Genomic DNA, 144,179 nt, shown 5'->3' on the forward strand with positions numbered 1-144,179 from the left:
ACGGCTATAATCTTCACCTTGCAGCTGATTGCCATTTCGATCCGAAACTAGAATGAGAAGAAAATATCAAAATTAAGAGGATGAAGAAGAGGCAGAGTAAAATGTTTTTCGTTTTTGATGATGAGAAAACCTTTAGACATACTCCTATTTATAGATGTTTTCTGGGGACTAAGTATCCAACTCTCGAAGGGCATTTTACAGGACATAATTAGTATTGCAGCATCATTAATTATTGTTTGTTATCATGATCATTATTTAATTATTTGAGAAAGATCGTGTAAATTTTTTGGTTACAAGAGTGTTTTTTGCTAGTCAACTGATATGCATCAAGCAGTGTAGCGTACTCATTGTTTAGGCTAATTTTTCTTCTTCTTTTTTTCTTTACTTTCTGCAATGGTTCATGCTATTTCAAGACAACAGTGGTAATTGACATTTATAGGCAGCTATATGCGCATGTTATTATTTATGAACAACAGACTTATTCGGGGAATGGTGGGAATAAGCCCAGCAACCAAAAAGGACCTCAAATACGGCACATATTGATAGCTTATCAAGACACCCTTCTCAGCTTCAGAAAATAAAAGAAAACAAAACTTGGCTTCTTTCTGCCACAAACAAGACGGGGGGAAAAGAAATTGCATTTCCAGAGCGCTATTCTCGCTCACCATGTTCTTGACCTCACTAATCTTCGTTTATCAAAGAAAGTCTTCTCTCTGAAGGGATATAAATATTTCTTCGACAGTGAACGTTTACTCGAATTTGTATATGTATAAATGTCAATGTGTGAGGTGACGTACTTGCATGTGTCATCCGCGCATTCATGTGAGACGTTGTAATAGCACATGTGAAATTTCACATCCTCCATTGTCTGCGTGATGCTTATTAGTGAATCAGGTTTAATATTTCAATCGAATACAATATATGAACTATTTATATGGATCTTGTTGCTAAAACGATTTGGTTGATTTGCTGACTTGGTCAGACTAATTTAAATTAATAGAGCAGAATGGGCAAGGCCACAAGTTTTACTACTATACGTGTAGATGTGAAAAACATTAAAATTTAGGGTTGTAATCGTGACTGTTTATTTGAACGCACAAGATAAATCCACCTGTTAACTGACAGTTTTTATTGCAGGTCATGTGACGTGCACGTGCATGATTTTCAGAGTCGACCAGGTTATCAACTCGATTGATCTGGACCCGAGTTTATCCCATAGGGAATTTTTTGTCTTTTTCGTGTGGTGCCAGCTACACAGATAACGGTCGTTAGCCGTTTTATTAAAAAAAATGACAGAATTATTGTTTCGGGTGTATATTAGAAATATCCAAAAAGACGGGTGCATATCGGAAAACAGGTTTTGAAATGGGTGTATATCATAAAAACGCCCGCATATTAGTGCCCGTGATAAAGCATCCAGTCAGATGTAACTTGATAGCTGCGTACTTCGTGTTTCATACATAATGTCTTTGTGACATTGCTAGCTGTGTAGCATCCACAACAATAGCCTCACATTACGCACCATTAAACTTTTAAAAGTTGATACGCGACATTGCTTATAAAGTATGCAGTGATTTTCGCCGATTATCAAGCATACGGTTCACGCTGGTATGTCTGGTATGTCGTATACTTTGTTTTGTTTTGTTTTGTATTGATACAACTAGTTTATCACCCGTGCTACGCACGGATTTATTTTTCACCTATGAATTCTATGTTTTAAAATTAATTTCATTAAAAATAAATTACATTATTAAAAATTTAATAAGCACAAAACAGTTAAAACTAATAGGACATTTATAAACTTATAAAAATCCAGCGCAAATAAAATTTTTATTTAAGTCATAGGCTTGCATTGCACATTGTTGTCTTCGAAGTCGTATTTGTTCTGGCCTCAGTGTTCCTCCAACTTTTGTTACACCTTAAATTTTCAGAGCTCGTGTTTTTCCCCCTGTATATTATTATCTCTTTTGGTCCATCAAATCATCATATGCCTTTACTTCATTAGTAGATTTATAATGTTTAGATTATAATCAAGTCATTGAGATTATTTCAACTCTACAAAGGATCAATAATAAATGTGTAGATTTATAAGATAGAAGCAAAAAGTGCACAAAATTAATCGCACAACGCTGAGATCGTTTAAAAACCAAATGTAGCGCCAATACTTTTTGAGAAGGAATAAATCTAAGACTAAGGGAAAGTCTTTAAACATGCTCTTGTGTGTGTATGGTATAAAAATTAGGGGAAGGACTATAAAAAGCTTAAGCTACCATTAAACAATTTATGCTAAAACAAACTTGGATGATTCTTTTCTCGCAAAAAAAAGTAATAAAGATACTTGGTTTTCTTATAATTTCTCATCAACTCGTGATAATGATCTTATTTTGCATAGATGTGTACTTGTACCCACATTCTGGTGATATATAGATATCATAAAGTCACATAACTGTGGACACTGAAAATGTATATTGTTACAACCCTTCCTAGCTCGAATTGTATAATCCTTCTGGCATGCGATCCTTTTCTACAATTCGTAAACTGGCCATAAGTTCATATGATCTATTTGCATTGTCGTTAATTGGACATCTAAGTTTATGAGTAGGAACTAAATTTAAAAAGGTAAGGTGAAAAAAAGAGCCAAAACAAATACATATGAGGCAATCAGTAAAATAAGATAATCTCGAAGGTGGAACTTTTTCCAGTTTTCCAAATCCCATGTACAAAGAATTACTGTATTTTTTGCACTCACGATGCGAGAAATAAAAATGTTAGTTCATGTAGAGTTTAAGACTTTAAGTGACACATAGAATTAGTACAAATTTTCAAAAGAGTAGCCATAGATCGAACGACGCATAGAATTTGGGTTGCTGAATGATGCTGCTCTTTGACTAATTCTCAACTGTACCAATAGTTTTCAATTGCACTGCTGGTACTACGAAGCTACCGAAAGCATATAGTTCAAGATACCAAAAGCAGCTACATACCTTCACCGAGAGAGACAAAACACAAGCATAGTCAACTAAATTGATATAGAGAGTATGCATTCTAGTTGACTGCAATGACACCAACTAAATAGATTCTCCAACATGGTGATTCAATGATATCTCCATCCCCATTGAAAATTAGACACACAAAGATAATGGAAAATCACAAACATAAAAAAAAAATTCAGGTGAGCACCTTTGATGGCTTGGTTTAAATTATATCATACAGTTCAAAATACAAAATAATAGTAAAATAAAATAACCAACACCAAAGCACATCACCTTTCACCAGCACGGATGCAAGAAATGTTGTTAGTTAGCCTTTTCCAGATTCTTCACCGATCAGTTCATCGCAGTTGAGAAAACACGACCAGGTCATCAACTCCCATATCTACTTAACATGCAAATACGTCTTTATGTTGCTCTTAAATTATTCCGAACAATGATTGCCCCCTGAATTACTTCTGATAATGTTCTTACTTCATAACAGTCTCGGCCTTTTGCCTTTTGGTGTGTCACTTCCCATTGCTGGTGAAGACGAAAATGGGTCAAGCATGTATATTTTATTTATTTATTTTTTTGTATTTCTTACGTTTTTCTCTTGAAGTACTGTATCTGATCACAAAAGTGGAGGAGGTAATAGTTATCAGTGTAATGCCCTTTTTTTCCTGGTTTTTTTGTAAGCGAACCTATATAGGCGAAAACAAAAAATACAGTATATTAATTATTTCAAGTATTGTATCAGATGACAAAAGTGCAGGAGGTAATAGTTATCAGTGATTACCCTTCTCAGTGAACCTACAGAGGCGAAAACAATAAATACAATATATTAGTTAATTCTGTTTGACCTTATGATCCAAACCCCAAAATCTATACAAATAACCAAAAAGTAAGAGTGTTTTTTTTAATACACGAAAGCAAGTGTGGTTATAAACGCAATCTTTAGAGCATTTTTGGTTATTAGTTAGTCGCGAATACAACCTAATATTAGTCATCTCAATGATAAGTTTTCACCCATCAATGCATAGTCATACAAAAAATAGCAAATATAATTTCTAAAGATTTTCAAATAAAGGAAAGTAAATGTCTAATAGTTGATCACTTTTATTGCATTGGTAGCTCGTGGATTTTAAATAAATTGAGTGGCTCACGTAGCATAAACCTGTAAAACCCCAGTACGAAAGTTTGTTATTTCTTCATCTAGAGAGTAACGTGCAAAAGTACAGGAGGATCTACCAAAACATATTAAAACTCAAATGAAATAGGAAACTTGCAATTACATAAAGGTTCAGTAACTCTATATATAGATGAAGGTTTAATTACCTTATGCAGCAAGGCTTGAATTAACAGCAGGGAGAAAGAGATTATTGAAAGAGTTATTGAAGTCAACAAACTGTTAAGCTCCTCAGGTTTGACATGCAATTTTCTTCAATGTAATTATTCTCCCTTTCTTCACCATTAGCATACCTTGAATAGGGCGAATATTTAGTAAATGACTAAGATTCAAACATTAAAGCCATTAATACTATTTCAGCTAATATACAAATCGATTAATCCCAACTCCCTACATAAGAAGGTTGCATCAGGCCTTAAAAAACAAAAACAAAAAACAATGATATGAACATGATCACTGTTCGGTAATGAGAAATTGAGCAAACCACTATTTAATGATTTAGCAACAGCTGAGGCAATAATAAGTGCAAAAAAGCATCATTTGGACCTGGGGCTGGGAAACAAAAAAACAATTATGGTGTTTGATTTATATTGTAACAATATTTGCAAGAATGAGTTTTCTTTTTCTTTTTTTTTTATATGAAAAATTGCAAGAATGAGTTTGTACCTTGATATTGTTTGAAGTATCATGTATGCGCGGGTACAACAGCCACAACAGACGCATGATATGAATGATCTGAGGAAACCTGCAAAACACACACAATGAAAGTAGATCTTTAAACAAACAAAAACCTTAAATCCCAAGAAGACAAAACCGTAGAAGAGAGAAGCAACGTGGAAAACTATGGCTTCTGGCTTTTGGGCTGACTTTATATAGAGAGACAACGTAGTGTAAATTCCATATGAAACAACTCTATTTTAGGAATAATATTAATCAATATCTAAATATTTCTTTAATTTTCATATTTCTGGATCGGAAAATTTACTTCTTGCACTATATTTTGGACAAAAAATATTGAGTTCCTTTTCACAAGGCTTACGAATAAAATTAATGTTTTTTTTTATGGAGTGGACGATATAAAGAGAAATAATATCTAATCGAATGATCACAATACCAATGGAAAAAAGGAATCTAAAAACGAAAAAAAAAAAACATCATGCAAAAAAACACCCAAAAAATATCATCGTGCAAAAAGAAAAATCACCTTGAAAATATTTCTGATTTTTCCGAGTGTTAGTTTGCAGCAAAGCCAAAAAGCCCTGATTTTTTTGGGTGTCCAGTACCTGGAAACCAAAATAACCACCATCATTTTTTTCAGCAAAAATGATAAACCCTAATATTCAAAAACAATAAACCCTAACCGTGTGTAAAGAAAAAAAAAATTATCGGGAGAACGATGAGATCCCACCCTTGTTGCAGCACTTTATATAGAGAGCATCATGCCAAATTTTACAATTATATATAACGACGAAATAGGAAAAAATTCCCGGTTAAGTTAACAAAATCTCATACAAAATAGGCGCAATTAATTAGTAACCAAAGATTATAGAAATCGTGAATTAATTATTAACCATGAAATAATATTTTTTTAATAAGTAAAATAATATGTAAAGATTTTGTTTACATTTTTTCTTTTCTTTTTAATTAATTATTAATTATTAACCATGAAGGAATATTTTTTTAATAAGGAAAATAATATGTAAGGATTTTGTTTACATTTTCAATGTTTTTTAATTATAGAAAAAGTGATAAGTCTGCGGCGGAAAAACAAACCTCGCCGGAAACCCAAACCTCCTACTAAACCACCGCCTGTAAACCGCTCCAGCCGCTACTCCCACCACCACCACCATCATATCGATGGGTTAGAGTGGAGTGGAGGGTTTTTAATGACTGCTTTTTATTTCTTTCTGTTTTCCCACATCGTTCTCTTCTTGTGAATTTGATGGTTTGATTTCTTCTTACTTAGTTTTTCCGTTTAAAAAAAAAAAAGCCTGTTTATTTGTTTTCTGCTACCACTCGACTGTTCTTCATCTTTCATCACGAATACCGCTTGGAATCTGGTGGTGTCAATGTTAGTTTTTGGTTTGGTTGGTGCTTCAGCTGCAAGCACCTAGCCTGTTTGTTTTTATGCCTCAATGACTGCAGCAGGTAAAGGTGTTAGGTTATGTCACTTTAAAGATTTTCATGGGTGCCCAGATGGGGGGATTGGGAGTAAGGGGTTTGCATGTTTGATACCCCATCTGAAGCGACTACACTTCTGCAATTTGGAACGAAAAAATGCACTTCAACAGACCATAAGTCGTGACTTGGATATTTTTATTGTTTTAGAGGAGACTTTAAGGTCTTTGAAGCAGCGGATGTGTTTTGAATGCATGAGCATCCAAGATTGGAGCAGGGCATGCAAGCATGGAGGAGATGTTGATATTAATCCGGTGTTTGATGATTCTGGGGATATAGTTGAAACAATCATAGGGGTACCTAGGCCGGTGTTGCAAGAGGTTTCTTCTCAGTTTGGGGGTGACGATTTTGAACTGAATGAAGGGACAGTAGATGCGATTTGCAGAGCTCCAATATCCACTGTCAAGAGTATTCCGAGAGGATGTAGGCTGGCATTTTATCATACCCTTAAGGCAGCTCTCCAGAAAGTTGCGGCGGAACCTTGTTCCATCAGGCATTGGGTGAGATTATTGGTGCTTCCTTGATGTACTCTGCAGGTTTTTCTAAGGGTAGAGTAGAATGTAACTCAGATAATCGTAAAGCAATGCAGCAGAAACAAATCCTTCAAGCACTTGCAATTTGGGGTGAACCTGGTGGGGTACAAAAGCTCGTTCGAGAGGTTTTGAAAGTACCAATGCCAAGGTGTGCTGTTCGGATGGAGGATGATACGGAGGAAGACAATAGGCTTGGCACCAACGTTACAACTTGTTGCGCAAGGTAGCAGAAGGGCATTTCACTGCTGCTGTTAAATCCATCATCTCCTCAGGTGTGGCGCTACACAATGAGACTACTAGGAAAGCATTAGAGGACAAACATCCGACCATGGCCCCCCGCGGAAACCAATTATTCCTCTGTGTGAGACATCTTTGGTGGCTGAGGAAGGAACCGTTCTCAATTGTATTAAATCGTTTCCTAAGGGGACTTCGTGTGGTAGGGATGGTTTGCGAGCACAACATTTGTTGGACGCTTTTTGTGGGGAAGGTTCCGCTGTTTCTGCTGATTTGGTCACATCAATTACAAGGGTTTTCAATTTGTGGCTTGGAGGGAGATGCCCATTTAAGCTTGCGGAGTTTGTAGCATCGGCACCCTTGACACCTCTCCTCAACGGACAAGAGCATTCGTCACATTGTTGTTGGGACGATTTGGCGTTGAATTGTGTCCAAGATAGCAATGAAAGGGGTTGGCAAGGACATGGCAGCGTACCTTCAAGATTTTCAGTTTGGAATGGGGGTCTCAGGAGGGGCGGAGGCAATCTTACACGATGTGAACAGGTTTGTCAGTAAACATCATACATATGCTAGCCTTACCATGTTAACTGTAGACTTCACCAATGCCTTCAACCTAGTTGACCGAACTGCTATGCTTCTTGAGGTATGTAAGTTTTGTCCTTCTATATCGCCATGGATGGAATATTTGTATGGCCAACCTGCAAGATTGTATGTGGGGGAATCCCATATCTTTGCTTCTACAGGAGTGCAACAAGGTGACCCTAGGGGCCATTGCTATTTGCTTTAGTGCTTCATCAGCTTGTAGCAAAGATAAACGAGAAGTGCATTCTATCCCTACAGGCTTGGTATCTTGATGATGGCGCTATTATTGGTGACACTGCAGAAGTAGCAAAGGCACTTACTGTTGTCCAGGAAGAAGGGCCTGCTTTGGGGCTTATATTGAATATTAAGAAAATAGAGATTTTTTAGCCTTCTTGCGATGAACGGAGGGTAAGTGTTATGATGTTTCCTGATGGAATCTCAAGACCAGATAATGGAGTCAAACTTTTAGGAGGTGCGGTTAGTCTTGATGATGGGTTTGTGAAGGGACTTGCCATTAAGAGAGCAGAAAAGGCGGTGGATTTGATGCAGGTTTTATCTAAGCTCCGCGACCCTCAGAGTGAATTGTTGCTTTTATGTGCATGCATGGGCATCTCCAAGCTACTTTTTGGGCTTCGTATTTGCTACTCGGAATACATTGATAAGGCTATGGATATATTTGATAGAGGTTTGAGAGAGGGGATAGAGGGGATTGTGGTTTGTGGAGGTCCTTTCTTTGGGGAACTTTAGTGGCGGCTATCCACCTTACCTATTAGATATGGAGGTCTTGGCTTGTACACTGCTAAGGAAGCATCACAATATGCCTTCCTTGCTTCACGTGTGCAATCGCGAGGGTTACAAGATCACATACTGAGGAGTAGTGGGGTAGAAGGCATAGATGACAACTTTAACAAGGCTTTGAAGACACTGCAAGTAACTCTTCCTGATTTTGACTTTAGCAGTTTTACCAATAAAGATACCCCACCCCCCTTAAAGCACAAAATACTTTGGCGAGTGCTCTTTTTGGTAAAGTGGTTAAAGATATGGATAGAGTTTACGAGTTTTCAGACAGACATAAAGTGGTTTTTGGTTGCCTACAAGCAGCGGATGCCAGGATTTTCTCCTTGCTATTCTGATTGAGGGACTTGGGCATAAGATGACACCCTTGGAGTACCGGTCCATTCTCAAATACAGGTTAATGATCCCTCTCTACCCTTCAGATTCACGATGTCCCGCTTGTTTCACAGGATGTTTGGACTCGTATGGGGAGCATGCACTTCATTGTAAGGTAGACCTTGGGTTTAAATATAGACATGATCATGTGAGGGATACTTTATATGATGTGCTATGGAGAGCCGACATTTCAGAAAGGGAAGAAGAAGCTGTCAATTTTTTGACAAACCCACTTGAGGGGAGATCAACACTCAGGCCAGTGGATGTTCTTATTTTTGGGTGGGTTAATAGGAAACACGCGTGTGTTGACCTTACAGGGGTCTCGCCGTTAGTAGGTATTGGACATGGTACTTTCACGGTTGGACAAGCAGCACTAAGGGCTGCCTCAGGTAAGATATCAAAGCATGAGAAAGCGTGTATTGACAATAGACATGCTTTTATTCCCTTTGCTTTCGATACTTTTGGTTACCTTGCTCCAGAGGCGGTTGGACTTCTCAAAAGAGTTCAGAAAGTCATGCACAGTAATGTCATGACTCTTGACTCGAGAGAGTTTATTATAAAAAAACAAATTAAGAAAAATAATTTTTGGAAATCATAGTTTCTTGAGTGCTTGTTTGTTTTGTATTAGCTCCATTTTTTGTTTTGTATTAGCTTTATTCAAATCATAATTTTTGTTCTGAATCATTCATACATATTACTAACAAAAATCCAACTGATGTGCAGGACGACCAACAAAGATTTGCGGAAAAGAGATTCATGACCGGGTTAATCAAGTTTTGCAGAATAGAGATTTGTGACCGGGTTAATCAGGATTTTTTTGAAATTTTTTCGTTTTTTTTGAAATTTTATTTTTCTCGATTTAATTGATAGTTTGGGGATGTAATTAGGAAAATACCATTTTTTGTGTATGTAAACGGACACTGGACACTTGATGATCATTTGATTTATTTTTTCATCACGTGATGATCATTCGATTTATTTTCTCATCACGTGATGATCATTCGATTTATTTTTTTGATTATCATGAAGGAATCGTGATCTGATATATTATTGGCATTATTATTGGCATGTTAGGAGATTTTCAAGATTTTGTTATGCGAGGCAAGAAGAAGATTTTTCAAAATTTAGTTATCTTATTTTTAGAAAAATAATATTTCTTTAGTTAAAATTCAATATTTTATTGCTAAAAAAAGTAATTGGTGGGGCCAGAATCAACCAGAAGCTAGAATTCAGAATCAACGTGGAGCTCCGGTGAATGAGAACGCTTTAAAAAACTCTGTTATTATATAGAGAATGGAAAGGACCGTCGTATTCTTATATAACAGAAATTGAGATAAAAAAAAAAGAAGAACATTGTTGTGTCGTACGGTCACGTGGGATAGCTTAATAAGCTGGCGGCTTATGATCCGGCCGATTATTTCCCCACCATTGGGTTACATATATTTTTATTTTCTTAGTTTAATACAACTGGCCTAGTTCTAAAATTATAAGCAGGTCCTCATATTTTATTTCTATTCCTTAATCAGTACTTAGTGACCCATTACAATCTTCTTTTATTAATCTCGAGTCTCGACCATCTCTGTGATCGATGGATTCAATACAATACTGAGGATCCGGCGATCATATGAGTCGACTCATCCAAAATTCGGTTTTTCAATTTTGATTGCCTAATCTTAAATATATGATTAACCATTTTGAATCTTCACTTTAAATGATATCTACGAACTCTACTTTCATTTAGTATCTATTACTTAACGAATGTGGAATCGTCTTTACTTTTTTTTTTAGTTTTTGATAGATTTATTTTGTGTTTGTGACCTCCCTTTTCTTTTGGTTATTCTCGATCCAAACCCTGCAAAGTTTTTTCTTGTACCATGTTGTTTTCAAAGATTTGTTCTTGCAGCTTAATGGGAACCTAATCTTTCTGTGCAGATATGCTAACTAGTAACTTGTGGGGAATCCAACGGTAGAGTTTCAAAATGCATTATGCATTTGAAATACAGGCAGTGGTGTTATTGGCAGTGGTGTTCACCATCTTCTCAGGCAAGGTGGCCCATAGTAGTAGAAATCACATAGAACCTATCATTATAGGCAATCACACTGGATTTCTAAATTATCATGATCTTTACCCAGACTTTCAAATCCAAAATCTTCATCAAGATTCTCATCGAGTTAGTCAAAAAAAAATTCAAAAAAAATTGCCTCCTAAAATGTTGCGATATCACAGGCGAATTAACTGCAAAAAAGACAACTGCATGCAAGATTCCAGCTTGACTTCATATACAAAATTTCAATTCATTCTCTTATATTTTTCAGAGATGCGTGTCTGGATATTCTGATCTATAAAAAAAAAACTTTAAAGGAAAGTTTTTTCTATATACAGAGCATTTCTCCTCGAAATTCCACATTTTTTAAGCCATCTTCATCATACTAGTAGAACCACAAAAACTCAGCAAAACCCTAATATACCTGCAAATAATGAGATCGCATCAATATGCTCTTAACACAACTTAGGAATGTAGCTATTGAAATCCCAGGAATCATAGACGTGTTGTGGGATCTTCTCAAAGCATCTACGCTGCAGCTGAGGAATGGACACATGGGTTGCTTGGAAAGCTCATGTCAAAGACAAAATTGACATGAAAATAATAAGAGAAATAGTGAATTCTATTTGGAGTCAATATAGAGGAAAGGAGATTAGAGTTATGGGTCATAACTTAATGCTGGTAGTTGAGTATCAGACATCACTCTAGCAGACTGAAGATCAAAAAAGATATTTGGAGAACTTCTGTATCAGGTATGTGAAGACTGAACCATTGTATTTTACTCATTATCTTACCATTATATCTGTTGAGACGATGTCGTATGACTTCTAGTATATTTACAAAGCAGAAGTTTCGAGTCAAGCTTGTCTTGTTAAAAATCTTGAAATATGAATTTAACAAAGTTGTTCAACAGTCCTTAACAAAATTAGTTCTAAGCAATTTATTGTTTGTGAATTAATTTGTGGATCAATTGAAAATTACCCGTGCAAATTATTTTATCACTTGGGAATGTTTCAAACATCATAAGAAAGAAATTCAGAACTACTAATATTTCTGCTCAGGGTAAGTTGGCGAACCGGTTCGCAAGAGTTTCAGAAATACATGGAAGGTTGGCGAACCAGTTCGCAAACCATGAGGACAGTTGGGAAAAGTTCACGAACCGTGGTCAACTGAGTTCGGAAGTCTAGTAGGGTTGGCGAACCCGGTTAACAAACTGTTTCACCATGACTCGTGAACAAGCCTTACGGTTCACGAACGTTCTACCAACTGTGCCAACAGTTTTCAGCAGATGCTCAAAGACTTATTTTTTAAATATTTTTAGCATTGCTAGAACTCTCTCATACACTTTTAAGACTTCATTGATCACTCAAACACTTGTGTAAGTGCATCATGATTAAACTCTTAAGTGTTTAAATATTGGCATACTTTCCAAACCGAATATGCATTATACACAATTCCAGAACCAGACCATAGTGTATTTTTAGGACCTAAAAGTATTTGCTTGATTCCCAAGTTATCTTAGCTTGAATTCTAAATAACCCCTGGTATTTGAAAACTATCAATAGGGATGTTCTTTCAGATGGGAAATTCAATCCCCGACACTTTGTGTTCTAGTTGATTCTAGAGTCTTCCTCTATAGACCTAGGCTTCCTCTGAGAAACATAATTAGGTTTACGACTAAAAGACTTCGCTTTGGGGATTCATGAATCCAGGTACGACTTTCTATACCTTGGTTGTTCGTTTATCCTGGTCTTGACTTTCTGATGAGTGCCAAATATTGCATATTTCTACATCTTTTTATGGGCAATTAACTCATCTTTTGCGCTTTAAAATCATATATTGTCCCAGATTCTGTATTTTCATTGTTTTCAAGAATAAATAATTTTACTAATTAACTTTGTGTTCTTAGGTACTTAATAAAGCTTGGATAAATTGAGAAGCCAAAAAAGCGGAACTGGTGACAGCGGAAGAGAGACAACAAAGCTCCTGCTAGAAGGCAGCGAAGAATATTGTTTGCAACTCATCAATAAGTGAAGAATGTCGCTTCCATAACCTAAAACAAGAAGTGGTCTTGAGATATTAGCTTTGAAGAAGACATGGACTTAGAAAAAGATTTTCCAGGAAGACCCAAGATCTCCAAACCCATATACGTGCCCGAGACATCAGATTTGATGGTCGCTCAACACCGAGAAACTCTTCCCTCGGTACATCAATATTTGATGCATCCGTACTACACTCTACACCCCTTTTTCTCCCCAAAATCGATCAGAAACATATCTTCTCCATTGATCTCTTCTCTCTTACAGAACCAGCACCACTTGCAGCCCTTTTCCATCAAATCCATCCCCGACAATCTCTGCTCACAACCACCATCATGATCACACTCAAGCTCCTAATTTCTATCTCTCTCCATCTTATCTTCTTCATAACGGTAATCTTAAAAGCTAGGTTTGAGAGAGATAGAGTTAGGGTTATCCTCAACATCAAATTAATGAAGTTGCAGAGAGGACAAGAAATTCAGGAAGTTATGGTGAGTGGGTCTCTATAAATTATTGAATTAAAGAATAATTTAGTGAAATTTTGTATAAATAGGGAGGAGATTGTGGAGAGAAAACTATGCCCGGATTAGTCGGTACACCAAGCAGTAGTATAGATTTACTTTCTCTATTTTTTTCATCATGTTCTAATTAATTTTGCTAGGGTTTAGATGAAACCATTAATTTACTGCTAAGTTTTATTCATGTTTTTAATATTGTTCTTGTTGTGTTGTACTTGTTTAGGATAAATATAATCTGAGCTCTTCATCATTTTACTTTCACAGTGTATGTCATGCATCCATTGTAGTTAGAATACTTCTGTGATGAATGCGTTGCAATTCATGCTTCACTGACTGTTATTGATCCCTTGACTAATTGTTCCTTAATCAGACAGTTAGTGCTTTGGAAAGATACCCTAATTGCGATTAGAATATCCATCTTAGGATAGGTTTAATTATCTAAGTGATCAAATTAGTCTGTGATTAGTTATACTGTAAGAAGACAGATAATACTAGGGAATAGTTAGTGACCTTTGTTGACATTGAGCCATCCATTTGAGACCTCCCTGGATAAACAACAAACTTGCATCTTCACCGGTGTCCATTACAAGGGACAAGAACATTATCGAGACTGATTTGACTTAGTATAGGTTAAGAGGTAGATTCGGCTGCCCTGGTATCCATTTATCCGCTTGTTTACAATTTTATTTGCTTTCTTAGTTAATCTCTGCAAACATCTAGCCGTATCGGCAAACAAAATCCCTTTGTGTTACTTTTGTTTGAATCAGTTGTAGTAAGAACATAGCTTCAACCTTACACCCACCTTGTCCCTGTGGATCGACCTGTATTTACACCTTACACAATTGGCACTGTACACTTGCAGTCATTGTAGGTATTACTTAGAGACCTACCACTTTCTATTATCTAGGTTTTCGTAATCTCTTTCAGGCAAGATAGATAGTAATTGCAAAGTTCTCTTCGTCCCAGACTTTGTGATTCCTCAAGATAGATATCTGAAAACTGATCTTAATTGAACTTTTAAAGATTTTTCTTGAGAGGTGGTTAAGAATCTAGGCTGTTATTTGAGAGTCGTAAGTTCTGAATTTGTGAGGTTTGCTAGCTTTGCCTATTGAAAATAGATTTTTACACCTTGATCTCTGATTAAAGAAAATCAAATAGGCTTATCTGTTAGAGGTCTATTGGTATCAAAAGTCTTCACTTTGGTTGAAGCAACTTTTAGGTTATAAAGGACGTCATCTAAGGGAATCAATTGCATAGATCCTTGTGAGTTTCAAGAGACGTAAGGAGCACGACTGTAACTGGATCGCTTGGAGGGTGGATTCGGTATCAACTACATTCTGGCCTGAAGTCTGATAGTATGCCAATGTTTTTAGCGGATTAATACAGTTTGGTGTTCAAATCTGGACGAGGTACATGGGTTTTTCTGCAGTTGTGATTTCCTCGGTAACAAAAATTCCGGTGTCTTTTTTTTTCTTTTCCGTATTATACAATTTATCTTTATAATTGGATTTACGCAAGTTGAACGCATATAATCTTAGTATATACGTCCATCTAATTGTAATCGATTACGAGACTCGTTTCTTGTAGAATTCGTATCTTGAAAGATAGATAACAAGTTTAATTACTTGGCAGAATTTTGATTGGGTTTTTTGGATACGACTAGATTGATCTTGGATATTGATTTTTGAGATCGTCCAAGTACTCATCTTAACAATCAGGTTAACGAAATCTTTGTATATATGCATACTGATTGAGAAGAGGTAGATATATAAACTCTATATACATATTATCAAAAATCATTCCTTTGGTCCACTTGCAATTGTATTGGGTTTTTTCCATACAGGTTGCCGAAAGTAAAAGTTAGTGGTGTACTTGGTACCCCTGCGTTTTCAATTGGTATCAGAGCAAGCGAACATTATAGACCTAATAAGTATGTGTTTGTAAACGTTACAACACATGTGTCCACGTACGATACAATGGTACCAAATAGTTTTGATTATGTCAAGTTCTTAGAAGCTACCTCAAAGGATCACTCCTTAGCTAATTCTTCTGAATTCAAAGGTAAAGATTTATCTTCAATTGAAGATATATTCCTGAATCTATTAATGACACAAACTCAAAATCAGAAAAGGATCCTACCAAAAGCTGCGATGACTTTCCTAAGATCATTAGGCATCAAGCCTCCATGATAAAAGGTCTTCAAGAGAAGTATGCTCATTATGCTAATAAACTCAATCAGTCTCTTAACAGAGAATGTGAGCTTTGTGAAACCATTGAATATTTTTCTAACAATATCAATAAACTTGTCCAGGAATTAAAAATTAGAAAATAAAAAGTTGATACTCTTGAGGATATTCTCAGAAAAACAACTGCTAGAGAAAAACGTATTATTGAGTCTCATACCTCTTAGATGGATAAGCTTCACTTACTAAAAGATAAAGCTGAGAAAGTTACTCGCACTCAAGATGAGAAACGAAAGACAAACTCTTATCGAAAAACAACCTTTATGGTAACATTTGATCTATGTCATGATCCAAGTGTATCATTTGATATCTTGAACTTTTGTTCTCAATGCGGTAAAAAGGGTCATCTCATTCTGGAATGTTTTCACAGAAAGAAAGAGATTAGTAGCCTACAAAAGTTGCTTTCTTTTGCAATTAAGGAGGTGTAAAGTTTGTCAACATTTTCACTCCATCCTAGGCACATCACTAGCTAAAAAACTTGTGACAAAGATATTCAAGATTTTCCTCGAATATTTATTAAATCAAGAAACTCTCATGGAAAAATATCCAGTAACATGGATATGTCCAGTATTATAATTTCTACTGATAAACGGAGTTCACCTGGGAAATCCAAAATTGAGAATCGAAGTTTTAATAAATTTTGTTTTCTAAAACGGATCTCACAAGGACCTCGACTTTCTTCTTTCAGAATGTCTGACAAATAGTCATGTGATCTTAATAGGCCTAAAAGATAAGAAAGACTGGTCAAGTCCTCCGTGGAAGAATATGAACAGATTAAAACTCTTCCTAAAGCGCACACTAGAAGGAGAGAAAAAAGTAAGAGTTACTCTTAAAATGAGATGAACAAACTCAATTTATCTATTGCAGATACAAATGGTGAGTTACTTTCTCACCTTGTCACTACTTAGTATATGACAAATGGATCCTCAAAGTATTTTGAGAGCTATGGGGATTACTTGAAGTATCAGAACTTTAGTTACAATTCTGATATGAGATATCTCAAAAAATGAATAAGGGTTCAATATACCTTAAAATTCATTAAGTTTGTCTTGTAATGGACCTGATACCCGAAATCCCTATTGCATTACTTAACCCTAGTAATGTCTTTTCGAGTAAGTAAGTGGTTTCCTAATCTTCCTCTAACTCTTAGTCATGAACAATATATATAATTATTGGATATCCTCAAATATTTTCATCAAAACAATGGGCAACTCAAAGAGATCTCGTGAAACTATCATCCTTGATGAATAAGACATCAAAGAATAAATTTCCTTGCAAGGTGCCTTAAGGAAAAAGGGTGGCTATAATGAAAGAACAAAATCTTGATATACGAATCAATAAAGGATCTAACAAATTCTTGCAATGATTATAAGGTTGAACATGTAAATCTTCAATTGCAATTGAATCACCTGATAGATGGTCAAACCAAGATTCATGAGAAACAAAAGATCATGATAAAAAACCAGAAGAATCTCATCACTGAATGCAATAAATCTAGGGAGTCTGTTCGGATTGTAAACCGAAATTTAGTAATCCTAAATCACGAACATGGTCTCTCCACCGTTAAACGGATCAAGGACCTCAGTGACTCGTTCTATGATCGCGTTCTTGAAAGGTATGAAGATATCGATGAAGCCTGAGTTCGGTTGCAAGGTTTTGGATGCTTTCATTGATGATTTATTTTTAATAGTTAACTCCTTGTAGGAATTTTGTTCTTATTGATTAAGGAAGAACACTAGCTTTTCGAACAATTGTTATGTGTTACGTTAGCTATTCCAAATACTTTCATCTGGCACATTTAAAGTTTATTTAATTATATTTTATTTCGGAAGATGACTTGCAATACATAATTTTTGTGGATTATATATATATGTATTGCTTATTTTGTGAGATTTGTTCTTTGCTATCATATTCTGGCAATTAGAACGTATATCTCATGTTTTCTCATATGTTAAGCTCTTAACTCTTGCCAAAGAGGAGTAAACTATTTTGAGAATGGCAATATTGATCTCTCCACGATTACACTTTTGTGAATATACTGCTCTAGGAATCTACTTACTTCCTTGATTGCATAGCTGTCAGGGGATAAGCAGTGAACTTTCATTTATACGTTGTACATGACTAGAGAAGTTATAATTGTTATGTTGAGTGATATCGCATTAATTATTCTCTTGTTCGTAATTGGCGTAGGGAATAGTTTTTGTCGATTATTATTTTTCTCACGAAAATCTTGTATCTTAGTGCCTCTAATATTAAGATCGCTATTTTTAGCTTCTTTGTTCGTAACTGGCGAGTAAATTTATATGTACAAGGAAAATTCTTTTGTTGTGATTAGAGTCAAGGTCGCTCATGTTGTTTTTCGGGAATGACATCTAATGGGGAAGAGTTTTCGTTGAACTTGTGCTTAATGGTAATATATTTGTGGGGAGAGTTGGTGTGGAATTGTAGGAGATTCTTGTACCTATATGTATCCTTGACGCGAACCGAGATTTCTTGGTGAAATCGTCTAAACTAAATGTTGGTATGTGTTCTCTAGTCTTAAAACTCTTTTGTTAATTCATTGTGATCCCGATTTTTCTCCTTTGCCAATTTTATTGACAAAAATGGGGAGAATTATTAAGTAGTATCTTACTACATTACATATGGCTTTTTGGAGCATCATGTAAGGGGGAGTGGATTATTGTCAATAGGTTGTACTATTTTGCAAAAGTCGTATGTATAGACTAAGGGGGAGAACATATCACCGTAGTAATAATACTATGTTTCTGCATAAGTGTTCTCATAAGTTTTTATCGCTACGGATCTTCAACAACAAAGGTGTTAAACGAACACATGCAAAACGACATAAGAACTTGAAGTACAAGCAAGACGTGTGTTGAAGAACCAAGGAAATCAAGCATAATGGATTGAGTTGAAAAGTTTATTTATTTTGAATCCATATGTGTTGAATAGTCTTGTCACTAAAATTAACAAAGGGGAAGATTGTTAGAGCAATGCTAGGTTGAACCCTCAAGTTTTATTATCCAAAGCTTGTTTTCATTGTTAGATGAACAAAATTATATATTGATTTCTAATCTACTAATCAAGTCTTGGACTAGGTTAAAATTTGGTAGTTGAGTACCAGACATCACCCTTGAAGATTGAAGATAGACGAAAACATTTGGAGAACTTCAGTATCAGGTATCTAAAGAGCGAACCGTTATATTTTACTCATTATCTTACCATTCTATCTGTTGAGACGATGTCGTATGACTTCTGGTAGATTTACAAAGAAGAAGTTCCGAGTCAAGCTTGTCTTGTTAAAAATATCGAAATATGATATTAGGAAAGATGTTCAACAGTCTTTAATAATATTAGTTCTAAGCAATTTATTGTTTGTAAATTAATTTTTGTATCAATTGAAAATTCACACGCAAATGGTTTTATCATTTGGGAATGTTTTAAACATCATAAGAGAGAAATCCAGAACTACTGATATTTCTGCTTAGGGTAAGTTGGCAAACCAGTTCACCAACCATAGATATATGAGTTTCAGAAATACAGGGAAGGTTGGCGAACGAGTTCGCAAACCATTAGTTTCAGTTGGGAACAGTTCACCAACAGTTGGGAATTGAATTCTTGAAATTGGTATTTTAGGCTAGCAGTTGGCGAACTCAGTTCACGAACGGTGGTCAACTACGTTCGGTTGTCTAGTAGGTTTGGTGAACCCGGTTCATGAATAGTTGCACCCTGACTCGTGAACAAGCCTTACGGTTCACGAACCGTTCTACAAACTGTCCCAGCAGTTTTTAGCAGATGCTCAAAGACTTAAATTTTTAATATTTTTAGCATGAACTCTTTCAAACACTTTTACGACTTCATTGATCACTCAAACACTTATGTATGTGCATCATGATTAAATTCTTAGGTGTTTAAATGAACATCAATTTTCTTTTAGTATTTTGGCATACTTCCCAAACTGAACAATCATTATACACAGTTCCAGAACCAGTCCATAGTGTATATTCTTCTACTGTATTTTCAGGACCTAAAAATGTTTGCTTGATTCCCAAGTTATCTTAGATTTAATTCTAAGTAACCCCTGGTCTTTGAAAACTATAAATAGAGATGCTCTTTCAACTGAGAAATTCAATATTAACACTTTCCTAGTTGATTCTAGAGTCACCCTCTATAAACCTAGGTTTACTAAGAGAAACATAATTAGTTTTACGATTAAAAAACTTCGCTTTGGGGATTCGTGCAACCAGGTCCGACTATCTTTACCATGATAGTTCATATATCCTGATCTTTCCTTTCTGTTATCGAGGTTTTCGTAATCTCATTCAGGAAAGACCAATAGTGATCGCAAAGTTCTATCCGTCTCAGAATTTGTGATTCCTCAAGAAAAATATATGAAGATTGATCTTAATTCATCTTTTGAAGATTTTTCTTGAGAGGTGGTTAATAATCTAGACTGCTCTTCGGGAGTCATAAGTTCGGATTTGTGAGGATTGCTAGCTTTGTCTATTTCAAAAAGATTTCCACAACTTGATCTTTGATCTAGAGGAAATCAAATAGGCTTATTTTTTAGAGGCAGATTTGTATGAAAAGTCTTCACTGTGGATAAAATAACTCTTAGGCGATAAAGGATGTCAGCTAAAGGAATCAATTGCGTAGAGCCTTATAAGTTTCAAGAGACATAAGGAGCCCGATTGTAACTGAATCGTTTGGAGGGTGGATTCGGTCTCAACTACATTTAATTCCGAAGTTTGATAGTAGGCTAGTGTTTGTAACCGCTTAATACAGTTTGGTGTTCAAATCTGGACGAGGTCTTGGGATTTTTCTGCAGTTGCGATTTCCTCGTTAATAAAACTTCTGGTGTCTTGTGTTTTTCTTTTTTCGCATTATATTGTTTATTTTTTCGCATCTAATTATAATTGATTACGAGACTCGTTTCTTGTAGAATTCGTATCTTGATATATAGATAACAAGTTTAAATACTTAACAGAATTCCGATTGGATTATTTTGGATACAACCAGATTGATCTTGGATATTTAGTTTTGAGATCGTCCAAGTACTCTTCTTAATAATCAGGTTCACCGGATTTTTGTCTATATACATACTGGTTGAGAAGAGGTAGAAATATAAATTCTGTATACATATTGTCAAGAATCATTCAGTTGGTCTACTTGCAATTGTATTAGCCTTTGTCCACACGGGTTGCTGAACGAAAAATTTGGTGGTGTACTTGGTACCGCTACTGTGACAGACCGGAAAATTACTCCAGGTCGCGCAGTCCATAACTTCCCCGACGCGATGCTACTAACCGGACCTTAAAACTAGGAGAATGCACATTCATCTGCCCTTACAAGCATGTTGGTTATGTATGATGCACCTAACTTAGCTTCCACACAGTTCTAATTTACCCCTGTTATGTGAAGGGTTTAAAGCCTTAGAGGCTGATGTCGATGCATTAATTCATGCATCACTTGCCTTTTAGTCCTTTCTAAACATAGTGCATGCTTTGAACTTGTGCATAGGCCATTGGGCCTATTTATATCTCCCCTACTTAGCTTGGGCATTGCTGAAAGCATGCACTTGTCTTGCTCGTGCCAAGGATGCATCAATCAGGCTCATATTGTACTTTTTCTTAGGCTTATGCAAGTTCCGCTAACTTGCATATTGATGTAGCTTACTTCCTTGGCCATGCTCAATGCGTCATTGGTGCATGCCTACATCGAATGCCTTGATAGGAAGTATGAGCATTCAAGGAAATGAATGCAACTAGCCTCATCAATTATGGCCACAATCATCTCTTGCATCGCTATACCGAGCCAAATGATATGAGCGACAAGGTGCTGGACCAATAATGCTGCAACTCATTGCGGCTGCCTACGTACCATTCCCTACTCTAAAAGGATCAAGCACTGACTGTAGTTCATCCACGAAAGGACAAAAACTTAAGCCAATTCGTTTGCAAAGTCGTGGCCAAGTAATAATGATAATGGCCTAGTCTGTATAGGTTTTTCCGTCAAAATGCATACAAGTGATTCATATTTCATCCGCGGCATGGAATAGTGATGCCTTGCATCATATGACCCATTAGCAAGTTTACACAACTATAAATGAGGCCTAAGCATCATTTATACTCTTTCGGCTAAGCTATGAAGCTTACTTGGTGCATAGTCCGCATATGCACCTTCAACCAACTACCCCTCCTTATATATGTTTTAAACACATTTTTACAGCTTAAATTAGGGGAGAAAATGTCATTCACCAAGTCCACATTTGAGGTATTTTCTTCACTATTCATGGGCATTGCGATGCTTCTCTGAATAACCGTCCATGATGGTTGTTGTCACACGCCCATTTAATCTCCTAAAAATTTCATGGGACATGACCGGCAATGATTGTGGTTCAGTGAATCATCTTCACCCACAATCACTCAGCCTTGTATACTTGCATCAAAGTACGCATCTGCCTTCACTCATAAGGCATTGCACAACATAAGTCTTTTCTTCTTTCTCTCTAACTCTTCATGCCCCCATAAGCATAAGAGGTTCTGCCATGTACTTAACCAATTCTCACACAATATCAAAAACATAATGAACACAAAGAATACTGCAACAAACCCATTTTATTGCACTAAAGGAAGATTACAAAACTCTTCCAACTCATGGACCAAAACAGGTCATTCACCCTCTTGGTGAATGCCTAACTCTCTCTACAAAATCAGTGGTTCTTCTCTCAAACGAACAACACCAACATTATTGATTCCTAAGCTATTTATACTAACTAGGATCAGGCCAAAACTTCTGTTCAACCGCTGCACAAGCCTTGGACAGCCAACTGTACAAGTAGTTTCCATAACCGCCACTTTCAACTGCCACCTTTTGAGTTGTCATGCCAAATGATGCCACACTTGTTTTGAACGGTTAGGGACACTCTACTAAGGTTATGAACTCATTTCATAACCCTTCCAACTTGTCTCGCACCTTTTTCACGCTTGTGAAGCCAATAACCAACTTGTAACCGCCACCTGAGCCGTATTGCACAATTGTTGTGCTTTACTGAATTCTGCCTCGCTCCAACGCCCAACCACCTTGGCCCTGCATGTTTATCACTCTAAGGTAATGCAAGAACAATATTTGTTCTTCAAACATCGAGGCCAGCTCCTTAAGCTCACTCTAGTTACTCATGCGTCATATATGCTTCACTTCGCCAATTAGCTTGACAACAGCAATGCAACTCTTGCATTACCAACTTGTTTGCATTGTTCAAGCTTTGGCAGCCTTGAACTAATGCCATAGACCAACTCTTGATCTATACTTCACTCTTGCATCATCCTTGAGCTTGAGCCAACTCAATTCCACAGATATGCGTCGATGCCAACATCGCATGTTGCATCCGTCAACTTTGGCCATGTCTTGCCAACCTTCAATAAAGCTTCATTATGTCGGCCAATAAGCTTCATTACTTAGCCAAATGTCTTTAAAATGTAGTGCTACTCTTGCACTTCATTGGCCCTGCGGGGTTATGCCATTCTTAGCACTTGACGGTCTATACAGAATATCGTTATTATGGCTTGCGTTGCGCTATTATGGCTTCGCATTGCACCATTACGGCGGAGTACTGACTTTTACTGCAACTCGGTGATGCATAATCATTATGCTCACTTGCAGGACCGTCACATACATCCCCCACCTAATCCGTTCAACGTCCTCGTTGAACGCAACCAAGTATAAACTCTATACTTGTTCTCTGGCCTTGTACGCTTCTGATCCCTTCTCAGAAATCAGCAAAATTTGCTTGGCCTTCAGTCTTTCCAAAACATCTTTGCCTAGTACTTTATGCCATCACTTAGCTTTACTGCCTTTCCATTGATCCTATTGATCTTGAACTTTTGTTGATACGTTGCGCATATGTTCCAACTCTTCTTCAAGCCGCATATCAATACTCAAATGCAAACTGAAATTCTCCTTAGCCAATTCCCTGAATTGTGCTTGAACTTCGCATGAATCATTTGTGCCTAAGTGTACACAAGTAATGATTCTTCCCAACTGATCACAATGATCATTGACATAGTCTTATACCTTCATTCTCCGACTTTAGTTGCACCACACAACATAACAGGACTTATACAAAACTTGGCCTCATTCTTCAATCATATGCGCCTATGCCAAATCATGACATGCCTTAAGGTATGCACTCTATGACTTCACACCACTCTTGGTATGCGCCACAATCTATAGACTTTGCTGCACCTTGCAAACATCAGCACTTTCACTAGATTTGGCCTCCAAATCATGTTGCAATCTTCACCTTCTTGGACTTGCATCATTTGTATGCCAAAGAACTTGCACCTTGTTGTTCTTTGGTTGTATTGTCGCAACATCATGATTAAAATGCATGACTCTAGTATAGTCATGACTTAGGATACCCAGGGCTATCCTCCGTCGCTTTAAAAGCTATATCCTCTTCATGCGCCTTTGAAACCAGCAATTTAAGCATCACTTGCTCTTTCAAAATGCTACGCTTTAATGTGGCGGAAAAACATCATCATGTTCTTCCTAATTATGAGTCAATCTTAACTCATTTACTTGATGGACTTACATCTTCATTCTTGCTGCGTTATTCCATGTTATCGCTGCCATATGTCGTCGCACTTCCACATAACTCTCAACAGAAAACTCGACTATGCCACCAATTCTATTTGCTTCTTTCACTTTCAGCGTCTTCTATTGCATATTTTTGCTTAATATGCTATGTAGCATCCTCCACGCGAACTAGATTTACTTTGAACGAAAGAGGCAAGATCCTTCACTTCAAATACCCTCATTCACTACCACCTTACATAGAGAGACTTCATTCCAACACCAAGGTCCACTCGACCCAAACTAAAAGTATACTCAAACGTGAGCAAATACTCGCGCCAACTGATTGCAACTTGTAAAACCTAACAAGGCTTGCAATACTGATTTCATCTTCGCTTCTAAGCAACAAAGGAAGCGAGACAACACCTATTGTCTCCAATGTAGCAATCCATTTTGCCGCATGCACTCTCCCAACTATCAACGTTCTTATGCAACTCCCATAACGAAGCACAATATAATTGACACTTAGTTGAATACTCGTTTTGGATTGATGCTATCATTTTGATTTAGCTGTCATGAAGATTTCTTCAATAATGACCTCATGCCATTCTTTATGCATCACCACTACTTTGTCCTTCTTTCCCGCATCCACAATTTGGCGTAACTTGCATCTCCAACCGTATCATGCATCTTGGCCATGCCCAAATATCATTTGGCGCATGCTACTGCTGCATACATGCTATGCCAATTAGCACCCAAATCTTGACACGAACTTGTACACCTTTGCACAACTGGAACGGACTTAACTTGGTGATTCTGAGCATCACCATAGATCTCAGCAAAGTCATATCACTCAATGACTTCCGCGGATGATAACTTTGGACAGTTGCAAACAAGGTCACAATCCTTGCAAATAAGGCGCCACTGCCTACATTCCATGAAGCAAGAATGCCACATTCTTCTTCAAACTTGGAACTCATTTTACTGCCCATGCACATCTGGTTACTCTTGTCTTTACCCTTCTCCAAAATCAGCTTTGTAGCAACACTGATTTGTAGTTGACAAGAACATCCGCTTGTGGTTATATGATCAAATGCAGGTATTTGAATACCCTTGTTCAAGCATATTGATACTACTCATAAACCAAGTGTAAACACACTCCTTGTGCTCATCTAGCATCAACGAAGAACTCTTTGCAAACGCAAGACCGTGGTGTATCGGTTTTCCCCTAACTTGCGCTTATTTCTTCAGCCTTTCAATAAGATTTATGCTAGATAAGAATTGACCATCCAATTCATCCTTTATGGCATCACATTGCCACAAAAATGCTGGTTCGCAACCAGACTTTGCATTACCACCAAGGTACATGCATTCGAGGGAGATAACTATAATCTTCCATCAACTGGGTACGATGAAAACACCTTCAGTCTATCACATAGACATGTTCTTCATATACTTTGTCACTGCAAAGGCCATCATTATCTTTGCATTCAGGAATTTTCGCAAAATTCTCATTACTTCTTGTAATGTACTCGCTACTGATAACACCACAAAGATATGCATTCCAAATGCGTAATATTTGCATACTTGTGAGAAACATGGACTTTAAACACCTGACTTGCACCATAGAAGTCAGCATACTCCTTAGTTTTATCATGTCATCACTTGAAAACCCGGTTTTCAATGATTCTTGCATGTTCGTCTAACACGTTGGGCAGGAATTTTGACATCTTTGTCATAAACTTTCATGGACTGCTGCTAATTCAAGCTTCAAGTTCATTCCAATTGATCTTTCCACACAAGACCAACTTCTTCTAGTCTCCATACTAGTGAAACCCAAACAATTCTTCACTGAATTCGACAAACAAATGAAATTAACTTGAGTAAAAGAGAGAAAAATCAGCAAATTGTGTCCCCTAACACAGCTCTGATACCGGATGTCACACGCCCATTTAATCTCCTAAAATTTTCATGGGACATGGACGGTAATGATTGTGGTTCAGTGAATCATCTTCACCCACAATCACTCAGCCTTGCATACTTGCATCAAAGTACGCATCTGCCTTCACTCATAAGGCATTGCACAACAGAAGTCTTTTCTTCTTTCTCTCTAACTCTTCATGCCCCCATAAGCATAAGAGGTTCTGCCATGTACTTAACCAATTCTCACACAACATCAGAAACATAATGAACACAATGAATACTACAACAAACCCATTTTATTGCACTAAAGGAAGATTACAAAACTCGTCCAACTCATGGACCAAAACAGGCCATTCACCCTCTTGGTGAATGCCTAACTCTCTCTACAAAATCAGTGGTTCTTTTATCAAACGAACAACACCAAAATTATTGATCCCTAAGCTATTTATACTAACTAGGATCAGGATAAAACTTCTGTGCAACCGTTGCAGAAGCCTTGGACAGCCAAGTGTCCAAGTAGTTTCCATAACCGCCACTTTCAACTGCCACCTTTTTAGTTGTCATGCCAACTGATGCCACACTTGTTTTGAACGGTTAGGGACACTCTACTAAGGTTATGAACTCATTTAATTACCCTTCCAACTTGTCTCGCACCATTGGCACGCTTGTGAAGCCAATAACCAACTTGTAACCGCCACCTGAGTCGTATTGCACAACGGTTGTGCTTTACTGAATTCTGCCTCGCTCCAACGCCCAGCCACCTTGGCCCTGCATGCTTATCACTCTAAGCTAATGCACGAACAATCTTTGTGCTTCAAACATCGAGGCCATCTCCTTAAGCTCACTCTAGTTACTCATGCGTCATATATGCTTTACTTCGCCAATTAGCTTGACAACAGTAATGCAACTCTTGCATTACCAACTTGTTTGCATTGTTCAAGCTTTGGCTAGCCTTTAACTAATGCCATAGACCAACTCTTGATCTATACTTTACTCTTGCATCATCCTTGAGCTTGGGCCAACTCAATTCCACAGATATGCATCGATGCCAACATCGCATGTTGCATATGTCAACTTTGGCCATGTCTTGCCAAACCTTCAATGAAGCTTCATTATGTCGGCCAATAAGCTTCATTACTTAGCCAAATGTCTTTACAATGTAGTGCTACTCTTTCACTTTATTGGACCTGCGGGTTTATGCCATTCTTAGCACTTGACGGTCTATACAGAATACCCCTATGCGCTATTATGGCTTCGCATTGCACCATTATGGCGGAGTACTGACTTGTACTGCAACTCTATAATGCATAATCATTATGCTCACTTGCAGGACCGTCACAGACCTCCCCCACCTAATCCGTTCAACGTCCTCGTTGAACACAACCAAGTATAAACTCTATACTTTTTCTCTGGCCTTGTACGCTTCTGAGCCCTTCTCAGATATCAGAAAAATTTGCTTGGCCTTCAGTCTTTCCAAAACTTCTTTGCCTAGTACTTTATGCCATCACTTAGCTTTACTGCCTTGCCATTGATCCTACTGATCTTGAACTTTTGTTGATACGTTGCGCATACATTCCAACTCTTCTTCAAGCCGCATATCAATACTCAAATGCAAACTGAAATTCTCCTTAGCCAATTCCCTGAATTGTGTTTGAACTTCGCATGAATCATTTGTGCCTAAGTGTACACAAGTAATGATTCTTCCCAACTGATCACAATGATCATTGCCATTGTCTTATGCCTTCATTCTCCGACTTTAGTTGCACCACACAACATAACAGGACTTATACAAAACTTGGCCTCATTCTTCAATCATATGCTCCTATGCCAAATCATGCCATGCCTTAAAGTATGCACTCTATGACTTCACACCACTCTTGGTATGCGCCACAATCTATAGACTTTGCTGAACCTTGCAAACATCAGCACTTTCACTAGATTTGGCCTCCAAATCATGTTGCAATCTTCACCTTCTTGGACTTGCATCATTTGTATGCCAAAGAACTTGCACCTTGCTATTCTTTGCTTGCATTGTCGCAACATCATGATTGAAATGCATGACTCTAGTATAGTCATGACTTAGGATACCCGGGGCTATCCTCCTTCGCTTTAAAAGCAATATCCTCTTCACGCGCCTTTGAAACCAGCAATTTAAGCATCACTTGCTCTTTCAAACTGCTACGCTTTAATGTGGCGGAAAAACATCATCATGTTATTCCTAATTATGAGTCAATCTTAACTCATTTACTTGATGGACTTACATCTTCATTCTTGCTGCGTTATTCCATGCTATTGCTGCCATATGCCGTCGCACTTCCACATAACTCTCAACAGAAAACTCGACTGTGCCACCAATTCTATTTGCTTCTTTCACTTTCAGCGTCTTCTATTGCATATTTTTGCTTAACATGCTATGTAGCATCCTCCACGCGAACTAGCTTTACTTTGAACGAAAAAGGCAAGATCTTTCACTTCATATACCCTCATTCACTACCACCTTACATAGAAAGACTTCATTCCAACACCAAGGTCCACTCGACCCAAACTAAAAGTATACTCAAACGTGAGCAAATACTCGCGCCAACTGATTGCAACTTGTAAAACCTAACAAGGCTTGCAATACTGACTTCATCTTCCCTTCAAAGCAACAAAGGAAGCGAGACAACACCTACTGTCTCCAATGTAGCAATCCATTTTGCCACATGCACTCTCCCAACTATCAACGTTCTTATGCAACTCCCATAACGAAGCACAATATAATTTACACTTAGTTGAATACTCCTTTTAGACTGATGCTATCATTTTTCTTTAGCTGTCATGAAGATTTCTTCAATAATGACCTCATGCCATTCTTTATGCATCACCACTACTTTGTCCTTCTTTCCCGCATCCACAATTTGGCCTAACTTGCATCTCCAACCGCATCATGTATCTTGGCCATGCCCAAATATAATTTGGCGCATGCTACTGCTGCATGCATGCTATGCCAATTAACACCCAAATCTTGACACAAACTTGTGCACCTTTGCACAACTGGAACGGACTTAACTTGGTGATTCTGAGCATCACCATAGATCTCAGCAAAGTCATATCACTCAATGACTTCCGCGGATGATAACTTTGGACAGTTGCAAACAAGGTCACAATCCTTGCAAATAAGGCGCCACTGCCTACATTACATGAAGCAAGAATGCCACATTCTTCTTCAAACTTGGAACTCATTTTACTGCCCATGCACATCTGGTTACTCTTGTCTTTCCCCTTCTCCAAAATCAGCTTTTTAGCAACACTGATTTGTAGTTGACAGAACATCCGCTTTTGGTTATATGATCAAATGCAGGTATTTGAACACCCTTGGTCAAGCATATTGATCCTACTCATAAACCAAGTGTAAACACACTACTTGTGCTCATCTAGCATCAACGAAGAACTCTTTGCAAACGCAAGACCGTGGTGTATCGGTTTTCCCCTAACTTGCGCTTATTTCTTCAGCCTTTCAATAAGCTTTATGGTAGATAATAATTGGCCATCCAATTCTTCCTTTATGGCATCACATTGCCACAAAAATGCTGGTTCGCAACCAGACTTTGCATTACCACCAAGGTACATGCATTCGAGAGAGATACCTATAATCTTCCGTCAACTGGCTACGATGAAAACACCTTCAGTCTATCACATAGACATGTTCTTCATCTACTTTGTCACTGCAAAGGCCATCATTATCTTTGCATTCAGGAATTTTCGCAAAATTCTCATTACTTTTTGTAATGTACTCGCTACTGATAACACCACAAAGATATGCATTCCAAATGCGTAATATTTGCATACTTGTGAGAAACATGGACTTTAAACACCTGACTTGCACTATAGAAGTCAGCATACTCCTTAGTTTTATCATGCCATCACTTGAAAACCCGGTTTTCAATGATTCTTGCATGTTCGTCTAACACGTTGGGCAGGAATTTTGACACCTTTGTCATAAACTTTCATGGTCTGCTGCTACTTTAAGTTTCAAGTTCATTCCAATTGATCTTTCCACACAAGACCAACTTCTTCTAGTCTCCATACTAGTGAAACCCAAACAATTCTTCACTGAATTAGACAAACAAATGACATTAACTTGAGTAAAAGAGAGAAAAATCAGCAAACTGTGTCCCCTAACACAGCTCTGATACCGGCTGTCACACGCCCATTTAATCTCCTAAAATTTTCATGGGACATGACCGACAATGATTGTGGTTCAGTGAATCATCTTCACCCACAATCACTCAGCCTTGCATATTTGCATCAAAGTACGCATCTGCCTTCACTCATAAGGCATTGCACAACGGAAGTCTTTTCTTCTTTCTCTCTAACTCTTCATGCCCCCATAAGCATAAGAGGTTCTGCCATGTACTTAACCAATTATCACACAACATCAGTAACATAATGAATACAAATAATACTGAAACAAACCCATTTTATTGCACTAAAGGAAGATTACAAAACTCGTCCAACTCATGGACCAAAACAGGCCATTCACCCTCTTGGTGAATGCCTAACTCTCTCTACAAAATCAGTGGTTCTTCTCTCAAACGAACAACACCAACATTATTGATCCCTAAGCTATTTATACTAACTAGGATCAGGATAAAACTTCTGTGCAACCGCTGCACAAGCCTTGGACAGCCAAGTGTCCAAGTAGTTTCCATAACCACCACTTTCAACTGCCACCTTTTGAGTTATCATGCCAACTGATGCCACACTTGTTTTGAACGGTTAGGGACACTATACTAAGGTTATGAACTCATTTCATTACCCTTCCAACTTGTCTCGCACCTTTGGCAAGCTTGTGAAGCCAATAACCAACTTGTAACCGCCACCTGAGCCGTGTTGCACAACGGTTGTGCTTTACTGAATTCTGCCTCGCTCCAACGCCCAACCACCTTGGACCTGCATGCTTATCACTCTAAGCTAATGCACGAACAATCTTTGTGCTTCAAACATCGAGGCCAGCTCCTTGAGCTCACTCTAGTTACTCATGCGTCATATATGCTTCACTTCGCCAATTAGCTTGACAACAGCAATGCAAATCTTGCGTTACCAACTTGTTTGCATTGTTCAAGATTTGGCCATCCTTGAACTAATGCCATAGACCAACTCTTGATCTATACTTCACTGTTGCATCATCCTTGAGCTTGGGCCAACTCAATTCCACAGATATGCATCGATGCCAACATCGCATGTTGCATCCGTCAACTTTGGCCATGTCTTGCCAAACCTTCAATGAAGCTTCATTATGTCGGCCAATAAGCTTCATTACTTAGAAAAATGTCTTTACAATGTAGTGCTACTCTTGCACTTCATTGGCCCTGCGGGGTTATGCCATTCTTAGCACTTGACGGTCTATACAGAATACCGCTATTATGGCTTGCGTTGCGCTATTATGGCTTCGCATTGCACCATTACGGCGGAGTACTGACTTGGCATACAACTCTGTGATGCATAATCGTTATGCTTACTTGCAGGACCGTCACAGTTGCACATATAGTTCTGGCCCATAAGCTAATTACAATGTCCTGCCATGATGACTGAACATTTCCTAATCCAGACTGATCTGGCATGACGCACCACGGTGATGCTATATTGGATCTAGGCTAATGACATGGTAATGTGGTTTGTTAGCAATAACTTTTCTCAATGCCATCTACGCAACTGTCCTAATGCACCATTTAATGCGAGATTGGCTTTTGGCCAATATAGCCTTCCCTAATGCGTCATAATGCACCATGATTGGCTCTAGGCTAATGTAACTTGTAGCTTGCAGCCTCTTGGTGACATATTGGCCTTGACCAATATGCGCAACATAATGCGTAATTTTGGCGTATTATTGGTCTTTAGCCAATATGCCAACGTAATATGCCATTTTGGCACCGTATTGGCCTAGGCAAATGTTCCTTTTACTACGCAACTGAACTTGAGATGAAGCTCCATCTCATGCCATGGCGCATATTTGAGCATGCGTCATGCTAAAATTATGGGGTGTTGTAGCTATGTTTTTAGTTTTGTACATCTAACATTGACAACAAGCTTGAGATAGCAAAACTTGCGAGTTTGGCCGACCGATGCTCTTATAGTAACGGGTTCGCAAACCGAACTTGCAAACCTATACAGTGCACAGAATTTAGACTGGCTTTGGTAAAACATACAAGTACGTATACGTAACTCCAAGCAGTTACTTTTCTCTCATAAATAATTTGAAACATTCCCAATAGCCATAGACATTATGTACTACTGCTTGGGAAATTTCTCAATGATCAACTTAAAATAAAAATAGATTATGAACAAAAAATTGTTCTGAGCAAACTGCTAAGGATCTATGAACATCCATTTTTTGAATCATATTTTAATAGTTTAACCAAGACAAGTTTGAATTGGAAATTTCTTATTTGTAATATTTAAATCTATTAAAATCATATGACATAGTTTCATAAGATAGAATGGTCAATATCATGAGCAAATAGGATAGGTCAATCTTCACATACCTTTTTTTGATGAAGTTCTCGCAAATATATTTATTTGTTCTTCGGTCTTCAATCTTCGAGGTTTATTCAGTGATGCCTGATACTCAACTACCACAATCTAATCCTAGTCCGAGACTTGATTTTAATAGAGTAGAATTCAAGATATAGTTTTGTACATCTAACATTGAAAACAAGCTTGAGATAGAAAAACTTGTGAGTTCGATCGAACGATGTTCTAACAATATTATTAAAGTCATAGGAAAGTGTCTCGATAGATAGAATGGCATATAATATAAGTAAATAGAATAGTCATTCTTTATATGCATTCGTTAATGAAGTTCTCGTATATGGCTCCCTTGTTCTTCGGCCTTCAATCTCCAAGGTCGATTGGTGAATTATGATATTCCACTACTGTGTATTATTCTTAGTCCATGACTGATCTTATTAGACTATAAATCAAGATATAGTTTTAATAAACTAAATTTGACAACAAACTTGACATACCAGAACTTGTGAGTTTGACCTAGTGATTCTCTAACAATCTTCTCCTCTGTCAATTTTTTAGTGAAAAACTTTCAATTACATATGGATTTAAAATAAAAAAAAATTAAACTCAAACTCCACAATGCTTCTTGATTTATTGAATTCTTCGTTCTTCAATGGTTCTGCATGTGTTTGTTCAACAGCTTGTTGTTGAAGATCCGTAGCTTGATAACAACTTATAAGAATACTCAAGTTAGAGCATTTAGAATGAACAAAAAATATAATCAACGATTGTTAATACCAAACTGTAGTATTTGTACCTACTCTAGAATCCATTGTACTGAAACTTTAAAGCAATACTTTATGGTGTGTATATATGTTTTTCTCTCTTAGTCGTCACTTGTCTTTTTTGTTAGATTAAAATTTACCTTCACATAAGTAATTCACTCCCCCCTAGGCAAGAACAATTACAACGATAAAAACCAGAAAAACAAAATAATTAACTCTTCAAAGTAAACGATGCACAAACAATATGATTCCAATACTGATCAACACACATATGAATTAGATTTTGTTAACGTTGGTTTATCAACAGTTCTACCTACCGATCTTGAATCACTAATCCGTGTAATAGATAAATCCCAAACAAACTTGTGTGTCCTTATACCATAAGAGAAAAACCATAAAATAAACAAGATTAATTAACCAATGATAACTATATTGTTAGTTCTTGATCAAATCAATTGATCGAAAAACTAAGTACCGATACGACTTAGTTTCCCAGTAACGGTACCACTAAGTTTCTTCATTCAAAAGAAGAGATCACTTAAGAAGTCGATGATTCCATCTCTAAAGTGCATATACTGAAGTGTAGGGTCAAAAAAAAGATTGGTTGGAACGCGTGAAGCAGTTTCTGCACGTGAAACGAGTGATACAAAGACTTAACTTAGGCTTGCCCTTAAACTACACTAGAGGGGGGGATATTCGGTAGAGAGACAAACTTTAGATGAAGGAAAGACAAGATATTTCACCTTAATCATATCTCTTAAAAATTTGGCTCTCATGCAATCACTTAATCTGTGTGTCGTGGGGTATGTTTGTAATAATACAATCTTCACTATTTATAGTGACCAAGGCTTGAGTAGAAGACAAGGTAATATCAAGCTCAAAAATCCTTAAGATATGCAATGAATATTTATTTTGAGTTTGACAAATAGCAGTTGTATTCCAATTAATAAATCGATGTCACACATAAATAACAACTAATATTATCCAGAACACATCCATGCACTTTACTAATATAAACTAGTTATATGCAAACCTATGGGATATGGTAAGCATAGTTTTCGATATCTCAATGATATGCAAAAATCGGTTTTAAGATCTTGTCTTGAGTATCAGAAGAAAATAGTAAACATTAAGATATTAGAGTTTAACACATGTATACCTCAATGTCTGCGGAAACCTAAAGATAATATCGAAAATTCCTTCACCCGACACAATTAATATCAATCCTGGACTAATCCTGATTAGGGGTCAGTCTTCGATTAGATCCTTATAGAAATTGGTCCTTGATTAGATTATTTTTTTGGGATCATCTATAATAGATACCTGAATCACCTTTTCAACTACGAAACAAGTTTCTCAAGTCTACTCCCTTAAACTATGTACTTAAACATAATTCCAAGGTATGGATTCATCCGAAAGTTCAATATACTAAATAATAACGAATTACCAATTAGTGTAGTGCGAAAATACATTTTATAATTATATATACCTAAGTTGTAGAAACAAGTAGTATGTTATTCCTTGATACTTTGATCATAGTATACTGACCAATTCACCAATATTAAAGTCATTACAAACAAACTTACTTTGTATGTTATGTTTTCAATAGATACCAACTTGAAAAAACAAACGATGGAAATGGAACAAGTCGAATCTGTAATTACTAACCTTGAATTGAAGGATGATGTCTTGGTTGTTGCCGATATGTTTCAGGTATGTGTGAGTAACCAGATAAAGTCTCAACATTTTTATGTTTTTAGTCTAACCCAATGATGTTGACTCCAGTAATCAAATCAAGCGACTTCGAGTTTAGGAACTAAATTTGACAACCAAACTTGACGTACCAACGCTTGGTGAATCCAACCAAGCAATGATCTAATAGCTTAAAATCTAACCAACACACCCAAGTAGAAATAAACTCACCACTAAGATAAAAACATAAGTAAAGAGTCACTAGGGGGAGCATCATCCCAACACTCCGGGGCCTTTCAAGGGGTACATTAGCTAAGTTAGATACATTTAGAGTATTCCTACACATGAACTCGAGCTTGACACTTTTAATAAATACTAACCCTTTAGGATGAGGTGTTCGTATGTAATATGATATCTATAATTTCGAAGCAAGTACTTAACAAGCCCATCTGCTAGATAATTGCCTTTTTAATTTACATTCACATACTTATAATAAAAACCATCAAAGTACAACTAGAGATCTTTTGCTTGTTACAAAATTTTATAAGATGTGTCTAGTCTACAATAATATTGTCCTTTTGGTTAAAGGCGGTTTTTTTTAATAAGCAACGACCTTCAAAAAAGGCTAATGATCCCCCTTTACAATTGACCTAATCCAAATCAGAGGTAAGGTACAAATCATTGTGTTAAGGCATGAACAACAAAATTATATAACCGAGGTTTAAAGGTAAATAGACAAGCAACTAAACAGGAAGATAAAAACTGAATGTCTTTGAATATAACATCCTGTTGATGGTGGATTTTTAACAAGGGGTAAAACATTCACCTTGGGTGAATTTTTAGATCAGGGGTAAAATAGTAATTTTAAATAACAATGGAAAACATGCTTTTATAATTCAAAGGGAAAAGTCATATTCATTAAGTTTTGGACCAGGAGTAAAATAACCATTTTACCAAAAGTCGAGCAAAAAGGGCATAACGGTCATTGTGGGATTTCTCTCGATATTTCCCTCAAAACTTAATTGTGACAAAATTTAAGTTCTATATTCCACAATTGAATTCCTAAAATTTACCTAAATTTCAATATCCATTCTCAGCTGAATCGTATAAATCCATTAAAGTATCTGAACAAGCTGCACAAGAAGGTACTTATTGAAGCATCATAGCTATGTTCACAAAATCAGGTAATTATCGTGTCAAACACAAGAACTACAAAAAATCTAGCAATTTTATGTCAACACACAAAATTTGGCCATTGCACTCAATTTCATGTGAGGACGCAAATTTTCCTATTTTTCTCAAATTCATGTGAAGACGTGAATTTGTTTACTTTTGCTCAGTTTGGCGTGAAGTATAGTATCTTGACTCCTACTGGTCAAAAGATAGCTTACCTCGCCATGGAGTGAATATCTCCCACTCAACTTGGCCGTCTAACCTGACAGGCCTTGCACCCACCATAATCGACCAATCAGGTTACCTAGAGATGGTCATCCACCCTTCTTTTATTTTGACCAATCAGAAGCTCGAAGCTGAGCTGACGAGATCACAACGACCGAACAAAGGTGGCTAAGCAAGCTGCCTGAAATGTGTGATTTGATGCAAATATCTATGTGAGACGCTTGTGCCAAACCGAAAAGCATTAGAACCGGAATTTTTGACTATTATAGACGTTGGAAATAATGTTGCAACGTTCAAGGCTTCATCAACACAATTATTATGCGTTGTAGTTAGCATTACATTTCACTTATAGAGACATCCACGCTTATAAGCGTTGCAAAACCATTGTGAAGCTTAAGCTTAGAGCCAAACAACACCTTTCAAGCATTACAATCACTATAAATGGAATTCGCGACCTATCTTGGTTGTCCATTATGCATAGAAGCATCCGTGACTTCTTGTAAGTATCGAATTTACGCATATGACTGATTTAAACAGTTTATTTCACATGTCTTGTTTAATTTTACGTATTAAAAGTATCATACATTGGTTTTAGCCACCCATCACCTGAGATTCACACGGTAAGTCACATTTCCATGAAACTTGACTTACCACTCATGACCCACCGAGGTGCAACTCACACGTCATTGGCCAAAAAATTTATTTCCATGTAGGCCTCACATACACGTCCTACTACACCCACTTAGTTGCTTGATATCCACATATCCTCTTTGTTAGAGCACTGCTTGGTCGAACTCGCAAGCGTTGTTATCTCAAGCTTGTTTGTCAAGTGTAGTTGATCAAAACTATATACTTGATTTCTAGTCTACTTATATGTCTCATATTAGGATAAAAGTGTGTAGTTGAGCATTAGACTTCACGACGTTCACCAATTGAAGAAAAAGATCTACTGAAGAGCTTGGAGGAACTTCATCAACAAAAGGTATGTGGAGACTAAAAGTTATCTATCACTGAGAAGTTTATTCAATTATATTGTATAGCTATATAGACTTTTACATTATACACATTTGAAATTTCGAGCCGAGTTTATCTCGTTTATATGTTTTTCGAAATACGTGTTGGAAGCTTTTTAGCTTTAGCTAAACTTCATCATCTACTTGACGAGTTTAGTTGCAGACAATTTATTTATTGGAAATTAAATATTAAGTCAAGATGATCATGTGAAAATTACCTTGAACATCTTACATGATTTGTGTGAGACAATCATTTGATGTTAACTTGGGAAGTTTCGTCTTGATCGATTAATCACTTGAAAATTACTAAAAGCTAGTGGTATGTGTAAGATTACCATTGTTGTTTTATAAGGATGTTTCAATGATTAAATGAGAGTTTTATAACTACTACCAATGTCTGGATATAACATAGTATGCGTACCTAATATGCGAACTGTGAATGCTAGTTCAGGTTCAGAAATCTTGTTTGTGAATTGTGTTTGCGAACGGGTTTACCTGTGAAAGGTCCGGAACCTTGGTTTGCGAACGGCTAGGCTAGGCAAGATCCGGAATTGTGGTTTGTGAATAGCATTGGCGAACGACTAGATTAGTCCAATTCGGGAACTGTGGTTCACGTACTTAGTTTGCGAAAACAGTGGTTAGGTTCTAAAACCGGTAAGTATGACAATTCATACTCATGAACTCAGGTTCGATTGCGAACTCAGTTTGCAAACTAAAGTCCCTGGAACTTAAATGAAACAAGGTAGGCGAACTTGTTTTGCAAATCGTGGCATTATTTTCATGAATTGGTTCTTGTATAAGTACTTTGTACAATTACGAACCAAACCGATTTTGCTTCAAATGGTTCATATATATTTCTAGGAGATGACGAACATTTGAACAACTCTCTTGAAACACATTTCGATTCATTTGATTATCTATCATGATTGATTGATCATCATATTTGATCTAGAAGTGTTAGATGAATATAGCTAAACTATAAGTGTTCATGTGGCTAACTTCAGTTAACTATTATTGAGCCAACGGTTATACACGTTTAGGTGTGGTTCATCCATATCTAAATATAAGTATATTTCATTTGTGTATATCAAGCTAATACCGTATAACGGTGGAGATTGATTGCTTAATTCTAAGCAGACTTAGCTTGAATCCTAAATCAAGAGTTCATCTAACGGTGAATACCAATTGCTTTGTTACTAAGATATCTTATCTTTGATTATACCCAATTCTGATTTGAAAGACCGTATAAGGGAGAACTCTAGCATCTGGGAAACCTAATCCCGACACTCTCGTGTGTCCTAGTTGCAAACTAGAGTCGATTCTCCATTAACCTAGGTTTTCCAAAACCATTATTAGGTTAACGACTTGAAGACTTCATTTGGGATTCGTGAAGTGATGGGTCGGAAAACCGACTTTGTTTTACCGCAAGTGAACAATGTCCAAATTGTAGACAACAACAAATGTGGTTCGTTCCCTCAAGGAGTGTGAAAGTACCTCTAACTGATATTAATCAATTGAATGGGATAATTTAAACTAAACGAACAAATTATTGCGAACGAAAGAAATATCAAAGGTGACGAACATGTTAGGGGTTCGGGAATTCCATTGTAGAGTTGAATTCATATGTATCCTATCACAAAAGTCTCATATTACTCATACAGGGCAGCAGCACATAGCATCCTATACGGAAGATTTATCAACAAAAGGCGCAACAATAATTTCCATAAGATATGTTTGGTCTCGACCTAAAAGTAGATATCCGAACCACTAAATATACATGGCATAGATAGTCAAAGAATTATCATAAAAAGTGATTAATCAGGTCTAGAAAGGATTGTTTAGTATCCAACTATGAATTATACATGGCATAAATCATGAAAGAGTTATAAATCAAAACCATCAATGAGACACTCAAATATTATTAAGCACAAAAAGATTGACTTTGTTTTAGAACACAAAATGAAATAACATCTACAAGTTCATCAGTCTCCCTAACATGAAAAACTAGCAAGACATAGCAAGAGAAAACGATAAACAGCAAACCGTAGTCGTCTCTGTATTCGGCTCCCCGGCCGCCGCCTCCCCTTTCTGTCTGTTTCTGTTCAGTTTTATACAAGTGCTATACGAATGAAGACCTAGCCGATAATTGCCAGGTCCTATCTTGCAAATCCAGTCTAGCCACCGGCCCATTCAAAGTCCAAGTACTCGCAGTGTAGCACCACTTTCTGTCCGTGTAAGGGCCACCTCACTTTCTCCCTGAACTTTAGTCTAACCACCGGCTGCAATTTCCAATCCTTGGGTCTTCTAAATCTCATTCGCTGGGTATACGGGCAAATACTTCCAAGGATCAGATCCACCAGCAACCACCGGTTCCATTCTCCATCTCGTCTTAGCAAACCCAACTTCGTTTTGCTGCCATGAATTGCTTCTGTAACCCCCATCGTTGATGTTTCATTACTCCAGTAAACCCATTTGCAGACCAAATTTCCTTTAACCGTCAGCTCAACCAATCACCCCATCGACTGCACTTTACTCCCTGTCTTATTTTCACGGCACAAAGCACCTCCAACTTACCAGCGTAGCATACTCGCTTCACTGAACCAATGTAGATCCAGCCAACACACTCCAATTAAGTCTTCCATTTCTCAACTCTTCATCACAGCACCAACTTATTCTCGGCACAAGATATTCTCAGCCAACACACCGCTCCATTTCTCCATTCACGTCTCATAACTGCAGTTATACTCAATCTCGGATAACACCAGAAGCTCCCAATATTCAATTCATTCCGTGAATAATTAGAAACCCATTTACCCCCCTGTATTCACATCTTGGAAATGTAACAGTAGATGCTTGAAATCCTCTCGAACTCCACCTGCTTCTTTGGAAATGAGTATTCCATTTTTCTTGCCATGCATACAACACCTTCTCCCACATCTCCACCGAGCACGGTACTCTCAATGGAATTCCAGCCACAACAACTCTCTTGTTCGCTGTTTTTCCAGCTTTATATTCAGTCCAAAAGTGAACCAAGTCAGCACCATTTTCCTCCATCGACTTCAATTTCTTATCTCAAGAACAGCTCCCATTCGACACCAATAACCAAGTACCGGTTTGGCAGTAAAAACCCTATTTTAACTCATCATTTTCTCTGCAAAACTCGATCTCGCGCCACAGATGCCACCAGCTGCTTCTCTTGGACAGAAATGTTCTTGTCAGGACATGGAGATGTGGTGTGAGAGCTGAACACGTCTCCCACTTCTCTTTAGCTCCTAGTGACTCACCTGCTTGAATGCACAGTGACAATTCTTTGTGTTGCTCCATTTAACATTTTGGCCGTGAGTTAATTAGTGGTGCAGCACTAAATGGGCAGCCCAGTAACTCTTCCTCTCATGCTATGATTCATTTTGGTGCCATTTAACTCCTTATTGAGCCGTTTATTGTCCGGGTGATCAAAATAATTTGTACTTTCTACCAAAGCACTAAAATAATATTATTAGCCGAAATATCGAGTTCTATCTAATATAAATATGGGTATAAAATGTAGGATTTACGTGCTTATCATGAAGCCAGATCCAACTATTTTCTCTATAGTTGCATTTTCTGATCTTACTTTTTATATTGTGTTGAGTTTAATCTTCTCTAAGATTTTCTCGAGATTTATCTCCGATAGGTAAGATATAAATAGAAATCACAACAGTTCGTCTCAGAATCTTGTGATTCCGCAATAACTTCTCCTGCTAATCAGTTAGGTTATTGTGAGGTGACTAATATTTCTAGGCTGCTCTTCGGGAGTATAAGACCGGATTATTAGTTGAGTTTCTTGTACACCTTGATCTTTAACTTAAGAAGGAAACAATAACCAGAATAAAATTATCTGTGGGGCACATATTGTTTTTTCGACTTTGGGTAGTAGCAACTCTTAGTTGTAGGTGAGATCAGCTAAGGGAATCAAGTGCGCAGAGTCCTGCTGAGATTTAAGAGGCGTAAGGAACGCGATTGTACCTTAATCGGTGTGAGACTTGGTTAGGGCTCAACTACATTCCAGTCCGAAGTTAAATTGTAGTTGGCTAGAGTCTGTAGCGGCTTAATACATTGTGGTGTTCAAATCTAGACTAGGTCCCAGGGTTTTTCTGCATTTGCGGTTTCCTCGTTAACAAAATTTCTGGTGTCTGTGTTATTTATTTTCCGCATTATATTTGTTTATATAATTGAAATATCACAGGTTGTGCGTAGTTCAATCATAGATGATAAATCTGACCTTGTTTGTTGGGTATGACTTGATTGACACTCGGTCATTGGTCTTTGGTACCATCCGAGTTATTCTCATAATGCAGAAGATGCATTAACAATTTCAGACATTTTGTGATTAAACTCATCAAATGACTCTTCATCATCCATACGAAGGTTTTTCCAATCAGAATTTAGGTTTTGAAGCCTAACTTCTTTCTCAGAGGTATTCCCTTCAAATACGGTTTCTAAGATATCCCAAGCATATTTAGACCGAGTGCACATCGTCACGTGGTGCTGAAAATCTGTGGTAATGGCATGGATAATTTTGCTTTGCAACGAGAATCTCGACAGGATCGTACTCACCAATATCCTTTGCAATAGTTACACCGTTTACTGTAACTAATGGAGGATCATAGCCATTAACAACACGAACCCATGATTGAAAATCACACGCTTGAAGAAAGGCACGCATAACAATTTTCCACCATAAGTAATTCGAGTCATCGAAGACTGGCGGTACGTTTATAGAGATAGCACTCCTGTTCATAAAGTTAGATTGCTACAAACACAGACTTATGAGGAATTAGTGTGTTTGCCTGCTCTGATACCAATTGGAAAAACGGGGGTATAACAACCACACCCAATAATTCGTTCGGAAATATGTATGGACTAAACTCCAATGTAATTCCGAGAGCACCAACTTAAAGTGAGACTCAATCAAGAATTATATCAAAGAGTTTATATCTCTTTCTCAATACAATCAACAAATCAAACAGATAGAAACCTGCGAGCCTGATTGATCTGAGAAATAACTTGGACGGTAGTCAAGGTACCAAAGACCAATGACCAAGTGTCAATCAAGTTTTATCCAACAAACAAGGTCGGATTTATCAACTGATTGAACTACGCACAACCTGTGATATTTCAATTATATAAAGATATAATGCGGAAAGGAAATAACACAGACACCAGAAGTTTTGTTAACGAGGAAACCGCAAATGCAGAAAAACCCCTGGACCTAGTCTAGTTTTTTTTTTTGGTAAGTCCAAAATTTATTAATAAATAGCAGAAGTACAACAATGTTTGTAAGAAAAGAGGCACAACACCCCAAAAACTTACAAACTAATCAAATCTAAAATAAGATACATTTGGTAATTCAATAGCAGGAATAAAATCAGGCTTATTATCATAACTCAAACCCACCCCTTCTTCCAATAAACAACCCTTTTTTCCATAGTGTCAGCAGCAAAATTTGCTTCCCTATACGTATGAACAAAACGGATCTCATTATATCTTGCCTTCACAGCTATCCACCTCGAACGAAGAAACCAAGGAACTGAATTGATGTTACCGGAGAAAACCAACACAACAACCATTGAATATGAAGGAATACATATATCAGCCACTCCAAATTTAGTTGCCCATTCAAGACCAAGTATGATACAGAAAATCTTCGCCAAGTAATTGGTTTGAATGCCAAAACCAACACTCATTGCTCCCAAAACATTAGCATGTGCATCACGAACTACTACACCAGCCCCTGCTCTACCCGGACCTAATCTAGATTTGAACACCACATTGTATTAAGCCGCTACAGATTCCAGCCTACTACAAGTTAACTTCAGATTGGAATGTAGTTGAGCCCTAACCAAGTCGCACATTGATTAAGGTACATTTGCGTCCTTACACCTATAGAACCATGCCGGATTCTGCGCACTTGATTCCCTTAGCTGATCTCACCCACAACTAAGAGTTTCTACGACCCAAAGTCGAAGACTTATAAACAAATTTTTCTCACATAGATATGTCTATTCTTTATTCGGTTTTTGTTTTGTCTTTTGATAAAATCAAGGTGAACAGGAACCAACTAATAATTCGGTCTTATACTCCCGAAGAGCAGCCTAGAAATATTACTCACCTCACAATAACCTAATTGATTAACAGGAAAAGTTATTGCGGGATCGCAAGAGTCTGAGACGAATAATTGTTGTGATTACTATTTATATCTTACCTATCGGAGATAAATCTCGAGTAAATATTAGAGAAGATAAAACTCAATACAATAGAACAACTAAGATCAGAATACACAACTACAGAGAAAATAGTTGGATTTGTCTTCAATTCGTTAACCTATAATGGTTTTGGGAAAACCTAGGTTAAAGGAGAATCGACTCTAGTATGAAACTAGGAACACGCAGACGTATGGGGATTAGGTTTTCCAGTTGCTAGAAGTCTCCCTTGTATAGTCTTTCAAATCACGGTTGCTTTCAATCAAAGCTAAGATAGCTTAGTAACAAAACATTCAATGTTCACCATTAGATGAAAACCTGATTTAAGATTCAAGCTCTGCTTATAAATAAAACAATCAATCACCACCGTTAGATGGTCTTATCTTGTTACACACAAATGAAATATACCTTCATTTAGATATGGGTTACCGTACCTAAACGTGTATATTGAGTTGGCTCAATAATAGTCAACCAAAGCTAGCCATATGAACACTTTTGACTTAGCCGTATTCATCTAACACTTCTAGATCAATAAATATGAAAGATAATCAAATGAATCTAGTTGTGTTTCAAATAGAGTTGTTCAATTGTTCACTATCTCATAGAAATATATATGAACAAATTAAATCGAAATCGGTCTGATTCGTAAACGTACAAAGTACTTATATAAGAATCAATTCATGAACATTAAGCCACGGTTTGCAAAGATTGCATTCCTTAGATCATAAATGTTTTAGTTCATGAGTATGAAAATCTTACATGACCTATTCTAGAACTTTACCATTGTGTTCGCGAACCAGGTACACGAACAACAGCTCCGGACCTTGTCCTAGTCAAGCCGTTCGCAAACCCGGTTCGCGAACAACCATTCCGGACCCAACTCGGGTAAACCTGTTTGCATACTAGGTACGCAAACAGGAGTTCCGGACCTTCTCAGGTAAACCCGTTCTCATACTAGGTACACAAACAAGAGTTCCAGACATGAATCATCACAATACAGTTCGCATACTAGGTATGCATACTGTGTTGTATCCAGACATGGGTCATTGTTCTAAACTCTCATTTCAATCATTGAAACATCCTTGGAAGACGACAATGGTTGTTTCACACAAACCATTAGCTTCAAGTAATTTTCCAGTGATCAAATGATCAATACAAAAATTCCCAAGTTAAGATCAAATGACTGTCTCACACAAATCATATAAGATGTTCAAGGTAATTTTCACATGATCATCTTTTGACATTATATTTAGTTTCCAATAAATAAATTGTTTCCAACTAAACTCGTCAAGAGTATGATGAACATAACTAAAGCAAAAAGTTTCCAACACATATTTCGAGAAACACATAAGCGGGACAAACTTGCCTCGAAATATCAAATGTGTATAATGTAAAAGTCTATATAGCTATATGACTTAGTCTCATTAGAAGATAGCATAGAATAGACTTCTGAGTGATAGATAAGTTTTGGTCTCCACATACCTTTTGTTGATGAAGTTCCTCCAAGCTCCTCAGTAGATCTTCGTCTTCAATTGGTGAACGCCGTGAAATTGATGAGATTTTAATTGTTGTAAAAAAAGTGGTAATAAGATTCGTTCAACTCGAACTTGTGAAGGGTTTTCGAAAATTAAATAAAGTTGTTTCAAAGATAATAAGAAAATACCGAGACCCTGGATTCCACCATTAACCAATTAAGTGATAAATTCTAATCAATATTCATGCAATTCTTTCTTTTAAAGTGATTTAATATTTTGCCTCTACTAGATTTTTGAAGTAATAGTTGTAATCACAAAACATGAAACATCAAAAGTTTTAGAACCAAGGATGCTCCATCAAAACGATTCACAACTACTCAATAAAAATCAATTTTCTATAACCACTCTATGCAAATAATAATGTAAAATAATTGCAATAAATAATTAAATAGAATTTACCACTTTTAATGGAACAATGGCTTCCTCTATCGCCTCGGCTAAGGGGTTTAGCTCCTCATATTAATCACTTGCTCAAAATACATGTTTATAGCCCAAAAGTTGATTAAAAGAATGAAAAAGTAATAAGCAGACAGTTTGCAACGTTTATAAGCGTTAGAAACTGACTGTTTCTGTTACAAGCGGAACTGTTACAGAACGATAGAAGCTAAGTGTTGTAGAAGGACGACAGTTAGGTGAGGGTCGATGTTCCTCGTGTTCATCCTTCTACACCAGCAGAAACGAATGTCTGTAACTTTGATTTTTGTCTCCTGTGGTTCTCTAAATTACCCCAAACTGTTCGAACCCCTTCCTTGAACTCCTAGAAACTTATATATAGCCAACAGAGTGATTTAATCTCCCCAAAACTTCTCGAAATCTCTTATTTTCTTTTCTTGGAAGTTACGGCAATAATCTCTTCCCAAAATTGTTTCAAGCGTTTCTGAGCTTTCCAACTTATCTCAAACTCTTCCTTAGATAGATATGTATCTTTGGAAAGAGTTTTAGGTCTTTAGTCTCTCTAGAACTTCTAAAAATAAGCTCAATAAGGTCCGTATAAAAATACCTTCCATGTTTAGCTCCAACTCGGTTTCTAGCCAATTTGGGTGCAATTCAAAGACTTCACCAGGCCTGTTTAGGCCTAAGGAAGATACCCATTCAATTTCAGCCCTTTAGTCTCATTGTAGCTCGCCCAAAAATCGAATCCTAAATCTGCAGGTGTGAAGAACATGCTTCCCGCCAAAACTTGTTTTCAAACGGTGAAGGTGACCTCCCCCTTATCCAGTTCTGGTGTCCCTTGAGCACATGCCCAAAATGGATGCCCCTTAGTAATTGGTCGCCCCTTATCCAAAGTGAGAGTCCGTATAGTAATTTTCTCCCACGAGCGCAAAAACCACTTTTTTAGCCAATTTCGCCGCAAAAGCTTATTTCTCCAAAAATACCTACAGGGACATAAAAATCCATAATAAATATAAAATCGAGCACTAATAATATATACAATTGAGATTATATAAGACACAAAAATGTGCCTATCAAATACCCCCAAACTTATTATTTGCTAGTCTTCGAGCAAATCAAATAGAAAATAAAATCCTAACTCACTGACGCAGGCATCGTCGATTGCATTTAGCATATGCAATAAGCCTTTAAACCCCTAGGTGGCCCTAGTGGCCGAGTTATAGTCTCGGGAGGGCTTACAAGAGATATACCCACAAAACCTTTACTCCAGACCTAGCTATCCACCCAGAACCTTGAAATGCACTAAAGAATCTCCTTGGTTGGCATACTTATTGACTACAGGAGGAAGTACCCTGATGCGAAATTTCAATTGTTGTACACGAGTTTGCACTCAAGCATACTAAAATTCATATAAAGTGACAGAGCTCTACTCAAATAGTTGCACTATGGACATCAATATCCGGAGTCAAAACTAATCACATGGATAGATCAAGAAGATGGATATAGAAAAACATAGATGGTTTTGATGTTTACTAAGTGAACGGCGTTTCCCATATCTGTCTGAAGGCCTCCGCCAAAATGAACCTATCCTAATGGATTGAGATATTAGTCTGACTAATATCAACACACTGGCATATACAAGGGAACCAGTGGTCGATAACCTAACTCTAGGTCAACACAACTGGCATATACAAGGGTACCAGTGGTCGACTTTATTGAATTTGTTCCTTTTGGTCAAATGGTCTGGTCTCAATTTTTTTTTTTTTTAATCTTTCTCAATCACTCTAATTCACCCTAGCATTGGTAACAACTTGAATCGTGGGCCCCACCTATCACTTAGATAAACATAGTTTAAAAACAAAATAAAATAAAAATAGAAGTGAAAAGGACTCAACGAGATATGGTGAAACTATCATGTTATTTCTAACACCTGAGCTCTGTGCTTTTATGAATAGACTCTTTAGATGTTTCCATCTAATCAGATTGGTTCCTCAACTCCTACAACCAAAATGCTTCCATCCACTTAGGTTGGTTAGTGCCATCCTTAATAAACATAAATTTCTAGGCTCTGGAGTTTATTAATGCAACTAAAAAGTTTCTCCCCTACCCCCAAACTTAAATCTAACATTGTCCTCAATGTTCTAAAGATAAATTTAAAAGCATGAACAAGGAGAAACTGTTACCATTTGAAGTAAAAGAGTTAAGGAAAGATATTACCGAGTTGCATGAGATTGGGTTACCTCCCAAGAAGTGATAAGTTTAATGTCTTCAGCCAGACATCAAGTTTCATAAAATGGCTAGTTACCTTTCAAATCATATATCAGTAGTCAAAATAATTGTGGGTCATCAAAACCAAATAAAACTGCCACTAATATGAAACAACTGAACAGGGTCAGAAAAAATAACATAAGGAGCACAACCTCATTGAAAGTTTCTTGCAAGAAAACTGGATTGGGCTTCATATGAGTGTCTTGAAAAATAGATTCATCCGAAAAACGAGACTTTAATAGCTGGATTTCCTCCTGGATAGTATCAGGAGGATCGGGTTGAGGATTCTGAATAGACTCAAGTGATACCTCATATGCAGTAGGCTCGAGTCCCAAGTTAGGGACTTCTATTTGACGATCACTACCCCCAAACTTAGAATTTTGGGTGTATCTAAATAGACTAGTCACAATATTCCTAACTTCTATACCATCAGGTTCCTGAAAAAGGTCAATTGCTTTCTCTGAGTTATAATCAGGTGGTTCATCCTCTAAATTCTTTTGAGGTATACTAGCTGTAGGACTTATATGTTTCATATCCGGTATGGTCAACCCTAGAGTTTCTTTATTGTCTTGAAGCACGATTTATGGCCTGCTGTCCTGATCGGATGCTATAATCACAAGCAAAGTCTTATATGGCCCTAAGAATGCAGATTTAGGGTCCAACTTAGGAGGCTCTTATAAACAGGGATTAAGGTAGACTCAAAAACTTGTAATGGTTCGAACCTAGCTTTCCATTTATCAATATCTAACATAGGAATATAATCCAACATAGCATTCACTTGTTCAATGTTGCTATCTTCGTCGAAATCCATGTTAATGTGGGCTAGACAACTCTCTAATGGATCTTCCGATGCGATATTTGGTAATGACTCCTGAACTAAGGTTCCTATCATGCTCACCTCTTCAATGCACGTGTCATCTAGCTCAGAATGTAGCTTATTGACATTAAAAATATTTAACTCAATAGTCATATTACCAAAAGATAGATTCATAATACCATTTCGACAATTTATGATCGCATTAGACGTAGCTAAAAATGGGCGACCTAAAATCACAGGTATCTGGTTCTCTGGGTCAGGGACAGGTTGGGTATCTAAGACCACGAAATCCACAGGATAAATAAACTTGTCGACCTCAATAAGAACATCCTCGATAACTCCTCGAGGAATTTTGACAGACCTATCAGCTAACTGCAGTGTTATCCGAATAGGTTTCATTTCACCAAGTCCTAGCTGTAAGTACACATGGTACGGCAGTAAGTTCACACTGGCTCCTAAGTCAAGTAAAGCTTTTTCTACCCGGTGTTTACCTATTGTACAAGCAATGGTTGGGGAACCTGGGTCTTTTTACTTTGGAGTGGTAGTGTTCTGAATGATTGAACTTACATGACTAGCTAAAAAGGCTTTCTTATGGACGCTAAGTTTTCGCTTTCGCGTACACATATCCTTAAGGAACTTGGCATAAGCAGGAATTTGCCTAATTGCATCTAATAAAGGAAGGTTTATGGTAACTTGCTTAAAAACCTCCAATATGTCATTCAAGTTCGATTCCTTCTTTGTTGGTGCTAACAGCTGGGGAAATGGGGCTCTAGGAACAGGATCAGACCTCTCAGGAACTGAGTCAGCATCATTGTAAATTTTATCAGTCCACTCAGTTAGCGGTCCTAAGGGATGAGATCCTGAGGGGTGAACTACAGTATGTTCACTCTCGGGCATGTTTACCTGATTGTCTACTACTCTACCACTCCTAAGGGTTCTAATAGCATTCAACTGATTCGATGGTTTTGCACCTACTTCATGAGCTCCTCTAGGGTTGGGTTGAGTTTGACTAGGAAACTTACCTCTTTCTCTTAAAGACTCATTTATATGACTAACCTGGGTTTTCAACTCGGAAATATCCTGAGAGTTAGTCTGACCTATTCTCTTATTTTCTTCTATACCTTGAGCAACAGATTGCTGAAACTGCATAGTGTTACGAGTTAACAAAGCAAGAGACTCTTCTAAACTCATAATCTTCTTATCCGGAGGGTTCTGAAACTGTGTCGGGGCTGAAGGATTCTTATTATAGCCAAAACCTGGGGGAGATTGAGAGTTACTAGACTGACCTTGATTCTGGCCCTCAGAGCAAGAAAGGTTGGGATGGTTTCTCCAGCCAGGATTATAGGTTTATGAATATGGGTCAAACTTCCGACGGTTATCAAACCTAGTGTTATTATAGAGAGCATTGGCTTGCTCTTCAACAGTATTGCCTTCCCAAAAAGGCTCTATTCTACCACTAGTATGACCCACTTCTAAAGCTTCTAACCTTTTTGCTATAGCAACAATTTTGGCATCTGATTCGTAGCTTTCTTCTACCCTATTAACGTTTCCTCTGCCTAGAAGAATTGTTTTCTGGGGTACCCTATTACTTTCCCATTGTTGGGTCTTTTCGGCGATTTCATGCAAGTATGTCATCGCATTATCAACTGTTTGGTTTTCAAACCCACCTGTACACATGGACTCTACTGTAGTTGTGGTGGGATAATCTAAACCCTCATAAAAGATCTGAACTAACCTAACCTTTTCTAAACCATGATGAGGACATTGGGCTAATAAATCATTGAACCTTTCCAAATACCTATACAAAGATTCTCCCTCCTGTTGTGTAAACGTGCAGATTTGAGTCCTAATAGACGAGGTTTTGTGCCTAAGGAAAAACTTGTTCAAAAAGGCGGATGTAAGTTGTTCATAGGTTTCAATTGATTCGGAAGCCAAACTATACAACCACGATTTGGATTTATCTTTTAAGAAAAAGGGGAATAACCTGAGTTTTAAAGCATCATCATCAAGGTTTCTAATTTTCAGGGTACTACAAATTTCCTCAAAGTCCCTAACATGGAAATAGGGGTTTTCATTTTCTTTTCCTAAAAAGATTGGGAGCAACTGTAAGGTTCCAGGCTAAAGTTCATAATTTGCTTCAGTTTCAGGTAACTTGATACACGAGGGACGAGTAGTCCTAGTAGGATTCAACAAGGCTTTCAAAGTTGTCATTTCTGGCGCTATTGGACTATCAGGGATTTTCTCTTCAAACGGACGTTCAAAAACGGAATCTTCACGAATCGGACTCTCTAAATTGAGGTAATCAAGACGCTTAGAACTACTAGGTTTCTCTTTAACAAATCTACTTAGGGCGTCTCTTTTACGTTCAGGCATGCAACAGAATAAGGAAGGGAATTCTATGCAAACACAAAACAAGGATGACTCAACCAAATCAAACCTAAATTTCTAGCAAACAAAAAGCATGATGGCTCCACTTAGATTGTCACTAAACCAGCTTCTATTCTTTCGAAAAGGAACTCGTTACAATCTGAGCAAACCCCTCTGGAATCAATCCGAGTCAAAGTAAGTTGAATCAAGGCGAGGGAAGCTCAGTGGAGCTTTGATACCCAAGGCCTCACCGGTTACAAGGCGGCGTAGTCACGCAATCAACTCACATAAACCGTCAAGAACTTCGAAGTATGCTCGAAAGAGTAACCAATATTTTTCGAACGACTTTCCTATTAAGCTCGTTACCCTATAGGTCTCGTTCTAGTCAAAATTTTAGGCTTAGGTTCGCGTTTGGTTTCGTGTTCCTAATACGTGCAAGAAGAGAACGGTGATGAAATCCGAACCCTTATCTTGTATGGCCAGTCCTTGCCCTTTACTAGAAATTAAAAGAAACCGTATTCAAGTCCTCATCATATATTCACCTTAAGGAATACAATAAACCCGCTGACAGGGGATTCGCGGGTGTTTCGAAAAACTTACCTCCCGTACCAGACGGGCGAAGAACCGCTGAAGTCGACTCGGACCACAACTCCTATGTTATGTACGAACCCGAGGGGCCGAGGTGATATCGTAATCACCGTCCTTCCCTGCACACAGTTTGTATTTAAACCAACCCTTCCTTAGGGTTTAAAAATAATAATTTCCAAAGTCCAATGTCCAAGTGTCCAAAAAGAAAAGAAAAATTACAAAAATAGCAAACCCTGATACAGTTCTCTCTCTCTCTCTTTTTTTTTTAATAAAGAAAAATAAACAAATCCTAAAAAAATAAAAAAAATATCTAAAAAGAAATTGTCTTCTTCTTCGTTCTTTTCGGTTTAATCATTCGCTCCAAGTCTTTATGCTTTAAGTTCCAGTCCTTACGAAATCACCAAACTCCTTGGCTCAATTCGCTTTATGACCAAAAACGTAAAAAAGAACAAAAATAATAAAACTCTAAAAAAAAAAAAAAACAGAAAAACCTAAAAAAAAAAAAAAAAAAAAACAAAAAAAAAAAAAAGAAAACTAAGTCTAAAAACCCTAAAAGCAAATCCCCGTCGGCGGCGCCAAAAATTGATGAGATTTTAATTGTTGTAGAAAAAGTGGTAATAAGATTCGTTCAACTCGAACTTGTGAAGGGTTTTCGAAAATTAAATAAAGTTGTTTCAAAGATAATAAGAAAATACCGAGACCCTGGATTCCACCATTAACCAATTAAGTGATAAATTCTAATCAATATTCATGCAATTCTTTCTTTTAAAGTGATCTAATATTTTGCCTCTAATAGATTTTTGAAGTAATAGTTGTAATCACAAAGCATGAAACATCAAAAGTTTTAGAACCAAGCATGCTCCATCAAAACGATTCACAACTACTCAATAAAAATCAATTTTCTATAACCACTCTATGCAAATAATCATGTAAAATAATTGCAATAAATAATTAAATAGAATTTACCACTTTTAATGGAACAATGGCTTCCTCTATCGCCTCGGCTAAGGGGTTTAGCTCCTCATATTAATCACTTGCTCAAAATACATGTTTATAGCCCAAAAGTTGATTAAAAGAATGAAAAAGTAATAAGCAGACAGTTTGCAACGTTTATAAGCGTTACAGACTGATTGTTTCTGTTACAAAATGATAGAAGCTAAGTGCTGTAGAAGGACAACAGTTTTCTGCGACAGTTAGGTGAGGGTCGATGTTCCTCGTGTTCTTCCTTCTACACCAGCAGAAACGAATGTCTGTAACTCTGATTTTTGTCTCCTGTGGTTCTCTAAATTACCCCAAACTGTTCGAACCCTTTCCTTGAACTCCCAGAAACTTATATATAGTCAACAGAGCGATTTAATCTCCCCAAAACTTCTCGAAATCTCTTATTTTCTTTTCTTGGCAGTTACGACAATAATCTCTTCCCAAAATTGTTTCACGCGTTTCTGAGCTTTCCAACTTATCTCAAACTCTTTCTTAGATAGATATGTATCTTTGGAAAGAGTTTTAGGTCTTTAGTCTCTCTAGAACTTCTAAAAATAAGCTCAATAAGGTCCGTGTAAAAATACCTTCCATGTTTAGCTCCAACTCGGTTTCTAGCCAATTTGGGTGCAATTCAAAGACTTCACCAGGCCTGTTTAGGCCTAAGGAAGATACCCATTCAATTTCATCCCTTTAGTCTCATTGTAGCTCGCCCAAAAATCGAATCCTAAATCTGCAGGTGTAAAGAACATGCTTCCCGCCAAAACTTGTTTTCAAACGGTGAAGGTGACCTCCCCCTTATCCAGTTCTGGTGTCCCTTGAGCACATGCCCGAAATGGATGCCCCTTAGTAATTGGTCGCCCCTTATCCAAAGTGAGAGTCCGTATAGTAATTTTCTCCCACGAGCGCAAAAACCACTTTTTTAGCCAATTTCGCCGCAAAAGCTTATTTCTCCAAAAAATACCTACAGGGACATAAAAAGCCATAATAAATATAAAATCGAGCACTAATAATATATACAATTGAGATTATATAAGACACAAAAATGTGCCTATCAGAAATCTAAAGCTCAACTACACATTCTATCCTAATCTGAGACATAACTATAAGTAGACTAGAAATCAAGTATATAGTTTTGATTAACTAAACTTGACAAACAAGCTTGAGATAGCAACGCTTGCGAGTTCGACCGAGCAGTGCTCTAACATGGACTTACTCCGCAACCATGTTCGACACTACTGGTTCGTTCAAGCTATTAACGCAGGTTGACTTGATATACTTGCATCACCTGTCAGCTTCATCAGTCAGGTATGATGAGTCACCAATTAACCTAGTCACGCAGTGATGCGTATCTTAAGTGCAACAAATTAATCAAGATATTTCCCATTAATTAACTAGTAATATATCGATAGTAAGGATTGTTCCCGTGGAGAGTTGTGTAATTGATAGGTTATTTAGTTCAACAAAATAAGATAAAAGACGAAGGGGGTTGAATTAAAATAAAGGAATAGCAAATAAAAGAAAGATGATCAAGGAATCATTCGCCATTACCAAACGTTGACTCAATAATACACTTATCTATCTTCGTTAGAACCATTCATCACCAACCGTAAAATAACAGCAGGCGCAGTGCTATCCTCAAAGTTCCTCTTGTAACCTGATACCGAAGCGCTTGCATATCATGTTATATCCAATCGAACCACCAAGTAGTAGCGCACTCAAGGTGTAACTCAATCAGAATCTTTAAGCTATGTGAACCTAGGTAGCAGTTAAACTTTTAGCAAGGTCCACTTACTAGTGTTGTCTTCACACATGATTGCTCCACAAAATCCCTCTGCGAGGTCTCACGTTCTCTACTTGTGTAGGATATGAACGACAATTACGGATCGCTCCAACTCTCTACTAGCAATAGAATGATCAACATAATAATCCAATTGTACATTTGAACAATCTAGAAATCAATCATAAACCCTAAATATAGTGAAAACAAACGATAATATGATTAAAACTTCGAATAGATTTATATAACTGATAAAACTTCATGCTAGAACATTGAATTCATCCTTAACCAACGAAAGTTTAGCTGCTCATAATTACAAGAAGAATGGGTTCCCCCTAAAGGGGTAAACCCTAGGTTTTGATGTAGGAGATTTAATATGCGAGGTAGAGATGAGTTTCCAAGGGATGGAAAATTCTTTTTTTAGGCGTTGGATGTCTTCTTTTATAGTATTCAATGCTTGGACTTCAAGTCTCCTCTCTTCTAGGGTTAGGAAACCCATAAGGATCAAGTTTCCTCTTTTTAGAAGTCCAAAACGCGTCCAAAAAGTCTCTCTTGGCTTGACATAATCGGTAGTATTGTCTTCCATCTTTCTCATGATTGTAATGTCTCAAAACCTCAAGTTTATTGTGCCCAAAAGTGCCCATAATCAGTAGGATTGACACCCAACTCATCTACCGGTTGTAATACCTCCAAAACGATCTTCTACTAATGCAAAAATCACCTTTAATTGGAAGTAACATGTTCTCCTTTACCTCCCGATTGTTGTGTTGTGTGTTTCACTTTCTTCATCTCGGTTGTTTTCCCCATAACTTCTTCGTCCTAACTCGGAATGACCTCATTCTTTTTGTACTCACTTCGTATTTCAATTATCTATCATCATAAGAATTTATGGATTTGAATAAGTTGAAATTGGTCTTCGGCCCTTCTTTATCAATACCACTTCATTTTCTTGTCCATTTAAGCATTTTGTAACTTCTTTTTGGATGATTCACCTAATATGACACATAAACTAGAAAGTAATCATAATATCAAGTAATATGCAAGAATTATAGCTAAGACAAGAATGGACTTGACACTCTAAACATGTAAATTAAACACTTATCATGCAGGTTACCTTCGACTTAACCTAGTCATGCAGATCACCTTTGACTTCACATCAAATCGGTATTTTCTACCAAAATCACTCGAGACATCAACAATGTCACGAATGGGGGATGTTCATTAGAGTGTTGGTCTGTCGGACTACGACAGGTGGTGTGCAACACACCCATTATGATAAAGTGTCAGGAAGATTAGATAGTTAACAAGAGTAGAGGAGTAGTGGATGTGTAACTGTCCAGTATTCCCTAAACAATAGGGACATGGTTTCATCACTTCACACGATCTCCACCTCCTCATTATTTCACAACCTCCAGTTCTTGTAACATCAAAGATGCAGTTATGACTTTTTAAGAACAAATTATTTAATTCATTCAACAATAATTACTAACATGAGTATTCAAAAATAGAGAGAACACACAACTTACCATTTACAAGCGAGTTCTATCTTCTGATACACAGTCATAAACAATCCTACCTCACAGAGTCTACCACTTCGATCTTAGCACTTCCTTTACTTTCTCCATAAGACCAACCATTCTCCTTCATTTGTGACCGCAAAAAGACTGAAACGACCATTTCTTGCTTTAGGACAGAATTAGACAGATTGATCTCTCGAGTCTAAAGTACTCCTATGCAGTATATTTGTTTAGGGTTTAGACGCGTTGCTCATCAACCTACCCCGTTTTACCATTTTCAGCTGAATCAGTTTTTACCCACAAACATATCTGTTTTTGGATGTCCATCGAACCTCCCAGCTGAAAATTGATCGATTTGATCCTTTGTGTAACTTTTAATGATGATGCCAGTAAGCTTTTGTTCAACAACTTTCTTTAAAACTACCCAAATAGCTATGGCTCTAGCTTCAGTAGTAGAATTAACATGAAAAACACAATTGGTGCACAAAAGGAAGCATTATTTGAGAAGTCCATCATCACATAGCCCACACCATTATCCATCTAGGTTTCATCATAGGCACCATCAGTGTTAATTTTTATTCATCCACGGGGTGGGGGTGGGGAATTTCTGCCTTAGGTTTCCTAGTTAATAACATAGCTTTGGCACTACTATTGACAAGATAATGAGTTTCCCTCAGGTTATTGAAGACTAGATTATTTCTGCTACTCCAGATAGACCATAAAATGGTACCGAAAAGATATTGACATTCATCAGGCATTCTAGTAATAGGATCCACAAGCCAAAAAACAAGCCAATTAATCGAAGATTTATCAAAGAAAATAGAAGTGTTCTCACAAAAGGAAGAGAGAAACCATACATGGATAGCAAAGGGACAAAGAACAATGGCATGTATAACAGATTCATGAGGGTCTGAATATCTAGATCAATCAACAGAAATCATAGGCACTTAAGTATGAAGAGTATCTCTAGCTGGTATAGCATTCCTAGCAGCTTTCCATAGAAAAGCATGAACACGATGTGTGACTCTAAGTATCCAAATGCACTTCCAAAGCTTGATACAAAGGGAGGGCCTAGACCCTTTAAGTCCGGAGTAGGCAGATTTAGAAGAAAATATTTGATTCTTTGAAAGCTCTTAAGCCTTCCTATAAGGAGTGCACAACTGGCTTAAGGGAATAATGACAATCTTCTGAACATAAGCATTATCAAAGTGAGTATTTAATCTACCAATATTCCAATTTGGATTAAGGGGATTACATTGATGTTGTCATCGAGGAATGTGATTCCATTGTCACAAACTGACCCAGTATTACAACTGAAATGGCGAGGGTACCAAATATACCATAATCTTTTCAATATCCACCTATAATTCTGATACCTTGTGAAATATAATACAGACAGAGACTGTCAAGAAGATGACAACAACAAGGTATGCACTAGGTATATAGTATTAGTTCTAAGCTGAACGTAGCTATATAGATCAACCGAAGCGTTGGATTACCGTGTTATGTATTTACTTTTAATTAATATATTAAACAATAAAATTATAATTGCGGAAAGTAAAAGTAAACACATAACAAGATTTTGTTAACGAGGAAACTGTAAATGCAGAAAAACCCCAGGACCTAATCCAATTATAAATATTCTCAGAATTAAGCTGTTATACAAAGAACACTACCAATTTCGTATCGTTGGGACCATGTAAACTACTCCTACTTACCTAGTTTTCTCAGTATCCCTAAGCCTACAACCGATATGGACAACGCACATGAATCCTAAGATAGAGTCCACTATCTTAAGTTGCTTCAGCTGCTGTGAAGACTTCAAGCTCTCAACTCCTTTCAATCGTCTTCGGAAACAATAAAGGCCTAATCTGTTCGGAAACTACTCTTCCAATATCAACAAGTAAATCAGAGATTATATGTTGAGTTCAACAAAGGCTCTTATGTTGAATCTAGTAAACTCCTTTGTTGGGTAAAATCTACCAAGACCTAGATTATCAAGATAACCAGATCTAGGTATACAAACTATCAAATTCGGATACTGAAAAATACCACCAAATGATAGCTTCCCGATCTAATGCGACTAGGAAATCAATTGTCTATCAAAGCTAAACAAGATCTAATCGGATCCCAACCGATCAAGTTTGTGCAATCACAAAGATACGAAATGAATAAGAAATGTTCTCTTCAATGTGTTCTTATGTACCTGCGCAACCAAACTTGATTCCAACTTATGATCGATGACGCACATAACAGAGTCTGTTAACAATGAATGATCACAAGTCAACATCAGATTTAAAAACAGATCTGAACAACAGTTAATCCCTTTATCTAGTTAGAGTGACTTTATGTCAGAAGAAAAGGCTCTCAAGAATAATCAAACAAGGTGCAATCACAGTTTAACAACCGCTAGTCAATCAAATCAATAATCGAAAACTAAAATAACAATGCAAATTCTAGTTTCCCACCAACGGTACTAACTAGACGCTTCTTGATCCCACAAATGACTTTAAATTAACGAACGTAAGAGATTTCGCCTAATTAGGTTACTCTCCTCTCCAAGATAATATTACAAGTAAGACTATTAGTCGCTTACATCAGTGACTACAAGATGAAATGCCTGCCCCCGGATAAGATTGTAAGCAAAATTAACTTCATTATTTATGGACCAAGGTAGTTTGGACATTAACGAATTTCCATAACCGAAAATATTCTCAGATAAGCAATAAACACCTAAATTCCGTTTTTCCTAATTCCAACCAATATCCAACTGTAATACCGAAATTCCTCTTGGATTACAACTCAATATTAGCTAGCATACAATATATTTAACTAATATATCTTCCAGAGGTATGTTTTACATAATCTAGTAACAAGTTACAAAGATTATGTCTATGTCGCAATTACGAAGTTCAAAAGATAAGCTTTATACTTTGTAATTCAGTATACCTAAGTTGTTAAACAACTTGTACATTCTTCCTTGAACTTTGGTGACAATAAGATGATCAAGTCTCTAATACTAGAGTTTGATGTATATATAACTTCACATGTTATGCTTTCAATCTAAACGACTTGAAAATAATGATAGAAATGAAAACAAGTCAAGTATTGTATTACTAACCTCAAGTAGAAGGATGATGTCTATGTCTTCGGATTCTTGAGGTCTTCAGAGTAATACATGTATGTCTCAACATTTCTAGGCTTCCTAGTTTGACCTAACAAAGTCGACTCTAGTAATCTAATCAAGCAACTTTTGAGTTTTGATACTAAAATGTGACATCCAACCTTGACATACAAAACACTTGGCCGGTTCAACTGAGAAATGCTCTAACAATAACCATCTGTGTCTGGTAAAAAAAACAACAACTAATATATGTGTTTCACATTCCAATAGAGGGACTCACATGGATTCCTAATGACTAAAAAGCTGATTATGGCGTGTCTAGATGCAATAGCAAATGTCTATGTTACCCTCTATTTAAAATAAAAATATAAAATCAAAACCTAATTCTAATTAAAAAAAACTGCTCCTCCTCTTCTTTTTCTAAAATCCTTCCCTATTTTTTCAATTGAAATCGTTTTATCATCTTCGACAAACCTCAATTACGGTTGTCTAAGCACATGTTCTTCTCCTCTTCTTTTCTTTAACCAAATTATTTAGATTCGAAAAACTCTTTCTTTCTTTTTTATGTTTGAAACGGGTTAAATTGGTGGAAATCATAGAAAAATTAGGGTTGCAGATTCACTTATGATTTGGTATTCTTAATTTCCTAACTGTAAACTTCTTTTCTGAAGCTGTTACAGTTAGGAAATTAAGACTCCTAACCGTAAATTATTATTATTATTTTGCATGTATTGTTACAGTAAGGTTTGTACCCGTAATTGGATTTAAGGTTGGATTCGGCTCTCATAAAACCTAAACGTAAAAATTCTGAGTTATAGTATTTTATCAAGATTTATAATTAGATCTACGGTTCAGTTTGATCTTAAATAAACCAACCTTAAAGTTTTTACGGTCGGGTTCGATTAAGACTAGACCTAACGTAAAAAATTTGTCCACACTTATTAGCATCCGGCAATCCTTTGAGGTCAATACGAAACCAGATAATCTATATCAGCCAGCCTCAACGCCAATTTCCTTCCATACTTATTTAATTCAAGTGATAATATCAAATTACAAAATGCGAGAAAAATAAAGTTAATCACAACAACTGCATTCAAGGTGGAATTAAGCAAAGTAGGAAGTTAATGATGGGATTTAAAATTTTTATAGACCAAACCTTTACAGTTTCGATTGTGATACTTCCAATCTTTCTCTCTTTCTTTGCTAGAAGAATAGATTTAAAACTAGGGTCGAAGATAATGAAGAAAAAGAGGAACGATTACGGTCGATCCAAAAAACGGTTTTTGTAAACCGAGTTCAAGTTCTTAGTAGATGGAAACGATTATTTCAACCTTTTCTAGTTGATCCAAAGTTATATTAAGTCTTACTATTCTCTTCCAGAGTTGTTACTAATGGTGGTGGATCTTAAATTAATCAAATATCTGATTCATAGGTTTAGGGATAAAGGATCCTATCCAAGAATTTTGAGAGATGTGAGGTTGTTTCCGAAAAATCTAACTCCTTTAAAATTCTAAGCTCATAAGGATCCACGTTGAACGGTGACTATCACCCACTCACAGAATTGTTGCGTTTCACTCTTCTCAAATGAGAGAAAAAAGAGGAATTCTCACACAAATTTCGCCCACAAAACATAAAACCAAAAAAAAAACACATACCAAACCTAAGAACCAGTTTTCTGTTTCGCTCACAAAACATTTAAAAAAAAAAAAACTAAGAACAAACCCTAGCATACAAAACCTAAAAACAAGAAGAAACAGGAAAATTCTTCATCTATAGTTTACGATTCTCTTTTCCACAACCTTTATCCTCTTTGAAAAGTTCAACAGAAGATCGATTGCAATTGCTCTCTCCGTTATGAGTAACGATCTTACTCTCTTTTAACATTTTTTCTTTTTGATTTGAGTTTTAATTTTCATATGATTAAGATTTTCATGAAAAGGTACTAACAAGTGATTAAGATTATTAAACCTAAGTTTGGATTTTCCTATGATTGCTGAAATATTGATTTTATTCTGAAATATTCTTCTTTTTGTCTTCTGGGAACCCTAATCTTCCCCTGCAGTTGGGTTATCTTATCTAATTGACTAACTCTTCTGTTTTGTTAAAGCAATCTTTGCAACAAATCGACTTTACCAGGTATTATTCTTTTAATTATGTTTACGAAGGTTGTCTCTGAATCTCATAACTTAGTAGATTATGAGTCCCTGCAATTATCCCTGCAATATATATTGCCTACTAATACTTGCTTATATTTAATTATGAAGTGTCCCCTCAACGACGAGTCAGAGTTGTATCCATTTTGTGACGAGGTCAGTAACTAAAATCCATTATTTTGTCAATGTTTTTTTCTTTTGCGAAGCAGATTTCACACTCTAAATGGTTACTAACTTCTAACTAATTTTTTTTTATGGTTGTCCAGATAAATATTGACTCTCCAGATACAGGTGACGACATTTGATTTTATTTCTGATATTGTTAAGCTCCAAGGAGGTATATATTTACACCTTGAATACAACCATAAACAGTTTTTTCTGACATGGTTTTCCAAATCACACATTCCATACACATTCCACTGCCACTCGCACTGCCATTTGACTCAGCACCAACTGAAGTGGCAGTCAATTTTATTTTTTAGTTTATAATTTAGTGTAGTTTAACGAGTATACAGGCTTAGAATGGTGCTTTACATTTGGTTACTTTTAATGCTTTTCACATCGTATTAGTTTTAAGTAAGAATAAAAACTTAACTTTGTGTTGTTAAATTAAATGCAGAATTGACATGGATGGAAGTACTGCAAAAAATCGGGTTATGGAACCAGCAGCATCCGTACATGTGAAGTGATTGGATGGAAGGTCTGAACTTTATTGTTTTGAGCCGCTTAATACGTTGTGCTCTTTAGGTATGATGCACTGTGTCTTTGCATACCTTTTAGGTTAAACTTCTTAAGAATACCCACTTTGTGTACTTGGTAACAATATGATGTTAGTGTGTTGGTAATTGTGTTTGTTGTTGTCTCTTCCAACTGAAACAATATGTTCCTCCTTCTTTGGTCTAATCCTTTTCTTCCCTTAAAAATGAAGGTATGAGATGCCCTTAATAATATGGATAAGAAGCCCATTGAGAATGAAGTTGTAATGATGCAGTAGGTACAGTGAGACGCATACATGTAGCAGCTTAGGTTTCATCAGGTATTATTTTTCATCACGAGTTCTAATTTCTTAGAGCAGACACTTATTTTGTAAATTATGGTTTATTTCCTTTTTGATTTATTGTATATAGGGTTTGTTGTTCTCTAATCCATGACTGCTTCAAATAATGAAAAGGGAAGAGTCTTGATTTAAATAAATATCCGAAGACTAACTTTGAAGGACCTGCACTTCTCCCAGATGTAAGTTATTTTCTTGAGACTTATTAGCGAATGGAAGGAACTGTTAAAATTGATGGCTTCTTATGATTGCTTTTATTTCAGGTTCCAAACTCTATATTTCTCCCAAAATTTACAAAAAATTTCACAGCACAAAAACCTGAAATCAGATACAGACTAAAAAAAATAGAACACCCACTGCATCAGAAAACCAGATTGCTTATTATAATCAGATTTTTGCTTTTGCCTATTAGGTTTTATATTATTTTCCACTATTTTCAGTAATCTTGACTTGCTGTGAGTACTAATACTGTAGTTGAAGTATGTAAAAAAGCAGGAAAATCATTATTTTGTTACAGTAGTTCTCTATAACTCTTATATCCTTTGATTTTAATTTCTTCTCTCACTTTTATAATGACTCTTTGTAAATTTTCTCAGTTTTTGTTTTTCTGATCATTGAACTGTAGAATTGTCGCGACCTTTAAGTGAAAAGATGTTGAAGTTATTGACAGTCGTTCTTTATCCCAGTATGCACGATGTGAAAGAAAATCTCTTTTGAAGGATAAAGGCAAGCAGTACAGACATATGTAAGTATTGAATTTTACTTATGTTTTCCTTTATCAGTGCAAACACTTGATAAAGGCAATGCAGTGTACATGTAGCAATACTTTGACTTTCAACATTACCGTTTTTGCACCATCCTATCTATACAAAATAACATTATGCATGTACTTAGCTGGCAGGGAATTTCTGTTAAAAATATTAGTACAAACCTTAAAACCCCAGACTCTTAGGCACTTTTGTCTACTCACACAATTTAGCATATGTCCAATCTAAATGTGAAAAGTAGTAGAATTGGAGATAGCGAAGATCCTTCCATAGACTATAGTTCAGGCTCTTTAGCTTCATATTATTGAGGTTTTGAACTAATCTTGAATGCGTCTCACCAACTACTGATAATCACTATGAACACCGCAGGAAGTGATTAATCTATTTTATCCATTCCATTGCAGAATGTAAGGCCATGACCGACACATCAAAGGCACATGTGGCCTGAACTGAGGCTTCTCTACGATCCCTAGGGCCACCTAGGGGATCAATCAGCACAGTATTAATAAATTGCAGCTCTTAACACCGTATTAATGAATTTTCATGGTTTATATCAGGTAAAGAACATATAGATACTAAACAAGATGGCGGAAAACAGAGGAAATCAAGTGTATACACTATTAAAAAATAAAGTGTGTAAAGCTAAGCTGCATCCACCTTAAACGTATCTGAAGCAGCAAATCCGAGTTTGTAGCCATTCATGGATGATATCTTTATATATGAACTCACAAAGCTTTATTTGTCAGTCTACTAAGAGGAAACAACAACAAGGAAGACATACCAATAGACTCTTACTGTATGTATCCAAAGTCTTATCTAAGTAGCGATTTACGTATCATCATCACATTTTTCTCATCACAAATGAAAATATATGAATTTACTGTAATATGGACTTAATTCCTACCGAGTGTACAGACTCATGAATGGGAATGGTAATTTATTTTGTTATTTGTGTAATTTCACATGGGGCGAGAGATATAGACTAGGTTGCGTTTTATAAGGTGTTAGTCGTGGGAGATTTCAATATATTTCAATAGAGTTCGCAAATCCCCCGTTAGTCGTGGGGGAGTTTGTCAAACTCTTTTAAAATCTCTTTTAGTGGTGAGAGATTTCTAGAGAGTTTTTAAAACTATCTCAAAATGCCTTAAACTCCCTTGTTAGTGGTGAGAGATTTGATTAGAATCTCTTAAACTCTCTGCTAGTCGTAAGACACTAGAGTTATAGGGAGTTTACAATTTGGGGGAGTTCGAGGGAGTTTCATGATGTTTTTGTGCTTGGACCAAATCTCTCAAAAAACAAGAGATTTATGGGAAGTTAGGGTTAAACTCCCCCAAATTGTCTAGACTCTCATACACTCCCTCTAAATCCTTAGGGATTTAGATACATTAAAATCTCTCAAATTCTCCCACGACTAACCCTGTTAGTGTCGTCAAGGGAGAGGCTAAGCATAAAGGCAATGGTAGAATCATTAACCAACGACAACAAAAGAATATAACAATCCCCCACAAATGCAAAAAATATGAATGGATGTTCCTGGTGACGGGGATCGGGAGGTCATGTTCCTTTGAGAATCTTAATGGATTAACTTCCAATCCTTTTTGGTTGTTATCTTCGTCGGTTATTGTTCCAATATGCCACTTTCAATTCATTTTTTTGATTTGTACACAACTTCAGCTGCCACAGATCCGACATGTAAGCTTTACCTTAAAAGCAAATTTTAATTCTCATTGTTTTAATATGGATGCCCACTCAATTTGTTTTCTTACTATTTATATCAATAAAGGTACACGAGTGATTTCATTTTTTTAGCGGCAAAAAAAAAAATTTGCATAAAAAGTAACATTAGCGGGAGGGTTTTTTAGTGATTTCGTTTGAACATTCTTCTTGGCTGGTCTTTTTCGCAGGTTGCGTACATAGAGTGGACGTGGGAGTGGGAGTGCTGCCAGAAGGATTGCAATCAATTTTTTTTCGAGCAGAAATCATTTTTTTCACGCCGATGCGTAGCACGAGATTTCAAAATCAGTTGAATAAAATGATGGTCGTCTGTTTTTTGTGTATGAAAGTGGTGGAACAAGTAAGACATACTTTTGGAGAACCCTTAGTTCATCTTTTAATCCAAATCAAATCAGGACGGGACGAGGCGAGGCCAAACCTTACCAAATCAAATCGGGAGGGGGCGAGGCGAGGCCGAGCTTTACCAAATCAAATCGGGACGTGGCGAGGCGAGGCGAAGCCGAAGCCGAAGCCGAGCTTTACCAAATCAAAAATATGGTTAAAAGAAAAAGATGCCCGGGCATAGCAGGAGATTTCAAAATCAGTTGAGTAAAATGTTGGTCTTCTGTTTTTTTGTGTATGAAAGTAATGGAACAGGTAAGACATACATTTGGAGAACCCTTATTTCAAATTAGGACGGGGCGAGGCGAGGCCGAGCCTTACCAAATCAAATCGGGACGGGGCGAGGCGAGGCCGAGCTTTACCAAATCAAATCGGGACGGGGCGAGGTGAATCCGAAGCCGAACTTTACCAAATCAAAAATATGGTTGAAAGAAAAAGATGTCGGGCACAAAATCTAGTTAATGATAAATATCCCAAAAAGCTACTTTAAACTGACATAATGAGTTAAGTTGGCTCCGAGGTACCAAAAATCCAACCGTATCTGATTTATGATTTATTTCTTTTTCCAATTTTACCTAGTTACAGTTAGGACCTTATCACCACCTAACTTTAAATTGGTCTTAGGGTTGGCTACGAAGAGAAAACCTAAGCGTAAACCGTCTCAAAAGCTAAAAAAATTCAATTTTTGGTTGGGTGAATTACGATCTCTACTTCAAAAATTTTTCTGGACTCACTCAGTATTGTTGGGTGAATCAAAATCTAGGGTTTTCAAAAAACAATTTTTCTTCTTCTTTTTTTCTTTTATTTTTTTCCTTCCAAAAATCAAAACTCCTAACTAATTTTCTATCTCTAACTATAAATCAAAATATTAATATGACATCTAATCTAACTATTAATATGACATCAAACAACAGTTGTTTAGCCATTTATACAAGTATTTTACATAAGGATTTTTTGAAATTACTAACTGGTGACCTATTTTTATCCTATTATAGTGCGTATTAGAGGTTACGAAAAAGAAAAAAACACAAAAAAAAACAAATGGCTAATTCATTTTTTTTCCTTCTATTGACAGCGGGCCCTAACTCACTACACTGGCTAGTGGCTCCCCATTCCTTGGCATTTGGATTATATCCTACATAAAAAAATTATTAAATCTTTCTACTCTCTACAAGTACATATCCGTCGCGCAGAAATTTCAAAGCCCTAAATTAGCACCTCAGTTCTTTGAAGTTCTGAGTGTACTGACCAGAATAAAAATTAGCACCTCAGTTCTTTGAAATTCGTTTTAGTTTATAAAAATCTTTCCGGGGGGAACATGTTTTAAAGCGATAAAGTAGCTTCTTCTTCTCCTTCTTCTATCAAGTTTGGTGGTTGTGGCTGTGGTTAGGGTTCAATAATGTCTCTAGATGGGTCTGTAGAACGAAGAAGAAGTGAACCATCGTCGATGCAGATTAATGGTAGTAATGGAAATGCTAATGAGAATGGTGGTTCATCCATGATGCTATACTCTCCTACTTCTCCATCTCCTCAGTCTCAATCTCAGTCTCATCAAAGGCTTAGGTTAAATCCAAACACTGATCACAACCCTGAGAACTACGAAGATCTCAAGCTCGGATTCAATCCCTGTATTTTCTCTTCTCTAGAGCGTTACTTACCCCCTAGTATGCTCACTGTCACCCGCCACCTTAAGGTTCAGTACATGAACGACATTTTGGCTCGTTATTTGCCTCAAGGAGAACGCATCAGAGTTAGTCTCTCTCTCTTTCTTTCTCTCTGAAATGCTATTTGTTAATTTAAATTTCACTAGCTAAATTGGTTGTATAAAGTTGAGTTTTTTATCTGAGCAATTTTCGTATGTAGTTCATATTTCAGTTACCTAGGTATGGGCCTTGCTATTAACCGGAGCACTAGAGATGTTCACTTCATCTCAGGTCTCATGACTTAGTTAAAGTTGGAGAGTTGGATTTGTCATAGATATCTTTTTTCTCCAGTTTAGCTGCAGATGTTGTACCCTGCAGAGCTTGATCTTCAATATCTCTACTGAATTTATTACCTTAATTTTATTAGATTGACTAACCCTTCATTTTTTTTGGTCATTGCTTGATTCAATAAAAATCTCTGAGTAAAATGAAATATGTTGCCATCAAGGTCATCAGTCCAACTACCAAGATGGCTAGCTGTCTTGTTTAAACCAACATTGTGTTTAGCATCATTAGGATGTCAAACTGACTCACCTACATTCTGGTTACATTCTCATGAACAGACTACCGATTTAGTTGGAACTTGGAACTATTTGCAATCAACTTAAGTAATTTAAGGATTGATTTATCATGTTCATCACGATGACATAACCATACCAACATGCCTCGAGAAACAAAATATCCATGTTATCACTCTGCTCAAAGAGGATGTGTACATGAAGTAAGTTTTGTCCATGAACATAGACGGGTTAGGTGGATAGCACTGGTGCCAGGATCGGTGGGTGAAGCAAAGATGATGTCTTTTTTGCCTTTCTTTCCTATTTTCTCATGTATAGTACTTGATACCTTTTCTGCATTTCTCTTCTCAGTCATTTCAATCTTGTACTTCTTAAACTCAAGGCTATCTATATGATAAATTTTTTCAAAGTACTACAAAGCAAAGCTCTTATTTTGTATTTTGTGGGGAAACGTAGAAAACTACTCACGGTGTTAGAGACATTTCACAGTTCAGCAATACCAATCTCAAATCTGCGCATTCTTAGCTAGCATTTTAATTGACGGTGCACGAGAAATATTCTTGTTACAAGCTTATTGAATATTCCTACAAAACAGTCGCATGATCAATTTTTCCTTTATTTTTCAATGGTTATTGATCCTTGTGTACTATTTCTGCTGAGAATTATTGTGACTGTAAAATGTAACAAAGCTTATGTAATGGGTAAGAATAAAGACTTGAGTTTAACATGTAGGGTAGCTGATTTCTAAGAGAACTGCTCCACTCAAAGAGTGGTTAATCTAATATTAATTATTACCAAACACAGCTGAAGTCCATATTTTTTTCTGAAACAGAACAAAGGAACGATCGCACCTCTAATAACATCTTTTACATTTTTCATGAATCAGGTCCAGAGGCACAGAGAATACAGGCAAAAAATAATAGCAAACTATCAGGTTTGTCTTTTGATGAAGTTTTATAATTTTCATTTTCATTTAATATCCAAATACTCAATTCTGTTTGTTCAAGATGTCATTGAAGGTATATTGCATGCTTATTTAAAATATATTTCCAAGATCAATACAACAAAAGTGTGCTCCTTGTTTCCTAGTAAGTGCTAACTAATGCATCATTGGTCTGGCAAAGTAATGCATCTGGTAAACAAACTGGCGTTACAGTTCTATATGATCTTATCGCAAACATTGATAGTCTTGTTGTTTGTCTCTTCGAATAGTTAAAAAATGAAGGTATACGTTCAATATGTTTATGTGTTCTTTGTTTTTGTTATATTTGGATCTCCTTTTCTCAGTTAAATGTGTAAGACTATTTTGTTCTTGTACTGACAAGATTTGGTATCCTATTTATGTTATGTCAGAGATGAACTAGCTGTCATTGCTTGTTAATTTATGTAAGTTTAAGTAAATTGAACCTATAAGAGGATAAATTTGACAACCTATGGAGGTTGAATTGAAAATAAGCCCGCTGCTGTAGAAGGTTGTGAAGTTAGTTACTACCATAAATTGGAGATGAGTTTGAATAGATGTCTCATCACTTGTTAGTAGTTATGCATCATTGATCTATGCTGTTTGGGTCAGGCTGTTGGCTGTGGTGACGGGGTCTATTTTATGTAGGGTGCAGCGCCAAATAATACCCTCCCAACTACATAATGGGATTATTTATACACTTGAAATATTTTATCAAGACAAATTCCTGGTCCACTAATAACTTGCTAAGTCTTTAGTCTCTGAACTTGTTTCTTTTGAGTAGCTCGAACAAACAGGTCAAAACTGCACATTACACCCTGGACCGGACTTTCACTCCCAGAAGCATTTCACAGTGCTATTAAGCTTGGTGGAGCATCAAGGAAAGCCTTTGGTTTTATTGCTTAAGCGGACAGTTGAACAATATAGGATTGTAGGATTGAAGGATTGAACAAGCTCATATATCTAGCATCTTTGCTAGTACCTGTGGCTACTGCTAATAGAGTGGATTTAGGCACACCAGTGTACTGGTAATATCTTCGACGAGGGATTATCAGTCTTGTCGATCTATGAGATGAAAAATTGGTAGTGCTCTGTCAACATTTGGTTTATTTCTGCCAAGGTCCTAATAATGAATCCTTCGCCGAAATTACTAAAGTTTTGCTCTCCGGGTTGGTACGAGTACCAAGCCAAGCATAGAGACCTATAGCTTTAGGGTTTATACAAAAACTGCTGATCTCTCCAAGGTTCTCTTTGGGTTCTTAAAAGGGCATTAGTTCTTCACTGTCTCCAGTTTTTTGTGGGTATTTTGCTATAGTAGAAGATAATGGGTTGAAATAATGGTGTAAAGACAGTTAAGGGTCTGTAAAACTTTTGTGTTATTCAACTAATTGAGCTGTCTCTTATGTTGTTTTTTTTATATAAAATGTTAAAATTCCTGGGTTCAGTTTGTTAGTTTCTTACGCTGTTGTTGGGTTTTCTTCTTTGCAGCCATTGCATAGAGAGCTGTACACTATGGATCCTGCAACTTTTTTTGTTCAATCATTTGTTGAAGCAATCAATAAAAATACAGAAGAGAGTTTAAGAAGTATAATATCTGAGCCCTCACCAGGAGTGTATACGTTCGAAATGCTCCATCAGGATTTCTGTAAAATGTTGCTATCTGAGGTATCAATCATCCCTCAATTGGTGCCGCACTGTAACAATTTTTCAGTCTTTTCTTTTAAGCCGTTATGCCATGTGATTCTCCATTTTACTCTCTTAACACACTTTTGGTCTTTTTAGGTGGATAATTTTGAAAAGTGGGTGAGTGAATCCAAGTTCAGAATCATGCGTCCAAATACAATGAATAAATATGGTGCTGTTCTTGATGATTTTGGATTGGAAACCATGCTCGACAAGCTTATGGACGACTTCGTACGTCCCATATCTAAAGGTGATATACTCACACTTTCGTTGATGCTAATTTGTCCATTTTTATAAAATTGTAGGAAGCTTAAGCAAGCCAGCCATGTCTTTGAATTCTTTCGTCGTTGTTGATATTGGAGTTAAACTTGTTGTGCAGTGTTCTTTCCTGAAGTTGGTGGGCCCACTCTAGATTCTCATCATGGTTTTGTTGTTGAATATGGAAAAGACAGGGATGTTGACTTGGGTAGGTGATTTTTTTTTTCTTTTTGAGATATTATATTGCTTCTCCTATACTTTTTATGTTCATGCTGCTTCATGTACTTAGGTTGGCTATAATAACTTGAGTTTCTATCTGGTCCGCAGCAAGTAGTAGTTGTCAAAACTTATGGCATCGAAAATGGTCCCTGGTGCTTGTTAACCTATAAGACCACAGCTGTCAGAGTTGGCTCACTTTTTTTCTTTTTTTGGCAAAGCCCTCGAAAGTAAGAAATTTAGAAGGAAAAACAAAAAGGAGGGGGCATCAACCTAACCTTTATGAAAGAAAAACAATATCAAGCGAGTCTATAGCTTGGTAGATGCAACCTATCTAAACAATGAATGTCCGAGTTTGCAGTTGGTTCACTTGGTTACTATAGATGGTTCTGCATGTTGCCTGGGTATTAATGATGGTTCCACTGTAGGTACATAGGCCTTGTATTAGGTGCTGGATGAGGACCATCACGATCCATGCATAATCTTTGAAATGCTGGAAGTGCTAAGTAGCTTCGATATTATGCCTTATTAATTGTGTTTTGGAGATTAACCCTTGCCATTCATGTTACAACTATTCTCAGAATTATGGGGGATCCACAGCTGACAAAAAGTCTGTCATCGTAAGGCCTTTTCGAGTATGACTAACAAATTGAATTAGTTAGAGTGCAAATATCTTCTCCCATCATATTTGTTAATGGCCATTTGAATGGTTTGGAACAGAGCTTTGAATTTGTGATGATTTATCATCTCCTGTCATTTCATTACTTGATAAAATTTTGATGTTCTTTGTGTTGGATCTGCACCACATAGTGTGTGATCCTTTACGCCTAGTCCTTCCTCATGCCTCCTTGATTTTACTGTTCTTTATTATTTGTCTTTTTGGTTTGGAATACACTATTGGGTATATTTGTGCTTACAAGATCATGAAATTGGTGCCTTTCATCCTTTACTAAGTCAAAACAGTCTTATGAATGTAGGCTTTCACGTGGATGACTCTGAAGTCACTTTGAATGTGTGCTTGGGTAAGCAATTTTCCGGTGGTGACTTGTTCTTTCGAGGAATTCGCTGTGACAAGCACGTAAATACCGAATCTCAGCCTGAGGTGAGTCAATGTAAAAGTGGTCTTAAGTGTAACATGTTCTATATTGCACATTATTACCGGTAGTTGTCATTGAAAGGATAGCGACCTCCTACAATTGCTTATATAGGAGGTAGGTATTTGAACATTTTTATTAAGTGATAGATCCATCATGCATTCTTGTCCAGAAACCTAGAAATAGCTGGTCCCTTCACCTTCGAGCATATTCAGTCTTAGGAGACTGGTCACCTTGGTTAGATGTTGATCCTATCCTGTAAATGTAGTAGATCTAGCATTATCGTTTGTTTTTTAGATCTAGCATTATTGTTTTCGTATCCGTTTTTTTTTTCTTTTTTAATTTGGTGGGTTTTTGCAGAACTTTGTTAGAAATTCTGACAGTAGTTGTTGTTTACTATATTGCATTACAAAACAAATTAATTAAAATAAAACCACATTTAGGTCACAAAAAAATGTTGTGGACAACATGCGGAAATGTTGTGGTGCCTCAAAGGTGCCAGAAAATTCTTTCTTTCTGTCCTTTTTTTTAATTTTGAAGTTGAAAAGAAATGAACACTCCTGATGGAGGTTTCTTTTAATTGAACAGGAATCCTTTGATTATTCCCATGTTGCTGGACAAGCGGTGCTTCATCGTGGTCGGCATAGGCATGGTGCCAGGGCGACTAGATCAGGGCATAGGATTAACTTACTCCTTTGGTGCAGAAGGTATGTTTTCTCGGTGCAAGTGTGAAAGATGAAGCAATAGCTCCAATATATTATTTTACTTCTTAGTGTACTGTTGCTCTCAGCTCAGTTAGAAAGAATTTGCTAAGGTTAAAATAGGCTGATAGCGAAAGTAGACTAATAGGTAATAACCACCAGGCCACCTGCCATATCTCAAAACAGCTTAGTGAGAAATAAATCAGCTGAATATTTGGTTTTGATGTCCTGAATCTCCTGATCAGTGCAAAGATAAAATGTTTACCTAGCTCAAATTTGAGTTATTCTAGTTTCAAATGTTATCTGTCTGCATATCTAATTTCTGTAGCCTAGAGTGTAAATTTTTCCACAGTGATGACCTTCACCAGAACTGTCAAACCGTTCCTCTAGAACGTTTTCTCATGAATCTGATGTCTGTACCTATGCTGTTTGGGGCGAGGCATTGGGCATAAACAACAACAGTATAAATGCGAATTATGAAGCATTATTAAATTTAGTGAGCTTCGGTGTTAATATCTAATAAATATATTATATGCAAGGACTTTATGTGAAATAGTGTACGAAAAACAATATAAAAATAGGCTAAAATGAACAAGTGATGGTATCTCTTTTGCAGACACGGAGGGAGTATTATTTTTTGCAAAAGCGATTGCTATGAACATTCTTCGACACTAAGTTTAGCGATTGATAAGTTTTAAAAGTTTCATATTCTTCGACACAATAAATCAGATTTGACCAAAATCTGAAAAGCGCTTTAAGATGCCTATACATAGATAATGATATCGGATTCTCTTTATTTTTTTTAGCAAATTTCTTTCTTCCCAATATCTTTTCCTAAATTTAGAAATCCTACAGTGCATGTATGCTAGTCTTTTTAGAGTAGAAACTCTAATTTTAATAAAACAGATCCAAAGTAGAAGATTGGGCCTTAATGTTGTGACAAAGAGAGGGTTAATTGTAAAATATGGCGTAATCAAGGTTGCACATGCATGGGACACGATTATGCAGACACGCTAAATCTCATAAAACTAGGACAAGGGGACACCCATATAACACGAAAATGAGATTTTAGGCTAATAGAATAACAATCTACTTGGCACAGTGATTCTTCTTTCTATTTAATTCTGGACGACTAATTAGATAAGTTTAATAATAAGAAAAAAATATTTATCTCTTCTACGAATAGTTAGTTCTTTGATTTGGCTTAGAGGAGAATAGATTAGCATTATATCTATTTTATTTTGATTTTCCAAAACCAGTAAGAACCATTTTTTTATTTTTGACATGTCTGGAAGTGTCCAACCAGTGTCCAATGTCCGAATAACGTGGGTCACAAACTTGGTGCACATGTTAGGTGAGTGTTGGACGCATGTCGTCTGATCACATGTCCGACTGGTCATGACATTAATTTGGCATGTCTGTGTAACCTTGACATAAATGCTATATTTAGGATTTTCTTAAGGAACTCTAGGAAAAAGGGGCGCCTTGGCTGGCGAGGCGTCTCACTCTCTCAGGCAAAGAAGATGTCACTTTGGTGCCTCAAACAACTTAGGTCTTCACACCCTTACTCCTTCGGTAAAGGTTTACCGTGGTCTGTTGAGTAATTTGCTCCAAAACTTGACAGTGACTTCTTAATTTAGTATTCGGAGGTTCCAAAACCTTTTACTACCGAGTTTTAAGCACAGAGTTTCCAGTGATGGTGGTCATCTCTGTCAATTTCATGATCCAGTTTGAGAGATTGCCTTAGCTGCATATGTACTGTGTTGATCTAGTTAGTAGATTATCTTTACAGAGCATTTTGAGATCTAACTTTTTGTTATCTTGGCCTGGTTGGGTGAAGCATTTGCAGCTTTGGAGTGTTGTTTACCTATAATTAGTGGGTGCTATGTTTGGGTAGGACACAAACATTGTATCATAGTTGTCAACCATAAGATAAGATGCCCTAGTCTGTTTCTATCTTTTAAGGGCTGAGATATTTGTGTCCCAAACTTTTTAAATCGACTTTTTGTGTTTGTCTTTTGTGCGAATCGGGCTTAATCATTGGTGCATCACTGGCAACACAAATTACAATGCCAACAGATATCTTTTAGTGACATTCGAGCTTCCAGTACAAAGGTTTGTGCTGGTGAAAATTGGGAATGTCGTTGTGTCAAATAGGCGATAGGGCATTCATTCTTTGCTTTCGATATCACTGAGACCATTGCTCCTTCCACTAAAATTTTACTCCCATAAGGCTTATCAGAAAGTGGTTGTCAACCAACAGAATCACCAATGTATTAGATTACTTGACTCTAGTTCATTCCCAAGTACGTCAATGTACATGTAGTATAGGTACAAATCCATTCATGTGTAGATGCTGCATGTTTTACTGGGGGGTCCAAAAGCTCCGGATTCTTAATTAACTTCTATTTGTTTGTGATAAGTTCTAACATACCTAACATGTTTTACTGGTTGATACTTCATGTGCAACTTCTTTTTACAGTTCAGCTTTTAGGGAGCTAAAAAAGTACCAGAAGGATTTTTCTGCCTGGTGTGGTGAGTGCCAACGTGAAAAGAGAGAAAGACAGCGGAAGTCAGTTGCAGAAACCAAGCAGGTATAGTTTTCTGATGCCCTACAATATTTTTGCATTCTGAAAGTTAATATTCTTCCGTCGTCCCTTTTTTTTTCTTCTTTTTTTTCTTTTCCTTTCTTTAGGTTTCCCCCAATTGGATGGAGAAAACTAATGTTAATGGTTAATACAAGTTGAATATGGGATTTAACAAACGGTTCTGCCCTTTGTTTCTTCAAAATCCCGCTGGTGTGGTCCGTTCATCGTGTTCTCAATATTTTACCATGACCAAATTCAAGAGGCTGTGAATTTTAATTGTGTCTTGTCCAAACAACTGTGAGGAAACAGTTTGTAGTGGTTCCTTGCGCTCTTGTATCTTTATCTCATTTCTTTTCTTGCGCACCATGGTCTCTTTTGTTCTAACATGAGGCATACAGAATTGCGGTTTTTCTTTTCATGTGTGCTGTCATGCTTATAGTCGTTTAACCACTGATGAATTAACTGGGAAGCTTGATGCTTTTGGCTTGTGTCTGCAGGAATTACTGAGGAGAGAAGGAGACAACACTGTGGCTTGAAACTCGGCTGTATGTAACTTTTACAAAAATGCCACTACTGTATCATATTTTAGATTAGCACCCCTTTCTCTCAAACCACTGAAGCACACTGCTCATATGGTGGTGATCAAGGATGATTTGTTCTTGTTCTTCATTTGATGGGTTGAGTTAAAGATTAACTAGAGGATATGTGCTTTTAGTTGCATATACAGTAGTTAAGGTCGACCTGCTGTGGTAGAGAGGGACGTAGCCAAAACACGTCTAGCGTGGCCTTAATCTGGTCAACTGCCTTTGACTGTCTTGTCTTTCCTAAAACTAAAGTTATTATGTGACGTCTTACCAAGATTAAGATTTACTAATAGGATTGTAGGACCTCTATCAAATGTGAGCAGCGACCATAACATTCTATGTAATAGATCATTGGATGCAACACAGTGGACAGAGATGTGCTCACTGTTCATCGTGTATCTAAATATATCCGGAACTCTTAACGGTCAAAAGCAACTTGCCTTTTTTGGCTAAAACTATCCAGTGGAAGTGTGAAACCTATTACAACTGCATATGGCATTCAATGTGTAAAAATCCCCCGGAACATTTCTGGTAGTTTTCAAGGATACTCCAAGCTATTTGGTTAGTTTGACTTTCATTCAATGTGTAAAATCACATTTCTGGTAGTTTTCAAGGATACTCCAAGCTATTTGGTTAGTTTTGACTTTCTTTCAATGTGTAAAAATCCCCTGGAACATTTCCGGTAGTTTTTAAGGATGCTCCAAGCTATTTGGTTAGTTTTGACTTTCTTTTAGATAAGGAGGATCAATTTTCATGGTTATAAATACAGTCGATAGTTTGAGCACAAATACTTCTTACAAAAAATCCAATTAATAATAAACTTGAAGTTGAAAATGAGCGCAACTCGAATCAGTTGCCGAAAATTAACGACTGGAATTAAATTTTGTAGATAGTGAAGTTTGGTATTCTGAAGGGTCGTGATCAGTAAACAAAAGGCAAAAACATTTGACAAAACTTAATAGCAGTAAGATCTTAAATATGCGGTGGTTCACATCTTTGTTGACATGTCACCCAATTTGGTTCAGGTATGTGTTTGGCTCTATCAGTAATAGAGTAGTAGTCGGCCATGAATATGGGGAAGACATTCGCAATGGAGAACCGTAAATTCTGGATTAGATGTAAATAGGTGTTTATGTATGTAATGGGATATATCATGATGGATGTAGTGAAACGAGTGGATATGAATGGTTCTTTCACATTACACGGAAAGCAAAACAAGTACAAGCCTTTATATGAGTAGGCTGAGTTAGTTACAAAAACAGGTTGGCAGAGGTAGCTGTCGCAGTTAACATAAACACGATAATTGTACGGACATAAACAGAACTGTTAACTAGTAACAGAAGAACTAACAACACACGCTGAAATAAATCTGAGCAGACATTAGGAGAGATATACTCTTATCTTATCCCCCTCAAGCTGAAGTGGCTGAACTTTCAGCCTGTTGCGCAAAAATTCAAATCTAGCTGCTGAAAGCCCCTTTGTGAAGACATCTGCAACAAGAGTGTCAATAGAAACATAGTGAAGATACAAAACTTTGGACTGAATCAGTTCACGAATGAAGTGAAAATCAATGGCTACATGCTTCATCCTGCCATGAAGAGTGGGATTAGAAGCCACAAAGATGGAGCATTTGTTATCACATCCCAGTGTAGGAGAGGAAGAAACAAACACATTAAGATCTTTGAGAATCTGACACACCCATAACACCTCAGCTGCAGTATGTGCTAAAGAACGATACTTAGCTTCTGTGGAGCTTCTTGCAACCGTGGGTTGTTTCTTAGAAGACCAAGAAACAAGATTAGGCCCAAAGAACACACAATATCCACTAGTAGAGCGACGATCATCTGGATTGCCTGCCCAATCAGAATCCGAGAAAGAAGAAATAGCTTGCAGTCCTTGCTGAAGAATAATCCCATAGTCAAGAGTACTCTTGAGGTACCTTAAAGTTATTTTAGCAGCAACCAAATGCACATCAGTACGATTGCTCATGTGTTGACAAACTTGGTTAACAACATAGCTAATATCTGGTCTTGTCCATGTAACATATTGAAGAGCACCCACTAATGATCTATAATCTGTAGCACCTGGCAAGGGCTTACCATCAAACTTACTCATTTTAGAATCCGCAATAGCTGGTGTATTACAAGGTTTGACATCTAGCATATTGGTTTTCTTGAGCAAATTTAAAATATACTTAGTCTGAGATAGATGCATAGCAGTGTCATTTCTTTTAATCTCCAATCCCATGAAGTAGTGGATGGGACCAAAATCCTTAACAGGAAATGAGAGAGACAGTTGAAAAATAACCTGATTACAAGCTGTCAAGGAAGATCCAGTGATAAGTATGTCATCCACATAGATGATAATGATGATAATAAGAGACCCTCTTTTGAAAGTGAATAAGGAAGTATCATCTAGAGATGTCTCAAACCCCAAAGCAAGAAGAGACTCCATAAGCTTCTCATACCAAGCTCTAGGAGCTTGCTTAAGACCATATATGGATTTATGTAATCTGCAAACATAATGAGGCTTTTCTGGATCTTCAAAACCTGGTGATTGAGTCATAAAAACAGTTACTTTAAGATCACCATGAAGAAATGCATTACTAATGTCAAGTTGCTTAACTGGCCAGTTGTGATGATCAACAAGAGATAAAACTATTCTTATTGTGGCTGGTTTTGCTACAGGACTGAAAGTCTCTTGATAATCTATGCCCTCTTGTTATAGATAACCCTTTACCACTAGCCTTGATTTAAACCTATCAATTGTACCATCTGGGTTATGCTTGATTTTGAAGACCCATTTGCACCCTACCAAATTCTGAGATGGATGAGGAGGTTCTAGTGTCCAAGTACCAGTTGTTTTGAGTGCAGAACATTCAGACACCAAAGAGTGAAGCCATTTTGGATGTTTCTTAGCTTGTGCCATAGTCTTAGGAATGATGTCTTCAACTGAGGCTAAGTGAGTTGCAGATACAGGATATTTAGAACTGAAAAGAGTCTTTGGTAGTTTAGGTTTAAATATCCACATTTTTCCCCTTGTGGTCATTGAATGAGCATTTGTTACTGCGGGAGAAGAAGTAGTAGGTAGTTCAGTTGATGTAGATTCAGTAGTTGAAGCATGTAATTCAACAGTTGATATAGATTCAGCAGTTACAGTAGGTAATTCAGTTGAAGAAGTAGGTATGACAGTTGCAGTAGGTAATTCAGTTGAAGAAGTGACTGACTCAGATATTGTTGATGTGGCTGAAGAAGAATCCAAAAGTGAAGGTTGTAGCTGATACAACTGAGAGACAGTGTTGGAAATATTATCAAGCTTGAACTGTAGAGCAGGAAATTGATCTTCATGAAAAGTAACATGTCTAGAAATAAAAACTCTGCCTGAACATGGATCAAGACATCTGTAACCTTTTTGAGAAGATGAATATCCAAGAAAAATACACGCTTTGCTTCTTGGTTCTAGCTTAGAGTGAGTGTAAGGTTTGATCCAAGGATAACAAGAACAATCAAAAACTCTAAGTGTGGAATAGTTAGGTGCACTTCCATAGAGTTTCTCATAAGGTGTCATGAAAGAGATATAAGTTGTAGGTAGTCTGTTAACTAAATAATTTGCAGTTTGCGAAGCATCTACCCAATAACAGTCTGCAAGATTAGCTTGAATCAGTAAAGTCCTTCATAATCCAATAAGATGTTGGTGCTTACTTTCAGCTACTCCATTCTGCTCTGGAGTGTGTGCACAACTGTATTAATGAATTACTCCATGAGTAGATAAAAATTTACCTAACTCATTATTTATGAACTCTCCTCCTCCATCTGATCTTATTACTTTAATTTTGAGATCAAAATAATTTTCAACTTGTGTCTTAAATGAGCTGAAGACAGAAATAAAATCAGACTTTCTTATTAATGGAAATATCCAGCAATACTTACTAAAATCATCAATGAAATTACAGTAGTAAGTGAAACCACTACAAGAAGTAACATGACAAGGTCCCCAAAGGTCCATGTGCAACAAAAGCAGTGGTTTATTGGACACAGTGCTAAAAATAGTAAAAGGAAGCTTATGAGCTCTTCCTAACTGACAATCTCTACATATAAATGACTGGTGAGTTGACATATTCTGAAAGGACTCTAAGTGACTCAATATCTGCATAGATTGAAAAGATGGATATCCAAGTCTTTTGTGAAGTAAAAGTGGATATATCTTCAAAGCAGACAAAGCAATAACTTCTGAAGTAGATATTGGTGAAGATGCCAGATGTAAAGGATACAAAACCATTATCACTCTTCCCTTGGAAAATGTTCTTCCCAGATTTGAGATCCTTCACAAAATAATTGTCACCCTCAAATGTTATACTGAGATTGTTATCTCTAGTAAACTTATGAACGTATAACAATTTATGAGAAGCACTTGGAACATGTAATAGTTTAGGCAAACTGATAGAATTAGTAAGTAAGAATTTAGAGGAAGTACCAATATCAGATATTGGCATACATTCACCATTAGATGTGGAGATTTGTTTAATGCCTATGTAAGAATGTAAATCCTGAAGATCAGAGGCATCTGAAGTAATATGAGATGTTGCTCATGAGTCACAGTACCAAGGATTCTCACCAAGAACATCAGCATAGGCCAACATAACATAAATATTGGAAGGTATTGGTCGACCTTGATAAGCAAAGTTCATACGTTGATTACACTCAATGGCAGAGTGACCAAATTTGAAGCGGATTTTACAAGTTGGTCGCTTAGGCCTCAAGTTGAAGTACCACTAGCAGAGGTGGGAGATGGTGATTGTGGTGGTTGAGTGAAAGATTTTGAAGGAAAAGTAGATGAAGATGATGTAGATGAAGATGATGTAGATGGATAGTATGAACGAGTTTGAGGTATTGAAGAGTGGTGAAAATTAGATCTAGCATTGTTGTTATGAGAAAAAGATCTATTTGCTCTAAAAGCTGCAAAGGCTTTTGCTTCTTCTGAGTTAATAACATGTTTAGCTCTTTCAGACAGAACAATATCTTCACTCAGCAAAAGGTTATGTAATTCTCCTAAAGTTATTCTTGGATTGCGAATTCGAATTGATGTAGAAAAAGAATCGAAAGCAGATCCAAGACCATTGAGAACACTCACAATCATTTCATATTCACAAATAGGAGAACCAGCAGCAAACAAGGAATCAAATATTTTCTTGATTTTATTAAGATAGTTAATCATCGTAGAGTTACCTTGTTTGATTGAGGAAAGTTTTGTACTGAGTTGAATAATGTGTGTTGAAGAAATTGTTGCAAATCTTTCTTCAATTCACCTTCAAAGTTCATAAGAAGTAGTCGATCTAGCAACATATGATATAACACTTTCAAAAATTGCTGACTGAATCCACAAGATCAAAGTTTGATCTTCTTCATTCCATTTGATCCACTCAGGATTAATGTTTTCTTCAAGATCTGCACCTCTTTGTGCATATACAAACTTGTTTGGACATCTCTTTGATCCATCTATATAACCTAAAACATTGTATCTTTTGAAAAGTGGAAGAAGTAATGATTTTCATGTAAGAAAATTATGATCTTGGAGTCTAGAGGGAACTATACTAGCTATAGTATGTAAAGGAACTTTAGTAATATTTGATTCCGTATCGAATCAAAAGAAAAAATCAAGAAATTTTCAAGAACAAAAGCTTGAATTTGCAGGTTTAATGGCAGAAGCTACAAACTAGTTATCAGGACCTAATCGGCTCTGATACCATAGTAAAATGAGTGGATAGTGTAAGGACCCTTAAGCTCGTCAACGCTATTAGACTGGTCAAGAGACGTCTTAGCCGATAATGACTCGATTAGTTTAACACGAACGTTAGTTCATAGAAATTAACCTAACAACGATTTAGTTACCAAACTAACACCGTTAGATAGCTCTCGAGAAGTTATGCGAAATGGACTACTCGAACGTGTCATTCGAATACTAAACGAAAAGTAATCATCGGATTAGTGAGAACGGAAAAATAGTCTTTTTGACATTAGACCGACTGGGGCTTCCCTTATCATTCAGCGGGTGTTCCATAAACTTCCTTTGGCCTTATCAACCCAAATAGAGAGGATAAACTTTCATTTCTTCTTTCTCTTTCTGCTTCTCTTCTTCTTGTTCTTCTTCTCTTCGTCGATCTTAAAACAGAGGATTGGATATTGAATCTCGTTCAAGTAAGATTAGGAGGTTGATAATCTGATGGTGTTGAAGTTGGTTTAACTTCAGATGAAGAAGAAACGACGGATCAAAGAGAAACAGAAGTTAGGGTTTCTGAGTAAGGAATTGATCGAAGAATTATATGGATTTGAGCATGAAGTCGATCAATTGATGAGGGGTTGTGTGTGTTTGAAACAACTGAGAAGAGTTAGCTGTTGATTTAGGAATTCAGTGAAGATCTGAGAAGATTGGGGTTTTACTGGAAGTCAAACTAGAGTTCCAATTAGTGATGTATAAGAAGAACCGAGGACTGGGTTTAGTTGATTGAGGAACATGGTGAGGTTAATTAGATGTTGGAGCAGTTCTAAGGAAGAATTAAGAAATTAGGGTTCATTTTCTTCCCCAAATTAAGAATTAAGGTTCTGTTTTTGAGGATTTTGAATAAGAGGGGAATTAAAGGATGGGTTTGATAGATTTGAAGGTTTGGTTGCTGTATTGAGTTTACATTAGGGAAGAGAAGAGTAGGGAATTGAATTAGGGTTTAGTTGATAATTGTTGTTGATGATGGTGGTATTGCTTCAAAGGAAGTTCAAACTCAGGGGAGATGGGAATTATGGTCTCGGCATCAGTGGGTGGTAGAACAACAATTCAGGGAAGACTATTGTTGGTTAAGTCTCTTTGTTTCTTAATATCACCTTGAAGTTAAATTATTTACTTGGTATGTGATTGAATAGATTCAGTTGGTAGAGTGAGTTATACAAGTGTGGATTAAGCATAAGTAGTGATTATGGTGTATGGTGTGTTAGAATGGTTGCAGGTGGTGACTGAGAAGAGAATGTGTTTAACAGTTGGGGTTGAATTGTTGATGTAGATGGGATTGAGCTCATAGTAATACATCTGTAGTTGTTGGTGATGTTATGAAGCTGGATTGGTATAAGTTGAGATGATGTTCTTTAATTGTTGAACATGATTGAGATGCAGGTTTAGCTGAATTGGTAATGGTGGTGTTGATGTCTGAAATGGTTGGAATGTAGATGAATGTTTAGAGTCTTGCCAGTGGGTTGAGGCTATGATATTACAGTTCATGAAAATAGTGTTCATGAGAGTTCTTTTCGAGCTAAGGCTATAAATGAAGAAGTTCAATGAGATGTTATGCGATTGAGTTAGATGAGTATGCTGAGTTGAATATCTCTTATAGGAGCTTAAAGCTGCAACTGCAGGTAGACTTAATCTTTGATTGTAATTGGAATTTGTAGTTAAATTATGTAGTTCAGTTAAATTGAATATATTAGTATTGTAATGGGAGTTTTAGATGTTTTTAGATTTAATTGAAATGATAATGAAGTAGAAGTAGAAGTTGAAATAAAGTTTAGGTGTGTGTTGCACAATGAATGTGCAGTAGTGTTCTCTGGCATGTGCAAGAGTTCTGGCCTTGTGTCATTCAGCCTAGTCAGGATCTGACTCTAGATGACTTGGTCAATCTGACTGAGTCAATCCTGTGCCGACTCAGTGATCCTGATTTGTTACCTGAGTTGACTCAGTGGACCTTGACCGATTTGATTGCGCTGGACTTGACCTCGACTGGACGTGGACTGTTAGTTGAACCCTTTGACCGTCGTTGGCCGTTATATTGACCCAGTTGGGTCAGGCCTTGTGTTATGGGGATGGCTTAGTGAACTTGGGCTTAGAAATAGCATTCTTATTTGATGATATGGACCACTTGTGGTCTGAGTTAGCCTTTGGTTTAATCTACAAAGTTGTAGATGTTCATTAGACTTGGTTATTGGATTATAGAATCGGCCCAATTGAATTAGTAACTCTTATATATGCTAAAGATAGATGATAAAAGATATAAAACCATAAGTGGACTTAGAATCATTAGATGGACTTGTATGTTTCTTGTGTGAGCCATTTTGGCTAGATTCTTAGAGGGTTTGTGTGATTAACAATTAGTTATTAACAACGATCGATTCAAAGGATGAACCAGGGGATCGTGGATCTCGAGGTAGGCGTGGCTTGTCATCAAAAGAGGTGGGAATACATTTGACTCTTTTGTAGCCATTATTGTTTCTTTTTACAAAAGTTTATGTTTAACAAATCATGCATTGTTTGTTTATGCATTCCATGCTTTATTTAAATTGCTTGTGATAATTCTGTTGTTTTGTTAATCTTTCCATTGTTTGGAAAGGACTTGTATTGTTTGTTTGTCATATGAATTGTTATGGGAAATGATAATTTCCACGTCTAAGAGAAGTATTTATATGAAGGTATTAGGGTTTTCTTAGCCCTAGATTACTTTGATCGGTCGGTTTTAGATGAGGTTGGTCGGTAGCTATCTCCAACCGAGTAACACCGTAGATAGGTCGGGTTTAGACAAAACTTACCGTACAGGGCCGTTGTGTACTTCGGGTTCGGTGGGCGTCGGTCATTTTTTGTTCGGGTCGGGCGGTTCTGGCGGTTTTGTCGGGTCCGTGTGCACCCCTACTAAAAATATCAGATATCGAAGTGAGATTATTTATAATGGTGACTAAGTTCAGATGACTAAATTGTTTAAAATGACGTGAACTATTTATATATTTTACGAAGTAAATTTATAAGACTTACACCAATTACGATAAAATTTTAGAGACTAATTAATTTAATAAATTAATACTTAGTTAATCCAGCACTGGGGAATAGTGAGGTTGGTAATTCTTATGTGTTCGGGTGATACTTGTTACGTAGATAGGCATTGTCAGGCGTCGCGAACCTAGACAGGACAACTGCATTCTTGTATCACTAGGCATAAAAGGAAAACTTGCTTCTATTAGTGAACTGATAGATCTCAAAATTTTACTTAGAAACTTTGTTATAGAGTATTTTCTCTCGTAAATAGAACCAGTAATTTATTGAAATGGAAATAGTCAATTGAACTTAGAGCCACAAATTTTTAATTGTAGAAAGCCATATAGGTTTATGCTTAGTTTTATGTTGTTTGCGCTTAGACAAGAGATGGGATTATTCTATAAGGTGGGGAGTTTTTGAAGACTTCAAGAATGGATTGATTTTCGAGGACGAAAATGAATAAGGTGGGGAGAATGTAAGGACCCTTAAGCTCGTCAACGCTATTAGACTGGTCAAGAGACGTCTTAGCCGATAATGACTCGATTAGTTTAACACGAACGTTAGTTCATAGAAATTAACCTAACAACGATTTAGTTACGAAACTAGCACCGTTAGATAGCTCTCGAGAAGTTATGCGAAATGGACTACTCGAACGTGTCATTCGAATACCAACGAAGAAGTAATCATCAGATTAGTGAGAAGGGAAAAATAGTCTTTTTGACATTAGACCGACTAGGGCTTCCCTTATCATTCAGCGGGTATTCCATAAACTTCCTTTGGCCTTATCAACCCAAATCGGGAGGATAAACTCTCATTTCTTCTCTTTTTTTCTTTTCTCTTCTTCTTCTTTCTCTTTTTGCTTCTGTTCTTCTTGTTCTTCTTCTCTTCGTCGATCTTAAAACAGAGGATTGGATATTGAATCTCGTTCAAGTAAGATTAGGAGGTTGATAATCTGATGGTGTTGAAGTTGGTTTAACTTCAGATGAAGAAGAAACGACGGATCGAAGAGAAACAGAAGTTAGGGTTTCTGAGTAAGGAATTGATCAAAGAATTATATGGATTTGAGCATGAAGTCGATCAATTGATGAGGGGTTTTGTGTGTTTGAAACAAGTGAGAAGAGTTAGCTGTTGATTTAGGAATTCAGTGAAGATCTGAGAAGATTGGGGTTTTACTGGAAGTCGAATTAGAGTTCCAATTAGTGATGTATAAGAAGAACTGAGGACTGGGTTTAGTTGATTGAGGAACATGGTGAGGTTAATTAGATGTTTGGAGCAGTTCTGAGGAAGAATTAAGAAATTAGGGTTCATGTTCTTCCCCAAATTAAGAATTAAGGTTCTGTATTTGAGGATTTTTGAATAAGAGGGGAATTAAAGGATGGGTTTGATAGATTTGAAGGTCTGGTTGATGTATTGAGTTTACATTAGAGAAGAGAAGAGTAGGGAATTGAATTAGGGTTTAGTTGAGAACTGTTGTTGATGATGGTGGTATTGCTTCAAAGGGAGTTCAAACTCAGGGGAGATGGGAATTATGGTCTCGGCATCAGTGGGTGGTAGAACAACAATTCAGGGAAGACTATTGTTGGGTAAGTCTCTTTGTTTCTTAATATCACCTTGAAGTTAAATTATTTACTTGGTATGTGATTGAATAGATTCAGTTGGTAAAGTGAGTTATACAAGTGTGGATTAAGCATAAGTAGTGATTATGGTGTATGGTGTGTTAGAATGGTTACAGGTGGTGACTGAGAAGAGAATGTGTTTAACAGTTGGGGTTGAATTGTTGATGTAGATGGGATTGAGCTCATAGTAATACATATGTAGCTGTTGGTGATGTTATGAAGCTGGATTGGTATAAGTTGAGATGATGTTCTTTAATTGTTGAACATGATTGAGATGCAGGTTTAGCTGAATTGGTAATGGTGGTGTTGATGTCGGAAATGGTTGGAATGTAGATGAATGTTTGGAGTCTTGCCAGTGGGTTGAGGCTATGATATTACAGTTCATGAAAATAGTGTTCATGAGAGTTCTTTTCAAGCTAAGGCTATAAATGAAGAAGTTCAATGAGATGTTATGTGATTGAGTTAGATGAGTATGCTGAGTTGAATATCTCTTATAGGAGCTTAAAGCTGCAACTGCAGGTAGACTTAATCTTTGATTGTAATTGGAATTTGTAGTTAAATTATGTAGTTCAGTTAAATTGAATATATTAGTATTGTAATGGGAGTTTTAGATGTTTTTATATTTAATTGAAATGGTAATGAAGTAGAAGTTGAAATAAAGTTTAGGTGTGTGTTGCACAATGAATGTGCAGTAGTGTTCTCTGGCATGTGCAAGAGTTCTGGCCTTGTGCCATTCAGCCTAGTCATGATCTGACTCTAGCTGACTTAGTCAATCTGACTGAGTCAATCCTGTGCCGACTCAGTGATCCCGATCTGTTACCTGAGTTGACTCAGTGGACCTTGACCGATTTGATTGCGCTGGACTTGACCTCGAATGGACGTGGACTGTTAGTTGAACCCTTTGACCGTCGTTGACCTTTAGATTGACCCAGTTGGGTCAGGCCTTGTGTTATGGGGATGGCTTAGTGAACTTGGGCTTAGAAATAAGATTCTTATTTGATTATATGGACCACTTGTAGGGGTGTGTAACGGACAAACGGTTGCGGATTAGGGGTCACCCGTAACCAAACCGTCAAAGTTGCGGATTTGCAAAATTGAACCGTGACCGGTCCAATCACCCGCGGATTTAACCTTTGCGGATCCGCGGATTGTATGGGCCGGTTGCGGATTAACCGCGGATTTGACCTAGTTTTGATTGTACTTGTTGGGCCTAAATTCAGTTAGTGTCTTAACTTAGTTTTGATTGTATTCAGTTAGTTAACTTAGTTTTGATTCTATTTGTTGGGCCTAAATTCAGTTAGTGTTTTAAGGACTTTACTTCTTTCTCTTTGGGCCTAAATTCATTTAGTTAACTAAGTGATCAAAGAACTTCACTTCTTTCTCTTTGGGCCTAGGTTCATACTCAGGTAAGAAAACTTTGCTTCTTTCTACGGTTGCGGTAATCTGCGGTTTTCAAATGACAACCGCAACCGCATCCGCACCGCATGCGGATTTGAGAATCCCACCCGTGTCCGGCCCATACGTCTTGCGGTTTGGGTGAAATCCGCAATTTTGCGGACGGATACGGGTTAAATCCGCGGTTCCGGTTTTTATGCTCACCCCTAACCACTTGTGGTCTGAGTTAGCCTTTGGTTTAATCTACAAAGTTGTAGATGTTCATTAGACTTAGTTATTGGATTATAGAATCAGCTCAATTGAATTAGTAACTCTTAGATATGCTAAAGATAGATAATAAAAGATATAGAACCATAAGTGGACTTAGAATCATTAGATGGACTTGTATGTTTCTTGTGTGAGCCATTTTGGCTAGATTCTTAGACTGTTTGTGTGATTAACAGTTAGTTATTAACAACGATCGATTCAAAGGATGAACCAGTGGATCGTGGATATCAAGCTAGGCGTGGCTTGTCATCAAAAGAGGTGGGAATACATTTGACTCTTTTGTAACCATTATTGTTTCTTTTTACAAAAGTTTATGTTTAACAAATCATGCATTGTTTGTTTATGCATTCCATGCTTTATATAAATTGCATTGTGATAATTCTGTTGTTTTGTTAATCTTTCCATTGTTTGTAAAGGACTTGTATTGTTTGTTTGTCATATGAATTGTTATGGAAAATGAGAATTTCCACGTGTGGTATATAGGATACGCTCCTTCACATTTATACCTACATGAATTTGAGCTTTTATGCACTATATAGGTCATTAGTTTGCGAGTTAGGAATTGGTGATATCAATAGCTATATAGGTGTGATTTGCGAGTTCGGAATTACAACCATATTATACATTGTTTGAAGAAGGAGTTTGTCCATATACATGGTTGTTTATTTGAGTGACTTGGTCACTTTTTTAATGCTTGGGAAAGCATTATTGTTTTCCAAATCTTGCCTATGATTACTTAGAAGTTAAATGTTAATTATTCCCACTTTCAGTTTCAGAGACAGATCAGAGTTGCGCAGCGAAAGCTTCGAGGCGTTTGTTAGATTACTTCTGCTATGTTTATTATGTTGTATATATTATTTGATAACTATGACTATTGTATATGTATCACTTGAGAGAAGTTTTGTATATATATATATATTCCTGAGCGGGGCTAGTTTTGGGTTAAGTTCTGTAGCAGATTTCTTATTGAATGCTTAAGTTTATGTTATGGATTCTTGGTGCCTCTGTATTTAGTTAATCTCTTGGTCAGTCATATGTTATCTTTGGGGGCGCTATAGATAGGAATGGTTCTTTCACATTACATAGAAAGCAAAACAAGTACAAGCCTTTATATAAGTAGGCTGAGTTAGTTATAGAGACAGGCTGGCAGAGCTAGCTGTCGCAGTTAACAGAAACACAAGAACGGTACGGACATAAACAGAACTGTTCACTAGTAACGGAAGAACTAACAACACACGCTAAAATAAATCTGAGCAGACACTAAGAGAGATATACTCTTGTACTAGGATGGATGTTCTAATGTGATTCAAAAACTGTGATTTTGGCATTGGTCTAATGGAACATCTAAGGCCAAATTTGTTTCACATTATATTAAATTCATATTTTGACGGAGAACGAAAACCGTGTTCTCAATTAAGATAGTGATTAAAGAAATAACCCTAAAAACTTAGAATACAAATCAAAGTGTGATAGAAATCTCAAAGTAAATAGATATTAGTGGTATATTTTTATTTGGACTTCCATTAGATACAGTAGAAGATGAATGGATGGTTTTAAAGACTAATATGAAATATTGTAAACCAAGGAAGATGAGATCTTTTAGATGCACAAAAGACAATGTGGGACTAAAAACAAGAACACCTGTAGAAACCTAGGTTAAAGAGTTTTCAAACTTTTCTTCTTTCTTTGATCAATTGATGATTTCTTCTAGTTATCTATGATTATAATATGTTTTTAATACTTTACTTATCTCTATTTTTTTAATATCTTTCTCTTAGATTTGCTTGTCGAAGAAATCTAAGTTTCAATCCGTAGTTTGAAAATCTCTGTTGGTTTTTGTCTTTGTTAATTATCAAAACTCTGTTGATTTTCCTCGCTAATGAATTACTAATTCGTTTTGGTAGGACTCTCTGTTGATATCTGTGTAATCTCCAGTCGTGGAAACCAATTTTTTTGGTGAAACCTACAACAATCAAAGTCGATTTTTAGCATATATGCTTGCTTTCGAATAGGTCGTATAATAGCCCCTATATCACTGTGTTCTAGAAGGTCGTTTTGGGATTCATATCATCGTCAACTCCAATTTTTCTACAGGAAATATTTTCATAGTTTGATCATGATAAAACTTCATCATCTCTATCTCTCTCAATGGGTTTTAAAAGTCAAAAACCTAGTCAAATGCCACCTATCCAGTAACCGAAACAAGGAAACTTTCCCTCTCTGTGAAATTCAAAAAAAATTCAAACATAATATCCCGGAAATTGAGTATTACAGTTATTCCTCCAAATATTTAAGGAAACAAAAAAATCTTGTTTATCTTCATCCCTTTTATAAACCAATAAAATATCCTCCTTTGCTTCATAACCCTAAAGTTATAAAACCTTGGTTTTCCTTGATTCCTGGTCAACAAAACCGTACGATCTACTGTGGTGTAATCAGAAACAAAGTGATGGAGAACTTACAATAAAGTATGCAATCTGCAAACCTTGGTATCAACAACCCGAGAATTCTCAGAAGAACCATAACTTCAGCTCAAGTTGTGAAAGATGTAGCAGATGAATGGAGTTTTATCTTGCTGGGTAAACTCATCTGTAAAGACCCACTAAACCATGAGAAAGTTAAGGATGAGGTGAATCTTAAATGGAGATGTTACAGGCGGTTTCAGATTATTTCTAAGGGGGTTAATCTTTTCGTGTTCAGATTTGAAAGGAAGCAAGCTTATGATGATATCCTTATCAATGCGCCATAGTCTATGTTGGGCTATCTTCTGTGTCTGCAGGAGTATAAATTTGACATTCCTCTTGCAGATTATAAATTCTTAAGCCAAGTCTGGTGTGTGCAACTTCGAAATCTAAAACAAGTTATTTTGAATGAAAAACTGGTAAATGATATTTGTTTGGATATTGGGAAGAAAGTCTCCCCAATCGGAAGGAAGAGGATTCCTAGAGGACATGTCTCTAATATTGTGTTTATTGAAGTTAACTTGAGGGAACCATTAAGGAGAGGTGGATGGTCTTATACACCAAATGGTGACAAAGTTTGGGTGATATACCATTTTGAAAGGCAGCCATACAAATTATGCAAAAAGTGCTGGGTGGTGGAACACGTTGAAGAGAATTGTGAATGGTTGTCTCAAGAACATAAGGTGAAAGCTATGCTTGAATCTGAGTTTGCTGAATACAGTCTGACTGAGGAAGGCAAGAAATTTTTGGCAGCCTATATCCTTGCATCGGATGTGAATAGTAATATGGATACTATGGAAGGCGCTTCATCATCTATGACCAACTCAGAAACTGAAACTATCGATGAAGGAGAAGCAAGGAAAAGAAAAAGAACCAGAGAAGATGTTAGTTCTTTGAAGGATGCAAATCCCAACCCAAATCACCTCACTCATAACAACCCAATTCTTCAGAGTGATGACTTGATGATGGAAGGAACCGGAGCTGATGATATCAAATCTGCCATAGATCTTCATATGAATTATCAACACATCGATGGGGCTATGAAAGCAATTGAGAATTCGACTACTCAAATTGGAGGTTTCGTTGCACAGAATCAACAAGGATGTCCAACCAATTACCAGGTTAATCCCTTAATCCCAAATTTTAATTTCAATTTTAGGGTTTTTTCTTTAAATCTTTTCATTTTCAGAGAATTGTTTCTGCTAATTTTCCCAGGTCTTTATATAGGTGTTTTCTGTTACTTTATTTATAATCTAGTTCTGATTTGTGATAGGAAACTGCTTAGTCTAAATTTGAATATGAGGTTTATCTCTTGGAATGTGCAAGGTTATGGCAACAAAGACACTAGAAAACACTTAAACAATTTAGTTCACACCAATGATCCTGATGTGATTTTTTTATCTGAAACCAAAACTAGTTTCAATAAAATGTCTAGATTCATCAAGCCTCTGAAATATCATAATTTTTTCATAGTTAATCCTTTAGGTCTATCTGGTGGTCTCTGTGTTCTTTGGAAAGATGGACTAAACTTGGAAATCATCAGTTCTCAATTCAATGTTATAAATTGTGTGTTTCAGTTTGATGGCAGGTCTAAGGTTGCCTTCTCTTGTATGTATGGTGCTCTTTGCAATGGTAACAGGGATGCCCAATGGGATTTTATTAGACAGTTTAGACACTCTACATCCTACCCTTGGATTCTACTAGGAGATATGAACTTCATATTAAGTAATGAAGAAAAATCTGGAGGTCACCCCCATTCTCAAAGTGTCCTGGATACTGCTAGAGACTTTGTTAACAGTCTAGGACTTCAAGACTTTAGCTACTCTGGTAACATGTTTACTTTGACAAATAGAATACATGGTGCTGAACATATTCAAGAAAGGCTTGATAGATTTCTAGGAGATGATTATTGGTTTAGATTATTTCTTGATTCTCATGTCTACCATCTAGCCCCTATTGCCAGAAATCATAGCCCCATTATTCTTGCTAGTTCTAGAAGTTCTAATGCTATTAAGAGACCTAATAAATTTAATAAATGCTGGCTTAGAGATCACTCCTGCAAAGATGTTGTTTCTAATAATTGGAAATCCCAAAGTAATGGCTCTGATGCTTTTAAGCATAAGATATCTCTTAAGCAAGTCAGGTATGCTTTAAGAGACTGGAACTATAATATTTTTGGAAATGTTCAATCTAATCTTAATGACATTAGAGGGCAAATTGAATCCCTGCATTCTCAGGGTATTGTTGATACTAGTAATAATTTGTTGTCTGACTTGCTGAAACAACTTAATTATTGGCAAAACATTGAGGAAGATTTTTGGAAACAAAGGGCTAAAGATGACCTGATCAAATTTGATGATAGAAACACTAGGTACTTTCATACTAAAGCCAATTTTAGGAGAAAGAAGACTCATATAGAATCCCTTCAGGATTCTACTGGGATTTGGTTAACGGATAGATATGAGATTGCTATTAACCTTAGAAATCACTTCTCTTCCATCGGTAAAACTAGTAATCCTAGTACTGACCCAAATCTTTTTGATTGTGTTGATACTTGTGTTACTAATGCTGATAATATTTGGCTTATGAGTTTACCTTCTAGTGAAGAAATCAAGCAGGTTGTCTTTAGCATGAAACCTTGGACTTCTCCAGGGCCTGATGGGTTTCCCCCAGGGTTCTATCAAAGTATGTGGGATATTGTAGGTGAAGACACAGTTAAGATGGTTCACTTGTTTTTTCAAGGTAAGTATATCTTAAAAGAAAACAATCATAACTTTATTTCACTTATTCCAAAAGTGGACTGTCCTAAAATTGCTAGTGATTTTAGACCTATTAGTCTTTGTAACACTTCATATAAGATTATATATAAAATCCTTAGTAATAGGCTAAAACCTCTTATAGGCAAGATCATTTCCCTATATCAGGCTGCCTTTGTGCAAGGCAGACTCATGACTGATAACATAGTTATAGCTCATGAGCTTATAAACACCATGAAAAAACATAAATATAAGAATGGGCTCATGGCTCTAAAACTAGATATGTCCAAAGCTTTTGATAGGATTGAATGGCCTTTCTTACATGATTGTTTAAAAGCTCTAGGGTTTTGTGAAGATTGGTGTCACTTAATAAACCAATGTGTCTCAACAGTGTCCTTCTCTGTGATGCTAAATGGTGTTCCTGGTGATCAATTCTGGCCTACTAGAGGCCTGATACAGGGAGATCCCCTGTATCCTTATCTCTTCATTTTTTGTATGGATGTTTTGTCCAAAAATTTGATGTATGCTGAAGCTAAGAACCTTATAAAAGGTATTAAAGTTACTCAAAATGCTCCTACTGTCTCACATCTCTTTTTCGCAGATGACTGCTTAATCTTTACTAAAGCAAATCCTAAGGAGGTAAGAGTCTTGAACTCTATTTTAGAAAAATTTAGTAAGGCCTCTGGCCAAGCTATAAACTTTGATAAATCTGCCATGGCTTTTAGTAAGAAAACTGAGAATCAAACTAAGCATGCTATTACTCAAATTCTGAACATTAAGAACATGGCCTTACAAGACAAGTACTTAGGAGTTCCTCTCTTGCTCCAGCATAAAAAAAGTGAATCCTTTTCTGGCATGATGTCTAAGTTTGGAGGTAGACTTTCTTTATGGAAATCTAGTCATTTTAATCAACCAGGTAGAACTATTCTTTCTCAAACTGTCCTAGGATCTTTAGCTACTCATCAGATGGCAGTTTTTCCCATGCCTAAGAAGATAACAGACAAAATTGATAGTATTCAAAAAAACTTTTTTTGGCATAAGGATAACAATGGTAGGAAATGGTATCCTAAATCTTGGAGCATAGTTACTAGTCCCAAAGATAAAGGTGGTCTTAACATTAGGAGATCTGCTGAATTTAATATGGCTTTGTTAGGTAAATTAGCTTGGAGGTAAATTACTAAACAAGATGCTCTGTGGGTTCAAATTATGGCCCACAAATATTTTCCTGATTTTAACCCTTTATCTGACTCTCTTAGCAGCCAGGGTTCTTGGATATGGAGGGGTATCTGTCAAGGTTTAGAGTTTGTTAAACAGAATTATTGTTGGGAAATAGCGGATGGTAAAAATATTAATGTGTGGAAAGATGTCTGGATTCCCTCTTTAGGTAAAAAAGTTCCATCAACTATGTATTCGAGTAATATTTCTAGAGTCTCTCAACTTATTGATGATAACACTAGAAACTGGAATCACAATATGCTTAAAGCCCTTTTCCCCATTGATATTGTTGATCAGATTCTTCAGATAAGAATCCCCTTGATTGGTAAAGATCAAGTTAGATGGCTAGGAACTAGAACTGGTTGTTACACTGTGAAGTCTGCCTATCATATTCTCTTGCAGGACTCCTTAAACCAACAGAATCTTAATATTCCAAACTTCCCCTGGAGCAAGTTATGGAAGGTTCAACTTCCTCCTAAAATTCTTCATCTTATATGGAGAATTCTTCACAATTGTGTTGCCACCAGAGATAAACTTCACAAGGTTGTAAGTAACATTGCCTCTACTTGCCCTTTATGTAAACAGTATGATGAATCTTGTCAACATATGTTTATTGATTGTCCTGTCACTAACAGATTGTGGTTTGCTCTTGATCATACCTTAATAGGTAACAATTCTAATCATAATCTTTATGACTGGTTTTCTTCATTGTTCAATGCCAATAATTTTTGGACTCAAGCTATGCAGGTTAAAATTAGATACATCGGTTGTGTTCTTTGGTGGATATGGAAGTATAGATGTGTTGCTGCCTTTGACAACAAACAGCTCAACCCTTCTGAATTCATAGCCACGGTTAAGGAATACATTAATGATTGTGAAGCTGCTATTAGATCTATACCTGTGAATAGTTCTGTTTCCAGAAATATTTACTGGAAATTCCCTGCTAAAGATTATTTGAAACTAAACTTTGATGCTTCATTTATCACAGATAAACAACCTATGGGATATGGACTTATATTGCGTTCTGATACATGTTCATTCAATGGAGCAAAAGGCGGGAAAACATTTGCAGTAGATGAGGAGCAAGCGGAAGTTGTAACTTCTCTTGAGGCACTGAAGTGGGCAAAAGCAAAAAACATCCAGTTTTTGGAAATTGAAGGCGACTGCAGCAATGTAGTGAATGCCATTAATGGTGATTTAGGTTCAATAAAATGGACAACAAATAGTGTTGTTCATGAATGCATTTCTATTATGAAAAACTTTGAATTTTGGTTTTGTCAACATGCCAAGAGAGAAGCTAATGAAGTATCAGATACCCTAGCAAAAAAATCTAGGTCTCTAGGTGACGGTAGCTGTTATGAAAACCCTCCAATTTTTCTGCTTGGGAAGCTGGAAAAGGATAACTTGAATGTAACAGTTTAAATTTAATATATGTTTATTTCCTATCAAAAACAAAAAGAAAAAAAAGATGCACAGAAGACGACGATTCATATTCCTAAACTTTAATCGTTAATTATGTGCATAGCCAAACACAAACCAAAAACAAATTAAGTGGCACATCATTAATATTATTAGCCATCAGATTTGTGTAATCTCGTGGTTGGAAATTTTTGTTAAAATATTTTGTCAATTGCTTTTGTTACACGATTCCGACTCGTTTCTAAATACAGTAACTTCTATGAGAATGTAATGCATTATATGGGTAACATGTTACCAAAAAAAAATAGTTTTAAATTTTTATCATTTGGGTTTTAAAAAGAAAATGGTATCAAAATTCTGAAATTAAAATTGGTAGACGGTGAAGTTTGGTGTCACTGAAGGTATTAAATTTTGTGAGAACTTAAAATATTGCGAGAGTAACATGTCACCAAAAAATTATCTTCAAATTCATTACCTAGAGAAAAATGATGCTTGCTATTACCTGGATGTGGATGCACTTGATTTGAGCTTAATGAATTTTATTCTTCCCATTATTGATTGAGGGTGAAGATTTTGAACTTTTGATATCGGGGAAGTCTTTGGCCGAGCAGAGTTTCATCCTTGACAAGGTGCGGCCATTCCTTTATAGCTCGACCCTCGTGCATCACAATGATTTCTACGTCTCCTAATGTTGAGGTTAATTTTTCCGAGTGATTACTGAGTTTCAAGCTTTCTTTTTAACTCATACTTTTTTATTCCAGCCTTTTAGTACTGTAGAAACTACCATATGGTCCTAGAAATAATATAATAGAGTTAGTTTGGTCCTGTTGATCTAGTCAACTGTCTGTTTGGTTCTTTTTTAAAATATATATTTTTGTTTGGTCCTAGAAATTATTGTTTGGTCATAGGGTATGAACTACCCACTCGGGATGACGTCATGGATGATGTAATTGTATTTTGGTAGTGGCAGAAATACCCTTTTTGGACCATATACATACTCAATTATTAAGAGAGAAGTGAATCATTTTAAGATTTGTTTTCTCTCTCCTCTCTTTTCAGATCCACTTTCTTTTCTCTTTTTTTCCCTTCTTTTTGTTTATGAAGATGATGAAGACGATTACGATGATGTTGATGATGAAGACGATGAAGAAAATAATTCTTCTTCTTCCATTTTTTCTAGATTTTGAACGATGATGATGATGATGAACGATGAATATTTTTTGTGTTTTTCTTCTCTGCCACTGTTGTTGTTGTTGTTGAAGATTATAACGATTTAAAGAATGAACTCTATTTTTTGGTCTTTTTATTTGGTGTTCATTCGAAAAAATGAACTCCGATTTTTGTTGTATGTTCATGTTAAAGGATGAACTCTATTTTAGATCTGGATTTATTAAGTGTTCATTCGAAAGAATGAACTCTGCTGGGTTTTTTTTTGTGTTCATTTTAAAGAATGAACTATGTTCTAGGTTTGAATTATTTTGTTTTTGATAGGTGTTCATTTTGATGAATGAACTCTTTTTTTTTCATAATAATGAACTTTGATTGGGTGTTCATTTGAAAGAATGAACTTTGTGTTTCGTTCATAATAATAATTTTTTTTGTTGTGTGTTCATTTTTAAGAATGAACTCGAATCTACAAAAAGCATTACCAAACACCTGATAGTTCATCAAACAAAAATGAACTCCTACAAGAAAGTAAGTAAGAAGTTTAGAGTTCATCAGAGAGCATGAACTCAAATAATTATGGAAATAGAAAAGTTATGGAAGTTAATACTAAAATAATACATAAGGGTATTTTTGTCGATTTTATATTTTCAAATAATTATGGATCAAACAGTAAACGCCTTTTCCCGCTGGACCAAACAGTCTTGGGACCATCTAAAAAAGGACAAAACGATAATTTCCCTTTTAATATTTTCAAGAGTATTGACTACATCATTCTTAGATGATTTGTGATTCATCTCAATGTTATCTAGATTATCTAGTTTTGTTTGAAGTATCTTTTCTACATCATGATTCACGACCATCAAAGGTTCGCTCTTTGAAACCCTGAATTTATATAAGATAGTTACTTGCACCAACAGAATCAAGTTGTTTTTGCAATTCAGTATTTGCATAACGAAGTCTATCATATTGAGCTTCCTTATAGAAGAAGGACGTTCTAGTCTTCGAAAGTTTCAGATGACATTCATTGAGAAGTTTATTAGCAACCAGACCTTCATGGTGCATTTCTTCATCAGAGTCGGAATCTGTGTTTTCATAAAAAAAAATAGCAGTGTAGGTACATATCCGTCTTACACTCCTGATTATCATCTTCAGATATGTAAATCAAGAGTAAGGATTTACAAACAATATCCTTTTCTGGAATAGTTCTTCCTAACGAATGTGAGGAATTAACTATCTGAGAGATTTTTTTGTGAAGTTCATCAGAGGTATCATCATCAAACATACAAAGGTTTTACCAGTCAGAAGATAGGTTTTGAAACCTTGCTTCTTCCCTGCTGTATTTCTTTCGAACAAAGTCTCCAAGATATTGCAAGCTTCTTTCGAAGTTTCATATCCAATCGCATCATGTTGGAAACCTTGGTTTATAGCGTCAACGGAAGCGTTAATCCCATCATAATTTTGGTTTGTGTTCTCAATATCAACGTTGTCAAAGTCTTCAAATTCTTTAAACTTTTCTACACCGGCAACAACAAGAGTTGGAAGTGTATAAACTGTGCTAACATAGATTCAAGCTTCGAAACCCTCAGCTTGTAAAAAAGAATGTATAACAATTCCCACCATAAGTAATTAGTGTTATTAGAGCATAGTCGGTCGAACTCACAAGTTTTGCTATCTCAATCTTGTTGTCAATGTTAGATGTACAAAATTACATCTTGATTTATACTCTACTAAGTTAAGTCTCGGACTAAGATTGAGTATGGTAGTTGAGTATCAGACATCACTGACTCGAACGTTAAAGACTGAAGAACAAACGAATATATTTGCGATAACTTCATCAACAAAGAGGTATACGAAGACTGACCTATCTTATTTACTCACGACATTATCATTATATCTTATGATACTATGTCGTATGATTTTAATAGATTTTATATTGGAAAGAGGAAATTTTGAGTTCAAGTTTGTCTTGGTTAAACTCACGAAATACGATTCAAGCAATATTCATAGATCTTTAGTAATTTTAGTTAGAAAAATTTATCGGCGCATCATACACTGCATTCCTGTAGGAGGTGTTGTAATTATAGGCACGACCGGAATGCGCTCCCGTGTGTGTACGGTCTGATTAAAGCGTACTATTGGGCTTTAGAGAGGAGGTTGTGAGGGATGAAAAAATAATAAAATAATGTCATGAAGTAGTAAACTCAACAACCCCTTAATCTGCTATTTTTTATAATAACTAAAATATCCTTAATTAATTTGTGTTAATAAATTAGCTAAACTGATTAATAATTTAATTTCCTAGATATACACAACAAATAATTTGATTAATAAACTGATTAATTAATTTTTTATAATAGCTAGATACACACACCTAGGAATTAAACTCAACAACCCCTTAATCTACTGATTAATACCCGCCGTATTTGTTGTGTGTATCTAGGAATTGATGAAAAATGGACATTGGTCGGGTGAACATCAATTCCCAATCGTAAGTTATTACACCTAGATATTCATCAATACCCCCGCCGTATTTGTTGTTTACGGCTAGGAGTTCACTCTTTTTTTTTTCTTGGAGTTCATTCTTTTCATCATTTTGTGGTGAATCGTGGCCGATAAGAGAAGGAAAAGAATAATAAATGATTTTTCTTTTTATTGTTTATGTAGATATTAGACTTAGTTTAGCTGTAAAGGAAGGGTATTTTTGACTTGTTACATATTATGTCCCGGTATACACATTTAGGACATTTTATTCTTTCGCAACCCTCACTTATCACATGGACATTGGTCGGGTGAACAAATCTAATCACCTGGAGTACCTAGCTATTGTAAGGGCTTACTTTATAACCATTGGATATGATATCTTAGTTATATACAAACCTCGAGACAAAAATTTGAAAATAAAAACATTTTTATTTTATTTTTCTTATCTGTTAGATCAGTTCATGTGGACTCAACAAATCAAAGATTTGTTTATTTTGATCCCATTATAGACTCCACAAACATGAAAAACGGATGAACAAACCAAAAAATTCGCGCATTTAACTGAGAGCAGTCAGTAGATCAACCGGGCGTTTAAAGGAGAGCCGCGCGGGCCTACAAAATCCAGTGCGTACCAAGAACATCTGCGGGCGTTTCTACCAAAACCGTCAGCGTTTCTCCCAAAAACGCTCATTTCAAATTCTGTTTCCCAAATATTATTTTACTACTCTTAATCTCACTTTATCATATTTTATCTCACCTAAAACCAATATTTTAAACTTTAACTCTACAGTACCAAAGATTTTATATTAAAAAGAAATCATAATGGGACCCTAGAAAACCAGATTTGTTGATTTTGCTGATTTACCATAGTGCAAAAACGTATTTGTTCATCCACGTGGCTCAACAAAAAATCTTTTGATTGCCATAGGAATTGCCCTTAGTTTTTATATCAAATTATCAATGCATTTATTCTATTTGCTAATTAATCCCTCCCTCTAAATAACTAAACTAAATTCCTTGGAATCGTCTGCGAGAATGTACTCAAAATCAAGACGACTGTATTGATTAAGTTGATGGAGAAGGGAAAATGAAGATTGGTGTACACGGGTATATTATGTACCAAAAATGAAGAGTACTGTGTTTAGTTGTTTAAGTTGTTTTAGCAAATCAAGGATAAAAAACAATCAAAGCAATCATGGATTTCTTATCTAGGAGCACTCAAGGATCTTAGTTTGTGAAGCCAAGCTTGGTCACGTTATAGTTGAAGATTCAACAACATGAAGCGCAGCTTATTATTTGGTATGGATTTCTTATTTAGGTCTAGAAGAAAAGTACGGACCAACTAACTCGCCTATGCATTCGTTTACAAGTTAATATTCAGAAATTGTTTGTCTTGTCATTACAGTTTTCATGCGAAATTCAATCATAGAAGTGTGATCCAACTGTTCCAACATAAGACAATGTAGTTTTCTCCCAGTTTTTTCCCACCGTAGATGCCAGCCATTTCTTAGGTTCTTAAACACTGGGGATATATATTGCTTTCTTTGTCCAAGTCATATTGGTGAGTCTGCTCCTGCTATTTCTACTCTTCTTCTCTTCTACTGCTCTACTATCACACCATCTTGCCCATTCTTCTTCAACAAAATCTTTTCCTCCGACGGCAAATTCTTTTTGGCCTTCTTACTCCCTTCTATTTTCCATTGATCCCAAACACGAGTTTTTGGAGGAGGCCTTGCCTCCGCAATGGGAGCAACCAACCCTGGCTTGCCATCATCAATAACTCCATCCACCAGTCCATATTGCATTGCCTCCCATGGATTCAAAAAATTATCACGGTCTGTGTCCACTTCGATCTGCAAGGAAGGGGTACACATTTAATAACACAAACACAAAAGGAAATTCGCACTAGAAACTTTTCGCATGGTTGTATCTTTTTTCTAAGTTAGCTGAAGAGCAAAGAAGAGCAAATAAATAGAAATTATCACGAGACATGATTAGACCTGTTCCTCAGGCTTCCCCGTTATCCTTGATAAAATCTTGTTCAGCTTTATTTTGTGATACATCATTTCTCTTATCCGAATTCCCATTTCTGTTGCCTGAAATAAACGAAAAGAAATTTAAAGAATTAACCACCTCCCTTGTCCACCTTGAGGAGCCCGCTGAATATCCGTTTTATAACCTTCCAACTGTAAACATACTACTAGCCCAAACAAGTTGATATAAGTATTAAGGTTCTGAGACGGATGGTACAGCAATGTACGGGCCATTACTATAAAGTAAGGGGAGAACACACAACAACATAATGTTGGGAACCCTAGAAAAATCCTAATAGCAGATGTTATCAACCAAAACCAGAACCGTGAACGACCGTTATCATTGCAACAATTGTTATTAGTGCGAAGTAAAGCTACAGATGGAGGAAATATGCCTCCTCCACAGTGCCCAAATGGGTAAGATGGCTAGTTATGCTTCCTCCTCTTTCTGCCTTATCTACAATGCTTCTACCAAGGACCATAAAATTTTCTACCCGAGGCATCACATATTTGACATCTCTTAAGAGGAAAAGAGAAAAAAAAATGTTCGGGAAAAAATAATACAAAATCGAAAACTGAAAACAAGAACTCACTTTTCCCCCTGAAGTTCCAAGGGGTTGATGAATCATCACTCTTGCATTTGGCATGCAAAATCTCTTCCCTTTTGTACCAGAAGCAAGTAGAAACGCACCCATAGATGCTGCAAGACCGAAGCATATGGTTGACACATCTGCTTTACACAACTTCATTGCATCATATATCCCCATACCTGCATGCAGTTAGCAAATTAGCAGTCAAAAAAACACCACCAACAGCAGAATCAAGTTCTAAATAGTATATAGTGTTCCATAAAGATGCAGTTCCTAAGATGCAACAGAGGGGATTAATCTTGAGCAAAAATAACCAATAAGCCAATGGATGAGTGCCACATCCTTTTGGGCAGACCATATGACAAATCCCAAGATGACAGCATGACGTTGGAGACATTGAAATGCCTAAAAAATGAACAAAACATCACTTTTAATGTCTTTGTCTGATGGTGATGGAGATGCGAAAAACTAACAATTAAAAAACTGAGGTAACTATCTTATCTGTACATCACATGATCAAAAGAATGCGGATAATCGTGCATCTCTCCTGGTATCAGTGCAAGAGAATGCAGTTCTTAATTATCGTAGAAGTAGAACCACTAATGCGACACTATTCTCAGATGTATAACTCAGTGAACTACCCTCAAAATTACGAGGGTAGTTCACTGATCTATAGAATAAATTAAGGTTGTGAGCTTTTTGAAAAAAGGACAGGGTGATGTTCAGTTCGCAGAGGTTTAAAGTAGTATTAGTAGTGATGCCCAAAAATATGCAAATGATTTACTATTATGTATTAGTCTTACTACTAAAAAGTACTATTGAGCCGGATCTGGTTGTTAAAGCCATTCACTAGTATGGATAGTGACCGGAAATTTTTCTGTGCAATAAGGCCATCCATGAGAGTCAACTGTTATAGATCGGCTTCGCGATTTCATAATTTCCTTTTCCATTATCCAACAAATCCACTCTCAATCAATAACTATGATAAAACATTAACAGCTTGAAGCACATTAAATTGTATTCCAGTGCTGAATAAGAAGAATTTTGGAAAAATGCAAACTGGCCATAATTTGGAGGTGTCGGTAACACCATCAAGGACCTCTCCAACATAATCTAGTTAACAGCTTCACGAAATCAACAGGTGAGGCACAACTTTGGGGGTTGATGTCATGTGTAAACCACAAATACGCCAGATTGATCAAGTATGGGGGAAATTCATAGATTCGTTTCATGAAGTCTATGGTTTTCAGTCTGATAGGTCACACAAGTGAGAAGGAACAACTGGGCAATTAGGCGATACCAGATGGTGAAAGAAAACGACAAGGTGACACGGATGGAAGTAGATGTACTTACAAAGAAAATTTTCAGTGAAGCTGTCAAGCTAAAGTTTAATGGGACTATGTGAGTTAAATGGATGGAGTAATGTGTAAGGATGTTGATGTGCGACTAAATATTAAGAGAAACCAGGCCAACTAAACAAACCAATCGACATGCATCACTTTTTATGCCCAGCAGGTAACAATGAAACATACCGGCAGTTACAGAGCCACCAGGCGAATTTATGAACAATTTGATGTCTTTTTTCTGGTCCTCTGCATCTAGAAACAAAAGCTGACTGATAATCAAATCTGCTGTCATGTCATCCACCTGTATATTTATACAATATTCAAAATTAAAATCTGGAAAAGGGAAGGGGAAAAAAATTAACCACAAGGGCATCGAACAAATCACCCTAAAATACCAGCAGTGTTCATATATCCCAATTAAATTCATACTCTGATAGAGGCTAAAAAAAATTAAAAAAAACTCCAAATTTATATCATCTTGTACGAGCAAGTAACCCCCAAATTTAACCTAAATGCCTTAAATTATTAGATAGAAAGGGAGAGAACCTGAGAGCCGAGAAAAATAATTCTCTGTCGAAGGAGCATATTAGTTGGGTCCAACTCTTCGAACTTGGGCGGCATCGAAGGAACCGCAAAATCCGAGAGCTCCCAGTCATTTGACAGAGTACTTGTTTTTCTAGTTCCTCTTTCAAAGGAGGAGCTTTTGACTGCTTTAATAGATATTGGTTTTCTCCGATGGAGAGTTGCTGCTTCTTGATTGAGCTTCTGAAACTGTCTAAATCCTCCGCCACTGACAGAGCAGTACGAAGGTCTGGAAGATGAAGATGATACGGATGTGCCGATTATTAGAGCTCCCTCCATCCTTTCTCGGCTTCTCCTCTCTTTTCTGATATCTCTCTACCCTGTACTTCTTTTCTAATATCTACTTTGTTTCAAAAGGATTTCTTTTTTGATCCAGAGAAAAGTTGCTACATGGGGTTCTGATTCTGCTATATACAGGACCAAATTAGTCGTTAACTATTGACCAAAGTCAAAGAAAGATACTTGTAGTGATTAATTAATCGGCTTAAACAAATGGTTTTCAGTTTGGTTTACCGGTTGAACAAAACCAAACCAGGTGCAACTGATTTTCCGGTAAGTCTACGTGATATAAACAGCTTGGAGGATCATATACTAAAAGATATCTCAAGTGAGATGATAATGCCGAGTAAATATAAGGTGCTCAAAATAACGATTGCAATAATGATAAATAAGATAATAAAGTAAGTGCAACTAAGTAATCATGAGACACAAGAGATTATGTGGTTCGACTTTGGTCTAAGTCCACGGGATAATGAGTAGTGATTGTACTAAGTTTATGGAAGAGATTACAAGGTATTCAATGTTCTCAAAGGTATTGAATAGAACTAATGTCTAGTGCTTGTATTCTAAATCTTTGCTTTCAATGAGTATAAGTTATCTCTAGATCTATCTCAGTAATTTCCTGAATCTTCCTTGGAGGTGAAGCTCAGTATTTATATTGTCTTCCCCGTCAGAGATATCTTCGATGTTTCCAAGTTCATCGAGATCTGATTTTCCTCCATACATCTTGTACCTTCCTTGGCCGTTTTTCTTCCCCGGTCAGACTATGCCACGTAAGCCCAATTCACGTGCCTAAAGACCGCGTGCCTAGGTAGATACACGTTGTATTTAATGCTGAGTTGATTCATCTGTCTCCGACTTGCCGACAGCAACCACGTCCCTAGGCTAGGACCTAGTTCTTCATCACCACCGTCGATTGTATCCTCCTCATCATAGGATAAAGTAAATTGAGAAGGGATCTCCTACTTCGCTGGTATCCACACACTGCTGGGACTACTTGGTTATCTTGCATACGCTCGCCCAGATGACGACACGTGTACGGCAAATAAATGGTATTCACAGTTTGCCCATTTTATTTCGTATTCTACCGAGGGTAGGATGGGTAGAAAATACTCTCATTAAACCTCCATTTCTGCACGCATGATTTGTGGTCCCCACCCGTGCTCCTTACCAAAATTTTGGATTTCCCAGTCGCCTATAAAATGAAGCTTTTAAGGAAGAATAATCAAAACTCTTTTAGAGTGATAAAGGGAAGAGAGAAATACTTTTCATTAACCAGATAGAGAAACCAATTACATAGGTATAGCATTCTATCTATACAGGAAAAAGGGAAAACCCTAAAATTCTAATGGACCGCACATCCATGGGTCATAGATTCGGTCAATGGAATGCCATCAGGCACTCTCATGTATATCTCTGAATCTAGATCCCCATAGAGATATGCTGTAACCACATCCAGAAGCTGCATTTCAAGTCCTTCTGAAACTACCAAGCTAACTAAGTAGCGGAACGTTATGACGTCCATTACGGGAGAGTATGTTTCCTCATAATCAATTCCAGGGCGTTGTGAGAAACCTTGTGCCACAAGGCGAGCCTTATACCTCAAGACTTCATTCTTCTTATTACGCTTTCTGACAAATACCCATTTATGTCCTACAGGATTTACACCTAGTGGGGTTAGCACTACCGCACCAAATACCCGTCTCTTTGCCAGTGAATTTAATTATTCATGGATTGCAACTTCCCATTTAGACCAGTCTGCTCTTCTTTGACATTATGCAATAGAGCGTGGTTCGATGTCATCGTGCTTAATGATCTCTTGAGCAACATTGTATGCTCTGTGTGGAGGATCTTTCCATCGACACGTATGCACTCTCATAATCCATAAAGATTTCTTTGTTCTCTAGAATCATTTCAAACATCAGAGCGTCCTCCAGTTCTGATTCATGGACATAACTATAATCAGAGACAATTTCATGAGAGGGATTATATGTATTGATGATAAATGGATCGGTTTGTGTCTTACTCATTATTTTCTTCCTTGGGTGAGTATTTATCGAACCGGGTGGTCTTCCCCTTTTCCTTTCGGGGCCACGACCTCAGCTACACTTCCACCAAGTGTAGGTTTGACTCTTCTATATAGGATGTCGTTTCCTGTATTAGGGATTTCTAACCTTGCAGGCACGTTTGCAGCTGGTATGTGTGATCTCGTCACTTTAGCGATATCACTGAATGCATCAGGCATTGAATTTGCCACATTTTGTAGATCAATAATTCTTTTCACTTCACATTCACATTATGGGGTGCGGGGATCAAGATGAGACAAAGTGAGAAGACACCACGATAATTCTTGTCGTTCCCTTAGGATCCCCCTAACTACGGGAAGGTTGTCTCATCAAAGTGATAGTCCGCAAATCTAGCAGTAAAGAGATCGCCTGTCAAAGGTTCCAAATAGCGGATAATTGTTGGGGATTCATATCCAACATAAATACTTAATCGTCCCATCTTAGTACGCTGTGGGGGAGTAATAGGCACGTATACAGTACAACCAGAAATGCGTAAATGTGAAATATCAGGCTCATATCCAGTTACCAACTGGTACCCAGAAAATAGTTGGCTAATAGTGAGTGTAAAGCGAACAAGTAATGATGCATGCAATATGGCGTACCCTCGTGCAGTAATAGGAAGGTTGGAACGTATAACCAATGCCCTAGCTATCATATGTAACCTTTTGACGGTAGCTTCTGCGAGACCATTTTGAGTGTGTACGTCGGGTACGGGTACTCTACGTCAATTTCGATAGACATACAAAAATCATCAAATCCTTTAGATATAAATTCTCCAGCGTTATCAAGTCTGATAGACTTGATTTGATAATCGGGGTGGTGAGCCTTCAAACGTATAACTTGTCCTAAGAGCTTTGCAAAGGAAGCGTTTCTTGTAGACAATAATGCAACGTGTGACCAACGGGTCGAAACATCTACCAGAATCATGAAATACCTGAATGGTCCGCACTCTGGATGTATAGGTCCACAGATATCACCTTGTATTCTTTGTAAAAATGGAATGTTTTGTTTTGTATCTTTAGCATAGGATGGTCTCGCTCCTGTCTTTGCTAAAGTACAAACTTTGCAAAATGAATGGTGTGCTTTTTACAAAGTCCATGAAGTAGAATGAGAGAGGTTGCACATCAGTTGCTTTAGATGGCAGTGGTTGGCAGACGTTGTTACTTTGCATTGTAACTGTCTTTTGCCCCATTTTACTTTTCACTCGAAAGAAAGGATGTCTGTGTGAGTTCTTTAAAACACAGATCATCATATCACGACCTGGGTTCCCCAATAGGTCGTTCCAAAGCTTGTATAAGTCATTGTTTAACAGTTCATCGTTGGTAACAACATGTGATTCGATAATCCGAATAGTAGTAGTATACAAACCACTAGAGTGACTCATTAACTTCTCTAAAATGCGTTTTCTTCCACATGTGTTAGAGATAATATTTATATATTCAATTCCATTTTCACAGTGAGTTTCCGAATGATAACCATTTGCACGGATATCTTTGAAGCTCAACAAGGTACGGTTAGATCTTGGTGCATATAAAGCTTCTGTGACTTTTATCATTGTGTCATTTCGCAATAAGAATTTAGCATTAACTCACCCAATGATCACTTGTGATGATCTAATCATCGTAGTCACAGAGAATTTATAAGGAATTAAGTCAACAAATAATTGCCTATTTCTTAAAATAGTGTGTGTGTGGTGCCACTATCAACTAGACACTCAATCTCTTCTGGAGACGACATTCCTTTTACATAAACCAACCGATGATTTGAAATGACATTTCTTTTCTTAAATAGTATTCACTGATTAGATGATCAGAGGGAACCAAAAAAAAATCTTTTCGGAAGGGTTAGAGCTCTTGTTGATGACGTTTTGGAGTGATAAAGGGAAGAGAGAAACACTTTTCATTAACCAGAGAGAAAAACCAATTACATAGGTATAGCATTCCATTTATACAGGAAAAGGGGAAAAACTTAATATTCTAATGGACCGCACATCCATGGGTCATAGGCCCTATAACAAACTCCCTTTTCTTTTCTAGTCGCTTTCTCTCTTTGTCTCTTTCAGCAGAATTTTCTTCAACTGTTCTCTTCATCAACTGTCCATCTTCTCCAACTGTTCATTTTTGTCATTGATTCTTTGAAAGATTGATTGGAAGATTACTTGATCACAACTCGTTCTCATGGTAAGTAAATATTGTTTCTTCTTTATACTTGATTTAGTTTGTCAAGTCTTTATACAATTTCTGTGAATATTAGAATCGTTGCTCCATTTATCTTGATGAACTCTATCATAATGATTTTGAGTTTTTTTTTTATCATGATTATCACCATGATTGCATGCCATGATGATTATTCTAAAAATGGGTTTTTTGATTTTGTGGTTGCTTAATTGATCTTGTGATGAATCTCTGATTTCGTGATCAAAAGTCTTTTTTTATCTTGTGATCATTTATCTCTGCTGATAATCAAAAAATCATTTTCTACTGGTGTTAGTGATAATGAGGCTGCTGAAGAAACCCACCTTGCTCATCCGGATTTTACACCTTTCCCACCTTTTGAGATACCTGAGGAAGCTGAGATGGTTTCTCAAGAGGAAGTTGTTGTCGAAGATCTTCCTCCACCTCTTTCGCATTATGATTTGCAAAGGTTGCAGCTGGAGTCCAAATATAACTACCGAAGTTGGTCCCTTGATCAAATCTCCAAGTCTTTCCGTTCGTAGAAGTTTGAGATCTCTTTTGCTAATTCTCAAGATGTTATCACTGAGTCCATGATCCGATATTTTCCTTATGATGGGAACACCTTGTTGATAAGTGTTGGACAATTAGTCACAGGTATGCTTCTTCCTTTGTTTAGCAGGAAAGACCCCTTTTACTACGAAGTCCTGTCTGGAAGGGATGATCATGTGAACAAGATTCAGGTTCGGGGGATCATGCAGTATACTGGGAACTTCTGGCGTATGCTCCATGAATGCTGGATCCGTAGTAGGATGTTGATGGGTAAAAACGATATGCTGTTTTTTGAGGAAAAGTGGAGAGTTGTGTAGTAGGCAAATCCTCAATTAAACAAAGTTTCCTAAACTTTTAATAGATGCACTTCACAAGAGTGCTTTGATTTTGAGAAATCAATCTGTATGAGTCTGGCCTAAACGAAGACAATGGTCGTTCCAGAGTCAATTCGATCACAAAGAAGAATGGGGGTCGATATGTAGGAGGGAAGCTGAGAATTGTGTGAGATTAATGATGATTAATGGATTATGGAGTTCTCCGTGTTGGAGAGTTCTGCAAGTTTGACAATGAGAGACCGTCATAATTTGAAGTACGGTGAGTTCTGATCAGATTGATCAAGTTATGTTCAGTTTAGTTGAGGTAAGTTGAGTTAAGTTATCAAGTCATAGGTTGATGAACCTATTTATTGCAGAAGTAGTTAATACATCGATCTCTAGTGAGTGTGATAGTTGTAGAGGAGTTGATGAATAGGGAAGTGGGAAATCGTGGTTGAACCAGTTACACGTTGCATGCGACACTTAGTTGATTATCCATCCACTACTTTGCTTACTTTTTCAACTGCCGACACAACTTACTCACATTTTTATCATGGATGTGACATCACACGTGTTGTAGGCTGCCAGACCAAAATCCCGGTGAATATCCCCCCATGTGATATGATTGATGTCTCACGAATGTGAAGTCTGCAAGGCAGACATGTATTTAGTTGGTCAATTATTGACTTGGCTAGACCGTGAGTCTTAACCTTGATAAGTTAAGCATACTTGTTGAATATGATATGCTCTGTGACTCATGATGAATCGAGCATAAGGTGTTTGTTGGGACAACAATAATGCTTCGACGTCAAGTCTGATGAATTGTGACATATCATTGTGCCAGTTGAGGCATCAATGATACTCGAATATTTTGGATTGATGAACGAGGGTCTGATGAGATTACTGGATTATGACCTATTCTGATATGTCAATTATTTGACAGGAAATAAAATATTGACGAGTTATTATAGAATATTCATTCTTGATCCACCATGTCATGAGTTGTCGAATGACAAAGTAGGAATTAGAGTATCGTTAGATATTGGATGATCAATTTTCGTCTAATGAAATATTGGTGGTCGACCAAGTGGTTGACCATCCAATGTCATGTTAGTTCTTGGACAGTCGAGCAAAAAAAATGTTGGTAGCAGGATCGAACATTAAATATTAATTAAAATATTGATATATGGATCAATATATGAAAATTATTGATACTCGGACTCGCTCGAAATTATCATCAAGTTTGAAACCCTAATTTTAGTAATCCCTTGATCCAGGAGGCGGAGAGCTGCCCAATATGGGTAGAGATGTCGACCAACCAATGGGTATGAGGACGGGCCATTGGTGGTAGAGAGACCGGTTGGGTGGTGTATGGAGGATTATCCAAGTGGAGTATTATCCAAAATATTGAGGATTATCCAAAATATGGATTAAGGAATGTGGGACCGGCCGGCCATGGTGGTCAGGTAGACCGGCCAACTCTAGTCGTGGTGGTGCACGGGCCAGCATATCGACAACCATCCACTCCTGAGAATTTTTGTATTTTTCGTTGGACGTTTGCACAATATTTTGTATTTTCAGAAAAATTTGATCTAAACTGAAACTCTCAATTTTTGCTTGAATGAGCAAGTAGGGGATGCTCAAGCGTCCAGTATTTGAGAATACTAAAATAATAGTTTAATATTTAACTTATTTGTGAAAAAGATCTAATGGTCGTGGGACCATTTGATTTGTGGGTCTTGTGGTGAATTGAGCAATATTTGACAAAATATGGAAAACTGAGGGTTTGCTCGAATGATGGAGTCAAGAATTATGGAATAGCAATAATAAAAAAAAGAAGTGAAGAGGTGTGGGATCGGCCACGGAAGAGGCATGGCCGGCCGGCTAACGGACCTTGTCCCGCGTCTTTTTCTTTTCTTTTCTTTTTTTCCTTGGCTCTCCATATCCTCATTCGTCCGTATTTTGATTGCTTGTTCGTGCATTGTTACTAAATACACCCACACCACTTTCTCGTGGCTTACTCGGTGGTGGACTCTATGCCGGAAAGGTAAATATTCATTACTAATCCATGGTATTCAGCCGATAAAACCCGTAAATCGAAGTAATAAAATATTATGGCGAAAATTGAATATTTTATAGGAATTCAATTGATGAATACTGCACTAGAATTAATTAATTGATGGGTATATACTAGTAGGTGAACTATCTAGGAGCATTACATTGATTCGAGAATCGAGGTATGAGATGGTAGAAGCGTCATGCCCATTCTGAACATTTATTTTGTATAATTGGGGGACATTTGCGACATCCTAGAGACATTATCACTTTATACTAGTGGTCCACCCATCCAGGAACTGTCCGATCATTAAGATTCTATACATATGTATAATATATAGTCAGGGAACATTTGCAACATCCTGAAGACGTTGTCGCTTTATACTAGCAGGAAATCTATCTAGGAGTCATCCAATCATTCTTGCTTTTATAGAAAAGTGGATACTGCAATTGCACGGTGTATACTAAATCGTTCAGTATAAAATAATGAAATACGCGGAATATTGAAAGTTCAGATGAGATATTTCAATAATCACGTATTCATGCTCTGAAGAGGCTACATGAGTTCTCATGTGTAATTCATAAAAATACGAATTTCATATATTCGTTTGAGACTAGGTTAAAAAATATACAAAACTATAATTTTACAATTTCAACCTTCGTCAAAAATCCACCATCAACATTAAGTCTCATGCTTAGTGAGGGACAGTTATCTTCCGCAGTAAGGACTGGATGTTGAGCGTATTCGACAAGATCATGACAAGCAATGGGCCAGGACACCCCTTCAGCTTGTTGGACCTTAGGCACGTGGGTTCACTTTTGCTCTTCGTCCTTGCCTTCAAGTATGATGACTACAAGCCTTGGGTTTTCAACCCTACTTTATCTGCTGAGGTAAAATGAGATGTGAGTTTTTATTACCTCATTTTTATGTCTTCTTCTTGATGCTCATAAGGCTTCATTATATTTTGTTCGTGTTCTGCCCCTGTGTGATCTTCTGGTACTCATGGTTCCGCCGGTACTTCCGCTGCTACTCGTACTCGGAAGAGAATGGATAAGACGGAAGCATCCAAATCTGAGACTGTACCTTTGCCTGAGGAGGAAAGAATCATTACCTTTGCTTTGTATGTATATTAGAACTCGACCCGTGCCATAACGGCACGACCTCGAAAATAAGAGATACGTATATTTTGACCGGTGTCATTCACTTGTTGTTACTATATAAAGTGTCGATTGTTGTTCATACTTTTTTTTTTGCTTTTGTATTATAACCAAGCTTATTTTAACACTAAAAAATCAAGCACAACTTCCGTAATATAATTTTATTTGTATCATAACGACACTGAATAAACATGGCACACTACTACATTGACCAACTGTTGTACCACTACCAGAACCACTCATTATCACTACCTTTTCCACCAGCATCATCGCCGCCACCGGCTCCATGCACCATCACTCACAAACACCACCCTAACCACCCCAAATATCTGTTGTTGTAATTATTAACAAAGTTTTTATCTATTTTATGAGAGTATATATTTATTAAGATAAGTAATAAGACATTTTTTATGAAGGATTAATAAAATATTTATCATGCGACTTTGATGAGACAATAATGATGTACACGTATTAAGACCTTCGGATGAATTTCTAATTTTCAATCATAAACGTCACTTATAAACACTTACGTAAACATTGATTTATCTTCTCCCAAACAAATTTTGAGGATGATGCCAAAAACACTTGATAAATTAACGCAGATATCAAATATTTCGAGGATGATACCAAATCATCAAGGAAAGAAGGTTGAGCGGAAGCATGTTCTTGGATTAAGTTCTTTTTTCTATATAGTCTATCTCTTCTTCCCAAATTTATTTCTGATTTAGGTTTGCTCAAAAGTGGAGAACTAAAGTTATTTAATCCACTTCTCCTATCGCATGTGAGTGAGAAAATCAATTGTTTAATTTTATTATTTTCATTCTATCAAATTTCTCTGCTTTGCTTTTGACTTTTGAGATGAGAAAAAGAAAATACGTAACGCATAATTTCTCAATTAAAGCGTGTATTCATGGGATCGACCAAAACCTTGGATTTATCAGTTGGGAGGGCAAATGAAGATCCCTCTTTAGGTTGACTAACTTAGCCGAACTTTGTTTTATAATATAGAACAAAGAAACATGAAAAAAAAAGATCACCTAGCTAGGATATAATCGTAACAGTACGACTCAATTATAAGTTGTTTTATTGTATATTAATTTTGACTTGTACCATTCGTTTGCAATTTATTTATGTAACTTGGCATTCAAGTATTTTTTTAATTGTCATGTAAGACGATCAACCACGTCTTCTTTGCTTTGCAATGTTAACCGATTTGTGGCGCCACGTAATTAACATAATATATTATGTGGAAATTGAACTATTGCCCCTCCTTTTGATGGGACTTCACAAATATCCTTAACAGACTTTATATATGTCCCTAGTGGCATAATTGAAATTTTATCAAAAAAAGTTATTTTCATGGTTTCCATATTTATCCTTTATGTATCAATTCCACGCCCTTCCTTCTTTACTTCTCAGCAAAACACGAACTAGCATCTTCATCTCGTCCTCACCATCTTCATCTCCGTCGCCACCACCATCTTCATCGTTCCCATCATCACCACCATCTCGATCGCCTCCACCACAACCAGCACCACCACCTCCGTTACCTCCGCCACCGCTATCAACAGATCTATCAAGGTCAATATATTTTGCTGCTGTTAAATTTAAACTGATAGATTGAAGAACGAAAGGTGAAATTAGGGTTCCTGAGATGAAATTAAGATTGGGATCGAGTTAGATTATCAAAGAATCATCATCATCTCGAGTTCCTCCACCAAAACCAGCACCATCACCTCCGCAACCGCTATCAACAGATCTATTAAAGTTAATAAGTTTTATTGTTGTGAAATCTAAACTGAGAGATTGAAGAACGAAATATGAAATTAGGGTTCCTAAGATGAAATTAAGATTGGGATCGAGTTAGATTAGCAAAGAAGATGAAGTTTCTGTTTGATTTGGGTCACATTTGGTGATGGGAACTATTGGTGTTATTTTTAATGGAGGTTTGAATATGTGTTCGAGATCGAGTTCAATATGTTGGTGGTGTTCCACGTATAGCAATTGTCCTTTCATTAACCTACCTACTTCAGTTTTTATTGGATCAACTACTGTTGTTGATCCCGTTTATTGGATCAACTCCTATTGTTGATCCAATTTTTTATTGGATCAACTACTGTTGTTGACGCCTTTTTTTAGGTTGGTGATAATGACTGTATTATAATTTTATTTGTGTTGGATGTTTTTGATGGTGGTGGAAGGTATAGTTGTGGTGGTGGTTGTTTAAGTTTTGCGGCAGTGGTAGTGGATGTTAGGGCAGTGATAAATGTTGCTTTGAATGGTGTTTATGTTTTTATGGGATTAATTGTTGTTGTTGATCCATTTTATGGGATCAACTCCTGTTGTTGACCCAATTTTTTATGTGATCAACTCATGTTGTTGACCCAATTTTTTATGGGATCAACTACTGTTGTTGATCCTTTCAACTCCTATTGCTGACAATATTTCCTTGGATAAGTATAATCATGCTTGTAGCTTAAATCATGCTTTGTAGGTTAAATCATGTAAATTTCTTCCAATGTTGAACTTGTGGTGCAATGGTAGCATGACTGACTCCGTTTCAGATGATGCGTGTTCGACTCACGTTAAGTTCACTACATTTACATGGATCAACTTTCATTGTTGATCCAATTTAGTGGATCAACTACCATTGTTGATCCATTAAATTGGATCAACTTCCACTGTTGATCCTTTTTTTCGGATCAACTATTATTGTTGATCCCCTAAACTGGATCAACTTCTACTGTTGGTTCTATTTTTATTTGGATCAACTACTGTTGTTGATACAAAAATATCTGAACTAGTGGTGGCGGCGGTGGCGCTGACGGTGGCGGTGGTGGCGGCGGCGGCGAACTAGTGGTGGTGGCGGAGACGGACTAGTGGTGGTGGAGGACTGTTGGTGGTGGTGAAGGAATGGTGGTGGAATATTAGTGGTGGTAGCGGTTGGTAGGTGGTGGTTGTTGAACGGTGGTGGTGGAATGGTAGTTGAATGTTGGTGGTGGTGGTTCTAGTGGTGGTGGTGAAGTGGTAGTGGAAAAAATTTGTTTCATTTTGAAATAAAGAAAAATATGGGTGAGGGTATCAAGGTAATCTAAATTTAAATGGATAAGGTTATTAAAAAAGTAGAGACATATTTATTGTTGTATAAGGATATATTTATTGGGTGTCAAAAGTAGGGACATATAAATAATGTACCCATATATTACTACTCACTAACACCCGCCACCACCACAAAATCACATGATACCACTCCCCCTACCACCGCTGTCACCTCCTGCAGCTGGGCGCGCTTTAAATTTTTAATCACGAACGCCATGTATAAAATTTAGATTGAACAAATTTAATTTTTTCTATTAATTTTTTTGTTATATTCTCTCTTACATTATAATGCAATCAATTTTTTTAATACTAAAAACCATGATTTATTCGATCGGGTACTATAAATAACAGGATACCATTTGGCTGATCCAGCAGTCATGATTATGTTGTATTATATGATTTAGTATGCTCCTCAAAATATTTGGTTTTTGTCCTTACCAGACGTGCTAAAAACAACGAACTACATCTATCACAATACAATGTTTCCCGTTTTGTAAAGACACAAAACTATTATTGTCCACTACTATTCACCAGCATCCACCACCGTAAAAATCAGCCACTGACACTATTTCTTCCACCACGGGTAATATTACCTCCTCCAGCACGCACAAACACCCGCCGCTTTTTCCACCACCCACTGCTTCTTTCATTACCACCATTAATATTTATTAATATAATTTTTAATAAAGTTATTTATTAATAAAAATATGTATTTATTAAATTAATTAAGAGGAAATTTATAATGAAAAATTAATTAATCATTCGTCATGAACAATTAACTAGTACAACCGTTGTCACGGTGGGAGGGCAGACCGAAGAAGAATTTGAAGATGGTTGTCTGCGACTACTTTTGCTCTGTTTAGGGAAAAGTGATACTTTCGCGCCCGTTTCGGAAAAAGTGATACCTTCGCCACGTTTCATGGAAAAGTGGTACTTTCGCTCTGTTCCGGGAAAAGCGATACGTTCGCTCGGTTCCAGAAAAATACTTTTTCCGGAACGGAGCGAAAGTATCGCTTTTTCTGAAACGGAAAATTAGTTGATCCATAAACCAAAATATGGTTGCATGATGTGTCATGCATCCTTTGTGGTGGTTTGCATAATGACTATGCATTCAATTTTCGAGAATTTTGCCTAAAATGAAAGTATCACTTTTCTTGAAACGGAGGGAGTACATCGTTTTATTAGTTGCAAAGCAAAGTTAGTTGATGCAGAAACCAAAATATGACTACATAATGTATTATGTATCCTTTGTGGTGGTTTGCATAATGGGTATACATTTAATTTTCTAAAATTGTGCCTAAAATGATAAATACCTCTTAATTTTTCGTAAAAAGTCTAAATTTGATATTGTCGTTTGTACTCATTGCGTAGCTTTTTTTATTACCTTTCCAACAAGATAAAATTTGTAAAATTCCAAGGCAAGGATTTTTAAATATGTTATATTAAAGTTTGCTTTCCAATTGTACCCCTAGAAAATAAGATACACAAAGAGTTATAGTAATTGGACTAAAAGGGAGGGATAATTGTGTCAAGTGAAAAAGACCAACCATGGACACCAAATCCAATCTTTTTGTGTCAATTGATGACTTAGGATTTACAAATAAGTGGCTATATAAAGGTCCTCCCTTGCTTCGCTCGGTCGTCCCAATGAGAGATCAATTAATAAAACATTTATAATGGTTACGTTGAACAAACCACAGTCGTAGATTTATCTTCTTCCTAAACAAATCTTGGCCACTCTTTATCTATGCTAAGTTAGCTAAGTTTTGTTTTGCAACTTAGAAATATTTTCCCCTGATTCTTATCGAGTGTAATGGCACTTTCAACCTTCGAAGAAGACGGATAAGCGAAAGCCAGTTATTGTTGAGGATGTTGGTGATGTTAAGGATAATGCGGAGAGTCCTCTCTTGAATGACATGGAAGAAAACTTTGGAAAGGATAGTTATAGCCTTGATAGGACTTAGTATGTGGAGGGTGATAATCTTCATGTTCATGCTAGTCATTCTAAAGATGGTGACATCGTTACTCAGGCTGAGACAAGGAATATTCCCTTAACTGTGTCTGCTTCTTCTCATGTTCCTGTGAGTAATCAGTTTTTGTCTTCCGCTACCACAAGTGTGTTGATGGTGGATTTAAACATGAAATCTCATGCCACGATAATCTCTGACCAAGTGTACTGTTTCTCAGAGCATGTATAAATATACAATCATTAAAGCCTCTCAGCTGAGTATTAAATATTTCACATATTTCATCAATACTAAGCAACTTCATTATTCGCTTCTGTATGGAACCGAGAATGATTGGACGGCTGCTAAATGAATTAACCGCTAGTATAAAGTAATATCGTCTTCAGGATGTCGCAATGTTCCCTGACTATACATAATGAATATTCAGAATGAGTATGATGCTTCCAATAGCTCATATCTCGACTCTCGAATAAATATAATGCTACTAGACAGATTTCCTGCTAGCATACATCAACTAATTAATTATAGCCGCAAAATTCATCAATTGAATTCCTACAAAATATTCTACTTTCATCGTAATATTTCATTACTTCAATTCGTGGTTTTTCCCAGCAGAATTACATGGATTAGTAATAAATATTCAACGTATGGGGATTTGGGCCTACCACCGAGTAAGTCCCGAGAAAATGGTGCGAGTCTCGCCTCCCATCTTTTTATTTTATTTTTATTATTTCTATCATCTCTTGAAATCCCCTTGGTTGAGTAAACTTCCCCGTTCGAGCAAAACTCCTAGTTTCTCCGTATTTCTTCAAACAAGCTAGAAAACAATAAATAAACATAGGGAAGAGCGTCTCGGGACCGGGCCAGCCATGCCATGCCATGGCCGTGTCCGGTCCCGCATCTCTCCAATTCCTTATTTTATTATTGTTTATTCTCTCATCTCATGAAACTCACTCGTTTGAGCAAAAAACCTAATTTTTCCATATTTCTCCAATATTGCTCGTATCTCCAAAAAGACAAAAAGTCAAATGGTCTCACGACCGTCCGGACTTCTCACGGCAAACACTAAAATATTAGTATTATTTTAATATTCTTAAAATATTGGTCGCACGAGCAAAGTCCTACTTGCTCATTCAAGCAAAATTGAGAATTTCAATCATGATCAAACTCTTTTGAAAATCCAAAATATTGCTCGAACGCACATCAAAAAATATCAAAATTCTCATAATTGAGCCACAAGCAACATGGTGACACGGGCATGCCACCTTGGTCGACCAAGGTCGGCCCTTTGGATTGCAAAAGCCGGTTTCACCCATTTTGATGATCTTGACCTAATTAATCTTCTACAGTTCATATTAGGTTCAAACTCTTTACAAACAACTTGGAATTTCATCCATCGACCATCAGCTGGTCCCACGACCACCAAAGGCCGGTTCCATACCCCTCGGTCGGTCCCTTTTCTCTCCATAATTGGGTTTTACCACCTAATGCTTAGACGAACACTATTTTAATAAATGAGCATTTGATCATCCTTTCACCAACTCATATACAAAAAACTTTGGTGCATGCTCATTCTAGCACCCGAGCGCTACATGGTCGTCCCACCATCTCATATAGTCGGGCCCTCTCTCACTCATTGGTTGATTTTCAGTAAATCATCCATTGATCAACAATCAATCAAAAATTAGGATTTCGAACCAAATGCCCTGCAAAGCATAATTCTGAACAGGTTCAAAAACCAATAATTTTATGTTGATCCAGTAATCAACATTTTAACTAATTATACAATACTCGGTCCAATTACCAGTATTTTTAATTAATATTTTACTTGGTGCCGCTGCCAATAATTCATTAATTGAGCAATATTTGCTCAGACTAGCAATATTGATTCAACTATCAATATTCGAGTAGCAATATTCCTCATGTTGATTCAACTATCAACATTCGAGAATTCCACACTGATCCATCTATCATATTTCATTGGTTTATCAGCCAAAACTTGGTTCGTCAGTCAACCATTATAATCTCGCTTTGTCATCCAATAATTTATGACGGGTCGAGTGCTCAACAACAGTTTTTATCAACAAGTCCATGATCGAGCAGTCTCATTAGACCTACATTTTGTTTATCCAAATCATTGGAACATCATTATCACTTCAACTGGTAAAATGATATATCATAATTTACCAAGCCTCAACGTCTATGCATCTGTCCCAGCAGACATGCTCAATCCATGAATCATAAAGCATTCGTCAATCATGCTCTACTCATCAAGGCTAAGACTCATGTCTAGTCAAGTCAACAATTGACCAACTAAATATACGTCTGCCTTGTAGACTCCACATTCCTGAGACATCAATCATGTCACATAGGGGGATATTCACCAGGATTTTGGTCTGGCGGCCTACGACACATGTGTACGCCCACGATGAGAAATGTAAGTAAGTCGTGCAAGCAGTTGAAGGAGTTAGCAAAGTAATGGATGGACAATCAACCAAGTATACGCACGATGGGGAACGGGTTCAAACACGATTTCCATTTCCCCACTCTTTCACTCCAGTAAATGTCACACTTACTGGGAATCAATGTGTCTACAATTCTTGCAATATAAATAATTTCTGAATCCACGATTAAGCAACAAGAATTCTCATCTGAAGAATCACTCTCACCAGAGCATAATTCAATCAATCAAAACTTATCTTGTTCGAACTCAATAGTTCACAAACTTGCAAAGTCTACAACACATCTATAATCCTTGATCATTATTGATCTCACACACTTCTCAGCTTCCCACATACAGATCAACCCTCATCCCTCTTTGTGACCGAATTGACTCTAGAACGGCCATTGTCTTGGTTTATGCCAGAGTCTCACAGATTGATCTCTCGAACTCAAAGCACTCACGTGCAGTGTATCTGTTTGCAAAAGGTCTAAAAAATTTGCTCGTTCGAGGAATTGTTTGTCTCTCCACTTTTCTTCAAAAACCAGTGAATCATTTTTACCCATCAACAAAATGCTAGGGTATTGGATACAACTGGGCCTTTATCTTCTCTGATGGCTTCTCAACGTTTCATAGGTTCATTTGTCCAGGAATCTGTTCCATCCTCAATGGCTAGCATGTCTAGTTCTCATTTCAAAAAGAAAGTTGTAGTTTCTCTTAGAAAATTTTCTTTCAGTGTAACCCCTACTTCTTTGTGAAGTTCTCAATCTGTTTCAATTGCCTTAGCTAGTAAGGTCTCTACCATACCACCTTCGTCACATACTGGTCAGCACTTGGTAATCTTCTGTCTAATGGTGATATAAAGCTTGGTGGCATGGGAAAGACTCCTTTTGGTGGATATTCTGTTATGGATGGTCCTTCTACTTTCGTTGCTCTTGGTGGCGAGACTTTATTTCCCCGTAAGTCTAAGAGTCAAGCTCTGATATCCCATGTTGAAACCGAAGCGACTGTTGGTTCGTCCTTTGCTCGTAGCAAAGGATAATCTGTTGAGAGTTCGGCCCTTGGAAGTGCCAATGATTCCATTCTGGAGTTTGTTCTGATGGATTCTAGGAGTCCTTTTTGTTGTGTCGTATCTCAGCAACAAGTTGATGATTCTTTAGAGGCTGCTTCAGGAATGGATAACCTGATGGCTCAATATCACAAGGCCAGAGATCTGATCCTTGACCCGAATTGTGTTCGTGCTTGCCAAGGCTTTGGTGAGACTCGCATGGGTAGCATCCACGAGATGAAAGCCTATGTTGATAGCTATAATGATTTTCTCCCACGGCTTTCCATATTCTCGGTTAGGTATAATTCTCATTTGCTTCTTTGTTAATAGGAGTTCTGTTTTCTTACCCTATGATCCTTATCTGCAAATTGGTAAGCAAATCGATGTTGGATGCACCTTGTTCAAGTTTTACAGGACTAAGTGCACTCATCCAAGTGACCTTCTAGAGCGTGCGCGTCAGGAACATGTCTTCGTGAACTCTAGAACTCAACAATCATCTGGTCCTAGTGACACTACTCTTTCTCCCAAGGTAGCATAGCTGGAGCAAGAATTAAGGAAATCCATGAAGGCCCTCGAAGCTTCTTTGGTGGATCCCAAGAAAGCTAATGATGCTTATAGGGCCGCTGAAGATGCATGCAAAGAATCTAATGTTTCTCTGGATAATGAATCCTTTAAAGTCTCGAATTCGTATTTCCTACCTTCCGCTACTTTTTTTTACCCTTCATGTAGTTACATTCTGAGGGGGCCATGCTCATTCTCAGTGGGTGGTTTTAGAAAGCTTCAGCGACTTCGTAAGCAATGTCTAAACTTACCTTTGATGTTTGGAATTACCAAAAGAAGTTTGATAGATTTATGAGTGTTACGGTTCATGACAAGACTCAAATTTCTCTGGTCTCTTCTCATAATATTGATCTCACCAAGGAAATGGACCGTCTTCGGAAAGATTGCGAAGATACCATTAAATGAAAGGAAAATTTAGTATTGAAGCAAAAGAGTGACATTGCATTGCTGCTGGAGAAATGCTCATCCACTCAAAATTATTCGTAAGTAACGTCATTTGGATTTTTACGAAGTTTGTGCCTCCTTGGCTAAGGTCACCGCTGAGCGGAATTTATCCTCCGAGGTTCGGCCTCTCAAGGATAAGATTACGATGTCCCCTCATGCTATCTCTTCTCAATCCTTTACTAAGAGGTTGGAAGAACTGGAAAATTTCAATCGTGCATTATCTTCGGAAAATGCATCCCTTCTGATTAATCTTGATGACCTCAGGACCGAGCATGTGACTTTAACAAAATATTTTCATATTGCTGACGAAGAACATGACGAGGCCTTACGTAAATTAGATGACTCCCTTAACCATGTTGGAGGTAGATTATGACTTGTTTGTGATGGTCTTTCCTTTTCCTTGTATATTCATTTTCTGACCTTCTCCTTTTCTTTGGGTGCTCTTTAGTTTTGCAAGAGCAGCTTGTTGGTTTGAATGTTAAGGTCAGTACTCTTTCCTATGAGCTTAAGGAGAAGAAAAAATTTTGGGTACGAGTCGTCAGTTTGGAGAAGATGCTAAGATGGATGATCAACTTACTGAGCTTCGCAATAACTCTGCTCAGGAGTTGTGGACCCCAAACCACTCATCTAAATACTCAATTTGAACGTGTTGCTATTGATCACATCAATATGGCCTTTGACGAGGCAGAAAAGCAGGCAAAAGGAGTTGCTTTTCGCCGTATCCCTTATCCCTGAACTTTGTTTGGTTGTTAGGCATTCTTAGGTAGGATTTTCCCTTTTGTTGTTTGTATCTCCGCCTAATATACCTTTTTTAGCTGTGAAGTTTCCCTCTCTGTCTTTGCAACATTTTTCTTGTTCTTTTCAAGGTTTGCTTTTGAAATACATGGGAATGTAACTCTCAACTTTGAGCAGTGAAAAACTATCCTTTTGAAAATGAGTGAAGCAGTTTTTTCTTCCCCCTTTATTGTTTTTTTAGTATTTATACTTACACGTGCAATGTAATTGCTTTGTCGCATAACCGAGTCGTCCTCGATGCTTAGGTATATTATACCCTGCCGGACCATTCATCATCCTACTATGATATCTTTTGGGAAGAAGGTACCTTAATGGTGTGGGTCCTATGGGTAGCGAAAATACTCAATGTGAACCGACCCATGTTCAACCCGGAGGTCGCTTTACTTTGACAAGGGTATCTCCGCGGTGAATATATTATTTGCTCGTATTCCCCTTTCAAGGGGCATTCACCCCGGGGATCTGAGATTGACATATGCGCATTATGCCTTGCCCTCACCTTTGACCTTCAATTCTGACGGTATGTATGTACTGGCCCTGTTTATTTATTGTAGATGGTGGATTTTCAACAAGGGATAAAATCGTAAACTCGTGATTATACGAGCCTCTGATCCAGTAATCAGACGTGAGTATCGAGGCACGGGTCTCTCATGAATTCTCAACGGAGAGTACTTTCTCTCAGAGTACATGTAGATATGTAGTCTCACGGCTGGACAACGGCATATCTCATGAATACTGAACACTTTCAGTGATTATTTCTATATAGTATCACGATATGGACGGCTCCTAGACAGCTTGCTCTGCTAGTATAGAGCGATAACGTCTTCAGGAACAAACAACGAGTTTACCCTGACTATATAAAGGATATGACTTACCGACAAGCTCATATCAGGATAATTAATGCTCCTAGACAGCTTGCTCTGCTAGTATAGAGCCACAAAGTTAATTATTCCTAATTAAGATTAATTCTGCCGTGACATTCACTATTGAATTCTCAGAATAATCTATTATTGCTCCTATTCCATGGTCGAATCCACGACTGGTCCCATGGAATGACAATAACAATTGCTCATATTCTATGGTCGAATCCACGACTGGTCCCATGGAATGTCAATAAACAATTGTTCGGATTCTATGATCGAATCCACGGCTTGATCTCATAGAATAGCAATAACTATATTATCTCATTACTCTGATTTCATGATCGAATCCAAAATTGGTCTCATAAATGGTAATAGATAAATCTTAATTACTCCGATTCTATGGTCAAATCTACGATCCCATGGAATAGTAATGTTCACTTTATTATTTTGAATTCGTAGTCGAATCCTCAACTGATCCTATGAATTAATAATAAACATCTTATTACTCAGTTTTGTGAATTATTCTCCACTGAATTCCACAATTAGTAATAAATAATCAACAATCGGGCGTCTGAGCTACCTTTAAGTAAGCCCCAATTCAAATGGTGAAAGTGTATTCAACGACGATACACTAACAGTCACCGCACAAACGAGTATTTTAAAATACAACGAAACGATGAACCTATGCAAAATAGGGAAGAAAATAATAAATAATTAAAAATATTGACCAAGGTGCTGGGAACACGGACACACGACCTACCGACCGTGCCGTGGTCAGTGCCACGCCAGTTTTATATTTTTAGCATTTTTATTATTTTCCATGATTTGATGAAAATTCTCTCATTTTATCAAATCTCCTTCGTCTCGAGGAAACTCCTCGGTTTCATGGTACTTCCATAAATCCATAAAAATAATATAAAATTAAGGAAAGGAGTGTGGGGCGTGACCATTGGCCAACCGGCCATGCCTTGGTCCCAAGCCGGCCCCACACCCACGGTTCCTTATTATTTTATTATTATTATTATTATTTCTCTAATTTCATGAAAAAACTCCTTGATTTCATGGTATTTTTGCACAAATCATCATATAATAATAAAAAAATAAATTATGAAAACTTGTGGGACCGGGCCACTAGCCGGCCGGCCATGCCCTAGCCGGTCCCACACGCCCTTTGTTTATTATTATTATTATTTATCCTATTTCCTTGAATTCATCAAATTCCTTGATTTATGGTATTTCTCTCAAATTAGGAAAAATTCCCTCAAATCATCAAAAATACCTAAAAATATTAAAAAATTATGAAAAACTCGTGGGACCGGGCCATAGCCGGCCGGCCATGCCTCCATGGTCCCACAGCCCTTGTTTTTATTATTTTAATATTTTTCTTCCTGAACTCATGAAAACTCCTTCAATTCATGGAAACTCCCTAAATTCATCAAATTTCTCAAAATTCATGAATTTTTCATAAAATCATCAAAATATTATAAAATTAAGGAAAAGGCACCACGGACCGTGGTCACGACCGGCCGACCATGCCTTGACCACGGCGGTCCCACGCCTCCTCATTCCTTATTTTATAATTATTTTTCATCATCTCATGGTGTTTTCCTCAGTTTCGTCGAAACCCTAATTTTGGCATATTTTCTCGAATGGATGCTCAATTGCACGCCAGAAAATATCAAAATTCTCAGGACTGAGACGCGGACGCCTTGGGGACACGAGCACGCTATCTTGACCGACCAAGATTGGCTCTTTGGCTCACGGAAGCCGGTCCCATCAATTTTCACAGTTTTGACCTAATTTGCACAATTGCTCGTATTAGGTCCAAAACTCTTCCAAACACTTTGGATTTTCATGAAGTGATCGTCAGGCGGTCACGTGACAACCCAGGGCCGGTTTCATGACTCCATGGTCGGTCCCTCGCCTCGTCATAATTAATTAGGTTTTCTCACCTAAGGCTCAGACGAGCATTTTGAATAAATGATTAAGCCAGCATTTAATCATTCTTCCACCAACAAATCGTCAACTCTTCAGGAGTTCTTCGTATTTGCTCACGTGAGCATATGGACACTACATGGTTGATCCACGGTCCCATGTAGTCGCTCCCTCCTTCGTCCCATGGTTAAACTTCTGACGAACCATGAATTGATCATCAATTGATCAAATTAGGGTTTCTGAATCCAAGGATCATCATTCCAGATTCCAACCTTAATAATTTTACGACGGCCTCATGGTCATTAATTTTATTAATTATGCTCGGTTCAACGACCAGTATTCTAATTAATATTTTTGGTACGCTGCCAATAATCCATCAGATGAGCAACACATGCTCAGACGATCAAATATTCAACAATTCATCACATGAGCAACACTTGCTCAGATGATAAATATTTGCTCAAACCAAGGAATATTGGTTCAACAATCAATATTCAACGATCCATCGAATGAGCAATACTTGCTCACTTCATCGTAAGAACTATACCTCTGTCTCATGACATGTTCAATTCATGAGTTTCAGAACATCATGTTCAACTCAGCAACTACATGGACTCATCGTCCCATCAAACCACGAAGTCATCAATTGACTAACAAACCACGAGACGTCAATCGTGTCACTTGGGGGATATCACTTAGGGTTTTGGTCTGGCGGTCTACGGCACGTGTGTTCAAAACACGATGGAATGTGAGCAAGTCGTGCAATCAGTTGAAGGAATTCACGAGGTAGTGGGTGGAAAATCGACCAAGTCTCCACACGTTGAGCAACTGGTTTCAAACACGATCTCCACTTCCCCACTCCTTGATTCCATCAACTGTCACACTTCATGGAATCATGGTGTCTAAAATTCCAGCAATATAAATAAGTCTCTGAATCATGATTGAATCCATCAGTATCATCAATCTCACGTCTCATCGACAACACGAGATCATCAACTCATCAATTGAGCAACTATATCTGGAGCAATTTCAATCATTCAGAGCTTATCATATTCAGAATTCACACACCCACAATCTTTGATTACCATTGATTCCACACATTTCCAGCTTCCCTCCTACAGATCAACCCATCCTCTCTTGTGACCGAATTTACTCTGGAACGGTCATTGTCTTGATTTAGGCCGGAGTACTACAGATTGATCTCTCGAATCTAAAGCACCCCCTTTGCAGCGGTGCATCTGTGTGAGGTTTAACATTTCGCTCGGTTCGAGGAGTCTCCTCCGTACGGTCGTCTCCTCAATTCCTTAAAAACCAGCAAATCGTTTTTCCCCATCTACAGATTGGCGACCACAGTGGGAGATTATTCTCGGTTGCAATCTACAATCTCACAAGATGGTTGGTCTTAGGACTAATTCAACTAATTCAGATCAGAATATTTCAAACGGCAACATTCCTCATGTTACACCTGGCGGCATGGAAGGCAGAGGGATCCCGACTTTGGCAGAGTTGGCTCAAATCCTAGAGGTCCATACCAGGAACATGGACCTGATGAAGGAGACGATAAACCACATCCTCGACTTTCTCATCAGATTAACATCCGAGTTAGGCGGTATCTCCGCTCCAGAAGCCTCAACACCGGGGACTGAAGCGTCATCTGACCCTCAAATCAACAGCTTCACCACATACGAGAAGCCGGTGGAACAAGAGGTCACACATTTGATTGAAAATCTATGTGAACTCCTACTTCTCCAGGGATCAGCGCAGACACATTTTCAGCACTCAACCAGATATCATCCAGCGTGCAAATAACGCCACCAACACCATCAGAAGAAGTCTCCCTAGTGCCTGGGCATTCGATCGACAACATCTCTTTTGGAGAAGAAGATCGCATGACGGATGAAGGACACAACCGAGCATTGTATGTCACTGGTTTCATCAAAGGCACCGAATTTAGAAGAGCTCTTGTCGACACCGGTGCTTCCACCAACATTGTCACTATGAAGACTCTCAGGATGGCCAGATTCCCACAAGGTAAAATCGTTCGCTATCCCATCCTAATGACAGGATTTGAAGGAAGTCAAAGCCATACATATGGATATGCATACATAGATTTGAGGGTGGGGCCGATTCGATCGAAAGCAAAGTTTCATGTGATCGAGCAAGAACCTGACTACCACATAATACTGGGACGCCCATGGCTCCATGATAACAAGGTGGTTCCTTCAACATACCATCAATGCATGAAGGCCCTGCTCGACAACAAGATCGTTCGCATTCCGGCTTCATCATCTCCTTATGCTCCCGTCTATGATACTGAGTTCCTTGAATCTCAAAAAGGCGTCCCGGAACCTCCAAGCAGGATTCGCAGTACTCCACTTCCAAGCTGGAAGACTATCGAGAAGGCTGATAACGATCCGTCATCCTCAGCTGCTAAAATGATCAAGTCACCTACTACACACCGACTAAACGCCATAATGATCAAGTCTCAACTCCAGGGTCAAACTTCACGACCGATCGAGATGAGAGGGAGAGTCATTTATCGCCGACGGAAAGATTAGCAATTAATCGGGGAGAACGATGAAAAGTCTCCCCACCATGAAGAATCGTGTCAGAGTGAGCTATCACTTGAAGAAGAAGTCCAGATGCCCCGACAACTACAGGACGACACTGACTCTACCACTGACGATCTTGAAACAATCAACATTGGGACTGAAGACGATCCAAGGCCAATCCTGATCAGTTCAGCACTATCACCAGAGGAGCGGACCGAGCTGATAAAATTTGAAAGAATATCAAGATGTCTTCGCCTGGACGTACGAAGAAATGCCGGGTCTGGATGACAAACTCGTCACCCATCACCTGCACATCGTCCCTGGTTCCAAAGCTGTCAAACAACCGCCCAGACAATTTAGACACGAAGTCGAGGAGAAATCAAGGTCGAAATCCAGAAACTGTTGGCAGCAGGGTTCATCAAGCCTATTCTTCATCCAACGTGGCTAGCAAATGTGGTACCTTGTTAAGAAGAAAAATGGTCAAATCAGATGTTGTGTCGACTTCAGGAACTTGAATAAATGTTGTCCAAAGGATGATTTTCCTCTACCCAACATTGACATGCTCGTCGATGCAACCAGTGGTCACGGTATGTTCTCATTCATGGACGGCTATAGTGGGTACAACCAGATCAAGATGTATGAACATGACGCCAACAAGACTGCGTTCCGTACTCCCATTGGGAATTTTCACTACACTGTGATGCCCTTTGGATTAAAGAATGCTGGTGCCACCTATCAACGAGCCATGACTGCCATATTCCACGACATGATGCACAAGCAAGTAGAAGACTATGTTGATGATGTGGTGGTAAAATCGAAGACTCGAGCATCTCATCTCGAAGTTCTAAGGCAGGTGTTTGAAAGATGCAGAGAATACAAATTAAAAATGAATCCTTTAAAGTGCGCATTCGGAGTTTCTTCCGGAAAATTCTTAGGATTCCTGGTCACGGCTGAAGGGATCAAAGTCGACCCAGACAAGGCAAAAGCTATTACCACCATGCCTCCTCCACGTACCGTGAAGGAACTACAGAGCTTTATGGGCAAGGTAAATTATATTCGACGCTTCATTCCTGGATTAGCTCAACTCATTGCTTCGTTCACACCTCTGCTGAAAAAGGAGCAAGCTTCACCTGGACAGCTGTTCAACAAGAAGCTTTCCATAAAATACAACATATTATTGTCACCGGCCGTCATGAGGTCTCCAGTGCAGGGACGACCTCTGATTCTTTACACAGCCTCCAGTGACGTCGCCATCGGCGCACTCCTCGCTCAGGAAGACGACGAAGGCGTCGAACGACCGATTTACTACTTCAGCCGCACAATGAGAGATGCTCAACTCCGATATCCAAAGGCCGAAAGGGCATGCCTGGCATTGGTACATGCAATCCAGAAGTTCAGACATTACTTACTATCTAACAGGGTCGTACTCATCTCCAAAGCTGATCCCATAAAGTTCTTGCTATCAAAGCCAGCCTTGATAGGGAGACCAGCGAAGTGGCTACTCCAGATGTCAGAATTTGACATAGCTTGCACGCCACCTAAAGCCATCAAAGGTCAAGCGGTCGCAGACTTGCTCGCTGCTTTTCCAGGGGAAGACACAACAACACTACATGAAGAAGTGCCCGGCGAATTCCCAGACATCTTGGTCATCAAGGAAGAAACATGGCTTCTATACTTTGATGGATCTGCCACCCCTAGTAGTGACACCGGAGGAGCGGGCATAGTATGGTGTCTCCATCTGGTGAAGTTTTCTCACATTCGTTCAAGTTGATTTCCACTGCACCAACAACTCAGCAGAATATGAAGCCTTCCTATTAGGATTATCCTTGGCCAAGCAAGCAGGAGCAACACACCTGAGATAAGGGGATTCAAAATTATTGGTCAACCAGATGAATGGAACGTATTCTCTCAAGAAATCACACTTGCTCCATTCAGAACCGAAGCTCAGCGACTGTTGACCTATTTTGCTGACGCAACGATCGTCCATACTGGACGGACTAACAATAGGCATGCTGATTGCCTAGCAACTCTCGCCTCCAAGCTGCAATTCGAAGGAGCAGAAAACGATCACTGTACAGAGGCGTACCGTATCTTCAACTTGGCTCACTCAGATAGAAGACATTCCAGCAAACGATTGGCGAGCACCCATCATTCATGAATTGAGCAGCTCTGTTTCAGAAGGCCAAGTCAGCCTCAAGAATTGAAGAACTACTTCTTGCTCATGGAGGACTATACTATCGAAACCCTGATGGATCTCTATCACGATGTCTTGGGAGCAACGAAGCGGAAGAACAACTCAAGCGCATACATGAAGAAATCTGCGGCAAACGTTAGTGGTAACACTTTACAGAAAGCTTCAAAGAATGGGATACTACTGGCCATCCATGGAAACTCAGTCAAGAGCTTTACAAGGATCTTGTCCTGATTTCCAAACACCTCCTCATCACTGGAGGTTTTGACAGTCACCACACTGGGGACTGGAAGCCTTACATCAAATACCTCCGGGATAACGAACTACCACTGGAAAAGAAGCAAGCAGTCAAACTCATTCAGAAAGCTAAGAGATTCGTCTATCTCGATGGGATCTTATACCGCAAAAGCTTTGGTGGAATTTACTGAGGTGCTTAGCCGAACATGAAATCCCTACAATCCTGAAGGAAGTACATGATGGAGAACATCAAGGAAAGAGGAAACTATTTCTTCAAATTCATGAGAAATATTATTGGCCAACCATGGAAGATGATGCAGCCGCACATTCAGAGGTGTCACCAATGCCAAACCCATGGTAATCTCATCCACACTCCTTGTCTCCCGTTGAATTCTGTGAATAGTCCGTGGCCTTTCTACAGCTGGGGACTAGATATCATTGGGAAGATCAATCCAGCATCTTCAAAACAACATGAATACATCATCACTGCGACAGAGTACTTCACCAAGTGGGTCGAAGCTATTCCTCTTCGAAGCACCACTGGAGTTACGATTGCCGCCTTCATCAAAGAGCACATAATATGCAGATTCGGAGTTCCTAAGCATATCATCACAGATAACGGAACTCCTTTTGCCAATCAAGATGTTGAGAAGCTGCTCAATAAATATGGGATCAAACAAATCTTCTCCACACCTTACTATCCACAAGGAAATGGTCAAGCAGAAAGTACCAACAAGACTTTGATCAGGATTATCAGTCGGACGATTCATGACAATCCTCGATCATGGCATGAGCAATTACCCATGGCTCTATGGGCTTACAGAACTGCACCAAGGAGCTCGATCGGTACTTCGCCATATTCCCTTGTCTATGGAGCCGACGCCATACTTCCAGCAGAAATCAAAGTTCCCTCAGCCAGGATTGCAGCATCCAGTGGTGTACAATGGGATGAGGCTGAAATCTCCAGATCAAGAATCGCTGAGCTAGATATGCTTGAATCAAGGAGAACCAAGGTGGAAAAATATGTGGAAGCTTACAAACAGAGGATCTCCAGAGCCTACAACAAAATGGTAAGACCTCGAACATTTCAAGTAGGAGATTTGGTATTAAAGACGGCAAAGCACATTCAACAAGACATGTCTGCTCCTAAGTTCTCTCCTAAATGGGAAGGGCCGTATGTTGTTATCAAAGCAGTGTCTAGCGGATACTACAAAATTTTAGCAATCAATGGAGGAAAGGAAGGAAACATCATCAATGGCAAATGGCTCAAAGCTTATTATGCCTGATCCATGAAACAAACTACCTCTTCATCATTTCAAGCATTTTCAAAAATGTAATTTCATTCCTCCAAAGAGCATGCGAATGCTCCTTTGTTCATTAAACATTTCATAAATGAGCAAAATTCGTTCATACCATGATCAACTGTTTCACCTAACTAGAAACTCAGATTTATTCAAAAAACAACAACCACAAATGCTCACTCAGAGCAAACCATCCAGCAACGGATAATCCCTGTAAGAAGCCTCGTCAAGCTTCTTCTGAAAAATCTTGGTCTTTGCCTTCAAGTCTTCGACCGCTTTCTCAACCCTTGCTGACTCCAGAGCCAGTATCCTCTCCTCATCCAGTAAAGCGCATTCATGGAAATTGCATCGGCAGCCTCTGCCGCCTTATGAACCTTGATTATCTCAAGACGACGACGGAGCCAGCTTACATTGAATCGCAATATCTCACAATTCGAGATCATTTCATCCCATTGTGCAGTTCATGGTTTTTGACGTCTCGCAAATGCATCTGGTTCATTTCCTCGATGATCGGCAATAGCCCCGCTACCGTGGTTAAAAGAGTTGGAAGAAAACCTTTCCACACTTCTGTGGTAGCAATGTGACCATACTCTTCCAATCTTGGTGTACAGAGCGCATGACATTTGGGAATCACGAATCCCGACCATTCATTGTCTGGGAAGGTATTAATCAATGGAGCTTCGAATAAGAGTCCAGCGGTTGGGTATTCACGAACATGGACACTGTCTCCAGTCTCCACGGATCCTGCAGAATCTTCACATGCCTGGTTGCTGCTTTCCTCAACCTCAACCACGGTCACGGACTTTCCACTCTTTCTTCGTCTAGCATCGACGACGACACGGACATCCGCCTATGATGAAACGAAGGAGTGTTAATCCCGGGACTCAGTACAATCTCAAGAGTCATAGGTTTACTTACAGACGATCCAGCTTCAGCACGAGCCGATCCATACCGGGCAGGAGCTCTAACAGTCCGCTTAGGCCTTGCATTATGAGGAGTAGCATTCTTCTTACAGTCCTACGACAAATCATTCTCTTGTGATCAACAATCTCGATCGAACAGAGACAAGAAAGGAGAAGAAGAAGTGTACAACTTACTGAGATAGACGTTGCTATTTCACGCTTCGACTGAAGATCATCTTGAGAAGAAATGCTATTGCTCGACATGACGGCAAGGAGGTAGGATCAAAACTTCTCTGCACGATGAAACTGACTCAGGAATGGAAGAAATATTTGCGTGGATCATAGATTTGGAGTCTTGAAGATATATATATCAGGCGATAGTCATCACTCGAATAGTCAACTCAGTTACGAGTTTCACTGAAACCCTAGGCTTCAAAGATCGATACTGAAGACGCGGAGGAAAATAACGCACTGGGGACTGAACATCACGGGTCAAAGGATAGGCCACGCGGCCTTGTACACGTCATGAATTCTCAGCCGTGTGTTATGTTACTTCTCATGAAAATCGACAAGTCATGATGAATTTGGATATGGACATTGGTCCATGTCATGGATTAGAAGAAATCGACGTTAACAAAATGTTCATCATTCAGAAGAAAAGTCTAATTGAAGTAAAGTCATTTAAACAGTCAAAAGAAAGATATCCACTATGAAGACTAAAAGGGAATGCTCTAACGTCTAAAGAAGATGGAAGTAAAACTACTCGTCGGACTCATCCGAATTGTCAGATTCATCGTCACTATCCTTCTCGGAATCATCTTCTTCAGAGTCACTGTCAGATCATTGGTGAAGTCCGGTGGACGGAAGATAACATCATCATCATCTGAATCCGAGTCATCTTCTGCTGCAGCTTCAGCTTCAATTTTCTTCATCATCCTCTGATGCTCTCTTTCATATCGATCAGGCTTAATGTAACGCTCGGATGGTTCCCATGTGATCTCTCTTCAGAAGCATCAATCAGAATCAGAAGGCACCCATCCAAGAATCACGCTTCTCCTCAACCCTCTGTCTCTTACGCCGGGTGCGATCTTTTCACGTTGACGGGCATCCTCCTTTTTGTCTTCAGCTCTCTTTTCTTGAGTTCAGCAAAAGAGACTCTTCGCTCACCCAAGGGAACATTAGGCTTCGCCCCTTCATGGGTAACCCTAGCCTTTGATTTCGCTACAGGAGCGTCGGAATCCTCATCAGAAGAGCCAGAGGAAGAAGAAGAGGAATACCAGTAATCGTAATTGTTTTTGTTGGTCGACATTTTCTGGAACCGGAAGATCAAAGATTACTACTATGTAAACAAACCAACATCAGCAAAAAAGGTAACTCTGAACTCTTACCTCTTTACAATTCTACTAGGATAGTTATGCTAAGTTAACACCTCAAAATCGTTCGTCTCTTCGAAAACTGCAAAAACGAACGAAACTTTATTTAATTTCCGAAACTGATTTTTTCACGGACACAATTTTCATAATGTGAAATTCACACAACTGACCTATGAAGTTTATAACAATAAAATATTTCATCATAAATATATGTCTATCTTCGAAGGTTCCTCAAAACACGTTTGATTTTTCGAAAAAAGCAATTAATGCAACTTGCATACATAAACTCAAGGATTTTATCTAATGAAAACAAACTCATGAAATAAAATATATCATATTTTGCACAATATATGTCACGGCTGCATATATATAAAAAAAAAATTTTTCCTTCGTATCGTCGTTATTTGTCTTTAAAACGAAGGTTTATTTCAAAATATTGTGAAAGCTCACATCTCATACATATGATAAAGTTTTGTATTTACATGAAAGCTCATAAGCAAAATTTTATCACTGGACACAAGTTCATCATATGAATTTTCCTTCGAGTCGTCGTATTCTTTAAAACGAAGGATTATTTCGATTTCGTGAAAATTTACTCCTTTTATGATAAAACCGTGGTACACATGAAAGCTCATACACTAAGTTTTATCACTGGACCTAGGTTCATATACTAAAAAAAAATCTCTCCTAAATCAGGGATTATAGTTAGTTTTCAAAACTAACGATCGAACGAACATACGTTTTCAAAAACGAGGGTTTTTTCATAAAACTCACACTAATATACACACATGTATATAACTTCATCATGATCAAACATGAACAACCATGATATCATGGACATCAGCAAAAAAAAAAAAAAAAACGCACCTGGTCGGGCCGGAATTGGCCGAACGACGACGGCGGCGGCGACGCGGCGAGCGACAATTTTCCTCCTCGCTGCTGACGTGAAGGTGATGGAGAGGTGATGAAGTGCTGGCGTGTGTGTGAAGGAGAAATTAAAAAAAAAAAGGATTAATTCCTTTTATACAATTTTATTTCCAAAACCTAATTTCACAAGGATTTCCTTATTGGGCCCGGCCCGCAATCCTAACGACCAAGGTCCATCGTCCAAACCAGCGGTTCACACCAATTTATGCTCATCAAACGACGCTCCAATCATGACATTGAAGCCTTCATCAAGTCGTGGTTTGCTCATGCTTCTAAATCGGTAACGTCTCAACTTACGACTAAGTTCAATTACTGTATATTTATGGCCGGAAAATCACCATTTAATGCTGACTGAGGAACAGCTTTCCTCAGTAAGCAGGGGACTTAATGTAGATGGTGGATTTTCAACAAGGGCTAAAATCGTAAACTCATATTATACGAAGCTCTGATCCAGCAATCAGACGTGAGTATCGAGACACGGGTCTCTCGAATTCTCAACGGAGAGTACTTTCTCTCAGAGTACATGTAGATATGTAGTCTCACGACTGGACAACGGCATATCTCATGAATACTGAACACTTTCAGTGATTATTTCTATATAGTATCACGAGATGGACGGCTCCTAGACAGCTTGCTCTGCTAGTATAGAGCGATAACGTCTTCAGGAACAAACAACGAGTTTACCCTGACTATATAAAGGATATGACTTACCGACAAGCTCATATCGGGATAATTAATGCTCCTAGACAGCTTGCTCTGCTAGTATAGAGCCACAAAGTTAATTATTCCTAATTAAGATTAATTCTGCCGTGACATTCACTACTGAATTCCCAGAATAATCTATTATTGCTCCTATTCCATGGTCGAATCCACGACTGGTCCCATGGAATGGCAATAACAATTGCTCCTATTCCATGGTCGAATCCACGACTGGTCCCATGGAATGGCAATAAACAATTGTTCTGATTCTATGATCGAATCCACGCTTGATCTCATAGAATAAATAACTATATTATCTCATTACTCCGATTTCATGATCGAATCCACAACTGGTCTCATAAATGGTAATAGATAAATCTTAATTACTCCGATTCTATGGTCGAATCTACGATCTCATGGAATGGTAATGCTCACTTTATTATTTTGAATTCGTAGTCGAATCCTCAGCTGATCCTATGAATTAATAATAACATCTTATTACTCAGTTTTGTGAATTATTCTCCACTGAATTCCACAATTAGTAATAAATAATCAACAACCGGGCGTCTGAGCTACCTTTAAGTAAGCCCCAATTCAAATGGTGAAAGTGTATTCAACGACGATACACTAACAGTCACCGCACAAACGAGTATTTTAAAATACAACGAAACGATGAACCTATGCAAAATAGGGAAGAAAATAATAAATAATTAAAAATATTGACCAAGGTGCTGGGAACACGGACACACGACCTACCGACCGTGCCGTGGTCAGTACCACGCCAGTTTTATATTTTTAATACATTTTTATTATTTTCCATGATTTGATGAAAATTCTCTCATCTGATCAAATCTCCTTCGTCTCGAGGAAGCTCCTCGGTTTCATGGTACTTCCATAAATCCATAACAAATAATATAAAATTAAGGAAAGGAGTGTGGGACGTGACCATTGGCCAGCCGGCCATGCCTTGGTCCCAGCCGGCCCCACACCCACGGTTCCTTATTACTTTATTATTATTATTATTATTGTTATTATTTCTCTAATTTCATGTAAAACTCCTTGATTTCATGGTATTTTTTGCACAAATCATCATATAATAATAAAATAAAATAAAATTATGAAAACTTGTGGGACCAGGCCACTAGCCGGCCGTCCGTCCATGCCCTAGCCGGTCCCACACGCCCTTTGCTTTATTATTTTATTATTATTTTTCCTATTTTTCCTTGAATTCATCAAATTCCTTGATTTTATGGTATTTCTCTCAAATTAGGAAAAATTCCCTCAAATCATCAAAAATACCTAAAAATATTAAAAAATTATGAAAAACTCGTGGGACCGGTCCATAGCAGGCCGGCCATGCCTCCATGGTCCCACACGCCCATGTTTTTATTATTTTAATATTTTGCTTCCATGAACTCATGAAAACTCCTTCAATTCATGGAATCTCCCTAAATTCATCAAATTTCTCAAAATTCATGAATTTTTCATAAAATCATCAAAATATTATAAAATTAAGGAAAAGGCACCACGGGACCTTGATCACGACCGACCAACCATGCCTTGACCACGAAGGTCCCACGCCTCCTCATTCCTTATTTTATAATTATTTTTCATCATCTCATGGTGTTTTCCTCAGTTTCGTCGAAACCCTAATTTTGACATATTTTCTCGAATGGATGATCAATTGCACGCCAGAAAATATCAAAATTCTCAGGACTGAGACGCGGACGCCTTGGGGACAGGAGCACACTATCTTGACCGACCAAGATTGGCTCTTTGTCTCACGGAAGCCGGTCCCATCAATTTTCACAGTTTTGACCTAATTTGCACAATTGCTCGTATTAGGTCCAAAACTCTTCCAAACACTTTGGATTTTCATGAAGTGATCATCAAGCGGTCAAGTGACAACCCAGGGCCAGTTTCATGATTCCATGGTCGGTCCCTCGCCTCGTCATAATTAATTAAGTTTTCTCACCTAAGGCTCAGACGAGCATTTTTGAATAAATGATTAAGCTAACATTTAATCATTCTTCCACCAACAAATCGTCAACTCTTCAGGAGTTCTTCGTATTTGCTCACGTGAGCATATGGACACTACATGGTTGATCTAAGGTCCCATATAGTCGCTCCCTCCTTCGTCCTATGGTTAAACTTCTGACGAACCATGAATTGATCATCAATTGATCAAATTAGGGTTTCTGAATCCAAGGATCATCATTCCAGATTCCAACCTTAATAATTTTACGACGGCCTCATGGTCATTAATTTTATTAATTATGATCGATTCAATGACCAGTATTCTAATTAATATTTTTGGTACACTGCCAATAATCCATCAGATGAGCAACACATGCTCAGACGATCAAATATTCAACAATTCATCACATGAGCAACACTTGCTCAGATGATAAATATTTACTCAAACCAATGAATATTGGTTCAACAATCAATATTCAACGATCCATCGAATGAGAAATACTTGCTCACTTCATCATAAGAACTATACCTCTGTCTCATGACATGTTTAACTCATGAGTTTCAGAACATCATGTTCAACTCAGCAACTACATGGACTCATCGTCCCATCAAACCACGAAGTCATCAATTGACTAACATACCACGAGACGTCAATCGTGTCACTTTGGGGGGATATCACTTAGGGTTTTGGTCTGGCGGTCTACGGCACGTGTGTTCAAACACACGATGAAATTTGAGAAAGTCGTGCAGTCGGTTGAAGGAATTCACGAGGTAGTGGGTGGAAAATCGACCAAGTCTCCACATGTTGAGCAACTGGTTTCAAACACGATCTCCACTTTCCCACTCCTTGATTCCATCAACTGTCACACTTCATGGGATCATGGTGTCTAAAATTCCAGCAATATAAATAAGTCTCTGAATCATGATTGAAGCATCAACAGTATCATCAATCTCACGTCTCATTGACAACACGAGATCATCAACTCATCAATTGAGCAACTACTCTCAATTGAGCAATTTCAATCATTCAGAGCTTATCATATTCAGAATTCACACACCCACAATCTTTGATTACCATTGATTCCACACATTTCCCAGCTTCCCTCCTACAGATCAACCCATCCTCTTTTGTGACCGAATTTACTCTGGAACGGTCATTGTCTTGATTTAGGCCGGAGTACTACAGATTGATCTCTCGAATCTAAAGCACCCCCTTTGCAGCGGTGCATCTGTGTGAGGTTTAACATTTCGCTCGGTTCGAGTAGTCTCCTCCGTACGGTCGTCTCCTCAATTCCTTAAAAACCAGCAAATCTTTTTTCCCCATCTATATTTATTTACATCAATCACATGGGTTAAATTGCCGCATGGACTTAAAAAGTTGTTTTGTAACATAAGTTTTTTCATTGATTGCTAACGTCTAGATAGCCTCTTTTCAGAGATAGAAACATGTATGTCGCTATGCGTATGATAAGAAACAAGTTCTTATCACGACCATCAGAAATGATTGCTTTTGCGGACAAGGAAACCAAAGTGATAAACACAATTCTATTGATATTCGATGATAGAAAACAGGACCTGACACTTCTTTATATAAACCAAAACATTAAACAAACCCTAATAAAACTCTTAACTTAATCCTAAAGCTATTAAACTCCCTGGGGATAAAAAACTCTTTCGAGAAAACCTTCCAAGGAGTCCTAAAACAACTGAAAGACTGTAATATAAACCAAACTGGACTCCTAGTTCCCTAACTTGCAGTGCTGTTGTGCCAATTTAAGCCTTGATAGAATTGGATTTTATCATTCCACCCCCTTTGAAACTGCCTTGTCCTCAAGGCATAACGAAGATATAGCCATATCCACATCGTTGTTGATGTCCACTTCACTTTCGGTTAGGAATAAAGACTTCTGCTTACATCTATGTCCTCGAAACCACCTTTCATCGCAATTATAGCATAAAATTTTCCTCCGTCTTCCCTATGCCTCTTCTGTAGTTAATCTTTTGATTGGAGGAATATGATCGTTGTTTGTTGATGCTGTTGTGGTTATAGCATTAGGTCGCATCGCCGGTCTGGATCCCTGTCGACGTAAGTTCACCTTTTCATCTTGTAAACGGGCTAGACCAATAGTCTCGACTAAAGAGTTTGGACTTAATGCTTGCACTTCTAATATAACTTCATTTTCCAATCCGCCAGCATAACAACTTACCAAGAAACTCTCTGGAAGGTTGTCCACAAGATTTGAAAGTCGTTCAAACTCCTATTGATAATCTCCAATCACATCAAAATTAGTTTGATTGATCTTGGTTAAGGCCGCCGCTGGATCATCATATTTTGTGCGTCCAAACCTTTTCAAAAAAGCTGCAGAGAACCCTTCCCAGTTAGGGTTAGGTGATATTTTCTTCATCCACTTATACCATTGCAATGCCTTCCCATCTAAGTTAATACCCGCTAATTGCACCTATTTTGCAGGAGGTATTTCATAGAATTGAAAATATAATTCAGCGCGATACAACCAGCCTTCTGGATCCGTACCTTCAAATCGAGGAAAAATCACCTTCCCATCAGTCTTGGGTGTGTTACGAGCTCCACTGGTTGATGCCAAGTCTTTCTCCAACAACTTCCCCAATTGATCAGCCAAACGATTGCTTGATGTAGCCATTGCAGTAACTTGTGTTGTTAACTGCTCCATGATTCTTCTTTTTTGTTCTCGAGTTTTTGTCATACAAGGAGCGAAACCGCTCTGATACCAAAGATAAGAAACAAGTTCTTATCACGGCCAGAAGAAACGATTGCTTTTGCAGACAAGGAAACCAAAGTGATAAACACAATTCTATTGATATTCGATGATAAAAAAACAGGACCTGTCACTTCTTTATATAAACCAAAACATTAAACAAACCCTAATAAAAATCTTAACTTATTCCTAAAGCTATTAAACTCCCTTGGGATAAAAAAACTCTTTCGAGAAAACCTTCCAAGGAGTCCTAAAACAACTGAAAGATTGAAATATAAACCAAACTGGACTCCTAGTTCCCTAACTTGCAGTGTTGTTGCGCCAAATTAAGTCTTGATATAATTGGATTCTATCATTTCACCCCCTTTGAAACTGCCTTGTCCTCAAGGCATAACGAAGATATAGCCATCTCCACTTTGCTGTTGATGTCCACTTCACTTTCGATTAGGAATAAAGACATCTGCTTACATCTATGTCCTCGAAACCACCTTTCATCGCAATTATAGCATAAATTTTTCCTCCGTCTTTCCTCTGCCTCTTGTGTAGTTAATCTTTTGATTGGAGGAATATGATCTTTGTTTGTTGATGTTGTTGTGGTTGTATCATTAGGTCGCATCGCCGGTCTGGATCCCTGTCGACGTAAGTTCACCTTTTCATCTTGTAAACAGGCTGGACCAATAGTCTCGACTAAAGAGTCTGGACTTAGTGCTTGCACTTCTAATCTAACTTCATCTTCCAATCCGCCAACATAACAACTTACCAAGAAACTCTTCGGAAGGTTGTCCACAAGATTTGAAAGTCGTTCAAACTCCTCTTGATAATCTCCAATCGCATCAAAATTAGTTTGATTGATCTTGGCTAAGGCCGCCGCTGGATCATCATATTTTATGCGTCCAAACCTTTTCAAAAAAGCTGCAGAGAACCCTTCCCAGTTAGGGTTAGGTGATATTTTCTTCATCCACTTATACCTTTGCAACGCCTTCCCATCTAAGTTAATACCCGCTAATTGTACCTGTTTTGCAGGAGGTATTTCATAGAATTGAAAATATAATTCAGCGCGATACAACCAGCCTTCTGGATCCGTACCTTCAAATCGAGGAAACATCACCTTCCCATCAGTCTTGGGTGTGTTACGAGCCCCACTGGTTGATGCCAAGTCTTTCTCCAACAACTTCTCCAATTGTTCAGCCAAACGATTGCTTGATGTAGCCATTGCAGTAACTTGTGTTGTTAACTGCTCCATGATTCTTCTTTTTTGTTCTCGAGTTTTGGTCATACAAGGAGCGAAACCGCTCTGATACCAATGATAAGAAACGAGTTCTTATCATGGCCAGCAGAAACGATTGCTTTTGCAGACAAGGAAACCAAAGTAATAAACACAATTCTATTGATATTCTATGATATAAAACAGGACATGACACTTCTTTATATAAACCAAAACATTAAACAAACCCTAATAAAACTCTTAACTTATTCCTAGAGCTATTAAACTCCCTGGGGATAAAAAACTCTTTCGAGAAAACCTTTCAAGGAGTCCTAAAACAACTGAAAGACTGAAATATAGACCAAACTGGACTCCTAGTTCCCTAACTTGCAGTGTTGTTGCGCCAAATTAAGTCTTGATAGAATTGGATTCTATCAGCGTACCCTTCTTTTTTTTGGCTTGATTGCTGGTAATCCTAAGGATAATAATTTTTAAGGTATATATTGCATTCCACTGGTGCTGCAACACTTCACCTTCTACGGTATGTAGATAATAAGACCTTTTTCCTGCTATATCGTGGATGATGTAAGGTTCATCCCATATAGGTGAAAACTTTCCCCACTAATTCTTCCTTTGATATAGAGGGATTTGACGAAGTACATGCATGTAGATTTCCAAGAACACCTTTGTGAGCTTTCGAAAACAGCCGATCAAATTTGGTGGGAGGTTATCGAACCAAGTTAATATTCAGGCTTTTAAGCTGGATGGGAAATATTTACACATGACGAAATCATTGGTTTCCCAATGTGAGAGTACACGTGTGTAGTATCTCATAGGGCTAACAGGTTCTCCTTTAGTATCATAGCATGTGAAGGATAACATTGGGTACTTCGACGGCAATGGGTGCGTTCGTAACGTCGAATATGAATGGAGATGTTCGAGTTTCGCGAATGACCTCTTATAGGCGAGTTGTTCCCCCTTGACGGGACTTCAGACCATTTAGTCCCTCCATTATCATCTTCATTTATTCAAACTTGTCTTTCATTCTGTTCTGGTAAGTTATTCCTCTAGAGTCGGATGACATGTAAGACGGGTCACTTGAGACATTATGAACGTTGTTCCTTCTTGGACGAACGATTAGCGGGTCTGGGTAGACGACGAGTTGCTTATTCCTCGTAATGGCGAGGCCCGTTCACCTGGGATGCTCCCTCTTGATTTGATTGGTGTAACAAAGGCTGCTACTGCAAGTTGTTAGAACCCTTCGTCAATTGTTCTTTCAATCTCTGATTTTCCTGTGCGAGATAATGCATGACATCTTCGTACTCTCGATGACCTGTCAATGCTTCCTTGAGCATAGCTGCCATTTAGATGGTTTCGTCTGACTTGTTCACAATTGTTTCTGTTTTGAGCATCGCGGTCTACGGCCTCCACTGCGGTTAGTGTTGTGGATATTCGCTGATGCTCGGGCTACGGCTTTGGATGTTGCAATAACTTCGGCCTCTACATCTTTTAATTCCAGACTTGAAGTTTTGGATGATGTCCCTTCAGCCATAGTCTCAATTATTGGATTGTCTGGATCTGTGAGCGGAACTCTCTGGTCTAAGAAGATCTTGTGCATGACTCCGGTGCGTGGCATGCGGTTGATAATCCCACCTAGATTTAGGTCATGGTTCACGAGTTGCGATAGTGGTAATTTTTTTGACGACATTATCCCTGATGCTTCGTCGGCATGTATCACTGTCTCGTTCTGTTGAACCGTTTTTGCTACTTTCAAGGCCTTTAATAATTTTTGTGCCTTTTCTGCCAATACATTCATTGTTAATGTGTCTGCTGCTGATGCTCTGTCCGCTAGGGGTGCACAATGGTCGGTTCGGGTCGGTGTTCACCACTACCGATCAAAAAACCATACAGGTCGGTTTATATTTTGGATGCCCCAAATAGTAGTGAAGTTTCACTTCGGGTCGGTTGTAAACCGTCCGATTCTGGGTCGGATCGGCTTGGCTCGGTTCCCTGTTTACCGCCTTGACTAGAATCAACTGAGTTGGATCGGGTCAACAGATAAGCCGGCCCGATCCGACACTAGTTTTTTTTTAATATCACCTGTTCCTTCTTAATATCACCTGTTCCCGTTCCGGATAAAACTAAAAGTAGACTGATCCTTTTGCAATGAAACATACATTCGTCCCAGCCTACCAATATAACCAATATAAATAAATGGATACGGATACAATTATTTATTAGAAATTTAGAATCTTTTCTGCAACATAATGAATAATGAACCAAAAAATAGAGAACGATGCACTCTGCAAGAGTTCACTAGAAAATGAATGAAATCCAAAACCTCAAATGCAATCAACTGATCAAGTAATCTGCAAGACTTGCAAGCCTGCAACTTATTGGAAAATAAGAAACTAAGGGAAAGTGTCAACTGTAGGTATAGGAGTCTGACAAAGTCTTCATTGATTGAACTGGTAACACACCCTTCAACTGTTAACTCCCCCGACTATACAACATGTTCTTCCCCACAACGATATCTACATCAAAAAGTAGACATGATAAAAAAAAAAAAACAAGAGTTAACAATTAACAGCACTAGAACATATACCTGCCTCAATCTGTTCAGCAATATTCACTGTCCCTTTTGCCTTT

At 37.5% G+C, this 144,179-nt stretch overlaps 3 protein-coding genes, 1 long non-coding RNA gene and 1 pseudogene across 4 annotated transcripts in view; 3 read left to right on the forward strand and 2 right to left on the reverse strand.

Annotated features, from left to right (window-relative positions):
* The window catches only part of LOC113296695, a 1,188-nt gene extending 1,096 nt beyond the window's left edge, over positions 1–92 (reverse strand). Inside the window, exon 1 of the long non-coding RNA XR_003333100.1 lies at positions 1–92. This exon is cut by the window's left edge and continues 46 nt beyond it. This is a non-coding gene — a long non-coding RNA (uncharacterized LOC113296695).
* A 50,484-nt stretch (positions 93–50,576) lies between these two features.
* Positions 50,577–50,676, forward strand: LOC113300701 (annotated as a pseudogene).
* Positions 50,677–66,442: 15,766 nt separating this feature from the next.
* On the forward strand, positions 66,443–76,182 carry LOC113298420 (uncharacterized PKHD-type hydroxylase At1g22950-like). Its single transcript, XM_026547159.1, has 9 exons — positions 66,443–67,022; positions 68,380–68,427; positions 69,943–70,119; positions 70,237–70,387; positions 70,517–70,603; positions 71,589–71,713; positions 72,294–72,412; positions 74,889–75,000; positions 75,492–76,182. The coding sequence occupies exons 1-9, from the start codon at positions 66,672–66,674 to the stop codon at positions 75,528–75,530; spliced, it is 1,209 nt and encodes a 402-aa protein (XP_026402944.1). The 5' UTR covers positions 66,443–66,671; the 3' UTR covers positions 75,531–76,182.
* A 13,925-nt stretch (positions 76,183–90,107) lies between these two features.
* LOC113295223 lies at positions 90,108–95,492 on the forward strand. Its single transcript, XM_026543571.1, has 4 exons — positions 90,108–90,266; positions 90,417–91,220; positions 91,677–94,024; positions 94,115–95,492. The coding sequence occupies exons 1-4, from the start codon at positions 90,108–90,110 to the stop codon at positions 95,490–95,492; spliced, it is 4,689 nt and encodes a 1,562-aa protein (XP_026399356.1).
* Positions 95,493–100,441: 4,949 nt separating this feature from the next.
* LOC113298421 (ATP-dependent Clp protease proteolytic subunit 3, chloroplastic-like) lies at positions 100,442–104,071 on the reverse strand. The gene is made up of 5 exons (XM_026547160.1): positions 103,653–104,071; positions 103,293–103,407; positions 101,764–101,939; positions 101,138–101,233; positions 100,442–100,990 (listed from the first exon to the last, which is right to left on the reverse strand). The coding sequence occupies exons 1-5, from the start codon at positions 103,965–103,967 to the stop codon at positions 100,736–100,738; spliced, it is 957 nt and encodes a 318-aa protein (XP_026402945.1). The 5' UTR covers positions 103,968–104,071; the 3' UTR covers positions 100,442–100,735.
* Between the last annotated feature and the right edge of the window lie 40,108 nt (positions 104,072–144,179).

The sequence above is a fragment of the Papaver somniferum genome, chromosome 7, assembly GCF_003573695.1.
Source record: "Papaver somniferum cultivar HN1 chromosome 7, ASM357369v1, whole genome shotgun sequence".
NCBI classification, from domain to species: domain Eukaryota; kingdom Viridiplantae; phylum Streptophyta; class Magnoliopsida; order Ranunculales; family Papaveraceae; genus Papaver; species Papaver somniferum.

Bases quoted from the DNA above. Each gene is read 5' to 3' on its own strand.
- LOC113298420 (XM_026547159.1), top strand. From the start codon at position 66,672: ATGTCTCTAGATGGGTCTGTAGAACGAAGAAGAAGTGAACCATCGTCG. The intron at 70,120-70,236 runs GTATCAATCATC...TGGTCTTTTTAG, and splicing joins GTAAAATGTTGCTATCTGAG to GTGGATAATTTTGAAAAGTG. The intron at 75,001-75,491 runs GTATAGTTTTCT...TTGTGTCTGCAG, and splicing joins CAGTTGCAGAAACCAAGCAG to GAATTACTGAGGAGAGAAGG.
- LOC113295223 (XM_026543571.1), top strand. From the start codon at position 90,108: ATGCAATCTGCAAACCTTGGTATCAACAACCCGAGAATTCTCAGAAGA. The intron at 90,267-90,416 runs GTGAATCTTAAA...CTGTGTCTGCAG, and splicing joins ATGAGAAAGTTAAGGATGAG to GAGTATAAATTTGACATTCC. The intron at 91,221-91,676 runs GTTAATCCCTTA...TGTGTGTTTCAG, and splicing joins GATGTCCAACCAATTACCAG to TTTGATGGCAGGTCTAAGGT.
- LOC113298421 (XM_026547160.1), bottom strand. From the start codon at position 103,967: ATGGAGGGAGCTCTAATAATCGGCACATCCGTATCATCTTCATCTTCC. The intron at 103,408-103,652 runs GTTCTCTCCCTT...ATAAATATACAG, and splicing joins TTATTTTTCTCGGCTCTCAG to GTGGATGACATGACAGCAGA. The intron at 101,234-101,763 runs GTGAGTTCTTGT...CGTTTATTTCAG, and splicing joins TTGGAACTTCAGGGGGAAAA to GCAACAGAAATGGGAATTCG.